Source organism: Erinaceus europaeus, chromosome 7 (genome assembly GCF_950295315.1).
Source record: "Erinaceus europaeus chromosome 7, mEriEur2.1, whole genome shotgun sequence".
NCBI classification, from domain to species: domain Eukaryota; kingdom Metazoa; phylum Chordata; class Mammalia; order Eulipotyphla; family Erinaceidae; genus Erinaceus; species Erinaceus europaeus.
In genome coordinates this window covers 110,609,367-110,751,234 of record NC_080168.1, presented here as the reverse complement: position 1 = coordinate 110,751,234, position 141,868 = coordinate 110,609,367, and the positions used below count along the sequence as shown (strand labels likewise).

General features: G+C 50.1%; 1 protein-coding gene, 2 long non-coding RNA genes and 1 other non-coding gene across 9 annotated transcripts; 3 read left to right on the top strand and 1 right to left on the bottom strand.

Moving 5' to 3' along the window:
* Window positions 1-25,734: 25,734 nt before the first annotated feature.
* Window positions 25,735-106,204, bottom strand: SMUG1 (single-strand-selective monofunctional uracil-DNA glycosylase 1). Of its 6 annotated transcripts, none has more exons than XM_060195203.1 (5): window positions 106,069-106,175; window positions 94,365-94,559; window positions 92,988-93,305; window positions 27,499-27,586; window positions 25,735-26,019 (listed from the first exon to the last, which is right to left on the bottom strand). In XM_060195203.1, exons 2-5 carry the CDS (start codon window positions 94,518-94,520, stop codon window positions 25,841-25,843), a joined length of 741 nt encoding a protein of 246 aa, XP_060051186.1. In that variant the 5' UTR covers window positions 94,521-94,559; window positions 106,069-106,175; the 3' UTR covers window positions 25,735-25,840. The 6 variants fall into 6 exon arrangements, 5 of the variants coding, with proteins under 5 accessions (XP_060051186.1, XP_007518214.2, XP_060051188.1 ...); XM_007518152.3 differs by lacking the exon at window positions 106,069-106,175 and adding an exon at window positions 98,432-98,500 and having other exon boundaries at window positions 94,230-94,559; XR_009550825.1 differs by lacking the exon at window positions 25,735-26,019 and adding an exon at window positions 31,248-31,483 and having other exon boundaries at window positions 94,230-94,559; window positions 106,069-106,204.
* LOC107522265 (uncharacterized) lies at window positions 27,794-33,587 on the top strand. The gene is made up of 2 exons (XR_009550826.1): window positions 27,794-28,348; window positions 31,892-33,587. It is a non-coding gene; the product is annotated as an uncharacterized LOC107522265 (long non-coding RNA).
* LOC132539580 (U6 spliceosomal RNA) lies at window positions 47,490-47,596 on the top strand. Its single transcript, XR_009550921.1, has one exon. It is a non-coding gene; the product is annotated as a U6 spliceosomal RNA (small nuclear RNA).
* Window positions 106,205-119,651: 13,447 nt separating the features above from the next.
* On the top strand, window positions 119,652-127,640 carry LOC132539318 (uncharacterized). The gene is made up of 3 exons (XR_009550568.1): window positions 119,652-119,781; window positions 125,533-125,755; window positions 127,454-127,640. It is a non-coding gene; the product is annotated as an uncharacterized LOC132539318 (long non-coding RNA).
* The last annotated feature ends 14,228 nt before the right edge of the window (window positions 127,641-141,868 follow it).

Genomic DNA, 141,868 nt, shown 5'->3' with positions numbered 1-141,868 from the left:
GTGTGTGTGTGTGTGCTGGGGGGTGGGGGAGGGTTGGGGTTGCAGACAGACACTTCTACTGAGCTGGCATGGTTGGGGGAGCAGGGAACAGGGGAGAGGAGTCTGGGCCAAGGCCAGAGGTGGCTCCCAGGGGAGTCCTCACTGCGGGCAGGCCGGACGCCTCCCTATCCTTCCAGCCTGACGGATGGGTCTGCTGCTCAGGCACAGGCTGTCAGGCCTGCAGCTGCCAAGGCAGAACAGAGGCGCTTCTGTGTGCTTCTCATCTGCGCTGGTGAAGGAGCTGGGAGGCCGGGCATGATGGAGAAAGCAGGCGCTGAAGCAGGGAAGCCACTGGGTCACAGGAAGTTTGTCTACTCAACCCTCCCCAAGGGGGTGGGGGGGCAACTTGTCACAGGTGCTAGTAAAGGAGAATTGGTGAAAAACCCAGCCAAGAGGTGAGGGGAGTGGTCCGGGAGGTGGCGCAGTGATAAAGTTTTGGACTCCTGAGCGTGAGGTCCCAAGTTCGATCCCCGGCAGCACATGTGCCAGAGTGATGTCTGGTTCTTTCTCTCTCCTCCTATCTTTCTCATTAATAAATAAAATCTTTAAAAAAAAAAAAAAAAAAGCAAGAGGTGAGGGGAGCAGGGACCAAAATCAACTCATGGGAGCTCCTTGAGGGGAAAATTGGGGTGAAGAGCTCAGGCATTTGGTAGGAAGTGCTCTCCTCTTCATTAATCTCCCTCTGCCCATTGTACTGGAGAAGGTTAAACCCCAAGGTCCACTTCAGCCCCTCTCTCCTCAGGGTCTTTTACTTTGATGCAATACAATTTTATTTTTAATTAAATTAAATTTTATTTAATTTTATCACTGCTTAGCTCTGGTTTATAGGGTGCCGGGGATTGAACCTGGGACCCCAGAGGCTCAGGCATGAAAGTCTTTTGCATGAACCATTATGCTGTCTCCCCAGCTTATCCTCTCCCATTTAATAACAATAGCCAGCTGCTAGCATGTGCTTCCGGGTCAAAGGCTCAGCAACCTCACAGCCCCTCCCGCCGCCCCCTACCTCGCCCAGCTCTGCAGACCCGCCCTCCCCGCCCCTCCCCCTCCCCTCCCCCTCCCCCTCCCGCCCCTGCCCTCCTCCCCGCCAGCTCCCACCTCCCGCGCCGCGCTTGGACTTGGGGACCTGGGAGGCCCAGCTCCCCGCCCCGGCTGGCTTCGACCCCGCCCCACCACCGCCTCCCCCTCAGCGTTAATTAAAACTGGAGAGATGGAGAGGCTGGCGCGGGCGGCTACGTTTTATTTGCAGCATCTTTCATGCTGCTGACGATCGTAAAGGGCTTTAATATTGAAATATGGGCCATTTTCCCAGCTCCAGCCCTCGCCGCACGCTCCCCACACCCTCACACCCAGCCACCCCGCGCTTGATGAAAGAGCCCCTGCAAATCCATTAAGAAGAGATAATTGAAAACTCGGGGGTAATATTTAAGGCCGTGCAGATGAGCCCGCAGTGCCCGGGCGGAGCCGCCTGTCCCCGCGCTCCAGAACCCAGGCCTGCGCGGGCCTCCTCCTCCCGGGAGTCCCCAAGCCACCCCAGCTCTCCAAGGCCTTGTGCTGCCTTGGCCATGCGAACTTGCCCCCAAAGAATCCTGGCCCAGCCTGAAATTTTCACCTGGTGCCTCTGGCCACCACCCCACGCCCACGCACAGTGATGCGTCCTTTGTCCACTCTGGGCTTGCTGCTCCCATCAAAGCCAGCCCAGCTTGGGCTGACCTAGCAGTGGGGCACTGAGTAGGATACGGCATGAGATCATCATCGCAGCTGGCCTTGAGGACACATGGCTTTCTGCCGGCTCTTCTGTCTCTCCATGCCTTCGATATACAGCCACAGACATTTTAACAAAGCAACTCAAGCATCTTCCTTGGGCACTGCCCTACCCCATAAAGATGGGCGGCTTGACCTTCACATTACTGTGTGTTGTCACTACTGTTTTAGCTTTGTCCCCTGCTAGACTATGGCACCTTCAGAACGTGGATGAGTTCTAGTTTCCCTCTTTGTCTCTTGCTCCAGACTCAAGGCTGGGGTGCTAGCTCATGGGGCAGGAGGAATAGAGCTGGGAGAGGGCTAGGGTCTTTGAGGCTGGGTTGAGAGCCTATTTATCTCCCACAGTAACGGGGTCCAGAATGTCCCCAGAATAGGGTGAAAGGGCAGAAGGACAGATAACCCCATTCCACAGTGTGGTGTAGAAATTATCAGCTCTCCACCTGGGTCCTTGGCTCCCTCCCCCAGCAGAACCAGGTGGTTCTCGTGTGAGTGTGAGAACGTGTACATATGCATGTCCACAACCCTGTGTCTTGGGTGAAGGGAGGAGAGAAGAGAGGGTATTTGAAGACTGATCTACCTGTGCAAAAGGCATGACTACTTCAGGTGTTTTCATCCACACACGGCTGAACCCCTAGCCCTAAGCAGGTCCTCTTACACCAGATTCCCCCAGCCATAGTTCCAGCACCCTGCCCCGGATTGTACCCATAGAAGTCACCATTAAGATAGAGGCTGTGTGGTCTGAGAAGTGGAGCAGTGTTGGATAAAGTGTTGAACTTTCAAACATGAGGTCCTGAGTTTGACTCCTTGCAACACATATGCCAGAGCGACGCTCTGTTTCTTATTTTCTTTCTGACATGAATACATCTTTAAAAAATATTGGGGCCTGGTGGTGGTGCACCTGGTTGAGCGCACATGTTACAACACACGAGGACCCAGATTTGAGCCCATGGTCTCCACCTGCAGGGGGAAAGCTTTGCGAGTGGCGAAGCAATGCTGCAGGTGTCTGTCTCTCTCCCTCTCTATCTTCCCCTTCCCTCTTGATTTCGGATCGTCTTAAAGACAATTTCTGACTGTGTTAAAAATCATTGAAACTTTAAAAAAAATATCCCTTTTGTTTTTCATTGTTGTAGTTATTACTGTTGTTGTTATTGATGTCATCATTGTTGGATAGGACAGAGAGAAATGGAGAGAGGAGGGGAAGACAGAGAGGGGGAGAGAAAGACAGACACCTGCAGACCTGCTTCACCACCTGTGAAGCGACTTTTCTGCAGGTGGGGAGCCCGGGGCTTGAACCGGGATCCTTAAGCCAGCCCTTGTACTTTGCTCCACGTACGCTTAACCTGTTGCGCTACCGCTGCACTCCCAAAATTTTTTTTAAAAGGGAAGTTGTTTGGTTCAGCTCCTACCTTCATGTTGGTTCTAGAGACCACAGATGCTGGGATACCTTCTGTAAGGCCAGCGGAGACATATGCCCTGCCAGCTCTCCAGTTCTAACTCAAGGACTCTTTGTTAGAACCAGCAAAACCCAGAGCTGAGAGGAGCTGAGTGAATATTGGCCTAGAACCTCCTAATGCCTACAGGGAAGCTGAGGCCCAGAAAGGGTAGGTCACTGGTGACAGAATTAATGCTGGTTTCCCAAAAGTTAGTGCCAGAGTTGGAATTAGGCTCCCAGTCTCATGAAACACACACAGCTAATGTATTTCACAGCATCATCTCATCTAATTCTGGCAAATTCTGTCACAGTTCCCACCTACAAATGAAGAAGATGAGACTCATGGAGATAGTAATTTATCTGAAGTCACATGTTGACCACCAGACCCAGGATCTGCACCCCAGCTTGACTGGCTCCAAGCTCAGTGTCCTTTCAACAGCCACCCTCCCACTCCTGACGCCACACACAGCAGAGCTGGCCAGTTTCCCAGATGCCTGCCCTTCTCCCCTAGAATCCAGCCTTTCCCCTCCTGGGAAGTGCTGTGCACCCCAAATGTGGGAGTGAGGGTGACCAGCACTGTGCACTGAGACCAAGTTGATTCCTGATCCTGTCTGTGACCACTGAGGCCTGGGCTGTAAGTCCCTGAGGTCTCAGCCCAGAACCATTAGCCCACCAGCTAGCCTTGGCAGCACACATCCATGAATCTCAGTGCAGATGAAAGGATTTCTAGAGTTCAGCAACAAGGGGTATCCTCCTCTCACTTGGTTTCAGAGGTGTCTCCAGCACCCAGAGATTGGGGCATCCATATCACCCACAGCTGCAGATGCAAGTGGGGGTGCCATCATAATGGGGTGATGGCATGTCCTCAGAGTGTGCACATTATAGGAAGTAAAGGGCATGTGAGGGAACGCCACAGGTAGTTCATTTACTAGGGCTGGACACACACACACACACACACACACACACACACACTCATGAATGCACACTTTCATGCCCAGTCTCTTACTCGAATACAAACACCTCAGCTCCTCCCCTGAACCCACCCTCAAAAGATCTTCACATAGTCCACTGCTGAGGTGTCATTGAGTCCAGTGCTTCTCAGACACCCCAATTCATGGAATATTAGGAATCTTGTTAGCATGAAAATTCTGTTTTGGTGGGTCTAGACAGGCCCCTGAGATAGTCTAACTAGCTCCTTTCCCAAGGATTTAATTCTGTGCTGAGAAGAAGATATAAATTCTTTGTTTTTTTTAAAAAATGTTTATTTTTTATTAGTGATTCAATATTTATTAACAAGATTGTAAGATGACAGGGGTACAATTCCACACAGTTCCCACCACCAGAGTTCCATGTCCCATCCCCTCCACTGGAAACTTCCTTATTCTTTATCCCTCTGGGAGTGTAGACCAAAATACTTTTTGGGGTGCAGAAGGTAGAAGTTCTGGCTTCTGTAATTGTTTCTCCACTGGACATGGGCGTTGACAGGTTGATCCATATCCTCAGCCCATTTCTATCTTTCTCTAGGGCTAGGGCTCTGGAGAGGTGAGACTTTGGGGCACATTGATGAGGTCTGTCCAGGAAAGTGAGGTTAGAATCCTAGTAGTGTCTGCAACTTGGTGGCTGAAAGACAGTAAAATATAAATCAGATCAAATTGTTTAATAAACAGGAACTCAAAGGTAGGAATAGAGTAGATGAAACTAGGGGGTCTTCATGTGGGAAAAAGCTAGGAAGTCTATTACAGGTATGTTCCAAGGGTCCCATGACTTTAGTAATTTTTGAGAGCTAACATGGAGGTGGACTAAAAATATTGTCTGGGAAGATGGTGCTCTAGTTGAGAATGGGCTAGAAATCTGGATTAGGACAGAGTATTTATTTATTTAAAATAGAGATAGAGAGTGAAAGAGGTCACAACACCAAAGCGTCCTTCTATGTGGTGGGGGCCAGGCTGGAACCTGGTTATGCGCATGGCAAAGCAGTACACTATTCAAGTGAGCTATTTTGCCAGCACTGTGGGGAGGATTTACACTATGTTCTTCCCATACTGTGCCAAAGAAGGCTTTCTTTTTTAAGTTATTTTTTTGTCATTTTATTGGAGGGTGTTAATGGCTCACAGTATGTCTGTTGACACATAGCTTCAATTTCTCGTCTCCCTGCGATAGGTTTCTGCAGAACACTCTCATCCTTTTCTGCCCTCATGCACCAGGACCCCCAAGCCCCTCTCCAACCCCTCCAGTCCCCTCCTTCCCCAAAGTCCTTTGCTTTGTTGCAGTTCTGAAGAGAGTACTTGAACCGTAGACTCCCATACTATACTGGGGGAGGATTGGCTTATTATTTATTTTTAATATTTAAAAATCACTTCATTTTAATGAGAAAGAGAGAGAGAGAGAGAGAGAGAGAGAGAGATGGAGAGAGAGAGAGAGAGAGAGAGAGAGAGAGAGAGAGACCAGAGCACTGATCAGCTCTAGCTGAACCTGGAAGAGCCTCAGGCAGGAAAGTCTTTGGCAGAACCATCTTGCTCTCTCCCCTGGACTGAAGGAAGGATTTAGACTATGGTCCTCCCATAATGTGCTGAAGGCCTGAGCTTTCCAGGTGTGGAAGAGCCAGGAGTGTGGAGTTGGGAGAGGCGTCCCGGCCCTCACCCCACCCCCATTTTGCTGTGCACACTCTGGTGATGGAACCCCTTCTTCTTCTCTCCAGGTGGCTCCCTTTTCGAATGTCTGCCCAAATGCCACTTTCTCTGAGGAACCTTCTCTGGCCACCCCATTGGCAGAGGTGTCCCCTCCGTATCTGACTGCTTTGGCCCTCTCTGCTTATTCCATGTGTTTATGGCACCTCCTAACATGTGGGTTCCCTGACTTCTGGCAGTGTGTTGCCCTGTTCACATACAAATTCACAGTACTCAGGGGCTAACATGTAGTGATACCCAGCGAATATTGATGAGTGAGTGAGTGAGTGAGTGAGTGAGTGAGTGAGTGAGTGAAAGCACTTCCATACTAAGCAGTGATGGCTGGAAGCATATCTGTGTCAGGGGCTAAGGCTGCAGGCAGTTAGAGAAAGCTTTCTGGAGGAAGGAAAACGGGAGGGACGAAATATTATGTGGAGAACTTCATGGAGGTGACCCAAGGAAAGGGGGAGGAGTAGCAGATTGGACCTATGGGTTCTAGTGGACAACACACGTGGGTGGGGAGGGGTCCTGGAGGGAGAGGTTTCGGGGGGAACAGAACAAGCCGCAGGTGCCACTGAGTCTCACAAACCATGGCAGAGAATAGAAGAACTTGGTCCTCCTCTGACCTTCATTCATTCATTTACTTCTCTCCTGCTTAGCAAGTTCTCAGTGAGGTGGGAGAGACCATACAATGCTCATGCAAAAAGACCTTTGTGTCTAAGGCTCTGAGGTCACAAGTTCAATCTCCAGCACCACCAAGCCAAGCAGTGCTCAGGTCTCGGGCTTTCTCTCCCTTCATTCAAATAAAAGAAATAATATTTTTAAATTCTCGGTGCCAGCCTTGTGCTGGGCACTGCCACAGGGATCTCTTCTTGTTCGTTGAGGAGTTTCCAGTCAATCAGGAAACACATTCATTCAGCTGTCACATGGGGGGTAAGTCTGCCCAGAAGGGGCTGAGGAGGGGTGTGATGGCTGGTGGGAAAGGTTATTTAGGGAATGCCAGCCACCCAAAGTCCTGAGGTGTAATGCCAGCCTCCTCCCACCTCCCCTTCCACCCTTTCATCCAGGGCACATTCCACATTCCTCTGCACTGCCCCTTTAAGAGGCAGCCTCCTTTCTGAGCTAAGGAGGTTCTGGGCACACAGCCGAGCCTGCCAAGGTTGTGGGGCTATAAATCAACATGGCACCCCCTTGGCAGTGGGCACTCCTCTGAGCTGCCCAGATGGCGGGCAGGCCTGGGGCTCCAGGGGCAGCCAGACACACAGGAGGGGGTAGACGTGCAAGGTGGGGACACAGCTGGGGCCCGGGCCCCAGTGGCAGCCGCCCCACCTCTGTCAAAGGGCCTCAGGCCAAAGAGAATGCCAGGGGCCCGAGATGCCAGCCACAGGGAGCAGCCGGCTCCTGACTCACAGGTTGGCATTGGTCCCTGGGGTCACTGCCTTCACCCTGCCAGCAGCTCTGGCTGCAAGACGTCCTGTGAGCCCCACGCCGTGGAGTCTCCTCTTTCACGTCTTGGGGCCACAGTCTGGTGCAGCCTCCAATCTGAAATTCTGCCAGCTGGTGGATTCCATCCCAGCTTGCTCAGCCAAGCTGAGCTCTTCCCTGCTCTGCAAAGGACCAGTTTCCCGTCTGGAAGGCTGTAGGGTTACGGGCATGAGCCCCACTGCTGTGACTCCAAGCTTCCCAGAAAGGCCTGGAAGGTTTCTCAAGGTCAGGTGCAGAGGGTGGAGCTCTGCTCTAATGGGGGGTTGCCATCCCTCAGCCACTCTCACAGGTGCAGTGACAGAGGGAACATATGTTGCTCCCACCCCAGAGGACAGTGACAACATCTCAGCAGCCACAGCCCCACAGAGCTGGGTTCAGCAGGCCCTGACAGAGCTGGAAAGGCAGCCGGTCTCTTAGGCCTGGCATGTGTGTAAAAGGAAAGATACAAAGCCTGGAGACCCCTCCCACGAAGAATCAGAAAGGTTTGCCCGGCCCACCCTACCCCAATAGCTAACAGAATTTCTAGAACAGTAGAGAATACCTGACTTAGAGAATAGGAGAGATTTCCTAACATATTCTCCCTCCCCGCCCCCCCCCCCCCACCAGGGTTATTCCTGGGGCTTCTTCCCTTCAGGATGACTCTATCACTCCTGGCAGCCTGCTTTTGCTTAATTATCTGTTTTGTTTTCTTTATTTTGCATATAGAGACAAAGAGAAATTAAGAGAGGAAGGAGGAAAGAAATGAAAGAAAAAGAGACAACTGCAGCTCTGCTTCACCTCTCATGAAGCTTCCTTTCTGTGGGTGGGAAGCAGGGGTTTGAATGTAGGTCCCTGTACATGGTAATGCATGCTACTCCACTGGGTATGCCACTTCCCAGCCCCTTCCTAGGATTCTTGTTCTCAAATTCTCCTGAAAAATAAAAAAGGAAGGAAGGAAGGAAGGAAGGAAGGAAGGAAGGAAGGGAAGAAGGGAAGAAGAAGAGTTCAGGCCTGGGAGATATCTCAGCTTGTCAGAGGACCAAGTTGCTTGCCTGAGGCCCCAGAGGCTACATATTCAATCCCTGACACCACCTTATGTCAGACTTCAGCAGTACTCTGGTTGGTCTCTCTCCCTCTCTCTCTCTCTCATAAAAAAATATCTGGGAGGTCATATAGTAGTGCACCCAGTTGAGCCCACAGACTACCTTGTGTAAGGACCTGGGTTCAAGGCCCTAGTCCTAATCTATGGGGGAAGGCTTCATAAGTGGTGAAGTAGTGTTGTTGATGTCTGTCTGTCTCTATCTATTTTTCCCTTCGATTTCTATCCTATCAAATAAAACAAAGGATAAATAAGGAAAAATGACCCATGGAAGCAGTAGACTTGTCATGAAGGTACCAAGTTCTGGCAATAATCCTGGTAGCAATAAAAAGAAAATCAACATTAATTTTATTTTATTTAAAAAATAAAAACATGGGAGTCAGGCAGTAGCGCAAAGGGTTAAGTGCACGTGGCACAAAGTGCAAGGACTGGTGTAAGGATCCTGGTTCAAGCCCCCGGCTCCCCACCTGCAGGGGAGTTGCTTCACAGGTGGTGAAGCAGGTCTGCAGGTGTCTGTCTTTCTCTCCCCCTCTCTGTCTTCCCCTCCTCTCTCCATTTCTCTCTGTCCTATCTAGCAACGACAACATCAACAACAACAATAACCACAACAACAATGAAAAACAAGGGCAACAAAAGGGAAAATAAATATTTAAAATTTTTTTTTTTTAATATCCATTTAAAAAAAAATCAAAACGCATCTGGAGCAGGGGCAAGGACTTCCCAGGGTTAGTGATCCTCTCTCAGACACTCATTGCACAGATGAGGAGGCTGAGGTCCAAAGAAGCAAGCCTGGTCTCCTAGCATGCTGGCCTCTTCCTTTCCACCGCTTGTGCTCCTGGCCAGACCCCCCTGAGCAGCTACCAAACAGGATGCATTCGTTCAAGTAGAGCAGTTGGGGGCGAGATACCAAGGAGCACTTGTCAAAATAACAGATGACAGAGGAGGATGAGAGGTAAAGCAGGGGAAGAGTGTGCTCCAAAACAATGGCGGTGGGGGAGACAGAGAGAGAGAGAGAGAAAGTCAGGAACTGGGCTGGTATTTTGCTAAAAGATGGAGGATAATGGAGTAGGTTGTTGGTATGGTGTGTGTGTGTGTGTGTGTGTGTGTGTGTGTGTGTGTGTGTGTGTGTGTGTGTGTGTGTGTGTTTGTGTGTAAGTGGGTTCTGGGGTTATTGGCTCGGGACCTCCAGCCTTCACCTGATCCAGGCTCCTGGCCATCTCCAGTCATTTAAATTCAGCCCTCACCTCAGCTCATTCTCCTGGCTTCCTCCTCATTCTCCTGGGACGGTTTATCTGGCTGCCAGAGTCATTTGCCGTCTCTAATTTGTGTTTAAATTAAAGTTCCCACAAACGGGGGCTTAATGTGCTGTTACCAAGAGCTCTGAGCCCCCCTGCAGCTCTGGGGAGCTGAGGGGGCTGGGGAAGAGGCCATTTTGCACGCATGGAGGCAGATCCCACTGAGGGTAGAATCCCGGCAGCGTGAGCCAACCCAGCTCCTCTGGCCCTTGCTGCTCTCCCCAGATGATGTGGAACCGGGCAGAGCCTGGAGGTCCTGTCCAGGGCCTCGCTGGACTTTTCCCCTCTCCCTGGTACCTTGGGTAAAAAGCAAGGGTGGTAGATAATAAGAAGAGGGCATAGAGTAAGTAAGGAGGCCTGAGGCCCTGTTTTTTTTTCCTTCCTGACATTTACATGAAGTATTCACAATATGTCTACACTGTTCTAAGGCCCTCATAGCTACAAACTCATGGAAGTGTCTTCACAGTCCTGTGAGGTGGATGCCATCATCATCACCAGCCCCACCTTTATAGATGAAGAAACTGAGACCCAAAGAGCTCATACAACTGCACGAGACCACACTGTGAGCAGGGGGTCACACAGTGAGGGGGCTCAGGGTGCAGACACAGGCAGCCTGGTTGTGAAGTCTCATGGCCAGGCTGCCACTTGAGCCCAGAGTTGTCACCCTCAAGATCTCTTGATCACACGGGGTGGGGGGGCGGGGTGTTGGAGGAGGGAGGCTGTAACAAGTAGGCATAGCGGGGTACTGGGTACTGGGCAGATGGGGGCAGGAGGGGATGTGCAGTAAGGACCTAGGGAGGCAGCTTGTTGGGTGACCAACAGGGCAAAAGGCCCTTCCTCAGGCCCCACTCAAAGCTTCCTGTGACAACTGCCTTTTTCTTTCTTTCCTTCTTCCTTTCTTTCTTCCTGTCTCTTTCTTTCTTTCTTTTTCTTCTTCTTCTTTTTTTTTTAAATATTTTAAATATTTTATTTTATTTATTTATTCCTTTTTGTTGCCCTTGTTGTTTTATTGTTGTAGTTATTATTGTTGTTGTTGTTGGATAGGACAGAGAGAAATGGAGAGAGGAGGGGAAGACAGAGAGGGGGAGAGACAGATAGACACCTGCAGACCTGCTTCACCGCCTGTGAAGCGACTCCCCTGCAGGTGGGGAGCCGGGGTTCGAACCAGGATCCTTATGCAGGTCCTTGTACTTTGCGCCACCTGCGCTTAACCCGCTGCGCTACAGCCCGACTCCCTCTTCTTCTTTTTTTTTTATCCAGAGTTCTTCTTATCTTTGGCTTATGGTAGTGCTGGAATTGAACCTGGGACTTCAGAGCTTCCGGCTTCCTTCCTTCCTTCCTTCCTTCCTTCCTTCCTTCCTTCCTTCCTTCCTTCCTTCTGTTCTATCTTGCTATGAGATTTTTTTTGTAGGGCTTGGTGCCTACATGACTCTACCATTCTTAGCGGTAATTTTATTTTTTCTTTCTTTTTCTTTTCTTCTTATTTATTTTAACAATTTTATTTATTTATTAGTGAGAAAGATAGGAGGAGAGAGAAAGAACCAGACATCACTCTGGTACATGTGCTGCCAGGGATCGAACTCAGGACCTCATGCTTGAGAGTCCAAAGCCTTATCACTGTGCCACCTCCTGGACCATTTTTATTTATTTTTTGATACAAGGTGAGAGGCCGAGCTGGAGCCAGTGAGGAGGAGCACAGTGTGGCCAGGACTCCAGGCTGGCCAGGCTCCTCTCTCCTCTTTCTGCCTGGACCCCGGAGCATAAGAGCCCAACCACGCATTTTTCATGAGGTCCTTCCATGTCCAGAGCAGAGCAGAGAGGGCAAGAGGACACAAGGGGCAAGCAGAGAGCCGCCCCACTGAATACCAGGCCCCCATCTCCAACCAGAAGCTCTGTCTGCTGCTCTGTTGCCACCTGGGGTGCTGACTGCAGACTCATTGTCAGCGACAGGGAAGGGGGCTTAAGAGTCCCCCACAGAAAGGTCCAACTCACGGGGACATGGATCCGAGCTAGAGGGAACAGGGGGTCAAAGGACGACACTAAATGGTAGCCCCACCCTGGAATTTGGAGCAAGTCACTGTCCTCGTGCTCCTGCTTCCTCCTTCCAGACTGTAAGGGCCTTGCCACCTGCTAGGCCAGGGAGAGGTGAGCCTGCACCCCCACCCCCACCCCCAGCTGCCACCGAGAGCTGAAGGCAGACATGCAGTACTCTCAGGAAAGCTCTATTTCAGCCACTCACAGCCCTCTCCCCACCAGGGCCATTTGGTCATGGGCCTCGAAGTCCCTGTGTATAATAGCACAGTGATTCTGCACAAGCCTTTCAAGCCTGAGGCTTCCAGGTCCTGAGTTCAATCCCCAGCACTTTCATAATAAGCCAAAGCAAAGCAATGCTCTGGTTACAAAAGAAAAGGAAAAAAAATTGTCCAGTGACTTCATTTATTCCCAATCTCCGTGAGGGAACAGGGAAAGAGCTGTGTTGCCTCATTCCTCACAGCGGTCTTCCTGTGCGTTCTTTCTCCAGAGACATCTTGATCCATAGTGAACTGGCCTGTGCTGCTCCTGGCTGGAGCTCTTGGCAGGAAACAGGAGGCAGGAGTGACAGTGCCAAGGAGGCGGCTGAAGCATCGGCACCCTGGGAGCCACAGCTCCGGCTTGCTTTTTCCAATGGGCCATAAAGACTGAGGGGAAAGACAGGGAGGGGATGAGGAAGGGGGGGCCACTAGGAAAATAGATGAGAGAGCTCCCAGGCATCGCTCCAGTGCCAAGCCCACCTTGTGCGCAGTTACACAGACTCTGACCTTCACAAGCCCTCGGTGGTGGGGAGAGTAGAGGAGTTAGCAGTTGGGCAGCAGCTGAATACACCACCTGTAGGAGGCCCCGTGTGAGTTGAGCAGGACATTTGGGTCCAACACCCCCCACCCCAATTCTCCTTTCCTGTCATAAGCACAGCTCTGACTGCCTCTTCTGTGCACTGTGAGAAGTGAGCAAGTGCATGTGAAAATTGTAGCCTGTTTGTCTTGGCACTTATAGGAGAGGCCTGCTGTAGCTCGAGGTGGGGGTGTGAAAGGCTGTCCGTGTCAACCTTGTTATCTGACTTGTTGAGATCCCCTTCCTGCTCACATTGGCCACTCCTTGGCTTGTCCAAGTCCTTGACTGACAACATCCAGACCTCTTGTGGGAAAAGAATTTGAATGCAAAGCCAGGGGGTAGTCAGGTGGTGGCAAACCTGGTAGAGTGCACACATTACCATGCACACGATTCAGGCTCAAGTCCCCAGTCCCCAACCACAGGGGATGAGAGTCACTCACAGTGGAATGGGGCTGTAGGAGTCTTTCTCTCCTTTTTTATCTTCCCCTCCCACCTCTAATTATCTCTACCCTATCAAATAAAAAGAAAGAGATAGAGGAAGGAAAGAAGGACGAGGAAGGAGGGAGGGGTGGAAAAAAGGAAGGAAATGACCACTGGGAGTGGTAGAGGGGAAAGAAAAAAAAAGAAAGAAAGACCCATAGGACGTTGCCCTCAACTTGGATCAACAATGGTAGAGAATGTTCCATCCTCCGAAGGGAGGCTGGACAACATACTCTATGCTACACCTGAGGAAGATGGGTCCTGATATTGGGGCAGTTTGGAATGTTCCTACTCATAACCACAGAATGTGAGCTCAGATCTACAGGGATGCAGAGGGCACATAGACTCCTAAGTTGAATATGGGCCCTAGATCAGATCAAATTGATGGGGTTTACAATCAACAATATTTATACACCTTTCCCATATTTGGGATCTACTTTCTTCCCTGATCCAGCTTTCTGGTCCTTCTGCCAGCCATGACATCACCTCCCCAGACAATAATTAGGATCCACCTGCATATCAGATTTCAGGCTCAGACAAAACAAAAAACAAAAAACTAGTATAGCCACAAGCCCTTTGGAATGTAACTAAAATATACCTGCTAGCTAGCTATAAAACAGAGCCACCCCCCACCCCAACTCTTCACCTGCACTATTCCAGCCTTTAGGTCCATGACTGGTCAACAATTTGTTTGGCTTTGCATGTTAACTCTCTTTTCAGCCACTAGGTTCCAGATGCTAGCAGGATGCCCACCAGACTTCCCTGGACAGAAAACCCCACCAATGTGTCCTGGAGCTCTGCTTCCCCAGAGCCCTTCCCCACTAGGGAAAGAGAAAGACAGGCTGGGAGTATGGATCAACCTGCCAACGCCCATGTTCAGCAGGGAAGCAATTACAGAAGCCAGACCTTCCACCTTCTGCATCCCACAAGGACCTTGGGTCCATACTCCCAGAGGGATAAAGAATAGGAAAGCTATCAGGGGAGGGGATGGGACACAGAGTTCTGGTGGTGGAAATTATGTGAAGTTGTACCCCTCTTATCCTATGGTTTAGTCAATGTTTCCTTTTAATAAATAAAAAATAAAAAATAAAGAAAGAGAGAGAGAGAGAGAAAGAAAGAAAGAAAGAAAGAAAGAAAGAAAGAAAGAAAGAAAGAAAAGCTAATGCCTCCTTCTCTCCTCTCCACCTCATCCTGCTTTGTCTTCTCAGGAGGGGAGGGACCACTGGGCAGGGCAGGCTAGATCCTTGTGTGCTGGGACATGAAGAAGAGGAGACTTTGTCACTGTCTTGGAGAGCTGGGGGCTGAAATGACACACACATCCCAGATGCCAGTGAAAATGTGCAGCCACTTCCGCTACCACATTATACATCCCCACTCAGCCTCCTGAGTCTTGCTTTTTCTCATTTTCAAAATGGAGATAATTATACCCAGTTCAAAGGGTAAAGATCAGTGACAGAGAAATCCCTTGGTATGTAGTTAGACTAATAAGGGATAGTGATAATTAGCTATGTTTTGCATTATTTGTACACTATCCCTTCCAAGGGGTGGAGATGCAAGTGTCAACTTCCAAGCCAGAAAAGGTAAGTCATGTTTACTCATCCATTCATTCACTCATTCACTCAACTAGAATTTACAAGACTTGTACAGCTTGCCATTATTTTGTTCAACTGTGCTTATCTTTCTCTCATCACTGGAACAGTAAAGTTCATAAGAGTAAGGGTGGTATTTATGAGGTACATGGATAGCTAGGAAGTAATTGATGCCCCACAGCTATGGCCATCCAATTTTCAACAAAAGGTGTCCAGACTATTAAAGGGGGAAGGAGAGTCTCTTCAACAAATGGTGTCAGGAAAATTGGGTCAAAATCTGCAGAAGAATAAAACTGAACCATTACATTTCATCAGACACTAAAGTTAATTCCTTTATTCCGTTAGTGATTTAACATTGATTTAAGACTAAAGTAAATTTGGGGCCAGGCAGTAGCACACCTGGTTAAGCACACACATTACAGTGCTCAAGGATCTGGGTTCAAGTCCCTGGTACCTACCTACGGAGGGAAAACTTCATGAGTGGTGAAGCAGTGCTGCAGGTATCTCTGTCTCTCTCTCTCCCTCTCTATTTCCCCCTTCATCTCAATTTCTCTCTATATATATATCTAAGAAGTAAACAAAAATATTTTTTAAAAAAACTAAAGTTGATTCCAAATGGATCAAGGACTTGGATAGTAGATCTGAAACTATCAAATACTTAGAGGAAAATATTGGCAGAACTCTCTTCCATCTAAATTTTATAGGCATCTTCAAATGTACAAATCTGACTGCAAGGAAAACTAAAAAATAAACCAATGGGACTGCATCAATTTAAAAGGCTTCTGTACAGTCATAGAAACCACTGCCCAACACAAAGAGACCCCTGACAGGGTGGGAGAAGATCCTTACATGCCATATATCAGACAAGAGGCTAATAACCAGAATATATAAAGAGCTCACCAAACTCAGCAACAAGAAAACAAATGACCCCATCCAAAAATGGGGAGAGGATATGAACAGAATATTCACCAAAGAACCAAAAGGCCAACAGACATATGAATAAAAATGCTCCAAGTCACTGATTGTCAGAGAAATGCAACTAAAGACAACAATGAAATACTACTTCACTCCTGTGAGAATGTCAGACATCAGAAAAGGCAGCAGCAACCAAATACTGGAGAGGGTGTGGGGACAAAGGAACCCTCCTGCACTGCTGGTGGGAATGTCAATTTATCCAATCCCTGTGGAGAGCAGTCTGAAGAACTCAAGTAAGTTTATAAATAGACCTTCCTTATGATCCTTTCTTGGGAATATATCCTAAGGAACCATACACATTCACACAAAAAGATCTGTGTGTACCTGTGTCCATGGCAACACAATTTGTAATAACCAAAACCTGGAAGCAACCCAGGTATTCAACAACAGATGAGTGGCTGAGTGAGTTGTGGTGTATATACACAATGGAATATTACTCAGCTATTAAAAATGGTGACTTCACCTTCTTCACCTCATCTTGGATGGAGCTTGAAGGAATCATGTTAAGTGAGATAAACCAGAAAGAGAAGGATGAATATGGATGATCCCACTCATAGACAGAAGTTGAGAAATAAACAGAAAGGAAAACACAAAGCAGAACTTGCACTGGTGTTGTTGTATCACACCAAAGTAAAGGACTGGGGTTGGGGAGAGTGTTCAGGTCTTGGAACGTGATGGTGAGGAGGACCTAGAGGGTGTTAGAGTGTTATGTGGAGAACTGAGAAATGTTACTCATGTACAAACTACTGTATTTTACTGTCAGCTGTAAATCATTAATCCCCCCAATAAAGAAAGAGAAAAAGAAATTAATAGTGACCTGGAAGGTGTCTCTCTCCTATTAATACATAAATAATAAAGACGTAATTTAAAAAAGAAGAAATACTTGTGGGGGTTGGGTGGTGGTGCACCCAGTTAAGCGTACATATTACCAAGCAGAGAGACCTGGGTTTAAGCCCCTACTTCCCTCCTGCAGGTGAAGCAGGCCTGCAGGTATCTTTTTCTTTTCCCCACCTCTCTCAATTTCTCTCTGCCCTATTCTATAAAAATAAGGGGAAAGGGGGAAAAAAAAAAAAAAAAGGAAAAATGGCTGCTGGGAGCTCTGGATTCATAGTGCCAGAACTGAGCCCAAGACATAACTCTAGTGGTAATTAAAAAGGGGGGAGAGGAGAAATAAAGAGGGAGGGAGAAGGAAGAAAGGAAGGAAGGAAGGAAGGGAGGGAGGAAGGAAGGAAGGAAAGAAGGAAAGAAGGAAGAGAGAAAAACAGACTTGCTAAGGGACAGTCAAGGTAGCTCACTGGGAGGGCACATGCCTTTGCGTGTTCCTAGCCCAAGTTCGAGCCATGCCATACTCTGTGGGAATACTGTGGTGCTGTAGGAAGCTTCTGTCTCTGTCTTTCTGAAGATTAAAAAAAAAAAAAAAATCAGCCCAGAACAGTGAAACTGCACATGCTCAAGGCACCAGGAATGCAAAAGAAAGAAGTGGGGGGGGGGGGGGAGAAGAGAGAAATACTTACTAGAAAACCAGGAAGCTAGCTCAGCCTGTTGAAGCATCAACTTGTTTGCCTAAGACCCCAGAGGCCACAGGTTCAATCCCTGGCAACATCTTATGGTGGAGTTGAGCCGTGCTCTGGTTCTTTCTCTCCCTATTAGTACCCCAGCTTGTCACAAGCCTGCTCTTTGCCCACAGGCCTCATTGGCAGCCAGAATCTATAGAAACTGGGTCATAAAGGGAGACTGTTAATACCCACAAAAAGGAAATGATCCAAATGTTCACCAGCTAACCAACAAACAAAACGTGGTGTGTCCAGGTTGTGGAATATTATATAGTCATAAAAGGAATGGAGTGGGTCAGCAAGACAGCTCACCTGGGAAGGTGCCCAGATTCAAGCTTAGCTCCTGCAGCACGGGGGTGGGGTGGGGGTGGGGTTTCTGTGCTGTGGTGTCTTTCCGATTCTCCCTCTGTCCCTCTCTCTTGCTGTCTGAACAAGTCAGCCCAGAGCAGTGAAAGCTGTTGATGACAAGTTAGGAGTGAACGTGTTTATAGACACCTATCATGGGAAGATGAGAGATTGTACCAAGGTGTCAACAACTATACAGTAAACCCTTACCTCCCCAATAAAATGAGAAAATGAGAAAAAGAAAAGGAATGAAATCCTGCTTGCTACAGCATGGATGAATGTTGAAAACATTAGACTGAATGAAAGAAGCCAGTCACGAAAAAAGGTACATTTATGTGATTCCACTCATAGGCAAGTCCAGAACGGGAGATCTATAGGGACAGAAAGTAGATTCATGCCTGCCTAGGGCTGGAAGGGTCTGAGGGGCGTTAAGGACTGGTAGCTAAGTTGTATGGAGATCATTTCTGTGGTAAAGACATTCTAAGATTGACTTCACATCTATGCATGCACCAAATTCAATTAATTATACATCGTAAGGGTCAAATTGTGTAAATCATATCCCAAGAAACTTTTTTTTAAAGAGAGAAAGAAGGAGAGGCAGTTGAGATGGAGTGGGGGGAGGGACAAGAGATGGGAAACAAATCCCAGGCTCTTTCTGTCCCGAGGGCCCCCCAAGCCCAAGCCTGCGTTTCACAGAGGCAGCATTAGTGTCACCCCCACACCAGGACTCAGGAAGATAAATCGGCCCCAGGAGGTACGGGGCTGGGTCCCTTCTCCCCTGACAGCTCCTCCTCTGTGTTTTTTCTGGCACAAGAAACATTCTGTCTCCTTGTGTAAATAGGGGAAATTTATGACAGTGCTCCCCCTTCTCCCTGGTGGGCTACTAGGAAGGGTCTGGGGGGGAGGAGGGAGATAGAAGTGTGGACTGAGGGAGTCCAGGCTCTCCCACCATCTGGGCACAGGCCTCAGCTCTCTCTTCCTCTGCAGGCTTGGGCACCCAGGCAGCAAAGCCCAGGAACGGCGGGGTCTGACGGCAGGGCATGGAGGGGTACATAGCCAGGCTATCCCAAAGCATCATGGGAGCAGGCAGTCTCCTGCCTAGTTAGTCTGTTCCTTGTGGTTTGTGGAGGCTGCCGGTGGCAGGAAGTGAACTTGGATCTAGAGAACTGACAGAAAAACTAAGCATGACCTAGAGTGAATCTCAAGCATGAGCGAGGAGGTCAGGAGGGAAAGTCACTTTCTCTGGGTCTCACATGTGATTGAACCTTAGAGGAGTTTTCAAACTGGTTTTAATGGTGGGAACTTTTCTTTAAAGAAAACTACTGGAGCAAGACAGCAGACAGCTCCCCCAGTAGAGCAAGTGCCAGGCCACGAGTGAGACCCCGGGTCCTGGTGGGAGCACCATGGAAGACACTGGGGGAGCTTCTAGGATGATGGCATGATGCTGTGATGTCTCTCTTCTCTCTGTGTCTCTCCCTCTCCAACAACAAAAATAAATAAGTAAAAGAACAGACAATTGAGGGGTGCCTGCAAAATAGCTCACTAGGATAGTGTGACGCTTTGCTGAGTGCATGACCGGGGTTCAAGACCAGCCCCCACTACATTAAAGGAAGCTCTGGGTGCTATGGTCTCATTCACTCTCTCTCTGCCCCCTCTGTCTCTGAAATAAACAAGCAAACAAACAAACAAATGTTGTTCTGGTGAGGCTGCTCAGTGTGTCATGCATGTTTGAGGCCCCGAATCTCATTCCTAGCACTTAAAACTGCAGCTGGGGAAATAGCTCACCTGGCAGAGCATCATCATAGTTCCCTGAAGTTCCCAGTTCTATCCCAGGCACTGCATGTAATTAGAGTGGTGCTCTGACTTGCCTCTCTCTTTCTCCTGTGAACCTCTCTCATGTGTAACAAATAAAAGTAACAAACAAAGAAAAACACCACTCTTGGAGCCAGGTGATTGCTGATGTAGTAAAGCACACAGGTTACCATGCTTGAGGACCTGGATTCAAGCCCTTTGTCCAACCTCTAGGGGGCAGCTTCACAAGTAGAGCAGGCTACACGTCTCTCTTTCTTGTCTTTTCTCCTCTTTCACTTTCTCTCATTCTCTATCGTAATTAAAGAAATAATTTTAAAAGGCCACCAGTTTGCTCAACAATTTGTTTGGCTTTGTATGTTAACTCTCTTTTCAGCCACCAGGTTCCAGATGCCATCAGGATGCCGGCCAAGCTTCCCTGGACTGAAGACCCCACCAAAGTGCCCTGGAGCTCCACTTCCCCAGAGCCCCACCCTACTAGGGAAAGAGAGAGGCAGACTGGGAGTATGGACCGACCAGTCAACGTCCATGTTCAGCAGGGAAGCAATTACAGAAGCCAGACCTTCCACCTTCTGCAACCCACAACGACCCTGGGTCCATGCTCCCAGAGGGATAGAGAATGGGAAAGCTATCAGGGGAGGGGATGGGATATGGAGATTGGGTGGTGGGAATTGTGTGGAGTTGTACCCCTCCTACCCTATGGTTTTGTTAATTTATCCTTTCTTAAATAAAAAATCAATTAAAAAAAAAAAGGCCACCAGGAGTGACGGATCATTGTACAAACCAAGCCCCAGAAATAACCCTACTGGCCAAAAATAAAACAAAATAAATAAACCTCTTGTAACCCAGCATTCTTACAAAAAGTGTTGAGCAAGCCCCTAGGACCGAAGTGAGGATGGGAGTGAAGAGAGGTGTCTGTGGTGACAATGGAGGGACTTAGCCAAATGCAGGATGACTTCCATGGTCCCTTCTGCTCTGACTGGAGTTGGAGGTTTGCCCTAAGACGAAGAGTGAGTTCTGCCCACTCCATGGATTCAAATCCCAGCTCTATCACTTCCCCTGGGCCCACCAGCACACCACAGATTTACCTTGCTTGGGCCTCAGTGAACCTCATCTGTAAATTGAAATCCCAGTGACACTTGTCTCCAAGGACTATCGCTTGAGTTGTGCTAGAGAATGTGCTTAGGACTTCAGCATAATCTCAGGAGGTGAATAGATGTTACTGCAACTCTTCCATGTTCTGATGTAATGCTACCAGTGGGTTTGAACAGACAGATCTGGGTGAGATGGTTTATTTAAAAGAATGACAGAAAAAATACTTTTAAAAAGACCATGATCGGGAGTCGGGCGGTAGCGCAGCGGGTTAAGCGCACGTGGCGCAAAATGCAAGGACCGGTATAAAGATCCCAGTTAGAGCCCCCAGCTCCCCACCTGCAGGGGAGTCGCTTCACAGGCGGTGAAGCAGGCCTGCAGGTGTCTATCTTTCTCTCTCCCCCTCTCTGTCTTCCCCTCCTCTCTCGGTTTCTCTCTGTCCTATCCAACAACAACATCAATAACTACAACAGTAAAAACAACAATGGCAACAAAAGGGTAAATAAAATTTTTTTTTTAAAGAAAAAGACCATGATCACAGTCACAGACTTTATTTTGTATGTCACAGTCTGGACAGCAGGCAGCTCTACACCGTCTGGTCAACTGGGGACTTGGGGTCCTTTCATGCCAGTCCTTTGCCATCTTTCAAGGATTTGTCCTCAGTCACATGGTCAAAACTGGGTCTCAGGCAGTGGCATGATGACACAATGAAGAAGTCAGCCACTGTTCCAGGCTCTGATAACATTGCTCAGCTCACACTCCCCTCCAGCCATGGCTGGCAGCAAGAGTGGTTGGGAAATGGACAATCTGGCTGGGAAACCTCTATCCTCATATGAGAAGACGACTTCAACAACAACTAGTGGATTCAATGCAAGGCTCAAGCAGACACTAGTAGCATCATCCTTTCCCCCTCCCCTTCCCAGAGCCAGCGGGGGATCTCTGAGACTGTGAGAGAAAACACTGTGATTCCTCAAGGAGGTCCCTTCCTATTCCCCAAGTGGTTCCTGGAAAGTGACAGAGAAGCTTTGCTCCCTTCCCTCCATCTTCTTCACAGGAAGTGAGGAAAGGTTCTGTGCCTTCTGATTCCCTGCCACTCCCCCTGCCTTGGTCTTTATCCCAGCCTGACCTTTCCCATTTACCAGGTATGACTACACATGTGGGGACTGCAGAGGGGAAGGAAAGACCAGGGCATGTAGAAGGTCACGTGCTTTGCAAGTGACCTTTAGTGGGTTTTATGTTTTGTTTGCTTGTTTGTTTTTTACCAGGGCACTGCTTAACTCTGGTTTATGGTGGTGCTAAGGATTGAACCTGGGACCTTGGTACCTCAGACATGAAAGCTGTTTGCATAACCATTATGCTGTCTCCCCAGCCCATTTTTAAAAAAGATTTATTTTAACTTTATCTATTTATTATTACTATCAGTTTGCCTCCAGGACTATCATCGGTGCCAGCACTACAAATCCACTATTCCTGGTGGCCATTTTTTCCCCCATTTTATTGGTTAAGACAGAAATTGATAGAGTAGGGGGAGATAGAGATGAAGAGAAAGTTGGTCCGGTGGTGGTGGACCAGGTGGTGCACAGTACTAAGCACAAGGGCCTGCACAAAGATGCCAGTTCAAGCCCCCAGCTCCCCCTACCTGCAGGGGATCACCTCAGAAGTGGTAAAGCAAGTTTGCAGGTGTCTATCTTTCTCTCTGACTATCTTGCCTATCTCAGTTTCTCTCTGTCCTGTCCAAAAAAAATTGAAAAAAATGGCCACAGGAGCAGTAGATTTGTAGTGCAGGCACTGAGCTCCAGTGAAAACCCTGGAGGCAAAATAATAATAATAATAACAAATTAAATAAAATAGATAAAATTTTAAAAGTGAAATAAAATGAAATAAGCACAAAATGGCTGCCAGGAGCTGTGGATTCATCGTGCAATAACTGAGTCCAAGAAATAACCCTGGAGGCAAACAAAAGAGGGCAGGGAGAGAAAGATATATACCTACAGACCTGCTTCACCACTTGTGAAGCTTACCCATGTGGGGTTGGGGGGCTCGAGCCCAGATCCTTTTGCTTAGTATTATGTGTGCTTAACCGAGTGTGCCACCACCTGCCCCCCTTCTTTTTTTTTTTATTGCCACAAGGGTTATCACTGGGGCTCAGTGCCTGCACAGTGAATCCACAGCTCCTGGCAGCCATTTTTTATTTTATTTTATTTTATTTTATTTTATTTTTTTATTAGGTAGGACAGAGAGAAGTTGAGAGAGGACACATAGACTATTCCTCCTTCAGGAGTCTTCCCTCATTACTACATTCCTACTTGGTTTCTTTCTAATCCACTCCTCACTCCTCATCTTCCAGCCGCCTGTCCTGTGCTTCTGGCCTCATCATGTGTCCCACCTCCCCCTTTGAAGGCGTGCAGCAGCAGAAGGGGATTCAGAACCATCGTCAAGGAGCTGTACAGTGCTGTACCTGGTTGAGCACACATAGTACCATGCTCAAAGACCTGGGTTCAAGCTCTCCACCTGCAGGGGAGGCTTTGTGAACCTTGAAGCAAGTCTACAGATGTCTTTCTCTTCCCTTCTCTCTCCCCTTTCTCCTCTTAATTTCTCTCTGTCCTATTCAATAAAAAGGAAAGAAAGAAAGAGAGAGGGGGGAGGAAGGAAGGAAGGAAGGAAGGAAGGAAGGAAGGAAGAAGGAGGAGGAGAAGGAGGAGGAGGAAAAATGACACGGGGAGCAGTGGGTTCATTGCGTAGGCACTGAGCCCTAGAGCTAACCCTGGTGGCAATTTAAAGAAAGGATTTGTCACCAAGTGAGTATTTAGATCCTAGTTTTCCCACTTTGTAGTTTTTTTAAATTATTATTATTATTTTTTAACCAGAGCACTGATCAACCCTGGCTTATGGTGGTGTGCGGGATTGAACCTAAAACTTCAAAGCCTCAGGCATAAGAATCTATTTGAACAACCATTGTGCTATCCCCACCCACTTTGTAATTTTGTGACATTGGCAAGTCTTGTCATATCCTTGGGTCTCTGTGTTCTTCCATCCTTTTGAGTGAGGTCAAAGATGTTCTACCCATACCACCACCACCCATTGGGAACATTCTCCATAAAGGAGATATCAGACTAAGAGCACAGTGCCTCAACCTGAGAGCCAGAGCAGAGCCCAGGGAAGAGTATGGGCATCCTAGCACTGAGGTCAGTTTATTCAGTTCTCACAGGCAATGCAGGTACAGGAGAGGTTAAGGAACTTGCCCAAAATAGCACAGCTAGTTTAAGGCTGGACTGAGGCTCAAAGTCAGGCAGTCTTACTTCAGAACCTACATCCTTAACCACTGTGATTAAAAAAAGAAAAAGAGCGCTCGCTTTGGCAGCACACATACTAAAAAAAGAAGAAGAAAGAAAAGAAAGAGGAAGAGCAGCAGCAGCTAACATTTACTGGAAGTTTCGTTTTGGTTTTTATTTTATTTCTGGTTTATAGTGGTCCTTGGGACTGAATTTGGACTTCAGAGCCTCAGGCAGGAAAGCTGTTTGCACAACCACTGTGCTATCTCTCAGCCCTTATTTATTATTATTATTATTATTATTACCAAAACACTGCTTGGTGGTGCTGGGAGTTGAATCTAGGACTTGAGAGCTTCAGGCATGAAAGTATTTTTGCATAACCATGATGCTATTCCCCTCTCCTTACTGGTAGTGTCTATGTGCCAAGTCCTGCAGAAAACATAGTATATGTATTTTATCTAATCCCAAACCACCCCCTGAGGTAGACACCATTATTAGTAACTCAGTTCTTTTTTATATTTTTTAATTGTTTCTTTTTAAAATTTTTATATTTATTTTCCCTTTTGTTGCCCTTGTTTTTTTATTGTTGCTGTAGTTATTATTGTTGTTATTGCTATCGTTGTTGTTGGATAGGACAGAGAGAAATGGAGAGAGAAGGGGAAGACAGAGACAGGGAGAGAAAGATAGACACCTGCAGACCTGCCTCACTGCCTGTAAAGCGACTCCCCTGTAGGTGGGAAGCCGGCAGCTTAAACCAGGATCCTTACACCAATCCTTGTGCTTCACACCACGTGTGCTTAACCCATAACTCAGTTCTTTACAGGTCAAGAAACTTAAGGTAGGATGGGGGTATAGCATAATGGTTATGCAAAAAGACTTTCATGCCTGAGGCTCTTAAGTCCCAGGTTCAATCCCCCATACCACCATAAGCCATAGCTGAGCAGTGCTCTGGTAAAAAAAAAAGAAGAAAAAAAAAAACTTAAGGTAAAGAGAAAAGATAAACAACTTGTCTAACTGCCACACAGCTAAATAGCCCCCAACCTCTGTCTGCTTTGCCTCAGCTCCATACACCCCCCACCCTCCCCACCCTCAGCTACTTCTCTAGGAGGTGTTTTTTGGTTTTTGGTGTGTGTGTGTGTGTGTGTGTGTGTGTGTAACTTTTATTAGTGATTACAAAATTACAAAACAACAGGGGTACAATGCCACACTGTTCCCACGACTAGAGTTCTGTGTCCCCATTCCCTCCACTGCAAATTGCAGTGATTCTCCCAAGGTCACAGATACGATTTAACTATTATTTCTTTAACTGTCTATCTCTCTACATATATATTTTTCTCACTTTTTCTATGGTCCTGCCTTCTTTTCCACTTTAAGTCACTGCTACACCTATTACAACTTCCTAATGTCTTCTTCCCTTTTTTTCCTCTTCTCTCTCTGGGTCCTGATGGAATTGGAGTTCAGAGCCCTCTCTCTAGTCATCTTCCCCTAATACTTCTTCCCCCTCTGGAAGTATGAACCAAAATTCTTTTTTAGGGGTGCAGAAGGTAGGAGATCTGGCTGTTTCTCTGCTGGACATGGACATTGGCAGGTCCATCCATGCCCACTAAGTGGGCTTTCTCTCTCTCTCTCCTACTAGCACCTTCCTTCACAAGCCTGTGTTACCCTTAGCACCTACACCCAGTGCTCCCCAACCTCTTCTGCCCCTTCCCTTCCCTGCTCCCTGCTCTCCCCTAAGGATTCCCGCTCTCTGCTCCCTTCTACTCACCCCACCCCCCACCTGCACTGGGGCTCCAGTTGAAACCAGTGAATCCCACCAAAAGAAGCCATCAGACTGTCCTCAGCAAGGCCTCTAGGAGCCTGGCTCCCCCCTCCCCAGGGGAGGTCCAGCAGCCCGGAGCCTCATTCTGCTCCCCGCCCCCACTCCCCATCATTCATCTGGGAATCTGGGGCGAAGAGGGGAGCTAAAGTGCAGAGTGTTCATTTAATATTAACAAATTGAAATGAATTATTTTAATGCCAATTAACTTGGAGCGGCCCCTTATTAATAGTAATTTAGATTCATACTTGGGAGAAGCGGGGACCGGGGCTGGGCCGAGTGTGCCTAGAATGTCAATGTGACTTGGGGGTGGGGGGGCGCAGAGGAGAGGCGCGGCAGCAGCCAGCTTGGCAGCCGCTCTTTGACTTCAGATCTCTGAGTTCCCTGGTCCTCCGAGAGTGACTGGGTCCTGGAGAGAGGACCTCTGAGACGCACATTCATTCCTCTGTCACTTGTTTTTGTACCTGCAAAAAAAATTTTTTTTAATTAAAACCACATCACACCATTCTGATATTTTGTTTGAAAAGGCTCATTTTCCCCAAGCGGGTATTCACGCTCAAACTTTCATTCCTCAGGCCTCAACGGCCAGAATTGACCCAGTCCCCAAGTCCGCTCTCTCAGGAGATCCAAGTCTCCCCACACAAGCTTGCCCCCCCCCAATTAAAAAATAAAGGAGGGCGCTAAATTTGTATCTTTTCTGCAAATCCTCTCCTAGGAGCTAAGAAACCAAAAACAACAGGCTAACAACTGACGTGGAAGAAAGAAAAAAATATATACACTTATACTTTTCTTAGAATGTAGGGAAAAGATGAGAATTTAAAAAGTCAGGGGGAAGGTAGATAACATAGTGGTTATGCAAAGAGATTCTCATGCCTGAGAGTCCAAAGCTTCAGGTTCAATCTCCCCCTGCACCACCATGAAAATTCTGGTCTCCTTGATATTGCTAATGGGGGATGTTAGAATCACCCAGAACTAGAATCTTGAATGTGGCTTCTGATCCAAGGAAGGTTCTCTCTCTCTCTCTCTCTTCCCAGGAGGCCCTCCTTGGTCTGGAGGGTTGAGGTTGGGAGCTGAGGGCAGGATGGAGAATGTGGGAGTGTAGGAAGGGTAGAGGAAGGGGGGCAGCAAACATGCAAAATGCTACCGTTTATAAAATCAGAACTTTTCAAATAGTTTCACACATAAATGATTTCACTCAAGTGAGCAGGTCTGATTCTTAAAGGGGTAAGGGGAAAAAAAAAGAAGCCCAAAGCTAAACTACACCAAAAGCGAGACACAATGAGCAAAAAATTAGAACAATGAATAAAAACACTTCAAGTACATTGTTCTTCCAAGGGAGGGACGCTGAAATTTATCAAAAGAGATTTTATTCACACCCTTAAAGAGTGGCCCAAACAATTCATTTACAAAAGAAAACAACAAAAAAATAGTTTAAAAACAAAAAACCTTGATCCACATGTAGAAAGGGGGAAAGAATAACAGAGATTCCGAAACTGCTGAGGAACTAGTGAAGGAGAAGCAAAACGAATAAAATTGAGAGCTGCTGGGTGAAAGCCCTTGCAAAGACTGAAACTGGAGGATGGGTCGGGCCAAGGCAGTAATGTGACATCATCAGAGAAGTGGAACTTGGCAGACACAGAGGGTGGGACTGGCCCGCCAAAGAAAAGGAAACTGCAAGTAAACTGCTTCTCTCCACGAGGATATAAAAATTTCCTCCAAATACCACTTATTACTCACGCCATTAATCTGAATTTAATCTTTCCCTAAATCTGAAATGAGTTATATTATTATTATTATTATTATTTTAATCTTATCATTCAACTAAGAGGGAAAAGCTCGGATTTCAAATGCTTAGTGGGACCAGAAAGGGACCTGTACACAGGTGCCAGAAAGGAAGGGGGTCATCTGGGGTTCGTTTTCCTGAGGTGTGGGGACCCGCTTACCTTGCTCTGGTGAGGCAGCCGGGGGACAGAGTGGCCGCAGGTCCCCGAGAGTGCGAGCATGTTGGCGCAAAAGAGGAGCAGGGCGGCCCTGGACAAATGGAAAGGGTGACGAGACTGGGGGGGGGGGGCGGTGTCACCGTCACCTCCCCATCTCAGCCTGCCTCCCTCGGCTCCCAGACCCAGTCCCGGAGAGCTACTGAAAGTTACAAATTGCTTCCATTATTAGCTCATCCCGGGAGGCCTGGTCATTGGCCAGCCCCGGACCACGTGCTGCCTCGTACCAATCGATCGGATTTCTAGTTGCAATTCTCTGTTTGTCCCTGGGCTCTGGGCTGGGCAAGGGGGGGAGTGGTAAGGGGGAGGGTCGGGGAGGGGCTAAAAGGGGGGTATCCCTTCACCCTCCCATGCTCCCTCTCAGCCTTAGTGGGGGCCAGTGTGCCGTCCCAGAAGAGGTGGCGAGAGTGTTGTCTGCTGGGGGACACCAGAGAGGGCACGAATTGGGGGGAAGCTGACGTCGCCAGAGACCCAGGGTCCTCTCCATCCAGCTCCCAGTCCGGCCGGCCCGCTGGCCACTCCCTCAGTAGCGCCCACTCTGGCCGGGGCAGCCTGTGGGCTGGCAGCCTGGCCTTGCACTGCCTCGCCCCCCCCCCCCCGCCCCACACACACACAGGGGAAAGTGCGCTGGAGTCCTGCTTCCTGAGCTCTCTTTGGACCAGCCGCCTTGGCGGCCCTGCCACCCTGCCCACCCCCGCCCCCCTCCCCGACGGAGTTTTAACGCTTCTTGGGACCATTTGAAAGAAGGATTAAACTTCTGAGTGGATAAGAGCCCTGAGGACCTCAGCGGGAGCAGGTGAGCAGGACTGGGAAGATTGCAGGAGGGGTGCGCTCCATGCACAAGTCTAAAAAAAAGTCTCTCTCCTTCTCTACCCTTCCTACTCTTCTGTTCTCCCTACCCTTCCTACTCTGCCCTGTTCCTCCCGGGAGTCCTGGGGAAATGTGGGTCGGAGCTGGGTGCTTGTCTGTTAGGTGCTGAGACCAGGAAAGGTTCCTCCCCGCCCCCCAGGTTTGGGGAACTGGCCCTGGATGGAGCAGGATTGCACTCGGGGAGGAGGAACTAGGGATGGCAGGGCCTGGAGTCGCAGAGAGTCTGAGGTGAATCACTTCGTTCCCCAAATGTAAGTTACAGAAACTTCAAAAAAGTTTCTTGAAAGGAGCTGGAGAAGGGGGCAGAGTTGGGGGCTGAGGGGTGAGGTGAGGGTGGGGTGCTGTTTTCAGGCAGGGGAGGGAGGCTAGTTGGCATGTTCACTCCCAGTGTTCAAGCCCCTCCTCTGAACCTGTGAACCCCATAATCCTTAGAGAGTCTTGGAGATTCCCCTCTACCCCCAGCAAAGCCAAGAGGGTATTGGCCCCAAAGTAGCAGTTAATGACCCTGCAGGGGAGGGTGTGGAGGGACATCTGGATGGAGCATACCTCTGCCACCCCAGGACCTCAAGTTAAGGGGGGACCAGAGGAGGAACAACTTCCAAATACTTTCTACTCCTTTTTACTCAGACCCAGTGCCGTAAGGCAGAGTCAAGGCAGCACCGATCCCCTGTCTACAGCCCCTCTATGGGATCAGACAGAGAGCCCCCTACCCCATCCTAGAGACCAGGACTGCCCCCCACCCCACCTCCACACAACTCACTAAAGGGTAGTCCTAGGAAGAAGACATGTAGGTGGCCCTTCTTTTGGGAGTCAAGGCCAAAGGGTGGGTCAGAGTATGCCAGCACTCCCCTCCCACCCACTAGAGTGGCTGACGGGTGGGTGTGAAGGAGAGCACCACTGCAGGTGCCCAGTCACACCTGGCATTCCTGGCCTTGAGGTGTCCCTGAAAGGGGAGGCCTTGAGGCTGGAGGACCAAGAGCTGCAGGTGCATTGGAAAGAGCCTGGGTGGGCCCCGATCCAGGAAAGAAAATCCCTCCTCCCCCGTTTGGGGCACGTGGTATGAGCCCCACTGCCCAGCCTGCACCCCACACACTTCTTGGCTCAGCTGAATTAGGAGCCTGGAAACCTCCCAGGGGCCTTTGTGTTCGCTGCATCAGAGTTCTTTCTGCCTATAAACCAGCGGCTGCCGCTGCCGCTCCTACAAAAACCCAGAGTTTGGCTCAACTAACTCAGCTCTTGCTGGACTGCAGAAACTTTGGCTTTGGGGAGAGAGGAACTTTAGGAGACAGATGTGAAGGCGACTGACATTCAAACATATCCAAGCCCTTTTCTGTCCTCCTAGTCTGTCGTCTAAGCACCTCTCCTGCCCAGAGACATTGTGTGGAAGGCTTCCTCCTGCCCCAACCCTGCCCCCAAATTAAGGTGGGAGCCCACTGTGGCTGCTTCTGGCTGCCAGAGATCCAAAGGAAGACACATTCTAGGCTTTGCAGCTGGCCTCACTTTTTCCAGCTCATTTTCTTTCTTTCTCTCTCCCCCTCTGCCTCCTCAACTTTCTCACTGTACTTGCTATTTGTGGGGCTGCTCCCCCCCCCCCCCCCCGCACACTTGCTAGAATGCCAGCATTTTGGCAAGGCTCCCCAAAACCTGTAGTGTGGTGTTGTGGACCCACCCTAGCTTCTCACCTGGGGCAGGGGCACCATTTTCAACCCCAAGTTGGGGCAAGTTGAGAAAGGGGAGAAAGCTCAGGGCAGGGGCAGTTTTAGGCCTGGTGCCTGCTGCAGACAGAATTCAAAAACAAAGGAGGTTGAAGAAAAGGCATTAAAGGGCTGGCAAAGTTGAGAATGACAAAGAGAACGAACTGGACAGGGAAGATAAGAGTTGAGAAAGCCAAAATGCTGTAGTGGACATGAAAGGAATAGGGATAAAGGAGGGAAGGAAGACTTGCGATTCATTAGTCTGGTGAGAGAAAGCAGGCAGAAAGGGAAGAAAAGAGGAAAATACGAGGGGGGTGCAGATGAAAAGGAGGAAGTCAAAAATAAGAGGGAAGGAGAAGAAAATGAAGCAAGGAAAAATACAAGGCATGGAAGGGAGGAAAAGAAAGGAAGAACTGAAGGGCTGGGCTGGAAGAAGGAAATAAAAGGAAGAATGAACACAAAGAAAGAAAAGAAGGCAGAGGAGAGAGGGAAGCTCTGGCTGAGAGGAAGGGTTCCTGAGCAGGAAGCAGGCATTACAGGGAGAGAAGAGTAGGGTTCACAGTGGGCTGTGGGGTAGGTACCCCACTACTCACGCTCCCATTTGCCCCCACCCCATCCTTAGAGTCCACCCAGGCCTCATGGGAGCAGGCAGCTGGCTGAGCTAGTGGCAGGTTATAGCCTCACCTGCCCGGGTGGGACAGGCTCTGAGACCCAGCAGAGAGAGCACAGCTACTTCACCAACCAGTGCACGAAGCAGAAGATGTGGCTAAGAAAGGGGACAGTTGGAACACAGGCTCTGTGACCCCTTCGCCAGTTCAGTCCCCTCTCCCGACATCCCTCCACACTGGGCCTGCTGGTGAAGCAGTCTGGAGACTGACTGGGATGCCTAGCTGTTCTGTGACTTTGGGCCCTTCTTTAGCTAAATGTCAAGTGTGTCCTTTGCACTGGAAGGTTCCTCTATGGTTGTGGCCAGCCTGTCCACACATAATGCAGGTGATGGGGTTGGAGACAAGGCCTGGTCTGCTTCAAGGAGGGCATCGTCATCTTTTCCCTTGATGAGAAAGGAAACTGTTCTCTGCTTTGCCATCTGATTCTCCACTTTGCCCACCCCAGCCCCCCAAAAAATACCACCTGCCAGGGTAAGGGTGTGGGTGCTCCCTGCCAGAAAGAGTTGGGTTCCTCTGTGAAGAGCTTGGCTACAGGTTTGCAAGTGCTGCAGGAAAGGTTCTCCTTCTTGAGTGAAAGTGAGGACATTCTAGCAGGGCCAGTGGGCTTCAGGTTTGCAATACATTGACTCCATGCTCGCCGAGTCCATGTGAGTGGCTGGCAAACGATGTATCTGGAGCCTGTGGGCCTGAGGATCTGCCCTGTTGGAGTCAGAGGGTTTCTTAAGCCAATGAGATGGTGTCTTTGTTTCCCTGAATTGGCATGAGCCAGGTCACCGAGGTCAGCAGTACTCCCCAGGACATTGTAAGCCTTGAAGATAGGCTTGAGCCCCCCTAACCCATACAGGAGAGCCCCATCCACAGTGAAGGCTGTGCCTGTTTTTTCCAAGAGGGAGGCCTCAGCTGGCGCTGCCCAGCCTCCAAGCAAGCTCACCCCAGCTCCTCTCCAGCTCCCTCTCTGTTCTCTTTATCTTTCTGGTCTCTTTCTCTCTCTCTCTTTCTCTCTTTCTCTCTCTCTCTTTCTCATACACACCTTTCCCCCCTTCTATTTCCTCTCTTTCCCTTTTAACTAGCAGAAACTGGGGCTCTTATATACTTTGTGTACCCCAGAAACTTTGCTCCGAAACTGTCAGGCAAGCTGACTTTGCTACACAGATGGAAGCCTCGGGGCTGGAAGACGAGGAGCATAATGAGAGATGAACCAACTTCTTTCCTGTATCAAACACGATTATATTTTTATACTCCCCAAACCCTTCCCCATCTGACCCACCTCCAGGCCAAGGTCAGCCTACCTCTGCCCACAGGTGTGAGCTGCTGGTGCCCCACCCCAGGCTGGAGTCTGCCCTCCTCCAGTGAACAAGGGCCTGCAGGAGCTCCCCTTGATGCACAGGGGGTGAAGAGGGTTAGGCCAGGGGTGCCAGATTAGAGCTTCAAGCTATTGAACAAACCATGTTGATTTCCTTAACCCTGGTGCACTCAGGGAGGCTGTTTCCAGATCTGCTCAGCAGAGCAGGGAGGCCACTCACTGAGGATCTTGGAGAGGACATAGACTGTGTCCCCAGAGTTCTGTCTTGCCCTACCTAGCCTGGCCCCTTGCAGGAGTGGGAGAAGGGAGGGGATACTCGGTTCCCTTTGCAGGAGGCGGGATGGCAGTGGGTAGAGCTAACAGCACCCTGAAGCCGTTGCTGGGTGCTGGGCGCTGGGTTCTGGGAGCTGGGAGCAGGCTTGCCTCCTGCCCAGGGCCTCTGCTCTGCTCAGCCTGCTATTATGTCTTTCTCTCTTTCTGGGGGAAGGTGGACACAGGGAAAGGAAAGCAATGTTTTCCCGCAGCCCCTGCCTCTTGTTCGCACTCCCGGCAAACCTCCAGGAACCTCCAGCCCTGCTTGTCCAGCGTCTGTGTGGCTGGAGGAAGGGCAGATGCTATGTGTTTGCTCATCGATCCATTCTGAGGGCATCTGGGGGTCAAAATCGAGATCGGATTGCTCCAACTGGTATAAAATTAGCATTTCTTATCACACCAAAGGCCCCGGCTCCTCACAGCAAGGAATCAGAGGCCTCCATTCGTCCTACACCTTTCTCAACCCTTCTCAACCCAGCAGAGACAGAAAGGCTTGTTGACACACGGGGCTGCAAGGGGGCTCCATCTACAAAACAACAGCTCCCACTGTTCCCTCCACCAAAGTTTACTTGGGACCTACTAAGTGCACAGCACAAAAGACTAGCAAAAATAATTCCTTTCTTAGGCATATATTTACATATATGTAAATAAACAAAATGATGGAAAATTTGGGTTTAGCTGATTTTGATGACAGCCTTCTGTGATGGGAATTTCCCCAGCTCCGGACACCCCGACACACTGGGTAGAAAGCAGAACTGCCTGGGATTCATTTGTTTCTCCCAGCAAAGAAATAGGTGTCTGAGGATGGGAGGCATGCTGGGAGCTGAGTGGACACGAGGGTCCCCGGATTAAGATTTTGGCAGACAAGAGAACCCCCCAAAGGTCCCTTCCCGTGGCTGAGCCTGGCTTCGATCTACGTGGGCAATGAGATGGTTCTCGGAATTTTTGAGCAGATCCTTGGGTGTGCCTTGAGGGTGTGCCTACAAGGGTGTGTGTGTGTTTGTGTGTGTGTGCACTTGTGCAAGAGAGTAGGAGGGTATATGTGGACACATGTCCTGGAGCAAGTGCATGTGTGTCTCTCTGTGTGTGTAGATGTGAACATGTCTCCACATACATGGCCTCTGTGTGCCCAAGCCCATGTGTGTGACCGCTGAATTATTATAAAATTACACTGACCCTTACAGAAAATCCATACCCTCCCGGGCCTTTCTCTGCCGACCTCTCAACCTCTGGGGGTGCCCGAGGAAAGAGCTGACCCGGTCACTGCCTCCCCTCGTCAATGAGTCTCTCTCCATTAGCATAAAACATGAATCTGCTGGCAGCTTGACAAATTATAACTAGCAGCCAGAGTTTTGCCAACTGGCTGGCTTGGGCGCTGTCTATTTATCATGGAAAATGGTAAATCATAAGAATCCAGATGACTTAATTATTCAAATCCACCCAGGACCCAAAGAAGCTGCAGTCCGTCAATCTCAGCCCTGGGCTAAGGAGAAGGGCAGGGGGAGAGGGCTGAGGGCTCTGGTGCCTGGGAAGTGGCTCAGTCACCGCCTTTCCCTGCTGCCCTAGAAGCAGCGGCTTTCTCTGTGGCCCCTGCCCTCCCCCCAGCCCCTTGCCCACTTTCCCAGGCAGGAGCCTGGCTGTTTATTCTGGTCACTGACCCTCTGGAGGTACTACTCACCTCCCACTGCCCCACTGCCCTGCCAAAGTCCCCTTAGCCCTCAGTGTTTATCAGTCTCTCTTTGTATAGCTGTCTGTCTGTCAGCTGGCTGGCTGTCTTGTCATATCCTTGGGTCTGTTGTCTTCCTCCGACCCTTTTTTATCACTTCTCTCTCACCTCTCTCCCTGCAGGTGGACACTGACCCACTCACATACACACTCACACCTCTGCTGCCCAGGCCTGCCTGCCTGGCCCTTTTGTTTACCTGTCCCAGGAGGGTGCCATTTGAGCTCCCCTAACACAACCTGTGCCACCTTGTTCACAGTACCCTGAGTCCTGGAAATTCTGACTTCCCTCCGATTTGAAGCCACACAAATGCACAGATACCAGGAGGTGTGGGGCTGGGTCTCCCCCTCTCCTGTACCCCGCCACTTCCCATCCCTCCCATGGACTTCTGAATCCCATTCTGTATCACTTGGCAGAGGGAGCCAACAGGCAGCCACAGCTATACCCCCAGCACTCTGTCTCAGAAGGACCCACCCCACCATGACGCTGCCCCCTTAGATCCTAGCAAAGCATTTCACCCTGCCTGATTTCTCCCAGAAGAAAAGACGTCCACAGAACAGATTCTGAGGTCTGGACACCAAACTCCCAGGGCCCTTGGATCCCTGGTCCTGTCACTTTCATATTCCTCACAATCTGACACGAATACAGATGACTCTTTCTCCCTCCCCTAATCCTGGCGCCCCAGCGGGACTAGTCCTACACATATAGCTGGTGGTGTACTCACACTGGAGGAGAAGGTGGGTGCCAGAGCTCCTTCTTTTAAAATGGCATCATGGCTTCTTTGGGGCTAGGAGGCTTATTCTACCTGTGAGGGTCTTGGGGTCTCTGTGCTCAGGTCTGAAGAGCCTACTTCTGTGTCTGCAAGTGCTTGTCAGCTTGGTCCTGGCAGTGTGTGTGTGTGTGTGTGTGTGTGTGCGCGCGCGCGTGTTAGAAAAAGAGAGGACACACACTTTCAGGAATCCCTGTTTTGGAACAAGTGACAATGTCCCCACCAACAGGACACCTGAGGAAAGTCCTTTCACTCCTAGCAAGCCCAAGATAAACCCTCTGAGCAGCACTGCCCTCAACACACTGGCGGCTGCCAAGTGGACACCCAGCCAGGGGTTCTGATCCTCTCCTCCCACAGTAAGGATGCCTTTCCCAGAGTTGGGCCTTCGCATCTTTTCTGTGTGGAGGATGGGCATGACCAGGAATCTCAGGGAGGGGCTTCCCCCTCTTCCAAGAGGACACACATGACTTAGAGGGAACCCTGCCATCTTCCACTCCCCCACTGCCAAGACCCCACACCCCTTCCCTCAACTCTGACAACCCGGGCCCTGTCTGTGAGGGGTGAAGCCAGTAAGAGGATCAGGCTTTTCCCTTCACCTGTTCTCAACAGCTGGGCGGCGGGAAGATCAATATGGGAGACAGATTGCAGATAGGTTTCCCTCACTTCTTGCTCTTTCTTCCTGCTGGCTCAGTGCCCCTGCCCCAACTCCTGAGAACAGGTGAAGGGAAAAGCCCAGTCCTGGCCTCTCCCTGCCCTTCTAAGTCAAACAGCTTCCTAATCCCTGGGCGGAGGGTAAACAGCCTCTGAGCACAGCCTGCGGGGATCAAGCACAGAAAGGCCACTGATGGATTTCAGGACAGTGCCAGGCCTTCACTCTCACCCGTGTTACTAATTAGCTCACCGGAGTGGGAGGAAGCTGGGCAGGGAGAGCCAGGAATGCCTTTGTGCAGGTCCTCGCTCTGGATAGTGTTTGGAAGCTGAAGGAGGGGGGGTGTCCCCAGCCCGCACCCACCCTTAGCTAACTTAGCTCACAAGCTTTCTCACCACCCCCTACCCACCCCCCAGCCCACCCTGAATCCCTCTGTCCCCTTTCACTGTTCACAGCTGGGAGATAGGCAGGTAGGGGACACTTGGGAGCCTGGAATCGGCTCCGGAAATCAAACGACCCAATAAAAAATTAATTGTCTAATTAAAGCCACGAGGAAGCCCCTTGCCAGAGTTTGGCTTTGAGTCGTCAGGGCCATAAAGGGTGGGAAAATGAGTCTCAGTTCCTAATAAATTCCTGATTTGCAGCTTGGTCTATCCGCAGAGGAGCAGCCGGCGTTCTGCCTGGCTGGGCCTCCTGGAGGTCACAGAGCTTCTCCTCTGGCCCCCCCCCCCAGCCCTGCCTTCACCAGCCCTAGATGGACATCTGATCAGCATGGAAGGAGAACCCTACCCCCAACCCCCTACCCCCCACCCTGTGGGCCACCAAGTGTTCCTGTGACTGTCCTTGGTCTCACTGATCCTCTGTTCCCCAATTTCTCCCTGGTCTTTCCTCAGATAGGGAAGTTCTGGAAAACTTCCATTCCCGTTTTTGTGGTAATTTTTTTTTTTCAGGAAAGGTGCTTTTTTTTTTTTTTTTTTTTTTAGCACTGAGCCTTCATAACTGTAGGCTGCCACTGTTCCTAGGAGATACTTCATTTTATTTTTCATTTCAAAGATAGAGAAGGAGCAGGGCCAGACAATGATGCACCTGGTTAAGCGCACACACTACAGTGTCCAAGGGCCAGGGTTCAAGCCCCTGGTCCCCACCTGCAGGGGGAAAGCTTCACAAATGATGAAGCAGGGCTGCAGGTGTCTCTATGTCTCTCTCCCTCTCTAGCTCCTCTTCCCCATTCAATTTTTCTGTCTCTATTCAATAGTAAATAAATAAATAAAGACAGAGGGAGAGACAGAGAGATCACAGTACTGCTTCACTGTTTGTGGGGTTCCTCTGATGTCATTCACAGTGCTCCTGTGTGGTAGATCGAACCTAGGTTCCCCCTGCATGTCAACGTGTGCTCTCTACTGGATATGCTATCTCCCAATTCTGAAAAGAGATTTTAAGATATTTACTTTAATAGGACACAGAGCGATTGAGAGAGGGGAAGGAGATAGAAAAAGAAAGAGAAAGATGCCTACAACACTGCTTCATCAATCATGAGGCTTCCCCCTCCCCACTAGCAGGTGAGGACCAGGGGGCTTGAACCTAGGTCCTTGCACATGGTAGTGTGTGTGTTCAGCAGGTGAGCCACTGCCTAGCATTATGATGTGGTTCACATTAAGTGTAAATTAAATTAAATTAAATGTGAAGACTTTTTTCCCCCTTTTGTTGCCCTTGTTGTTTATCATCATTGTTGTTGGATAAGACAGAGAGAAATTGAGAGAGGAGGAGAAAACAGAGAGGGGAGACACCTACAGACCTGATTCACCGTTGGTGAAGTGAACCCCCTGCAGGTAGGGAGCTGGGGGCTTGAACCAGGACCCGGATGCCAGTCCTCGCACTTTGTGCCATATGTGCTTAACCCATTGCACTACTGCCTGGCTCCCAAATGTGAAGATATTTTTTTAATATTTATTTATTTATCCCTTTTTGTTGCCCTTGCTGTTAAAGACACTTTTTAACATGACTCGCAAACCAGTAGGCTCCCCTCTTAGACGTCCGTGCTAATTTTGCAGGTGAATGACAAGGACCAAGCTAAGAAGTGCGTCCTAAAAAAAGAATGTGCACACTCTGCCCAGTACAGGAAAGTTATGGAAGACTGGAGTTAAGGTTAACCCGGAGAGGAGCTGCAGAGTCAGACAGTTTTCTAGTGCAGGTGAGGAGTTGAACCTTCTCGCTGGATAACAGTACCAAGTCTTCACTCAGGTGTGTCCCAAGTGCCTAGTCCCTCCTGTGGCAAAAGCGAGGAAACATTTTCTAAGGCGTTCATGTACAGAACCAGGAAGGGGGAGTGGCTCGTTCACAGCCCTGAGTACAAAACAGCCTAACTCCGCAGTGTGGGCTGTCACACAATTTGCGTAGGAGCACCAGCAAGGGTGTCCTTCCGCACAGTCATCTCATGAAAACCTGAATTTGCTCCATATGCGTCTGTCATGATTAAGCCACTTCTTCTAGGGTCGCTTTAAAAATTGACTCTATGGGAGTCAGGCAGTGACACAGAGGGTTAAGTGGCGCAAAGCAAGGACCGGCATAAGGGTCCTGGTTCGAGCCCCGCCCCCACCTGTAGAGGAGTCACATCACAGGCGGTGAAGCAGGTGTGCAGGTGTCTGTCTTTCTCTCCCCCTCTCTGTCTTCCCCTCCTCTCTCCATTTCTCTCTGTTATATCCAATAACAACGACATCAATAACAACAATAATAACTGCAACAATAAAAATAACAAGGGCAACAAAAGGGAATAAGTAAATACATACTCTAAAAAATTGACTTTATGTGGGGTAGACAACACAGTGGTTATGCAAACAGACTCTCATGCCTGAGGCTGCAAGGTCCCAAGTTCAGTCTCCTGCACTACCATAAGCTAGAGATGAGCAGATTCTGGTTAGAAAAAAAATTGACTTTATGAGGCTAGGCAGTGGCACACTGGAGAAGCACACATCACGGGTGCACGAGGACTCAGGTTCAAGCTTTCATTCCCCACATTGGGGGGTGGGGGAGTGAACTGGTGAAGGGGTGCTACAGGTGTTTCTCTTCCTCTCTCCCTTTCACTCTTCCTTCCCTTTCAATTTCTCTCTAGCAAATTAATACATATGATTAAATTAATACATATGATTTTAAATTGACTTTATGGCCAGGAGGTGGCTCAGTGGGCAGTGCAAATGCTTTTCAAGTGTGAGGTGCAGGCTTGATCCCTGGTGTCAAATAGAACCCATCTGTGCCCGCTCTCCCCAATAAAAAATAAATAAATCTTCAAAAGTAAAAGCAGACTTGATAGTCATTTTACAAAACAGATAGGGCGGAGTTGGTGGGTGGTGGTGTACCTGGCAGAGTGCACACTGTACAGTGAGCAAGAACCCAGGTTCAAATCCCCAGCCGTCACCTGCAGGGGTAAGTTTCAAAAGTGGTGAAGTGGGAGTTGGGCAGTAGCGCAGCAGGTTAAGCGCACTTGGCACAAAGCACAAACACCGCCATAAGGATCCTGGTTCGAGCCCCCAGCTCCCCACCTGCAAGGGAGTCGCTTCACAGGCGGTGAAGCAGGTATACAGGTGTCTATCTTTCTCTCCTCCTCTCTGTCTTCCCCTCCTCTCTCCATTTCTCTCTGTCCTATCCAACAATGACATCAAGAACAACAATAATAATAACAACAACAACAATAAAAAAACAAGGGCAGCAAAAAGGAAAATAAATAAACAAAATTTTTAAAAAGAAAAAAGTGGTGAAGCAGTGCTGTGGATATCTCTCCCTGTTTCCTACTGATTTATGTGTGTCTCTATCAAATAAATAAACAAGTAAATAAATAATAGACAAGAGGTGTCTTCTTTCTTTGCTTGTTTTTTCTGATTTCCTAGATGCAAAAGATAAAGATTCACCACCAGTTGCTTCAGTGATAGGTGTGTGTGGTCCCACGTTTGAGGTGAGAAAGGATACTGCTAACACATTTATAGTTTGGTAAACCAAGACTGCCTCAAAAAACAAAGAGAAGGGGTCCCAGGTCGTGGCATGCCTGGTGAGGGCGCTTATTACCGTGCACAAGGACAGAGTTCAAGCCCGAGTCACTGCCTATTGAATGAGGGGCACTGTGGGAGTCTCAAGAGTGGCGAAGCAGGTCTGCAGACGTTTTCTCCTCTCCTCTCTGCCGCTCCTTTCCCTCTTGGTTTCTCTCTGCCTCTATCTAACCAAGTAAAGATGAATGAATAAAGCTATATATATATATATATATATATATATATATATATATATATATACATGTCATGATTTTAAAAAATCATCAATGACAAAGACAAGCAAAAAACAAACAAGCAAAAAATAAAACCCTGAGTCGTGGACTCTGAAGACATTTGAGAGAAGGGCCCACAGGAACCTTGTCCCTGGGCCTGGGTGCAGCCAGGCCTCCCCTCAAGGTGACTGCTGGGAGGCAAAGGCCCCAGTGAGATGCCATTCTCCACGCCACATCTGGAGTGTATTATTTATCATTCCCGATGATCCTTCTCTCCCTCATCTGGTTGTTATTTTTCATCCTAAATAGTGAGCTAAACTTTCCCTATGACGGGGAAAAAGGAAAAAAAAAGGGGGGGTCAGAAAAAAATTCCTAACCCCCATCTGAGTCAGGATCCCATTTCAGATCTCAGCAAATTCCCAGGCACAAATGTCACTGGGATGGTTTCCAAGAGCCCCAAGCCCAGAAGCTGGAATGTATGTGCTGCTTCTGCTTCACTTTGTGTTACCTGTACACCTACTATGTGCTGGGCCCCGTTTCCTGCTCACCTGGAGGTTCTCTCCAGTAGGGAATTCAGGATGGTTTTCTTTCCCTAACAGATGGGATTTGTTATTTTACTACTTTTTAAAAAATTTCTTTATTGGGGGACTAATGTTTTACATTTGACAGTAAATACAATAGTTTGCACATGCATAACATTTCTCAGTTTTCCACATTAACAGTACAACCCCCACTAGGTCCTCTGCCATCCTTTTCCAGGACCTGTACTCTCACTCTCCTCCTACCCACCCCAGAATCTTTTACTTTGGTGCAATCCACCAACTCCAGTCCAAATTCTGCTTAGTGTTTTCTCTTCTGGTCTTGTTTATCAGCTTCTGCCGGAGAGTGAGATCATCCCATATTCATCCTTCTGTTTCTGGCTTATTTCACTTAACATGATTTTGTAAAAAATATTTTATTTTATTTTATTTTATTGGAGAGGGAAAGAGGAAGGGAGACACCTGCAGCACTACTTCACTGCTCATGAAGCTTCCCCCTGTAGGTGGGGATGTGGGAGTTTGAATTCGGGTCCTTGCACATGGTAATGTGTGCAATAACCACCTGACCCCAGGAATTTGTCGGTTCAGTTTTTTCTCTTTTTTAAGATTTTGTTTATTAATGAGAGGGATAGGAGGGAGGGAAGGAGAGAGAAGGAGAGGGGGAGTGTGGAGAACAGACATCACTCTGGTATATGTGCTGCCAGGAATCCAACTCAGGATCTCATGCTTGAGACTCCAACGCTTTGTCTACTGGACCACCTCCCAGATGATAGAATTTGTCATTTTTTTGTCCTATTACTTAGTCTGAGACTGCTATGTGATCCACCCTTCCTCAGAGGTAGTACTGGTTTCCTGATGCCCACTTCTCAGTAGGACTTAAGTGATCATTTTGTGCATCTCTATCTTTGAGAAAAGCCTCACTGGAATATTCTAGTTGTCAGCTTGGCTGTTTTGTTAGTTTGGGGCTTTTTGTTGTTGTTGTTCTGGCAAACAGAATCCTGATTCCCCACCCCATCCTCCCCAAAAAGGCATGGTGGTAGCCCCCTCTCACACAGTTTGGAGGGGGTGTATGGAGTGCTCTGCACCACACTGAACGCTGTGTGAATGGCACCACCTAGAGTTGTGCCGCAGGAGTGCAGTGGACTATGGCCTCACTAAGGCAGCCTCATGCAGAACCCCAGGGCTGACAAGCGGAGAGTTAACACCTCGGCCCTCAGGAAGGGGCGCCTCGTGGAAATCCTCTCCACCTCACTGACAAGCGGAGATCGGGCTCAGCACACAGCTCACCAATCTTCACTCCTTCAACTTCAAAGGCAGCTCTGGCCCTGGGGAGGACGTGGTCTGACCCGAGCTGGGTGTGGAGCGATGTGACCAGAGCATAGGTCAGGCCGGCCCTGGAAGTCAGGGTGAAGGCTGGGCTCCCATCTGGCCTGGAGTCTAGGAGGGGTAGGAGTTGGCCGTGGAGGGGTGGGGACAATCCTCAGAGTGTCCTGTGAACCTTTACGGTCCCTGGACCTGGCCAATACAAGAGGTCTGCCAGGCTGGCTGGGGCCTTACCAGCAGGCAATGCTGCTTTTCTTGGGGACCAGAAGGTAGCTCACCTAGTAGAGCTCCCACTTAGCTATGTGTGAGAATGTGGGTTTGAGACCCCGCATCCCACATGAGAGCACCATACAAAGGAGAAGCTTCACATGCAGTGGGACAGTATTGTGGTGTCTCTCTTTATCTCTCTGTACCTCTGTTTCTCACCCTTTATCTGGAAAAAGGGGGGGGGAATACACTGGGAGCAATGGAATCACACAAGTAAAAAAACAAACAAACAAAAAACCAAAAAAAACCAGTAAAGCCTTGGCAGCAAACAAACTACTTCCAGCCCAGAGGGCAATACAGAGGGTAAGGCATTGGACTGTCAGGTATGAGGTCCCAAGTTCAATCCCCATTATTGCGTGGGCCAGAGTGATATCTTGACATCCTCTCTCTCTCTCTCTCATAAACAAATCTTTTTTTCAAAGCTGTTTTTCCTTCCTTACCTTCTGCCAGGCCTAGCCCACCTGGGCTTCCTCCTCCAACTTTTGCCAAAGTCTTCCCTTCTCTCAACCTCTTCCACACTCCCCTGTCCCTGGGTCTTCTTGAATAAAACTCACTGGCCTCTGACATGTCCACAGCCTAACCTCCTGCAGTCTGTCAGCCTCAGAGCTGTTCAGGCCCCATATCCTTACCTCACAGGGACAAGAGCTCCTCTGTGTGTCCTTTTCTCCCCCACATACCAGGACATCCCTACTCACAGCTCCTGGACACTCAGTTCTCAGAGACCAGGCCAGACATCACAGTATCCACGGAGCCGATGGTGCCCAGGGAGGCTGTGGGTAAGCACGCTCCCACTTCATGTGAATACGCTGGCCACTTGGTGAACAGGGAGGCCAGCTGGAACCAGGGTGATGGTGGGTGAAATGGGGGTAGGGGAGAGGAGGGCAAAGGCATAGACCTCTAGTTATAAAATCGGGCACAGGAAGGGGTAGATCATGGCACATTTGATAGTGTGCACACATTACCTCAGGTAAGCAAGCACCTGGGCTCAGGCATCCAGTCCCCACTTTAGGGGGAAACTGCATGAGTGGTACAGTGCTGCAGGTGTCTCTCCTTCTCTCTGTGCGTGTATCTCTCTGTGTGTGTGTCTCTCTCTAAAAAAAAAGTGGACACTGAGAACCATAGAATCATGCAGGCACCCAGCCCCAGCTATAAACCTGGTGTAAAGAAAAAAAAAAGAGAGAGAGAGAGAGAGGTCAGGTGGTAGCGCACCTGGTTCAGCACACATGTTACATGTGCAAAAAACCAGGTTTGAGCCCTTGGTCCCCACCTGCAGGAGGAAAGCTTCATGAGTGGTGAAGCAGGGCTGCAGGTGTCTCTCTCTGTCTATCTCCTTCTGTCACCCCTGACCTCTCAATTTCTGACTGTCTCTGTCCAATAAATAAATAAATATTTTCTAAAAACTTTAGAAAAAAGAAAGAGAGAGAGAAAGAGAGTTGAGCCTCCAGCTCCCCACCTGCAGAGGGTTTGCTTCACAAGCACTGAAGCAGGTCTGCAGGTGTCTGTCTTTCTCTCCCCCTTTCTGTCTTCCCCTCCTCTCTCCATTTCTCTCTGTCCTATCCAACAACAGCAATAATAACAACAAAATGGAAAAAAATGGCTGACAGGAGCAGTAGATTCATAGTGCAGGCACTGGGCCCCAGCAATAACCCTGGAGGCCAGAAAGAGAGAGAGAGAGACAGAGAGAGAGAGAGAGAGAGACAGAGAGAAAGTACATACACCCAGAATCTTTGTATAAGCCAGGGGCTAGGGGAGGGTCTCTGCAGAAACCTATTTCATATTTATTTCACCAATTATGGTAATAAATTTTATTATGAAATTTTTTCAAAAAGAAGGAAACAAGAAGGAAAGAAAGGAAGAAAAAAAGGAGAATTTATAGGAATATGTGTACAGCATGTGAACAGTACGGCACTGATTATTTGAAAGTTGCTAAGAATGTAGATCTTTAAGGTCACACAAAGGAAAAAGGTGCAGCCAACTATGCATGGTGACAGATACTAACTAGGCTTACTTTGGTTGTTTTGCCATAGAGACAGGTGTCCAATCATTGTATGCACACCTGAAGCTAATGTTGTGAGCCCATGAACTCTCTCTCCCAGTCTCTCTCTCTCTCTCTCACCTTAAACCTGGTCCCAAAAAGCATTGAGTCTTATGGGGCGGGGGGAGACATCATCCCTCTAGATTGGAATGTGTGTCTGCATGTGATGCCTGGAATCTAACTCAGGGCCTCATACACGCAAAGCACATGCAATACCACTGAGCTGCACTGCTGGCTCCCATCCAGCTGCATTTGACCACAGGAGCAAACCTCACAGACAGTACCTTCCAGAGCTGGGAGAAGCTGCTGTGAGAAGTTGCCCGCAGAGGCCACCAGGAGGTAGGACAATCAGCAAGTGGCTGTCCTGTGTTTCCCCAGATCACTGGATACAGAGGACACATGAGCACCAGCAGGAAGCTGAGGCAGGGAGCACCACGGAGCACCTCCACTCCTCCAGCCACTGGGAGCCAGGGAGGGCTGTCAAGGCTCTGACAGATCAGGTCTGACACTAACCCTTTAAAAAGCAGAGTGGGGTGGTCCGGGAGGTGGCACAGTGGCTACAGCACTGGACTCTCAAGCATAAGGTCCTGAGTTCAATCCCCGGCAGCATGTGTGCCAGAGCGATGTCTGGTTCTTTCTCTCTCTCCTATCTTTCTCATTAATAAATAAATAAAATCTTTTTAAAAAAAAAAGCAGAGTGGGAGGCACAAACACGGAGTTGCACCCAGGCATCATGGGACACCCCTCACACACCCGAACTGAGCAGAGGACACAGAAAGCCCCCACTGCCTTCCGACCAAACTCCTCCCAACTAAAGGTCACCTTCTGTAAACCAGTAGCTTCTTCAAGCAAAGTCACAGTCGGGTGTCAATACCCCAGCACATACTCATCTGTCTCCCCATTCAGATTCAAACTGGGATTCCAGCCGGGTCTGGGCTGTGCTCTTAACCCATGGTCCACAGGTCACCCCACCCTCTAGTCTCCCAGTGGCCTGGTCCTCTCTGACTGCTGAACCAGGAAGGGGCCTGGGCAGTGAGGAGGGGAGAAGGTGCTTCTGGGATTCGCAGGCTCTGCAGCCTTGGAGGGAGATGCCCTGACTTCCCCTCATTCTCCACCCCACCCAGCTCCCATATCCTGCTGCTGCAGCTGCTCCCCACTCCCCACCTGGGAAGAATACGCGCGCACACACACATGTGTACATGCACACACACATGCGCACATGCACACGAACACACGTGCATACACGCACACACATGTGCACACATACATACGCACATGCACATGCACACACACATGCGCACAGGCACACACACATGCACACACACACGGGCAGAGTGGGAGGGAGGCAGCATATGGTCCCATTTTTTTCCTGGTCCTGGGTCAGCTATTTTGGAAATCAGAAACCCCCCTGCCTTTTCCTCCTCTCTGGGGAGCACCCCCTCCCCTCTGCACATTCCCCACAAATTCCCAGGCTGAGATCCTTCCTACGTGCAGCTATGTGGTGAGATCACTGCTCCTGCCCCAGGCGCCAGCCTGTGAGGAAGGAGTCCTGGCAGCCTTTGATGTAGGCACGTTTTCAAAGGCCCACCTGTCCTCTCTCCCCAACCCCCAGTCTGAAGAGTTGAAACTCAGGGCCACCCTCCACCCCCACCCCCCAATCTCAGCCAGGATCAGGTCATGCACCCTCTCCCTGCTGGGGGGTAATCTAACCCAACCTCAGCACTTGGGGACATCTGTCTGGGGTGAGTAAGGAGGGAGCCCTGAGGAGGAGGAGGAGGACGTGAGGGTCCTGTGACACTTTAAAGCCTCAGGCAGGAAGATCTGCAGTTTCTCTGGAGTGGAGCTTGTGGGGAGGGGTGCTCCAAAAGCCCCGTTTGATGTTGCCCTTTCATGGCTGTGGTTGGATCCAGATGTTCCCCACTTGCAGGCCTTCCTCTTTGGAAGGGAGGGGCCATGGCCATGAAGCCGGGTCTGTCATGTGCACGTGTGGACCGGTGCCCGCTGAGCGGAAGTGTGCTCCTAGTCAAGCTCGTACCTGGCCCACAGTCTGACACTATGGCCTTTTCTTCACAAAGAGCTGAGGATCCTCCCACCTCCACCCCTGCCTGTGCCTTTCAGGTTCGCTGTGTCTCTGTCCAGACCCCCCACCCCACCCCCATTTCTCTGACCCATAAGATGAAGTTGGAGTTGGTTCCTAAAGATGGTTCCCAGATCATTAGCAGGGTAGGAATGGGAGTACAGAGAACCAGATTTCTGGCCAAGGAACAAACAGTTATCTAAGAAATCAGGAATGAAATGGGACTGACAGTGAATGAGTCAATCTCTTTAAAAAAAAAATAAAACACGACTCTTCCCCACGTTTTGGGTGACTCCTGCAAGGGGATGGAGGGGTTAGCCTCCTAATCTCCCAGAAACAGCATAATAGTTCTGCAAAAAGACTTTCATGCCTGAGGCTCTGAGCACCCAGGTTCAATCCCTGCCACCACCATAAGCCAGAGCTGAGAGGTGCTCTGGTAAAATAACTGAATAAATAAATAAATAAATAAAATATTTTTGGAATAGTATAAAGTTAAGGTCATCCTTATCACTGAGCTTGGCAATCTCTCCTTCAACTGTTAGAGTCTCTTCCCGCTTTGCAGTCTCCACCAAGCTCTGTCTGGGAGGTGCCCCCAGGGCCTGCCTCAGCCACTCAGTGGGCCTCGAAGGCCTTTCTGCATCCTTCCAGACACTCATGGAATCAGAAAAAGGCTCATCGACTTGGTCAAGGTCCAGAGTGTTCCGGAAGCCATGCTGGTGACCTTGCAAACCCATGGGCCCACGCCTGCGCTCTGAGACCTCAGCCTTAATTGGACATGCAGGTGTTGGGTGATCAAGGAGGCACAGACAAAAGCAACTCGAATCCCAGCTGGAGTGAGGTGCAGTGGATCCAAGGACTTGCAGCAGCCACAGGTTTGAGCAAGTGGAGCTCTCCTATGGGGGAGGGGACTGCAATGGGAAAGAAGAAACCTGGAAGGCTTCCTACAGGAAGGGGCATTTCAGCAGAGACAGAATATCTTGGGAGCCCCCAAGTGAATGAAAGCAGGAGAAAGGTCAGTGGGAGAAGACTGAGGATTCTCTCACAGGACTAGAAAGAGTGGGTGGGTAGGTGGGGTGGAGGGTGGCTAGCTGGAGAGAGACCTGTGTAGGAAATCCTGGGGGACAGTTCTCAGCACCCCTACACCACGGACTTTAATCAAGCCAAATACAGATGGGTCTGGCATTGAGTCCCCCCAGTTTGGTTTATCCCCATGCTCCCCATGTCCTTTCTTTCTTGGGCCACAAATTCTCCTTTTACTTGTTGCATATACCCCACATGTCTCTTGCTCAAAGAACTAAAACACTCTGTCACTCTTTTTTTAAAATATTTATTTATTTATTCCCTTTTGTTGCCCTTGTTGTTTTATTGTTGTAGTTATTATTGTTGTTATTGATGACGTCGTTGTTGGATAGGACAGAGAGAAATGGAGAGAGAAGGGGAAGACAGAAAGGGGGAGAGAGTGCTCGCTTTGGCAGCACATATACTAAAATTGGAACGATACAGAGAAGATTAGCATGGCCCCTGCGCAAGGATGACACGCAAATTCATGAAGCGTTCCATATTTTTCTGACTTCGGGGGAAACCACGATGTGGAGTATTTGTATAAATAAACAGTGAAAGCCCAAAAAAAAAAAAAAAAAAGAAAAGAAAGGGGGAGAGAAAGACAGACACCTGTAGACCTGCTTCACTGCTTGTAAAGCGACTCCCCTGTAGGTGGGAAGCCGGGGGCTCGAACCGGGATCCTTAAGCCAGTCCTTGCACTTTGCTTAACCTGCGGCGCTACCGCCTGATTCCCAACACTCTGTCACTCTTAAGCCGAGCCCTGCCCCCTGCAGGACCTGCCCATCCACACCAAGATTCACACAACACGGCTGAGTGCCCCCCCCACCTCTTACCCTACTTGTCTTTCTGATTCTAACTAAAGCCTCCTGTCCCACAGGGGGCTGGGAGGGCCAGGGCAGGAACCCCACAACTGCACAGCAGCTGGAAGAGCCCCACCTGGATGAGGCCAATGATAAAGGGATGGGGGTGGTCCTCAGAAAGTATGACTACCTGTTCTGGCCTGGGGAGGTCAGATGCTCAACCAGGTTTGTTTCAGGTGTCAGGAGGGACAGGCCTGGTGGGTACAGCTGAAGCCTGGTCTTCTACCACTTGTCACTGTGGACTCACTACCACAAGTGCCACATCCTTCTCTCCCTGTGGCTCTGTTTCCACCTCCCCCACGTAGCAAGATCTGGAGGGGAACCCACACATTCTAGTCCAGAGACAGCTTGGTCTGCAACTCCCACTGGTCCCGTGAATGGGAAAAAACTACCCCAGACAGCCTTTCCCCAGAGCCATCCATGTGAGCTGCCAGGAAGCTGCCAGGGCCAGGATGGGCCAGCAATGGCCCCACTAGTGCCTGGAAAAGGAAGGGCTTCCCTCCCAAAGTGAGGGTTCTGCCTGGAGAGCCGTGGAGGAACCCCCCAACTCCCAGCATCTGCTGTTGCTCCTCCTTCTCCTCCAAAGTCTTTTCATTGGCAAGGCAGAAAAAAAAAAGATTTTTTCAAATACATGTTTTTAACTTTATTTTATCTGGCAGGACAGAGAGAAATTGAGAGGGAAAGGGGGTGGAGAGGGAGAGAGAGACACCTGCAGACCTGCTTCACCGCTCATGAAGCCTTCCCCCTTCAGGTGGGGACTGGAGGCTTGAACCTAGGTCCTTATATGAACCCAGGTAACATATGTATTAAACCAGGTGCATTACTACTACTGGCCTGCCCCAGGCAGAGATTTTTGTTTCCCATCCCCCACAAGGTCTGGATAAGAGGGGAGGGTGGGCAGAAATGGGAGACATGGCCTCAGAGATCCCTCAAACTGGCTGCAGGTGCCGTGTTCTGTCCTGGCCTTATAACACACTGATGACACCCATTGGGTGATTCCACTGAAAACCACACCCAGGATGGATACTGGGGCTCCTGGACTCAATGGCATTGCAAATAATGTACTGGCTATCAAACCAGTAAAGCAGGGGAACCCCACCACCACCACCACATACACACACACCACCACCACCATGTGAAAAGCACCGGGCAGATCTCTGGCTGGGGGACACAGGGCTCCGTGTACAAGTCTAGCCCATTCAGGTATAGATGACAAGTTCTAGAAACTTGTGTGCAGTACAGAGCCCCATAATCTTTCCCTCCCTGCCCCAATACATGTTCACATGTAGATCTGGGACTGGAAGGCAGACATGAGGAAGGACTTCCTTGAGAGCCATGAGAACACTGGGTGTGAAGATTCTTCTTCCCGGAAGGTGGAGAAGCGGCTGAGCCCCATTTCACTGAGTCCTGGTGAGGTAAGGCTTATATCCTCGAAGGGTGGTGTGTGTGTGTGTGTGTGTGTGTGTGTGTGTGTGGCTGAGATGCCCTCTCCAGACTTTGCACAGGGCCAAAGCTCTGCCAGAGAGCTGAAGAGGCAGGAGGAGGAGGAAGGAAAGAGCTCACAGAAGGACAGACCGACAGATAGAGGGGTCAGAGGGATAGAGGCCAACAGGGTTGGAGAGATGAATGATCTTGGCTGCACTGATGGACGGCACCAGGATAGATGGGTGGCGGCTAAGGTTTGTTTACCGGCAGCCCCCGGCCGGGGGAGAGGAATGGCAGTTGGCACATCAGAGGGCTCTTAGGAAAACTCGTGGAGATGATTTAGATGGGAATGAATCAGCTCCATATGGATTAAGTGTCCCCGCAAATCCCAGGAATTTACAGATGAGGGGACGGGGCAAGGGCACAGAGGGGTGGGGGAGGTAGGAGGGGAGGAGGGTGAGGGAGGAGCTGGTGAGGGAGACACAGGCCTGGAGCCCTATGAGGGAAACATGGTGGGGAGCCTGGCAGAGCAGCTGTGTCCCTGGGGCCTATTCCTCCAGCCATCTTTCCTGTTTGGCACCAGGCTTTAGGAAATGGCTACTTGTTGGGGCATCCTTTCTGGGTAACTTCTTCCTTCCTTCCTTCTTTCCTTCCTTCCTTCCTTCCTTCCTTCCATCTTTCCCTATGTCCCTTCTTCCTTTTCTGGGGGTTTATTTACTTATTAATGAGAAAGAGTCAGAGCATCACTCTGGCATATTTGATGCCAGGGATTGAACTCAGGGCCCCACGCATTTTAAGATTTATCTTAAATTTATATTATATTTTGTTTATATATCAAAGTATAATATAAAATTATATTTGTGGGGAGTCAGGCTGTAGTGCAGCGGGCTAAGCGCAGGTGGCGCAAAGCACAAGGACTGGCATAAGGATCCCGGTTCGAACCCCGGCTCCCCACCTGCAGGGGAGTCGCTTCACAGGCGGTGAAGCAGGTCTGCAGGTGTCTATCTTTCTCTCCTCCTCTCTGTCTTCCCCTCCCTCTCTCCATTTCTCTCTGTCCTATCCAACAACAACAACAACAATAACTACAACAATAAAACAACAAGGGCAACAAAAGGGAATAAATAAATAAAATAAATATATAAAAAATATTTTTTAAAAAGAGTGAAAAATGAAAATATAAAGAAAAAATTATATTTGTGTGTGTGTGTGTGTGTGAGAGAGAGAGAGAGAGAGAGAGAGAGAACCAGAGCATCACACTGGCATATTCAGTGCTGGGGACTGAACTCAGGACCTCTCACTTGCAAGTCCAGAGCTTCAGTCACCACACTACCTCCCAGGCCATGAGAACCTTGTTATTTAAATCCAATGCTCTAGCCACTGTGCCACCTCCCAGGCCACTCTGAGTAAGTTTCTGGTTGCCTCTCCTTGCTTCAGTCTGGCTCTTTTACTGAGTCTGTATAGGTCTTTCTATCTTTGCTTCTCAGTCCTCTCCTTCCTTGGCATTCCCACCATATAGTTCAGGCTTCTCTCTACCTGTCTCTGCTTCTTTATTCCTTGGCCGAGCTGGGGCCTCTTGTTCATTCAGATAGAGACACACAGGAGAGAGAGGGGGAAAGAGAGAAAAGGAGAGAGAGAACCGCACTAGAGCTTCCCCTGTATGATACCAGAGCTCAGACCCTGGCCTCATTCATGGCACTGTAAGACCCTACCCAGTGAGCTATCCCACCAGCCCCTCTCAGCTTCTGTTTGTCACCTGAAGTGTAAAGTGGCTCAGAGCTGACAGGGCTCCTATTCATTCTGCTCTCCCGCCAGGCCCTCAGGTGTGGGACTGAACAGGGACAAGAAGCTCATCTGAAAAGTGACTTTTTGACAACAGGAAGTTCTTTCTTTTCTTCTCTGCCCAACTGGACCCTAGACCCCCTCCTCCTGGGGCCCGGGGAGCTTGGCTGGGGGCAGTTACACTGAAAAGCAGGGCAGCTCAAGAAGACCAGGGTCCCCAAGCTGCCGGAGGCAGTGAGTCATGTGCTGGCAATGGGCCTGTCCCCGCACTGTCCCTTCCCAGTGCCCTGGACAGCTGCAGCCCAGAGTGGAGCGCATGGGTATGGTGACGACCTGGATCAGAGCTTGGATAGCTGCATATGACAATCCGTTGAAATATCACAGCCACTCTCCCCCCCCCCACCAGTGATCTATGGGCTGTGTGCCCTGTAAAAATTATTTATCGGGGCCTCGGAGTGTCCTGATTTAGTGCGGCTGCCTCTGGGGCCGAGGGGCCTGCCTGTCGGCGGCCGGAGCCTAAGCATTAAACGACGCTAAAAAGTTAAACGGCCAACGTTGGGGGCGCACTCAAGGAGGCGCCATAAAGCTGTCGGAGCTGCTTAAATCAGGATGGAGGATTCCCCGGGACATCTTCTTGCCATATGCCTCCAGCCAGGGAGACTCTCCACACCCCTAGCTCACCCAAGCCCCGTGGCTCTCAAGGACCCGGCCACAGAGCCTGGGGTCCTGGGGCAACAAGAATGGTCAAGACTGGCCGCCTCTGCCAGCCTCCCTCTTCCACTGAGCAGAGGTCCAAGAGCACAGGAGGCTCTGGGGGCCCAGTTCTCCCCACCCCCCAATCCCGAGCCCTGGCCAAAGCTAACCTCCATTAAGACTTCTCATGGTGGGAGTCAGACCATAGAGCAGTGGGTTAAGCGCACGTGGCACAAAGCTCAAGGACCAGCAAGAGGATCCCAGTTCAAGCCCCCGGCTCCCCACCTGCAGGGGAGTCGCTTCATAGGTAGTGAAGCAGGTCTGCAGGTGTCTACCTTTCTCTCTTCCCCCTCTGTCTTCCCCTCCTCTCTCCATTTCTCTCTGTACTATCCAACAATGACGACAACAATAACAACAATAAAAAAAAAACAAGGACAACAAAAAGGAAATAAATAAATACATATTTAAAAAAACTTCTCATGGCAAGGAACCCCAAGATCTCCTGTGTGGGACTGTGTTCTCCAACTGTGGCTTCAAATCATGTTCCCTTGGCTTGAACCCATGTTCCCTTGGCTCAGAGTCTCCCAGTCCTGCTTTAGAGAGTGCTGTGTACAGACCAACCCTAAAGCCTCAACCTTTCTGGCAGGCTCCTCACAGCCCCAGCCTGGAAACCCCCCTCTCCGCCCCACCCCCTGTCCAGTGCTGCAGGATGCCTGGCCTCACAGTCTTCAAGGAAGCCAGGCCCATGCCGCCACCACCTGGCTGCGGAGCAGGGGAGGCAGGTCACCTGTACTGTGTGTCATGACTTCTCTCAGCGCAGTAAAATTCACCTCTTAAAACCTCCACTTAGGCCCCTAATATTTGCCTGGCTATATATCTCCAGTGATATATGGACAGAAATTGCTCGTAAACGGCCATAAAACCTTTTAGCTGAGCAGAAGAGGAAGCACATGGAGCAACATCAGGACTGCGGGAGCGTGAGTGTGCTAAGCCATACCTCTGAGCGCCCCAAAACTCAACCCCTGGCTTCAGGGACAGGGAGCCATTGTGGGGCCCCCTAGGGTAGGGGTGGAAGAAGGGTCCCCAGGGGCAAACCTTCCGGCCCCAAGAGTGGCTGTGTCACCTGGTTGTTCCTGGGTACTCTATGTGGCAGCTCCAAGCCAGGGTTCCCATCACCTGCCCCAATCACAGGAAGAGATCTCCCCCCAGGATACTCCGGCTTCTTGGTGTGAGGTGTCTGGGGCTCATGCGTATGCCCCAGGGCTGCCTTTTCATTCAGACAGCCACAAGGAGGGAGACACCACAGTATCAGAGCTGCCCCTGGGTCCGTGGCACTCATCACACATGGCAAGACAGGCGCCCTGTCTGGTGAACTAGCCTTCCCACAGCTCTTAGTCACTTCTGCTGGGAATCCTGGAAGGACCTGAGAGCCAGGGTGCTCCCCACAGAGTGCTCCATCTGCCAGCCCCATCTCCCAGTTGAAGAGCTCCCCTTGTGGACAGGAAGCCTGAGGCTCTTTGAGAGACTAAGCCCCACCTCCATCTCCACCAATCCTGCCCCAAGAGACCAGGAACAGAAGAGGAACCCCTCAACTCCCAACAAGCCTCAGCCCCTGGTTAGACCTTTTGGTCATCCCCTCACTCAGCCCCTGGATGCCGCTTCCTCCATGACTCCCAGGCCTCCTCTGGCCCCCACTCTCAGCTGCTTCTGGTGCTCCACCCTCTCCCTGCCCATTACAGTGTCCCTCCAAGATCCCTCTACCCAGCCCTGCATCTGCTCCCTCATTCTCCTCTTCTCTCCCTAATCCCTTCACCTCCTGGCTGTCCTCTCTGGTTGCCTACCTCTTCTTTCCTTCCTGGGGTCCCTCACTTCCAGGTTCCCCTTCTTCCCTTGACTCCCAGCCCCAAGTCAGCCCCTAGTACAGCCACTGCCCACCAGGACCCCAGCCCAGGCCTTGCCCTTTGTCCTACTCTTGTGCAGGCCAGAACAGGCAGTAAGAGGCTACTCTTATTTCTCACACCTCCCCTTCCTGGTGGTTCCCACCCCCAACCCCACTTTTCTTTAAGTTTCCAAATCAACCTTCCTCCAATAATAATGATAAAGCAGGAAGCTGGGCCGGAGGACAGTGCAAATTTTTCTTCTTGACACGGAGTTTCCGATTAAAGGCAAAGGGACATAAATCCTCCTGCGTAATTGCTGTGCTCCAGCTCTGAGCCACTCAGAAAGGAGGCTCCCACCCCCTCAGCCTCTGCCCTGGGGAGCCCCGCCCCCATTCAGATCAGGACTTGGTCCCCAGAGCCTGGTCTGGCCTGGGAAGGGGAAAGGAATGGACTGTGGGGCTGTGGGAAGGGGGTGGGCTCGAAGCACTTCCCTTCTAGGGGTCCTAATGGAACCCAGATGGGCAGGGGCCCAGGGGGCCCACTGCAGGCAGCCCCTCAACCCTTCACCCCAGAGCAGGCTTTACAGTTGAGCAGATCTTCTCAGCACTCAATGTCTTATTGATTCTTTTTTTTTTTTTTCCCCAGAGCTCTGCTCTGGTGGTATTGGGGGCTGAACCCAGGACTTTTGGTGCCTCGGGCATGAAAGTCTTTTTGCATTAAGCTATTTTATTGCCACAGATAGGACTGCCCAGATCACTCAGGACAGTGAGACCAAGAAACACTTGGGAGAATGAGGAGTGGGTCCAGGTCTGGATCACTCCCAGAAAACTTTAGGTTCCTGTTCATTAAACAATTTCTCCTGCTTTACACTTTACTGTCTTTCAGCCACCAAGTTGCAGACACTACCATGATGCCATCCTGACTTCCCTGGGCAGACGACCTCACCAATGTTTCCTGGAACCCCACTTCTCCAGAGCCCTGCCCCACTAGGGAGAGACAGAAACAAGCTGGGGGTATGGATCGACCTGCCAACATCCATGTTCAGCAGGGAAGCAATTACAGAAGCCAGATTTTCCACCTTCAGCACCCCATAAAGAATTTTGGTCCATACTCCCGGAAGAATAAAGAGTAGGGAAACTTCCGATGGAGGGTATGGGACCCAAGACTCTGGTGGTGGGAATTGTATGGAATTGTACCCCTGTTATCTTCCAGTCTTGTTAATCACTATTAATTCACTAATAAACAATAAAAAGAAAAGAAAAGAAAAAGAAAACATGAGCCTGGACGAGGTTAGAAGCAGGCATTTTTTGACCTGTGGTCTGCAGAGAAGGGGGCTGGCTGCTGTGGGGCATGGCTGGCAGGGAGGAGCCACTTGGGGCAGCTGCAAGCAGCTTCACAGCAGCAGCACTTAGCTACCAGGATGGAAACCCAAACTTTGCAGGTTACTCTTTCTTCTGAAGGGGTTGTAGCAGCTTGGCTCTGACTTCTCTGTGCCTGCTGCCTCAATCTCCTCTCCTTGGATTCTTGGATTCAAGGATCTAGAGAATTACTTAATAAGTAATTCTCAGATGGAAGAAGAGAAGAGATCAGCTGGTGCAAGTCCCCTGATTTGACAACTAGGGAAACTGAAGCCTGTGTGAATGACTGGATCGGTCTGGAATGGATGTTCCAGCCCTATCAGAACTTGACTTTTTCTTTATTATTGTTAAATTCTGATCTGTATTTATTTATTATTTTATAGAAACAGAGATAAACTGAGAAAGGAAGAAGATATAGAAAGGGAGACAGGGACCAGGTTGAGCATACATATTACAATGTGCAAAGACCCAGGTTCAAGCCCTTGGTCCCCACCTGCAGGAGGAAAGCTTTGCGAGTGATGAAGTAGTGCTGCAGCTGTCTCTCTGTCTCTCTCCCTCTCTATCACCCTCTTGATTTCTGGCTGTCTCTATCCAATAAATAAGGATACTAAAAAAAAAAATTAAAAAAAAAAAGAAAAGAAAGGGAGACAGAGAGATACCTGCAGCCCTGCTTTACCATTCATTAAGCTTTTCCCCTGCAGATGGGGACCAGGGACTTGAACCTGGGTCCTTGAGCACTCTAGTATGTGTGTTTAACCAGGTGCATCACCACCTGTCCCCTAGAACTTGACTTCAGACATAGCAGGGAGGTGTGGGCACGATTTGAGTCTATGATCTTCTAGGCCCAGAAGCCTCCCAGATTGTTTCTCCCTCACCAGAGAAGTTTGTGTACAGATCAAGAATACTTAATATTCTTATCCTTTTTGCAGGTTCAAGAAAGAAGTGTGTATGTGGGGGGAGAGTGACCTGAACAATGGTGCAGTGGTTAGGTAGATTGCAGGACTCTCAAGCATGAGCTACCAAGTTCAAGTCCCAGCTCCACCTGTGCCAGAGTGATGCTCTAGTGTTCCCACACACTTCTCCTTTCTATTACAAACACTTTAGTCTTTAAAATGGAAGAAAGAGAGAAGAGAGAGTGAATGAATTACTCAAGATCAAGGGTTAATTTATAAAGCGCAGATGGGGGCAGGCAGTACTGCCTGTCTCTCCTTAGTGGGGTAGGACTCTGGAGAGGTGGGGTTCCAGGAAACATTGGTGAGGTTGTCTGCCCAAGGAAGTCAGGATGGCATCATGGTAGTGTCTGCAACTTGGTGGCTGAAAGGCAGTAAGGTATAAAGCAGGAGACATTGTTCAATGAACAGGAACCTAAATGCACATGGTGCGAAGTGCAAGGACCGGACCGGTATAAGGATCCGGGTTCCAGCCCCTGGCACTCCATCTGCAGGAAGGTTGATTCACAAGTGGTCTTCACAGGTCTGCAGGTGTCTATCTTTCTCTTCCTCATCTTGATTTCTCTCTGTCCTAACTGCAGCAACAACAGCAATAACAATAACAACAACAAGGGCAACAAAATGGAAAAAATGACCTCCAGGAGCAGTGGATTCATAGTGCAGGCACTGAGCCTCAGCAATAACCCTAGAAGCAAAAAAAAAAAATTTAATATAATAATAATAGAGACCAGAGGCCCCAAGACTCCTCCTGATTCTGCCTATATATTCATTATCCTCAGAACTTTATATACAGAAACTCCAACCCCTAGTGACCCTGCAGTTTGACCACCCCACATCCAAGGTAGACCTGGCTCCTGTAAGAGCCACAGTTCCCACACACACAGTCCATCCAGTTCTGCTTATTTCCTCTCTTTCACTCCTGCTGCCCAATCTCCTCCTCAAGGAAGCCCTCCTAGTTTGAAACCCTTGGTTCTAGTATCTTCTGTTTCTCCCTGCACTGAAACACCCCCTTCAGCCATTCCTATGCCAGCTCCTGGATGTCTCCTCTCTCATCGGTCTAGGAGGACAGGCTAGCCCTCCCCCTAAACTGTCCTTTTCATCCTCCCGTCCTCCTGGCCTTTTCATACCTGGCCCCAGTGCAAAGTGAAAAATGGCCTGTACAGTGTATGTGCACAATAAACGTAGCCCCTGACTGCTGATCTTGAGACCCCGTACTTCTGTCTCCCCTCCATCAGGAATCTCAGAAGAAGCCCATGTGAGGGGCCCAGTTGTCTGCCCTCTTGTCATAATGGCCAAAGTGGTCTGGAGGTGAGATCTGGGGGGGGGGGAGGGGGCTGCCTGAATTGGCAAGGCCTAGTCTTATTCTGAGATGAGGAAGCAGAAGGAGGGAAACATGGCTTCTCTCTCACTGGGTCCCAGAGGATAGCCACCCCCACTTATCTGAGATGCTGGGGATAAGGTCTGGAAGGACAACAGACTGGGTGGTACTCAGGAGTCCTGGGGAAATCCAGCAGCCATGATAGCTACCCCTCACATGGGCTTCTTCTGAGATTCCTGATGGAGGGGAGACAGAAGTACGGGGTCTCAAGATCAGCAGTCAGGGGCTACGTTTATTGAACCCAGGTCCTTATGTATGGTAGTGTGTGCTCTCTAAGGGCTGGTTCAAGCTCCTGGCCCCCATCTGCAGAGGGAAAGCTTCTTGAGTGATGAAGCAGTGCTGCAGATGTCTCTCCTCTCCATCTCTATCTCTGTCTCTTATCTTCTATCAAAAAAATTAGTTGTTAGGAGTAGTGGAGAGATACCAGCACCTCACCCCATCAGTAATCTTGGTGGCAAACAAAACAAAACAAAAGTCTGCAATTCTGCCTGGGCTGGAAGGAAGGTGAGAATGGGAGTCAGGAGGTGGTCTGGGGGGCAGGGAGCAGGGGTGATAGCAGAAATGCCCTTGGGTTCCCGGAAGAGGGGGATAATCTGAGGTCATGTTCTAGCCCATCTTCCTGCTCAGGTTCTAATTTTGGCCTACAGTCTCCTTTGTTTATAGCAAGAGGCCTGTGCTCCCAGAGTGACAGCAGGCTGGGCAGCCCAAGAGAAGGCCTGGGCAGCAGGCGGGGCCTTCTGGGGGTATGTCCCCAACAGCAATCCACCTTAGAACTCTGGCCTTATTCTCAGAGTCCTCCCTGCCCCCAGGTGCTGCTGTGGCAGAGAAGAATCTAGAGGCAAAGGTGTAGACCCTTCTGCCACAGGAGGTGCCAGGCCCTCATTTCCCATGGAGGCAAGTGAGTAGAGAACCGTTCTTGGCCTCTTGGGCTTCCTGAGAGTCAGGAGTGGAAGGGGAGGTGGGCAAGGGCCCCCTGAGGAAAGCTGTACAAGGAAGTAGTGGAGTTCAGCCCCAGAGACTTTGGGGGGCAGAGGGGAGAAAGCCACTCACTCTTACAGCCATCATGCACTCGGCAGTGGATGGTGGTGCAGACACCCCATATAATGGGGTGCAGAGTTCTCTAAGTCTATGCTTTGCATCCACCTCCAACGCTTTCCCAAGTCCAAAGACAACCCAGCTTCCAGGATTCCAGCTTCCTTCTTCCTGGAACCACCCCCGCCCTGGCCCCATTCTACCTTTTGCCATCAGGTGGGCCATGTCCTTCTCCTCCAGGCCAGCTTGGGGAGTCTGGGCCACAGGGACGGCAGCAAAGGGAGCCAAGCAGGAAGTCCAGAAAGATCTATGAGCGAGGCCAGGCCTGAGAGCCTCAGTGGCTCAGAGCCACATGTGAGGCTTGCTGGGAGAGGCATCATTCATCCGCCCAGGGGTGGAGACGGGGCAGGGGGAGGGGGGCAGAAAACACCCACAGCCCATTAACCTACTTTTGCAACTTCATTAAAACAGACTCTCCGACACGTCGCCATAAATTCTCTTGTGAAGAGGAAGCCAGATCCAGCATCCAGCATCCAGTTCTAGTAATGAAGCCTCTGAGAAGAAGCTGGGAGGACTAGGGAAGAAGGGACATGGGTGGGACAGGGCAGGGCACCCCGCTGAGGAGCTGCAGACTGGGCCTCATGCAGGCACCCCCAGGTGGGTGAGGCTCAGAGGGAAGGGTATCATGTCAATGCTGTCCTGAAGGACAGTAGTAGCTCCCAGGAATAATTCCCCTAAAGCTCCTCTCAGACTTTCCAAGTCAGCCTGCCTCTCTCTCTCTCTCTCTCCCCCCCCCCCCTCCTTTGAATGCCATAGCACAGAATGTTCCTTCAGTGCCATGGGAACTGGGTACAATCCTGGGTCATGTGCAGGGCAAAGCAGCTGCACTAAACAGGTGAACATTTTGCTGGCCTTCAACATCTGTCTCTTAAGAAATTCACTTTGGAAGGGCCAGGCTGGGGAGCACCTGATTGAGTGCATATGTTACAGTGTGCAAGGACCCAGGTTCAAGCCGCCAGCCCCCACCTGCAGGGGGAAACCTTCATAAGCAGTAGAACAGTGCTGCAGGTCTTAGTGTGTGTGTCTCTCTCTCCTCTCAATTTCTGCCTGTCTCCATCAAGCAAACAAGCAAACAAATAAAAGTTATTTTAAAAAGGAATTCATTCCCAAGGGCCAGTAAGATAGCTCACCTGGGCAGTGTGCCTGTTTTGCCATGTGCACAACATGGGCATGAGTCCAATTTCTACTGCACTGGAGGAAGCTTTACTGCTATGGTAGCTTTCCCTCTCTCCTTCTGCCTCTGCCTCTCTCTTTCTACTTCAATAAGTTGACCCAGAGTGATGAAGCTCCATCAAAGATGAGAGGGAGGGAGAGGGAGAGGGAGAGGGAGAGGGAGAGGGGGAGGGAGAGGGGGAGAGAGAGAGAGAGAGAGAGAGAGAGAGAGAGACCTCCCCAGAAGGTAGCAACTAAGTGATAAGCCAGTGAAGTGTACTGACCTATCTTGGGGACATAAGAAACTGTACCCTGTGACAATGACAGTCTTATAGATCAACATTTCTTCAGTTCACAAAAGCAAGAAGAAGCTGAGGTGGCACAACAAGTAAAATGTCCATGCTGTCATGTACAAGGCTCCAGGCTCAAGCACCTGGTCCTCACCTGCAGGTGAGGAGGAAGCTTCACAAGTGGTGAAGCAGTGTCATAGCTGCCTCTCTGTCTCCCTCTCTATCCCCACTTCCCCTCTCAATTGTCCTCTGTCTCTATCAAAACCAAAAACAATCAAAGAAGTGGCCTCTTGGAACAGTGGAATTATCTGTTGTGCAGGCACCAAACCCCAGCAATAACCCTAGTAGCAGTAGAATTAAAAAAGAGTAGAAGGTAGCTCCTTCCCAGCCCAAGTCCCCCTTCTCCAAGCTATGCACTGAGCATCACATTGTGCTCAGAGCCCCTGAATCCTTTTATTATCTTTATTTATTGGATAGAAACAGCCAGAAATGGAGAGGGGAGGGGAAGATAGAGAGAGAAAGAGACAGAGAGACACCTGCATCCCTGCTTCACTATTTGTGAAGCTTTCCCCCTGCAGATAGAGACCAGGGGCTTGAACCCGGATCCTTGTGCACTGTAGTGTGTATGCTCAGTCAGGTGCACAATATGTATTGTGTTGTTGATGTCGTTGTTGTTGGCTAGGACAGAGAGAAATGGAGAGAGGAGGGAAAGACAGAGAGGGGGAGAGAAAGACAGACACCTGCAGACCTGCTTCACCGCCTGTGAAGCGACTCCCCTGCAGGTGGGGAGCCGGGGGCTCGAACCAGGGTCCTTAAGCCGGTCCTTGCATTTTGCGCCATGTGCGCTTAACCCGCTGCGCTACCGCCCGACTCCAGAGCCCCTGAATCTTGTGAGCCCCCACCTCACCAAGCTGGGACCTCAGAGAAAGCCCAAGGTCAGTGCTCATCTGAGCTGTAACTGAGTACCCAGGCCCTGGCCAGGGACAGCTGGGGTTGAGGCTATGTCTCTACCATGTTAAAGACCTTGGCCAAGCTACTTAATCTTATTACACCTTAGTTTCCCTGTGGGAATAATGATACCTCGTGAAGTTATGGAGGTTTTTTTTTTTTTTAGAGATTGATGGATTTCTAGGGTAGAGAGAGGCAGAGAATCCATAGCATCACTGGCAAAGGTGATGCTAAGTGTCAAATTCAGCCTTCAGGCCAGCAAACACTGCACTGTACCTGCCAAGACACTTCCCCAAACAAAGATTCTAGAAACGTAAAAACTGGAAAATGCAGGAGTCGAGCGGTAGGGCAGTGGGTTAAGCACAGGTGGCGCAAAGTGCAAGGACCGGTGTAAGGATCCGGGTTTGAGCCTCTAGCTCCCCACCTGCAGGGAAATTGCTTCACAAGCGGTGAAGCACGCCTGCAGGTGTCTATCTTTCTCTCCCCCCTCTGTCTTCCCCTCCTCTCTCCATTTCTCTCTGTCCTATCCAACAACGACGACAACAATAATAACTACAACAATAAAACAACAAGGGCAACAAAAGGGAATAAATAAATAAATAAATATTTTTAAAAAAACTGGAAAATGCATAGTGCTCAGGACTTGACTAACCCTAGGATTCATGAAATACAGGCTAATGTTATCATTATTATCAACTTACTTCCCTAGGGTTTCACAAACCTGGAAAGGACCTTAAAGCTAACAGAATCTGACGATCTGGTTTTATCAGTAAGGAAACCAAGGTCCAGAGAGAAGTGGCTTGAGTCAGGCAGTGTCAGAGCTCAGTTATCCTTTCTCCCAATCTAAATATTCCCCTCTGGGGGGCTGCAGATTGTTTTTCCTAAAGATATGTTTATTGAGAGAGAGAGAGAGAGAGAGAGAGAGAGAGAGAGAGAGGAAGAAAAAGAAAAGGAGGAGGAGGGAACCAGAACATCACTCTGGCACATGCAATGCTGGGGATCAAACTCAGGAACTCAGGCTTGAGAGTCCAGCATTGTAGCCACAGTGCCACCTTCTGGGTCGCTGTGGTTACAGATTTGTACAGTGGTGGGGTTAGATCAGACCCGTAGTCTCTTCTTTGCTATTATCGCCAGCCTGGGTCTGCACAGCCCCACGGGCCTCCACCGCCTGCTCGCTCTCTGCTCCCCAGCCTGGAGCCTCCCGGGCTCCCTCCATAACTGCAGCCCAAGAAAACATGGCCATAAAACAGACATTTGCTTTAATTTTCACTTGAAGGGGCAATTTAGCACAGGCTGTTTGCAAGCTGTTAAGAGTTCTTTACGAAACTCTAGCTTGTTTTCCCGGAATGTTCCCCCCCCCAAGCGGATCCCCAGGTCAAAGTTCATATATATAACTATTCAGTGGAAGAGGAATTGGAGAGAGCATGGGAGATTGTGAACAGTGGAGAGTGTATATAATGTTTTCAATCAGGTCAAGAAACCAGGCCAGGAGGTGGCTGAAGTATTGGATTTGGGATTGTGAGTTTGGTTCTCAGTATCATATGTACCAGAAAGATGCTCTGGTTCCCTCTCCCTCTTTTCTCTTTCTTGTATTAGTAAGTCAGGTTAAGGGTAAAGAGCATAATAGTTATGCAAAGAGAATTTCATGCCTGAGGCTCCAAGGTCCCAGGTTCAATCCCCACACCACCATAAACCAATGTTGAGCTTTGCTCTGGCAAAATAAATAAATAAATAAATATAAAATCATGCCTCTATATAATAAAAGAGTAGGTGGGAAACTAAGAAAAAGAAGCCACCAGACTTTACCAGCCCCTGGTCAGAGACAAGTGCTGTGTGACTTTGTCCAGTTGGTTTCCCTCTCTGGGCCTGCCACAGACAAAAATCAGTCTCAGTGCTAAAACTCGGTGCCACAGACAAAAATCAGTCTCAGTGCTGCAACTCAGTCCCAGTCTGGAGGGCCTGCACACACTTAATTCCAATGACCCGGATGTCTGCATCCACAACTAAACCAGTCTCACAGAGTCCTGAGACTCACTGGCCTGTTCTCTCCACTTTTCTAGCTCTCTCTCCCAGCAACTGCAGCTCCCTCCCCACAAGCTTCTGACTTTCCCCTGACCTCACTTCTCCCCCCCCTCCTTCCCCCACTTCTTTTCTGGGGTCCTCCTCTAACCCTAGAAGAAAGTACTAGATCTTGCTAGATGTCCTTACCTCCCTGTGCTGGGCTGGGCTTCTCTCCCTGGACTTTCCCACAGCCCATCCCACTCCCCTCAACAGCCCTGGGCTGTCAGGCATCAGCAGGAATAAACCTCCCAGCCTACAGGCTGCAGCCTGGGAACAGCCTCCAGCTCCCCTACAGCCTCTGCAAAGGAAGCCCCAATCTCTCAGGTCCTGGACAGGCTCTAGGCCCTTCACCAACTCAATCCCAGGGGTGTCGTGGGAGCAAAGTATAGCTAGAAGCTGTCAAGTCTGCAGGACAGGGGTTCCTCCCCACTACCACCATTCAAGTCCCCGCCCCCTTCCCAACAGTGTAAAGGACTTTTCCAGGGCTCCGAGGACAACCCTGGGCCTCAGTGTTCCTGGGGAAAGGCTAGAGGCCTCAGGCAGGGAGGGACCCGCAACTGAGGGACAGGGTCAACTGGGGCCGGAGGAGTTGCGGGTGTGTGAACCTGGGATGGTGGAGCTGGCATGGCTCCTGGCTTGAGAGGATCCCTAGAAGCTGGGGCCAAATACCACCCCCAGCTGATGTGAGCTGGGTATTCCCAGGCACTAACCCAGGAGAGAGAAACCAGAGCAGAGTCACATAAAGAGAAAGCAGAAGGGGAGAGAACCCAAGCACAGCACCCCAAGTAGCTGAATTCGCCAGGAATTAAGCTTCTGTCCACTTCATCTTCTCTAATGCCCCAAAGAAGACTGTGGCATGAATCCTGTTTTCTTCGTATAAATAAACATGGTGCACAGGGCAGAGGAAATAGGCCTGTAATCACACGGATCTGCTTAGACACTCATCTTTTCTTCTTGGGTTCAGAACTTTCCAGACCCTTAAGTTTCACTGTTGATCTCGTCAGCTCCCCTAGCACCCAGCCTCCTTCCCTTAATGTAGAAAAGGACTGTGTGTGAAGTTAGCTGAGGAGGAAGTTTTCTCTTTATTTCTTTCTTTATTATTGGATAGGACAGAGAGAAATTGAGAGGGGAGGGGGGAGAGAGAGGGAGAGAGACAGAGGTGCAGCCCTGATCCACCACTCAAGAAGCTTTCCCCCTGAAGGTGGGATCCAGGGGTTTCAACCCAGGTCCCTGCATGCTGTAACATGTGCATTTAACCAGGTGTGCCACTGCCTGACCCCAGGAAGGGGTCGTTCAGCCTCAGATTTCACCACAGAAAAACAGGCTCTTAGGGTGAGGAGCTCTAACCTCCTTGTAGTGCAAATAAACAACCCATGGCTGGGGGTGGGGGGGTGGGGGGTAACCTGCTCACTCAGGGCGGCGGCTGGGTGAAATTCAGATGGAAGCTCTTCCCCAGAGGCATGTTGTTGACACAGACAGGTGCCAGGTGTGGCACTGATGCAGAGCAGATAAAGATGAGTAACACCAGATGTTGCCTTAAGAGGCTCAGAAGTGGGGAGACAAGGGCACTCTTCATACCCCAGCTCTTAGGGAGACTTATTTTCTGGGCCTCTAGAGCCCCCACAACCTCAGCTGAGGCATTCCTGAAGGAGTTGTGCCTGGATCAGGAGAGCTGTGAGTGGGCAGAGAACCACCTTCCTGGCATGCCATACTGAAGAGGACAGTAAGTGCCTGCAGTGTTCAGGGCAGGCAAGTGGAGATGGGCTGGGGCCGGACCAGAGGTACCCCTGAGAGCTGGGCTAGGCAGCCTGCACTTCCCTGCCGGCACTGAGAAATATGAGTAATTCAGAGTGTATGTGATGGGGGTGGGCATACAAAGAGATTCTGAAGGAAATCTATCCCAGGAGCAGGTCTAGGGGCAGGCTTCCGGGGAGAAAGCCTGAGGTGCCCTGTGTGTCAGTGTCACACACACACACACACACACACACACACACACAGGCTCAGGGCTAGGACTGAGCAGGCCTGAATTCACACACCCTCCTGGTACGCTCCAAGAAGCGATGATGAATGGCCAGCTCCCCACCCTTCCTGTCTCCTAACTGCCCTGAGCAGCAAAAGTGTGTTCCCCTCAGGCATTCTTCATGTCTGCACCCCAGCACACACATGAAGAAACCCTCTCCCCAAAGCAGGGATAAACACCCAGGAACAGTGAGCATCTCATGTGACAACCCCCCATCCCAACCTCACTCACAATGAAAGTGCTAGGATGGGGAGAGGGGAGGTCAGGTCAACCAAGCAAAGTCCACAGAAAGTCAGTGGGGGTAGGGGGGTGGGCATGCCCTAGGGAGACAGAAGTAGAAATGAGTAACAGCACAGGAGACGGTGCAGAGGGTGAGGTCCTGGATTCCATATTCAGCAACATTTGTGCTGGTTCTCACTCCCTTTATGTCTCTTTCAGGTAAATAAATCTGCAGAAATAAAATAGAAGAGTGGCCTGGGATGTGGTGCAGCAGCTAAGAGCATTGGGCCTAAAAGCAGGAGGTCCTCAGTTTGATCTATCGTATCGTATGTGCCAGAGTGAGGCTCTTGTGTTCCCCTTCTCCCCCCTTTTTTCTCATTCCATAAATCAAAGAAGAAAAAGATGAGGAGGAGAAACAGCAGCAGAGGAAGAAGAGAACAGGAAGAAGCAGCAGCAGCAGCAGTGGTGGGAAAACCACTGAGAAGAGGGATCGCTGGAGGACGTTACGAGGCACCTCCTGACCTCTACCACTGATTCAAGTCTGAGGAGACAACCTAACTAGGAGAGCTTTTCCATTTTGCCTTCCTCAAAACCAAGGGGTTCAGGTCTCCACTCCTGCCCTTCCCTCAGTAACACTCTGACAAGCCACATCACATCCGACACCCCAAGAGGAGAGAGAGGTGAGCAGGATTCCTGACACTATTCACTGGCTCTCCACACATGGCCTTCTGAAGCCTGATGAGAATCCCAAAACCTCCACAGCAGAAACCTTGTAGAGGTCACATTCCCCGCACATGTGCTTTCTAAAAGACTAGGTGCCATGTGGAGACTCCTACAGTGGCCTTGCCCACTTCAAATCCTGGCTTCTTCCCGACACCTCACACCTCCCTGATCCAGCAGACCACCATCTCCAAACACCCACTTAGTCACAGAACCCCACTTCTCCAAGACACTATGTCAACTTCAGCCTCCAGTCTTGCCAGCTTCTGCAGGCAGCTGCTTGCCTTGAGCCTCCCAGTGGCCAGAAAAGGGAGACTGGATCCACTTCCCCATCTGTCTTTTTGCTCACTCTGACTGCCTGGACGGTTTTTTGTTTGTTTTGTTTTCTTGTAATTTAACTTGAATCGTGCCCTCAGTGAAAAGGGCTTGGAGAAAGGTCATCCCCAGCTCCCCAGGTCACCCATGCTGTCGGTCTGGTGTGCTTCCTTTCCATCAGCCTTCCAGAAGGACGTCCCCCTCTTCGCCCCCCCCCCCCGCCACTGCCCCCCACCACCACCACCCCAGAGGGCTGGGGAAAGGCCTGTCTCCAGCTCAGATGTCTACGAGCAAGCGAGGGAGTAAGCGGTGAACCAGCATGCAGCCCAGCCCCCAGCCCCGGCTGGAGAGGCAGGTAATTAGGAGCCGAGCGGTCCCTGTCCCCCAACAGGTACAGCCCAGCCGCAGCATCCATCATCGCCCGCAGCTGCCAAAGCGGGTGGTCACGTGGCTGGGCAGAGCCAACGGGAAGGAGGGGGGAGGCTTTGGGCGCGGGGATTGGCTGGTCTGCAGCCGAGTCCAGGGCTGTGGAGCTAACCTGAGAATGACCTTGTGGGGACTTTCGCCCTCAGCCCCAGCTCCTCCCTAGACGCCCCTCCACCTCCCCCAGTTCCTAAGGTGCAACCCACCGGCCCCTCTGGCCTTGGCATTTCCTCTTCTGCTGCAATGCCACTCATCTAGGGTCCAGGGGTCCCTTTTTTCTTTCCTTCTGGAAAATGGCCTCTTGTAGAACTAAATAGGCCCGAGTCAGGGTGGGAGGTGGCAGGTGGATTCATAGGTTAGTTTTCTGGCCTGAGTAGGGATTGGTGACTCCAAGAGACACCCTGAGTAGGGAGAGGCGTGAGGGAGAGAGAGTGGGTGTAGGTGTGCTGCTGTTCTCTAGTCACCTGCCAGTCCTGTGGGTGTAGCCCACCAACGCCTTTGACTTCCTTGCTCTGACCTGGCCACAGGAGCTCATTCTGCAACGAATGTGCCCAGAGTTGGACGCTCTGACCTTGACCTGCCTTTGGTGTGTGCGAGGCTCCTGCATACCACAGGACCAGGCACGCATACACACAAACACAAGGGACTGGGTTTTTTTTTTTTGGGGGGGGGGAGGTATTTTTTTTTTTTTGGTTTTTCTTAATACTTTTCATCTTTTTTAAAATTGTTTTCAGACAGAGTGTCCTATGAGACAGAGGAAAAGGAGGAGAGTGAGGAGCCAGAGCACCTCTCAGGCACATTAGGTGCTAGAGATGGAACCAGGAGCCTCAGGCATGTAAGTCCAAAACTCTGCCAGCTGAAGAGTTCCCTAACCCCTAGGCAACTGGCTTTAACCTTGCCTGTTTCTGGTCCTTAGAGAGGAAGTCCCACAAAACTGTCTGTGTGTGGGACCCCCTCAGCACACCTCTGAGCTGACCCCTACACCCAGCCTGGAGCCACAGGTCAGGGCGGCAGCTGGCAGGAGAGCAGAGAGGGACAGGAGAGGAGGGGCACCTTCCAACACCTGTGAAGGCTTCTCGTTATCTATGCAAATGTCCTCATTAGAGATGCAGAGCGCTTCCCCAGCTAATCTGCTGCAGCTCTTTGGGGGGGGGGGTGATCAGAGCAGAAGGAGAGGGCTGGCAGACTTGGGGAAAGGGGGAGGCAGGGCTGAGCTGGGCTTCAGATCCCAGGACCTGTCTAGGACATTCCTGGGGAGGCTGAGGACAGTGAGGAGCCCATGGCTCAGGGCAAATATAGCGGAATCAGAGGGTCACAGTACTGGGCACTTGCTTTGGCCTGAGTGACCACCCAGCCTCACCCCGGGCCAGGACTTGCCTTCAGGGTCCACAGAACACTGGGGACAGTTGGGGGGGGGGCACTGTTTCATAGTATGCAGCCTCCTTCTCAGTCTTTACTTCCTCCTAACACCTCTGCCAGGGATGAGAGGATTGGGGCGGGGGTCCTGTCTCGTTGAGTCACCTTACCACAGAGAAAGGAGCCTGGTTCCAGTCACCCCAGTCTCACACACCAATTCTTCCTTCAGGCTTCCCTGTGCTTTTCCAACCTTGATGCCACCACCCTGGCACAGAAGCTGAACACAAACACACACACTGCTCCTCACAGAGGTGCACAATGGTCTCTCAGATCGACTGGCTCAGACACAGCCTGCACTAAACAACCCCACCCCACCTCGACCCCACCACCCCTGTCCTTGAACACTCATGTTGCCCCATTTTGGGGACATTATTCACAGAGACCTTCTTGCCCCCAGCCACCCCCCCACCTCTCCTTTCTCTTGCTTCTCCCTCCCCCTCCTGCCCTCCTCCCTGGGCACCCGTTTGCCAGGGTTATTTATAGAAGCAAGCGATAAATTCAGTGTGTTTCTCGGCGCGCAAAGCTATAAATAATGGCACAGATCATTAAACCCCGAGAGCAGGCCCAGCCGCCCCGCAAACAAGATGAAGTACAAACCACCACGTGAGAGGGAGAGAAGGAGGCGCTCGGCGGAGCCCCAGACCCAGAGCCAGTGGGCCCCAGTCTGCACCCTGAAATGTAATCTCAAGGGGCCCATCTGGGTGGGCACCAGAGGAGGGGAGAGAGCAGAACTGGAGTCTGGGCTTGCGAGCCGGTAACCAGCGACCCCCCCCCCCCCGCCCCTGCAGCCTGGCCTCTATGTCCTCCCTCTCCCCACATGGCACCCCTCTTCCCTGCCTCCTCACTCTGATTCTCTGTCTGCTTCCCTCTCTTCTTTCATGGCTTCCTGTTTCCTCTTCCCAGATCTCTCCTTTTTCCCTATCTCTCTCTCTCTCTCTCTCTCTCTACTCTCTTTCCCCCTTTACCATCTGCCCCTCCATACACCTGTTCTCTTCCCTCACTCCACTTTCCCCACCCCACCCCCAGGCCCCATGAGGGGGCCCTGATCCCACCCAAGAGCCCCGGCAGACAGAAAGTCCCCTGTCAGCAGAACGCAGGCACTGCTGCTGATTCAGTGTCTGTAATCTCCCAGGCGGAGGCGGCCATGGGGGGTGGGGGGGGTGGCTGGAAGGGGGGCTGTGTAAGATGGATGAGGAGCACAGAGCAAAATGGCACGGACACCAGGAACAGGCTCAAGGCTGAGCGGGGGTGGGGGGGGTTGGGGGAGTGGAAGCAGAGCCCCGAGCTTCAACCTGACCCCAAGAGGTCAGCTGGCCAGCTGAGCAAAGATGGGACAGCACAACGGCACCTGAGAAGAGAAAGAGAAGAGGAGGCCACGGTCGCTCACCCTGAGTGAGGGCGACAGGGATCTGAGGGGACACCCTTCCCACACAGTCACATGGTCCTACAGAGCCCAGGCTGATTGTGGAAGCTTTAGCCAGTGGTGGGGGAGGTGACCTGACCTCTTTCGCCTTCAGGAAGTGCTTCTTCCTGTTCACCCAGCCTAAGTCTGGTCTGCCTTTTGAGGCTCCCCATGAACACCCACACTCTGGGATCCTGTTACTCCCTGCTCCCTTTGAACCTCTCTTGGGAGGGCAGAAGCCAAGTGTAATATGTGAGGTGCAAGCGATGCTCCAGCCTTCAAAGCAGCTCTCCGGCCTAGCTCTATTCACATGAGGCGACAGGGACCAGCCTCCACAGGCCCAGGGCCTGCTGGTGTGAGGGCTGAGGAGTGAAAGGACAGGGCAGATAAAACCCAACATGCCAAAGGGGGCCCTAGCGGGCAGTGCAAGGTGCAGCCTGGCCTGGCAGCCAGAAGTGGACAAGAGAGCCTTGGAGGGAGTCGGGCTGTAGTGCAGTGGGTTAAGCGCAGGTGGCGCAAAGCACAAGGACTGGCATAAGGATCCCGGTTCGAACCCCGGCTCCCCACCTGCAGGGGAGTCGCTTCACAGGTGGTGAAGCAGGTCTGCAGGTGTCTATCTTTCTCTCCTCCTCTCTGTCTTCCCCTCCTCTCTCCATTTCTCTCTGTCCTATCCAACAACGACAACAACAATAATAACTACAACAATAAAACAACAAGGGCAACAAAAGGGAATAAATAAATAAAATAAAATATTTAAAAAAAAAAAAAGAGAGAGCCTTGGAGCCGTCTCTACTGCCCCTGTCTTCTGCCACACAGCTGGCCAAAGTGGCCATCTGCTCTCCCTCGCTCCCCTGTCACCACTGTGATGCAGAGCTTGGTTATTTGCCGGGGGATTTATAGTAGGAGCCAGGACAGCAGCTAAATCCCCCAGCCACTGAGGTAAATCAGCCGCTGTGATGGGCTGGAACGAGGAGCTGGCAGGCCTGGGCGGCAGCACAGCAAAACCAAAAAGGAAGACACTTGTCCCCGCTCCCTGGGGGTGGCAGCCAATAAATCCCCTCAGGCACCCATTAAGGCCTGACCACTCTTGGGGGCTGCCAGTTACGCCACAGCAAGCAGTGCCACAGAAACAGGCTCCTGCCAAGGGCGGTGGGGGTGGGTGGGAGACCACCAGCTCTCCCACAAGCAGCCTCGTGAGAAACAGTGGTCCAGAGACCAAAACCCGCTTTCCGAGGAGCGGCCAAAGCAGCATCACCATGAGGAGAAAGGCGTCTTCTCGACAGCCAAGTTCTTAAGTTCAAACTCTGACTCTGTGGTCACACAGTAGAGACCAGGCCTTTCAAGCAAGATCAGAGTTTGTCACCGCCCCCTCATGCCACACATATGCCAGAGTGATGCTCTGGTGTCTCTTTCTTTCTCCTCCCCTCCCCTTTCTCATAAATACAGTCTGTGGCCAAGGGAAAGGGCTCAACTAGGAGGACATCAGGTTTCAGGTTTGCATGCCTGGGGTTTCCAGTTCAATCCCCAGCACCTCAAGGGCTGGGGGAGGTGGGGGTGCTATGGCTTATAAATAAATAAATACATACATATTTATCAAAGAAGAAGTCCCTGGGACATGGGGGTGATGCAGTGAATAGAATATTTGATCCTCAAACATGAAGTCTTGAGTTCAGTCCCTGTCATCACATGTACTAGAACGATGCTCTGGTTCTCCCCAACTCCCCTTTCTCTTTAATAAATAAATAAATCTTTTTAAAATTAATAATAAGGAATCCTTAGCCTCAGACTCAGGCTAGCATGTTTTAGCTGTGTGGTCGTGGGCATCTTAGTTGCTCCATCATGCCTCTGTTTCCTTGGCTGTGAAGTAGTGAGAGCCACCGCTACTTCACACAGCTAAAGCCCACAGAGGTGTTTGCTGGAGCTGCTTGCTAGTGTCTCATCTTGAATGGGGAGCCAGTGCACAGGACTTATATTCCAGGGGCCCCAGGATTCAGTTCCCAGCATCACTGATAGCCAGAGCTGGGCAGTGCTCTGAGGGTAAAGCTATTCTCTCACCTTCTGTCATCTTCAGTCTCCCTCTCCCAGCCTTCCTGCCACCCTGCCCTTCACAATGGCTCCAGACACTGCCCTCAGAGGCCGGCAGGGTCCAGTGAGACTAACGGCAGCCTTATTCAGGGACTCGCTGACAGGCAGCAACCCCAAAAGAAACATATAGCTGAAGTGAAATATGACATGATAAGAGTAGTTGTCTGCCCCCACTCCCCACCCCACCCTCCAAAAAAAAGATCTGCTCTATAACAAACCCACGAAGAGGGTGGAGAGATAGCTCAGCCTGTTAGGTCACCAACATGCAGGCCAGAAGTCATAGAGCTGCGGCTTCAGTCTCCAGCGCCACCTTACAGCAGAGCTGCCTCTCTCTCTCTCTCTCTCTCTCTATCTATCTATCTACCTATCTATCTATCTATCTATCTCTCCTTCCCCCCTTCTCTCTCTCTCCCTCCCTCCCCCCATAAAAAATGAATTAAAGAAAGAGAAAGGGGGCTGGGTGGTGACACACCCAATTAAGTGCACATATGACCAAGTACAAGCATCCACACAAGGATCTAGGTTCAATCCCCCAGCTCCCCACCTGCAGGGGGACGCTTCACAAGCAGCAAAGCAGGTCTACAGGAGTCTTTCACTCCCCCTGTCTATCTCCCCCTCCTCTCTCAATTTCTCTCTGTCCAATAAAATGGGAAAATAGCCACCAGTGGATTTGTAGTTTTGGCACCAAGCCCCAGCAATAACTCTGGAGGTGAAAGAAAGAAAGAAAGAAAGAAAGAAAGAAAGAAAGAAAGGAAGGAAGGAAGGAAGGAAAAGAGACACCTATAAAGAGCAAGAACAGAGAAATAAGTGGAGATAAGAAAATATCTCTGGAAAGGAAAGCTAAGAATGTGCTCAAAAGTCAACATTCAGACTCTTTGTGTTATGTGCACTTAACCCAGTGTGCCACCACCCAGCCTCAAATTCCTAGCACTGAAAAGAGATGAGTTTTGAAGGTTGGAGAAATAGCTCCCTTGGACAGTGTGCTGCTTTGCCAAGTGTGCAACCCAGGTGTGAGCCTAGCCTCCACATCTTCCGTGCGGTAGTTTCTTTTACTCTCTCTCATTCCCTCTCTCTGACTGTATCTGAAAAAGAAAAGGAAAGGAGGGAGTCGGGCAGTAGCGCAGTGGGTTAAGCACACGTGGCATGAAGCACAAGGACCGGCATAAGGATTCCAGTTCAAGCCCCCGTCTTCCCATCTGCAGGGGAGTCGCTTCACAGGTGGTGAAGCAGGTCTGCAGGTGTCTGTCTTTCTCTCCTCCTCTCTGTCTTCCCCTCCTCTCTCCATTTCTCTCTGTCCTAAAAACAATGACATCAATAACAACAACAATAATAACTGCAACAACAATAAAAAACAACAAGGGCAACAAAAGGGAAAATAAATAAATAAAATATTTTTAAAAAGGGAAAGGAAGGGAGGAAAGAAGGAAGGGGAAAACAAAGCCAAATCAAAGAAACAGCACCAGGAATCTTGTTTTTATACCATCATCAAAAGGGAAGGGAATCTGGAAAACACCAGAGGAAGTCAGGTACTATTTCTCTTCTCTGAGAGAAGAGAGGGGGAAAAAGGAAGGACACTCATAAGTAGTCATGGGTGTAGGTGTGACTTAGGAAGTGAAGGCAGGACCGTAGAAAAAATGACACATACACAAAAAGAAATTAGATGATAGATATAGATATAGATGATATATATAGATATAGATGATATATATAGATATAGATATAGATATAGATGATATAGATATAGATATAGATGATATAGATATAGATATAGATGATATAGATATAGATGATATAGATATAGATATAGATGATATAGATATAGATATAGATGATATAGATATAGATATAGATGATATATATAGATATAGATGATATATATAGATATAGATATAGATGATATATATAGATATAGATATAGATGATATATATAGATATAGATGATATATATAGATATAGATATAGATGATATAGATATAGATGATATATATAGATATAGATGATATATATAGATATAGATATAGATGATATATATAGATATAGATGATATATATAGATATAGATATAGATGATATAGATATAGATGATATAGATGATATAGATATAGATATAGATGATATAGATATAGATATAGATGATATAGATATAGATATAGATGATATATATAGATATAGATATAGATGATATAGATATAGATATAGATGATATAGATATAGATGATATATATAGATATAGATATAGATGATATAGATATAGATGATATAGATATAGATGATATAGATATAGATGATATAGATATAGATATAGATGATATAGATACAGATGATGTAGATATAGATACAGATAGATACAGAACAGATACAGATATAGATATAAAGTCAACCTTTTATCTGTGGCCTTCGGACAACTACTGCAATTTCCAGTGGAGACACAAAACTCTGGTGGTGGGAATGATGTGGAATTATACCCTTGTTATCTTATAATTTTAAAAATCAATATTAAATCACTAATAAAAAATTTAATGAAATAAATGAGACTTGGCATGTAGCTTAGTGGTAGAGCACAGACTTTGCATGAATGAGACATTACGTTCTACCCTTAGTGGTTGGGGGGAGAAGAAAGAAGAAGAGAAAGAAAGGGAGGAAGGAAGAAAGAAAGAAAGAAAAGGAAGGAAGGAAGGAAGGAAGGAAGGAAGGAAGGAAGGAAGGAAGGAAGGAAGGTAAAAAGAATACAGAAAGCCATGTGGGCGTTAAACAGCCCCTCTCCTCCTCCGAAGTTCCTTGATGTGTTCACAACCATGTACTGAGCACCTGCTATGGGCTGTGGTCACTATCAAGGACTCAGGCTTTCCTTCTTACTCTGAGCCACACTAGCCCTTCTGTCGTGGAGGAAGTGGAAAGTGTGTGAGAGCAGAAAGGACTGTCAGGATGGAAGGCCAGGGGCCCTGGGGGTGAGCCCACACAGAGCTGCCTCAGATCTCAGCTGTTCCTGTAGCCCAGGAACTCAGGCTGAAGTGAATCAGAAATAGCCAGAAACTGGTATCCTGTACCCAGTCCCTTCTTGAGTGGCCTCTCTGGGATGAAGTCTCTGTCTGTCAGCCTCCTCCCTTTTGGCCCAGCTGAGGGCTGCTCCTGGCTGCTCCTGGCTGCTCCTACTCCTTAGTGCGCCAGCATGGGAATCCTTGGGAACCTAAAGCGTCAGCTGCTCTGTTCAACAACTTGTTTGGCTTTGTATGTTAACTTTCTTTTCAGCCACCAGGTTCCAGATGCCAGCATGATGTCGACCAGATTTCCTTGGACAGACGACCCCACCAATGTGTCCTGGAGCTCCGCTTCCCCAGAGACCTGCCCTACTAGGGAAAGAGAGAGGCAGACTGGGAGTATGGACCAACCAGTCAACAGCCATGTTCAGCGGGGAAGCAATTACAGAAGCCGGACGTTCCACCTTCTGCAACCCACAAGGACCTTGGGTCCATACTCCCAGAGGGATAAAGAATAGGAAAGCTATCAGGGGAGGGGATGGGATATGGGGATCTGGTGGTGGGAATTGTGTGTTGTACTCCTCCTATCCTATGGTTTTGTTAATATCTCCTTTTTTAAATAGATAGATAGATACTATAAACTACTTCAATTTATTTTCTACTTAGACCTAGATACCCTTCTCTCCTACCCACTACTACACTTCTCTTGATCACTCTAAGTCTAACATTATCAGATAAAGGTCTACAAAAGCTGGATAAAGGCAAGGGAATGACACACTTTTGGTCACTACCAGGTCACCCTATCATCTGGGGCTTTAGTCAGAGAATCCTTAGATTCTCACATAGATATGATGGACCTAGACCTCTAATGGATCCTTCTCATTTCCATCAGGAACATCATCATAGGCCCTCTTGTGGGCCTCTACAGGACCTTTCCTTCAATGTAGAACATCAGTGGTGGGGACTAACCCACTCTCCAAAGGAGAGTTAGGTCAGCCTACTCTGCAACTTGAGGAAGACTGGTCCTGAAATGACTGCAGCCTAGAATGTTCCTATATCTGACCATGGAATGCGAACTCAGACTGACAGGGATGCAGAGGTTACACAGGCTCCTGTGCTAAATATGAATAGACATGGGCCCTGGGTCAGATCAATGGGATTTATTGTTAATGGTTTTTATACTTTCGTCATATTTGGGAGCTACTCTCTGCCCTAATCCGGCTTTCTAGTTCTATTCTTAACTCTGGCATGATCTTCCCAAACAATAATTTAAACCCACCTGCATGTTAGCTATTGGGCTCAGGCAAAATGACTAAAGCTATGGACCCCTTCGAATATATCTAAAATAGACTTTCCAGCTTCTTCCCACATGAAGACCCTTAGTTTCATCTGCTCTATTGTTACCTTTGAGTTCCTGTTTATTAAACAATTTGTTCTGCTTTATATCTTGCCACTTGTTAGCCAACAAGTTGCAGATGCTACCATGATGCCAACCTGACTTCCCTGAGCAGATGATCTCACCAATGTGTCCTGGAACCCCACCTCCCAGGAGCCCTATCCCATGAGGGGCAGACAGCCAGCCTGGGGGTATGAATCGACTTGCCAATGTTCATGTTCAGCAGAGAAGCAATTGCAGAAGACAGACCTTCTACCTTCTGCACCCTATTTAGAGTTTTGGTCCAGACTCCCAGAAAGATAATGAGTAGGAAACCTTCCAAGGGAGGGGATATGGAACTTTAGTGGTGGAAATTGTATCTGTTGTCCGTTACAATCCTGTTAATCACTATTAAATCACTAACAAAATAATAATTAAAAATAAAGAGTCAGCTGCTTGCCCAAAGAGATACAGCCTCCCCATTGGCACAATGTCAGTTATTTGTGCTGGGGCGGCGGGGGAGGGGGGGGAGACGAGGGACAAAGCACAGGGACAAATGGGGAGGAAAGAGATGAATTCTCCTTAGGGAAAACCCCAGACTTGGGGGGGGGGGCTCTCTCACACTCACAGAGATGAGGCTCCATCCCCCAAGAGCCAGCAAAAACCTCCCTGTCTACAGATACCTCCGTATACAGGCCATACAAAAGTGGGTTTGGGGAGTTGGGGGGGGTTTCCTCAGGAAGGTAGGCAGTGCTGGAGGTGTGTAGATAAGTACACCTCCAAGCATTTGACACAGGTGACAGGCCCAGGGGGACCCACTCTACTATCTGGAGATCTTTTTGGGGTGATTTTAAGGGCTTGGTAGGATTAAGAACCCAAGCAGAGCCCTGAGCAAGCAGGTGCATCTAAGTGTGCACCAGCAAAGACCAGCAGGCTGCCATCAGCATGAGCACTGACCTCAGCGTCTCCTGAAGCACTGCTGAAGCACCTCTTCACTGAGGGCTTGTGGGTAAAAGACCATATGAAACCCAGAAGTGAAGACAGAAGTTCCTAAAACTTTAGTTTTATTTATTTTATTTTATTTTATTTTATTTTATTGCCTCCAGGATTATTGCTGGGGTTTGGTGCTGGCACTATGAATCCACTGCTCCTGGCTGCCATTTTTTCCTTTTTATAGGATATGACAAAAATTGAGAGGGGTGGGGGAGATAAAGAAGGGAAGAGAAAGAGAGACACCTGCATACCTGCTGTACTGCTTGTGAAGCGATCCCCCTGCAGATGGAAAGTCGGGGGCTTGAACTGGGATCCTTGTGCAGGTCCTTGTGCTTTGTGCTATGTGCACTACCACCCGGCTCCCCCAAAACTTTACATATAAGAGATCCTCCCACCCAGGCACCATCCTTCACCTTTTTTTTTTTTCCTCTTTAACTTATGTATTATTTATTGGATAAAGAGAGAACTAGAGAGTGAAGGGGAAGATAGAGAAAGAGAGAGGGGCTGGGTGGTAGTTAAGCACATATGCTACAATGTAGGTTCAAGCACCCAGTCCCCACCTGTAGGGGGAAGGCTTTGCAGGTGGTGAAGCAGTACTACAGGTGTCTCTCTGTCTCTCTCCCTTTTTATCTCCCCTTCCTCTCAATTTCCGGTTGTCTCTATCCAATAAATAAAAACTGGGAGTCGGGCGGTAGGAAAGTTCAAGGACCGGTGTAAGGATCTCAGTTCGAGCCCCCAGTTCCCCACCTGCAGGGGAGTTGCTTCACAGGCAGTGAAGCAGGTCTGCAAATGTCTTTCTCTCCCTCTCTCTGTCTTCCCCTCCTCTTTCCATTTCTCTCTGTCCTATCTAACAACGATGACATCAATAACAACAACAATAATAACTACAAGAATGATAAAAAGGGCAACAAAAGAGAAAATAAATATAAAAATTTAAAAAGTAAAAATAAATAAAGATTAAAAAATTAAGAGAAAGAAAAATACCTGCAGCACTGCTCCACCACTCATGAAGCTTTCTCCCTGCTGGGGAAAAGTGGGGGCTGGAGGCTGGAACCTGGGTCCATGTGCATGGAAGCATCTGCATTAAGCCAGATGCAAACCCTTCCCCATTCTCTCACCTTTAAAGCCAGACAGACTGACAAGACAATGCACACAGAGGGGTCTGCCCTGGCAGGCCAGTAAAGCCATAGCTGGCAAGGTCTTTCCAGGAAGCACCTCTTTCAAATACATTTACTTGCTTGCTTTCTCTCTTCCTTTCTTCCTTTCCTTCTTTCTTTCTTTCTTTCTTTCTTTCTTTCTTTCTTTCTTTCTTTCATTCTTTCTTTCTTTCTTCCTCCCTCTCTCTCTCTCTTTCTCTCTTTCTTTCTTTCTTTCTTTTTTTCGTTTTTCTGGTACTCAGTGCCTGCACTACAAATGCACTGTTCCTGTGGCCATTTTTACCCCAATTTTTTGGATAGGACAGAGAGAAATTGAAAGGGGAGGGGAAGATAAAGAGGGAGAGAGAAAAATAGACACCTGCAGATCTGCTTCACCACTTGTGAAGTGACCCCCCCCCCGCAGGTGGGAAGCCAGAGGCACAAACCGGGATCCCTGTGTGGGTCCTTGTGCTTAGTACTATGTGCATTTAACCTGGTGTGGCACCGCCAGACCCCCTCAAATACATTTCCTCATGGAACCTTCCATACCTGGTTCCTCCCCACCCACAGAAATAATCTCTGCTCTGCCCAAGGTACTGAGTCTTCAGGTTGGCTTTGGGAACCCTCCTCACAGCAGACCTACACTGAGCTCCTCCCCCTTCTCCTCCCTCCACCACTGCCCTGGTACCCTTCTGGGCCAAACAGCATGCCCTGAGCCACCCTGCTTCCCACCCCTGTAGCCTGGGATGCCCTCCCTGCTGAGCCTCAGGGTTCCCATTTGCTTACACAACCTCCAAGGCCAAAATCAAATCCAGCCCATTTCACTCAAGCTCTTTCATGTTCACTTAGACTCTTTCACTGCACATTGTGTCCTTCGCCTTTCTCTGGGTCTCCTGACCTGAGAAGTGCTCTCTCTGGGTGGTGTTCAGGGAGCTGAGCGAAAGCTCCTTTGAAAGCCTGGCCTTGGGTAAGCTTCTCAGAAGAAAATGGGGGGAGGTCACTCAGGGACACAGAGGTGGCAGAGATCTCTGGAACTCCACTCCTCTGAGTCACAGGACAGAGCTTGGGAAGACAGACAGCAGGTGCTCCTCCTTCAGACTCACAGGGCCTGTCTGCTCCAAGTGTGACCTGACAGCCAGCAGCAGCCCACAGATTCACATGTTCAGCCCAGCCTAGTCCTAGTCTCTAGGCTAAAAAGACTTGGGTGACTGTGTGCACACTAGAGTTTGAAAGAACCAGAAAGGCCGAGCCAGGGGCCAGCAGGTGAGTGCAGTGCCAGAGACATTCTTTCATATAAGTAGCCTCCCAAGAACTATATCTACCATGTACAAATGCTAAGCATTGTGGGTAAAATGGTGAATGATTCAGACCCAGGTACCCAGGCTGGAGAGGATGGCAACCATCGGGGTACCTCAGCCCACCTCCTCAGAGTGAGAAGGGATCCTGGGTCAAGAACCAGGGGGCATTGGAGAATCTACTGGTGATCCAGTGGTAATCTCTCCTGAAGGCCTAACTGCTCATGACCCTAAGACTACTGAGGGGCCCCTCCCATCCCCACCCTAAAGACAGAGCATCAGTACACAGCTCCAGGCAGGTGGCCTCCCACAACAGGGGGCCTAGGAGCACCCAGGAAGGGAGGACAGCCCGAGCTCTTCTCCATCCCCCCACCCCCACCTTAGGGTCTGAACTAGAAGAGAGCTTACACCTGGAGAAAGGCATTCGAGGTCAGGGGCTGGTGGGAAAAACACAGGGGTGGTAAGAGGTACATCAACTCAGGGACAGTGTGGGGGCTCAAAACAGAAGTGAGCAGTGTAAGGAAGAAGGGGTGGGGGGCTAGGTGCTCAACAGCATCTCAGAGAGAAACACAACGTGGCTGGGGATGTACACTGGAGATGGTGAGATATGGTCAAATCTGGGATCAATTTGGATGATACAACCAATAGAACTTGCAAATAGATGAGGTAGATGAAGGAAAGAGGGTTGAAAATGCCTGACTCAGACTGGCAAAATAGCTCACTTGAATAGTGGGCTACTTTGCCATGTGTGTGACCCAGGTTTGAGCCTGGCCCCCATCACATTGAAGGAAACCTCAGTGCTGTGGTGTCTTTTCATTCTCTCAGTCTCTCTCTCTCTCTCTCTCTCTCTCTCTCTGCCTCTGCCTACTAAAAAAAAATCCTGACCCTGTGGCCTGCAAGATGTCACAGTGGCTAGAGCACTGGATTCTCAAGCCTAGGGTTCTGAGTTCAGTGCCTGACATGATCTGCGTCAGAGTAATGCTCTGGTTCCTTCTTTCTCTCCCTTCTCCTCCTCCTCCCCCCAAATTACTACTCAGTTCTGGTTTATCATGGTGCTGAGGATTGAACCTAGAACCTCAGGCTTGAGAGTCTGTTTTCATAATCGTTATGCTGTCTCCCCCACCCACAAATAAGCTTGTTTTTTTATATTTATTTTATTTATTTATTCCCTTTTGTTGCCCTTGTTGTTTTATTGTTGTAGTTATTATTGTTGTTGTCGTTGTTGGATAGGACAGAGAGAAATGGAGAGAGGAGGGGAAGACAGAGAGGAGGAGAGAAAGATAGACACCTGCAGACCCGCTTCACCGCCTGTGAAGCGACTCCCCTGCAGGTGGGGAGCCGGGGTTCGAACCGGGATCCTTATGCCAGTCCTTGTGCTTTGCGCCACCTGCGCTTAACCATAACCTTGTTTTAATGCTTGACCTGGGGATGGGAGATAGCACTACCTGTAGAGCACCAGTGGTTTTATTCCTGAGTCACCAGCGGTCCCAGGTTCAATCTCCAGCACCACAATAAGCCAAAACTGAGCAGTGCTGATCCCTCTCAAAAAAAGAAAGAAAGAAAGAAAGAAAGAAAGAAAGAAAGAAAGAAAGAAAGAAAAGAAAAGAAAAGAAAAGAAAAGAAAAGAAAAGAAAAGAAAAGAAATTATTTTGTGGCTTAGAGGTGGCACAGCAGCTACAGTGCCGGACTTGGAAGCCTGAGGTCCTAAATTTGATCCCTGGTTCTCTCTCTCAGATCTGAGCTACCTGGTAGGTTATGGTAACCCAAGGTGATCTGGGGAAGGTTTGGGATAAAAGAGTTGGAGCAAAGTATGGAGGGAAGGAAAAAGCTTGGGCATAGAGTCAGAAAGATGAGAGTCTGGGTGGAAAAATGTGAGGTATGAAAGTAAAGAGATGGGAAAAGAATGGAAAAGCAGTTGTTTGAGGAGAGCCAAGTGGTGGCACATCTGGCTAAGCACACACACACATTGCAGTGTGCAAGGAGCTGGGTTCAAACCCCTGCTCCCCACCTACAGAGGGGAAGCTTCACAAATGGTTGGTGAAGCAGGGCTGCAGGTATCTCTGTCTCAGTTTCTCTCTGTCTTTATCCAATAATAAATAAATAAATAAATTTTAAAAGAAATTTGCTTAACAGACACAGAGAGGCAAAGGCAGAGAGAAACACAGAGAGAGGGACCACAGCATTAAAGCTTCCTTCAACACAACAGGGGCCAGGCTTAGACTTGGATCATGCACAAGGCAAAGGAAAACACTATCCAAATGAGCTATTTCTAGTTAGAGCTTCTTGAGAGCAAGAACAGCATCATTGAGACCCCTCCATCCCTCATTGCTACTCTGCATCTGTCAGGTATAATCAGGCACTCAGTAAGCACCTGCTGTTTATTGAGATGGAACCCAAAAGGCAACATGAGGTGAAATACAGAGCACTCAACCATGTCTTAAGAGCACAGCTCAACTGCTGGCAGAGGGACAAAGCATGACCTCAGTTTCCCTGGCAAAGCAGTAAAGTTGATCCAAGGTCTTCAGGTCCTCTCTTGCCCCAGCTTTCTTTCCCCCAGCCCCTAAGACTAGGGAGCCTGGGCAGATCCTTGAGCAGGTGTGCATGAGAGGGCCACCCGGCCCATGATGGAGTTTTAAGAGAAATAACAAGTGACTCTGTGAGTGGGTTGAAACCCTAGACAGGAGACAGCAAGGGTTTGTCCACCAGGGAGTCTGGGAAAGAGTCTGAATGAGGCCCCTCATTTGGAGGCCCCTGTGCTAATGATCAAAAGCCTGGCTGGAACCTGAGTGGGGAGGCACAAGGAGGGGCAATTGGTCCTCTGCACTTCCAGACCGCAGCCCCAGGCAATAGGGCCCTGTAGGGGTGCAGCTGGTAAAACACACATGTCACCATGCACAAGGACCTGGGTTTAAGCGCCTTGGCCCCCATCTGCAGGGGAGGGCTTCATGAGTGGCGAAGCAAGTCTACAGGTGTCTCTCTTTCTCTCAGCCTATCTTCCCCATTCCCCATTTCTCTCTGCCTCTATCTAATAAATAAATAATTGTTTTTCAAGAACAATTGAATAAGACTTCCTGCTGCAGTCTTCCTTGTGTTAGAGTCTCAGCATTTGAGTGGTGAGGAGGCTTGCAACTCCACAACTTCTGAGTGCTGGAATGAATGCCCTGACCTCTTCTCCATCTGCAGTCACTCCTTTGGAGGTTTCTCTCAGTATCACTGATGAATCACAAATTCTTATCTCTGGTCTGGACTCCAATAGCAAACTCTGGACCTGTATACCCAACTTCCCACTACACACCAAACAGTCACCTGCCACCACTATTCTTAGCAAGCGTCTCACACCTAACAGGTCCAAACAGACTCTACTGCCCATCCCCGACACAGCAACTCCTGCAGAACTTCCTGATTCAGTTCATAACAGCTCTGTGGTCCTGGCCAAACCAGTTGAAAGCCCTCTGGTAGCATTCCCATCTACTTTCTTTCATGTGCACCAGACAGCCCATCAACAAGTCCCCTGGCTCCCTCCGCACTGTCTATCCAGAATCTGGTGGCGACCACCTTCCTGCACCATGCCACCATACTTTCTTACCAGTTCCCTGCTTCTACCCAGTGTTCTCAGCCTAGTCTCAATGCAGCAGTGAAAAGTCCCTGTAAAAAGCACAGGGCATTGTGCCACTACCTTCCACAGAGGGGAAGCTGGAGTCGCACTGTGACTTCTTAGCCCCCACAAGACCTGGTTATGCCTCCACCCACTTCATCATTTACCCACCCCTTATCCCTGGCTCCAGCTGGGCTGGCCCCAACAAGGTTCCACTAACACACCAGACTTACTCATCAGTGCCCCAGCCCTTGCCATTCTCTTTGTCTGGAAGGCTCTGTCCCCACAAAATCAGCAAAGGCTCAGAGCATCTGGTGAATGGTGAGCTCCTTATGCTGAGGGCCTTGAGCAGGGAAAAGCAAGAGGAGACAGTGGTGTCTGATATCACACAAGAAACAAAACAGTTGCTCTTGTTTTGCTGTCTTCCTAAGCACGCCCCCCACTCTCCCACCCTCCCTCAGAAGAGCCTCAGACTCTGAAGATACCCCTCGCTGTCTGCTCTGGTGGAGTCCTGACACAGACCCTGTGGTCCTCTCAGCCGGCCCCCAGGGAAGGCTACGTTTCTCCCCGCATTCACTCATGGCACTTGCTTCTTCCTTCTTCCAGGTGGACCTGAGCCCTTTCATGGTGCACCTACACTGCTGTTTTGTTTTTTTGTTTTTTTTTTCCTCCAGGGTTATTACTGGGGCTCGGTGCCTGCATTATAAATCCACTGTTCCTGGAGGCCATTTTTTCCATTCTGTTGCCTTTGTTGTTATTGCTGTTGTTGTTGGATAGGACAGAGAGAAATTGAGAAAGGAGGGGAAGGCAGAGGAGGGGAAGACAGAGGGGGGGAGAGGAAGATAGACACCTGCAGACCTGCTTCACCTCCTGTGAAGTGACCACCCTACAGGTGGAGAGCCCAGGGCTTGAACCAGGATCCTTGGGTTTCCCACTATGTACACTTAACCCAGTGTGCTACAGCCCAAACCCCTGCTGTCTGTTCTTAATCTGCTTCCTTTGCTTCTTCTGCCCTTATGTGCTGAGGACTAGAAGTTTGGCATGGGGGAGCCCAGCCCAGCCCCAGACAGGAGCAGAGGTGAGAGAGGAGGGGAAGGGCCTGAGACAGGTGGCAGCAGACAGCCAGAGAGAAAAAACAGAAGGGTCACAGTCAGGGACAGAAATGGGGTGAGAAGTAAAAGCTGACAGATGGCAGGAGGGGGAGACTGGGGTTGAGAGTGGGAGAGGGAGAGGGAGAGGGAGAGGGAGAGGGAGAGGGAGAGGGAGAGGGAGAGGGAGAGGGAGAGGGAGAGAAGGGCCCAGAGTGAGACAGAAAAACAGACAGACAACCTGGCAGGGAGGAACAAAGTCAGTCAGAGACAGAAAGGCAGGCAGAGGAGCAAACGACCAGAAAGAGAGACAGATACGCTCCAAAGAGGTGGGGAGGCAGAGACATCGAGAAGGAGAAGACAGAGACTCAGAGGGGAGACACTGGCGCGGACAGGCCTGGCGGGCTGCAGGAAGCGGGAGGAGGGCGCGGGGCGGGCGGGCGCAGCGGAGCGGGCGGGCGGGCGGGCGCCGGGAGCCGGCTCGTAAAAGCCGCGCCGAGCGGGGAAATTGCCGCCAGAATCGCTGAGCTCCACAAAACGCCGCCCGCGCGGCCCGCCGCCGCGCGCGCTGCAATCTCCAGCCTCATCGCCGCGCGGGCTGGTTATGCATTTAAATGTTATTTAATTGGATTGCGGAGGAGCTGGGGGCCAGAGCGGGCCCCCGCCCCCGCCCCGCACGCTCCGCACGCCCGGGCTGCTCGCCTCCTCCGCAAATCTGTTTTCCAAGTCACAGATTGCACTGCGCCCCCCTCCCAGTACGTTCCCCCCACCTCGACGGCTCCCCTTCGTGTCTGGACGCTTTCCTCGTCTCCCTCCTCCCAGACGGAGCCAGAGGACACTCGGAAACGCAGAGGCTGCACAAATAAGACAGGTCAGCAGCACAGATGGGTCACACGACATCACACCAGCGTCCCTCCCTCTGGAAGACTTTTGGGTTTGGTTTGGTTTGGTTTTAAGTTGCAGGGGAAAAAAGATCACCACGGGTGTCACAAGTACACAAATGCATGTGACACACAGGAGGCTTGGAATGGCACTTAGGGTGACAGTTCCACATGTAAGAGCCTGGTAGTGCCGGTTCTGCAAATACACCTGAGACACACTCAGAGCAAGGCCATCGCACCTTGATGGCTTTGCCTGGTTGGAAGGCAGATCCTTCTTTCAAAGACCTCTCACTCTCCTCCCAGTGGTCAGCTCTTTCCAGTGGAAGAGGTGAACCACCAGGTAGGTTTGAGGAGTCTTGCTATAAAGGCAGAGATGCCTCTGAAAAGTAGGGCTGGCATCTGTGTGAAATGGGGCTTCTTCCTGGCAGCCTCAACTTGGGAGGCCCATTTCCACAGCCTGGACTGCGAGTTCACATCAAGGTAGAGGGAAGGACAGAGCGACCTGCCAAGGCACGTCCTCCACACACCCCCAACCAGTGGACAGGAAATTGCTGAACCTGAAGTGATGAGGTCAAGCTGCTTCAATTAATGAAAATGGAAATGGCAACCCTGCTTGGCACAGTCCACCGTGGAGGACTGTTCTGGGCTCCCGGCCACCTGCCTGCAAGCCAGGCCCAGAGACTGACATCAGACTGACTTCCTTGAGTGGGGCCTGGGGGCAGAAGCGTGGGCAAGGAGAGGTGCAGAAGAACGCTAGGTGTGCATTTATTTTGGTTTTGCTGTTGTATGTGTGACAGAATGGGGGTCAAAACAGGGAGGGAGAGAAAAAGGGAGTTTCCCCAACTACATTACAGCTCAACCTTGACTGGTGAGCTTGGGTTGGGGCCAGGCTGGCGTAAAACCTCCGAAGAAGGCAATTCAGCTTCCCCCAAAGTCATTTCTTTCTGCCTCACCTGATGCTCATAATTGGGAAGTATATCCATGTGTCTAACCTCAATGTCTCATGCTCTAGTTGAAATTAATTCTTCCTTTGGGGCAACAGGAAAAAAAAAGCTGACATCCCCTTAAACAAGAATATTTGAAGTGAGTGACAGTCTGAGGGCTGGGGTGATGGCTCTGAGGTAGAGCACACGCCTTACATGCCTGAGGTCCTGGGATTGATCCAAGGCACCACCTAGGAGCACCATGGACAGCTCCAAGGAGACTCCATGCATTTATTTTGATTTACTTTCTCTCCCATAAAACCACAAAGTAAAATAAGATAAAATAAAATAAATTCTGGCCAAAGAAGTGGCTTAGCAGCAGAGTACTTGCCTTGCATGTAAGAGACTTTGGGTACAATCCCCAACACCACTTAAAATAAAATTGGGTCCGGAGTCGGGTGGTAGCACAGTGGGTTAAGCCCACGTCGCGCAAAGCACAAGGACCGGAGTAAGGATCCTGGTTCGAGCCCCCGGTTCCCCACCTGCGGGGCAGTTGCTTCACAGGCGGTGAAGCAGGTCTGCAGGTGTCTAACTTTCTCCCCCCATCTCTGTCTTCCCCTCCTCTCTCCATTTCTCTCTGTCCTAACAATGACGACATCAATAACCACCACAATAATAACTACAACAATAAAAAACAACAAGGGCAACAAAGGGGAAAATAAATAAATATTTAAAAAATTAAATTAAATTGGGACATAATCTCTACTGAGCCTCTCTCTATCACCCAGCCACATCCAGGCTAGGTTCTTATTCCTTTTCACTACAGGTCTGTTTTATTCTTCTTTCCATCTTTCCTTCTCTGTTTTATTGTTGATTTATAAGATTATAATACGATAGGGCTATAATTCCACAGCACTCCCACCACCAAAGTTCTGTGCCCCACCCCCAACAGTAACCACCATACTTCTCCTAAGCTCACAGTTATGGGTTGAATATATATATATTTCTTTTTTCAAGTTTAAATGTTTCAGTTCTCTATATTCCACTTATAAGTTTCTTTTTTACCAGAGCACTGCTCAGCTCTGGTTTATGGTGGTGTGGGGGATTGAACTTGGGACATTGGAGCCTCAGGCAGGAGAGTCTGTTTGCATAACCATTATGTTATCTACCCCCAAAATTTCTTAAATATTTTATTTATTTATTTGGATAGAGGCAGAGAGAAATTGAGAGGGGAAGTGAGGAGACAGAGAAGGAGAGAGTCCAGGAGACACCTGTAGCACTACTTCACCACTTGTGAAGCTTCCCCCCTGCAGGTGAGGGCCAGATACTTGAACCCAGGTCCTTGTGCATTGTAGCATGTAAGCCACCACCTGGCCCCCACTTACAAGTTAAATTACCCCAAATAACCAAATAAGCCACCACCTGGCCCCCACTTATAAGTTAAATCACCCCATAGTTGTTCTTCCATATTCCTCTTCCCTCCCTGAGGCTGTTTTCCATTTCAGAGATTCAGAAGTAAAAATAAATAAAATATAAAAAAAAAACAAAAGTAGAATTCCCACTTCCTCCATTCATCTCACTAGTCTTAAACCAGGTCCAAAGTACAGCCATTGGTTTCTGCCCAGTTCCTGGTCCCCAAGCACCTCCCCTCACCCTGTTTTCTATCCCCTTGCAGTTGAGGAGAAATTTTTAGAGCTGTCACAGTGGTCTCCTGCTCTGAGGAGGTAGCAGGATTGAGCAAGTGATGAGTGAATTCCTTCTTGCTGCCATCTCACTGGGGCATATGCCCCCACTCACACTGAGGCCGATGCCCTCCTCAGTGAGGGTGCCTAGAGCACTGTGTTGATACCTTGTTCACATGGTTTCTGTTTGACTTATACTATAATTATATGCCTATATCTCCCAGCACCAGCAACGTGAGGGTAAAGAACCATCTCATTCACCTGTGTCACTCCCTGCAGTGTCTGGCATAGAGACTGGCATAGGGACTGGCACATAGCAGACATCAACAACTGTTTGTTAAAGTGAGAAAGTGCAGAGCCACAGGGCAGTCAGGTTCAAGGCCCGACCTGCCTGTGAGTCATGCTGTTCAAAAAAAAAAAAAAAAAAGAGTAGGAAGTCTCTTTCCTGTCTACCACACCTCATCCCTCAGTCTCAGAAGCACTCTGACCCCAGGCACAGCCTTGGTATTTTATCAACCTGTGTGTGTGTGTGTGTGTGTGTGTGTGTGTGTGTGTGTGTGTGTGTGTGTGTGTGTGTAAAACCTCTAGGCTAAATCTCCAAAACTCTCCTCAAGTGTTATTTATACATTCATCCTGAACACCTCTCTTTCCTGTTCCATACTGGGGTCACTGAAGAGACCCTCTCCTTCTTGCCTTTCAGAGCCTTCAGTGCCACACTGCCTTAACGTTGACTGCATGTCTGAAGCTGGAGCTTGTGGGCTGAGGAGACAGCATAATGGTGATACAGGAAGACTTTCATTCTGAGGAATCAAAAAGTTCCAGGTTCAATCAATCCCCAGAACTACAAGCCAGAACTGAGCTATGCTCTCAAAAAAAGCTTGGGGTGGGGAAGATAGCATAATAGTTATGCAAAAAGTCTCTAGTGCCTGAGGCTTCAAAATCCTAGGTTCAATCCCTCACACCACCACAACCAGAGCTGAGCTGAGCAATTTTTTATCAAAAATTGATTAATTAATTAAAGTGGAGCTGGGACCATTACATTTGTTAAAATCGCATGGGCAGGCAAGGCTGTAAGTCATTGGTCTTGAGTTCAGTGCTGTCCAACAGAACCCCACAGTGATGGAAGCTTCACTGCTGCATCATCTAGTCATTTGAATTAATTTAAATAGCTACACATGGGCGCAGAGATAGGTCACCATAGAGTGCACTTTGCCATGCACAAGGTGGTTTGAGTCCCCAACCCCAAAAAAGAGCTCCATGCTTGGTATCAGAGAATCTCCAAGAATACTGGAATGGTTCTGTGAGGTCTCTCCTTCGCTGTCTCCCTTTCTGTCTGAAGTTTAAAAGGGGAAAAAAACGCCCACTAGGAGTGGTGGAATCACACAGGCACAGGCTGTAAATAAATAAATGAGTGTGCATCTCTAGTGACTACCGCATTCCACTTGCAAAACTCCGGACCATCCCCAATCACCTCCATGTGGCTCTAGAGCTCTTCTCACAATACCACAGCTGAAATCTCCGTTCCCCCTTGACTCAGCAGAGAACAGTGAGTTTCCTCTAACAGTCTCACCTACCCAGAAGAAACATTCTAGGCGTCAGAGGTACGGCTGGTGTGGTGGGGTCAGGTTCTACAGCTGGCTCACTCATCGCAGCACCCCCCCCCAGCCTGGAGAAAATGCGCCCGAGTACCCGAGTACCCGAGTACCTGTGCCCTCAGAGAAGCAGCAGCAACACAGACGTGACTTTGGGTGCCTGTTGGGAACTGAGTTGTGTTCACACCCACCCACCCCCTTCATATGCTGAAACCCTAAGCCCTGGTGTGACTCTTTGGAAAGAGGACCTTTAAAGAGGTCACTAAGGTTAAACGGGGTCCTCAGTGTGGGGTGTTAATTCAACATGCTGGCTGTCCTTCCAAGCAGAGACACCAGGGAATCCTGCAGGGAAGGATGCAGCCTTCCCACCGCCCCCTCAACCCCGACCCCACACACTGAGGAGAGCCAGCTGCTCCTGGACGGCTGGCCTCAGGATCTGAGCACATAAACCCTGTGGCAGAAGTCAGTCTGCAGTGGTTCTGTTATGGCAGCTGCAACACACTAATGCTGAATACTTCGTCTTCATGAAAAGCCAGCCCAGGAACCTTATCATGCTTTCCAGTGAGACACACCCCAAGATTTGAGGGCAGTAACTCGACCAGTAACCAGATCCATCTGTGACTCTATGGCATCCAAACAGTTACCTTCAAGGTGTCAAGCTGCTCACTGCTGACCAAGTGCCCTTGGCTACTGCCCAGCCCTACCCCTCTCACCCCAACTCTAGGTTTCCACCCAGGCCATGCTATTACTTCTCCCCCCAACTAGGACTTCTCCCCTGTAACCCCCAAGCTTCACCTCCTCACCCTATGTACCCACAGGGTACTGTGTACTTTGTGGGGAGTTTATGTGTATTCTGTGCGCCTCACTCCCACCACTGGACTTAAAGAAGTCCAATTTTCACACCCCTTCACAAGCCAGCCCCATCTTACCTGTCCAGTTCTTCCACCTGGACTATGGCAGTGCTGATTTACTTGTCACTCGAATGTAAAGACACACTTTTTTTTTTTTGCCTCCAGGGTTACTGCTGGGGCTCAGTGCTTTGCACTATAAATCTACTGCTCCTGGAGGGTATTTTTTTCCCTTTTTGTTGCCCTTGTTGTTTATCGTTGTTGTAGTTATTATTGTTATTTCTGTATTTGTTGTTGGACAGCGAGAAGTGGAGAGGGGAGAGGAAGACAGAGGGGGAGAGAAAGACAGACACCTGCAGACCTGCCTCACCACTTGTGAGGCACAGGACCCTTACGCGGGTCCTTGCACTTTGCGCCATGTGTGCTTAACCCACTTTGCTACCACCCAGCCCCCAAGACACACACTTCTAAACACTCCAAAACTTTCCTAGTCACTAAGGCCACTAGGAATATTACCTTCATCAGTTTTCCTCGAGTCCCTCAGCTGAGTATGTAAGGGGACAATGGTTTGTCTCTCTGTAATCATTCCACTGTCTAATGTTCTGTCTGCTCCAGAGCAGACAGAAGAGAAGGCATCTCTGGCGTGTGGGCTACCAAGATGTGATGCAATTCTTCTTCTCTGCCTGCTGTTAGTACATAGCACATAGGGTTAGGGTCACAGTGCCAATTAGACCACGCTCACTTCAGATGCCAGCTCCAAGTTCAGGGATTCCCAGGTCACTTGCTTTTCTCTAGTGACTCCAGATATGGGGGGGGGGGGTTTTCCCATGACCCATCCCTCAGCTTCATAATTTTTGCCAGAATGACTCATGGTACTCAGATAAACACTCTACTTTCAACTCTAGTTTATTAGAAACGGTACAAATCAATGCCAGTCACATGAAGATACACACAGGGCAAGGTCTGGAGGGTCCCAGGCACAGTCTCCATGCCCACACCCTGTGGAATGAGGGCAAAGCGCTTCCTGACACATCCGGGTGCTCACCAGTGTCTTTATTTCCAGAGGCACAGATGACTAGAATCACATGGTGGTCGAACTCAATCTCCGATCCGTCCTTCCCTGCAGGTCAAGCGGTTATCACCTGGCCTGAGCACATGGTCTCTCCAGCACAGTCACTCCTCATCCTGAGTCAAATCTTAGCATCCAGTCAGGTGTAGTCTGAGGGGCCCGCCATGACAACAAATCTACTCCTGTCACTTGGGAAACATCAAGAATTCAGAGGCTCCCTCCCAGAAACCAAGGACAGAGCTTAGCCAAATTATGATGCAATGTGTGCGTGTGTGTTGGGGAGCAGGGAAGGGGGGAGTAATGTCAAAAATTTTATTTTGGAAGCTGGAGCTGACCTGTCCCAGAAGTCAGAATCCAACCTTGTGTTCTTCATTAAAGTGGTCTCAAGCCCTGCTCTGCTCCCCGTCTCATTCACTATCCTGACCCTATCGAAGGCCAAACCAGTGAGTAATTCAACAGACATAAAGACAGAGTCACCGTCACTGGCTCCCACAGTGCCCGAGCAGCAGACCAGCTACCAGCTGGGCCCTGACAGGCCGTGCAGCACCAGGGAGGCAGTCAGGAATCTGTTTACACCATCCCCCAGCTCCCCAGAACAGTGAAGAGGTGTGGAAAAATATCTAAACTGCTATCCTTTCAGCCCTGAGGTGCAGGAGGGGAAAATGGACAAAGGATTTAGGAGTTTTTAATGCTTAGACTGAGAAACCACAGGCTGTGCTTCTTAGCTACTGGCCCCTCTCAGCCAGGGTAAGAATTGGCCCCTGGCACAGGCCACACCTAAGGCCCAGGCCCTCCCCAGGCCCAGCCGGTCTGCAGAGTGGAGGGGCTCCTTTGTAGTGTAGTTACTCCTCAACCCCGAGGCAAGAACACAAGATGTGAATTAGCACCCCGTGCAAGGCACTTTTCCCGTGTGATCTTCGTGAATCCTCATACCAACCCTCGGAAGTGGGACTCCCCATTTCAGAGAAGAATCCTGAGGCTTGGAGAGCTTCATCAACCTGTCCCCAACCCTGACATTCTCAAGCCTCCAAAGGGAGATGAAAATTCAGATCTTGGGCCCTTCTTGCTTGGGATCCACACTGGATGCCCTCCCTGTGCTCCAGCCTCCAGCTCCCATCAGAAGCTCGTGCTCCCAGCATCCATGCCCCATGCTCTGTCCTGGTCCCTGTGAGGAGAGAGGTCAGCTGAAGGACGTTCATCAGTGAGGAATTCGGTAGGGACCTTTTTTCTACGAGGGCAAAGGTGACCCCAGAAGTGGCTGCAGTGTAGACCGTGCTCACCTCCTCACGCAGGTCAAGGCAGAGGGACGGGGGGGGGGGGGGGACCTCTGGACGTCTGTGTCAGCCAAGGGCTGAGAGTGCGCATGTGACCATGAGCTGGGCCTGGGTTCAAGCCCCCAGTCTCCACTTGGGGGAACTTCAGGAGCGGTGGAGCAGAGCTGGGGGTGTGTGCACCTCTCTCCCTCTCAATCACTCTCTGTCTTATCTAGTAAGTCTGGCTCGCTCTCCACAGCAGAGAGGCTTCTAAGTTTACAGTGAGGTAGAGATGGTTGCAGCTGCTGATTCTCTGTGGAGTCAGGGACCCCAGGACCAGAGAAAGATGAAGAAAGCAGGACTCAGAGAGCAAGCGGTAGTGTCAACGCTGCCAAGGCCAGTCCAGGGAGCCAGGGAGGACGCTGGGGCGCCAGCCCAGGTGGTGGGCACATCAGCAAGCCCGAAAATGGGCTGGGGGTCGCAGTGGGTCCTGTGCCGGGCACCAGGGGCGGTCATTCGGTCAGCAACGGCAGCAGCCCCAACTCAGTCAGTCTTTCCTTGGCCACTGCCTCCCAGCCCTTGTTGGCTTGTGGGTTACGAGGTGAGGGGTGCAGGAGCCCCTCCACCTGGACCTCGGGCATCAGGTCCGCCAGAGCCCTCCGGGCCCGCTGCTCTGCCACTCGCCCCACTCCCACCACCAGCCGCACCCCCAGCAGCCGCACCTGCCGGCAGAGCGCAGAGTCGCAGATGTTCAGGAGCTGCTCTCGCTGCTTGGCAGGCAGGTCGGCCGGGGTGAGGTTGCGCCCACCAGGGGCCAGGAAGAGCAGAGGACACAGGTTGTGGACAAAACAGTGACGGAAAAAGACCTCAGGCTGTCCACAGAGCTTCTGGAAAAAGCCCCAGAACCGGGCGCCGCTCACCTCTGACTGGGGGCACTCCAGTCCCAGCACTGGTCGTTTCGGGTGTTCCTGGGGAGGGGGCCTCACGGACCCCGCAATGCCCAGCCAGTCCCGGACAGCATTCACTTCCCCAAACGGCACCTGTGGGGAAGAAGCAAGAGGTGAGAGTCAAAAACTGGAGAGCTGATGCCAGGGCCCTTCCCACCCTCCAGGAGGCTCTGGCCGGGACCTCTGCCAGCTCCACGCAGAGGCCGCACACCAGGCTTCCTGGCCCCGTGCTTTCACCTCATGCAACCTTCCCCCATACTTCACTGGGGGCCAGGGGAATCCAGGTTTGCCTCGCCCCACACTAGCCTCTGGGCAGGTCCAACACGGGGTAAGGAGGGTAACCCCGAGGACAGCAGGCTGCCTGGGTTAAGGGAGGCACAAGGGCAGAGCTGACCACTGCTCTCCGGGTGCCCTCTAAGCCCAAGCCTCGGGCTGTCATTCCCATCGATCATCATTGATCATCTTTCATCTCCCAGTTGGAGTCAATAAAAGCAATTGAGCCTCTGCCCTGAAGCCTCTGCTCTCCTCCATCTGCCAACCCCCTCCACACACAAACACACTGGGGGGCAGGCAGGCCCTGCTCTGAATGTCTACTCAGCCAGGAGGCAGAGTCTGCCTGGATGCCTTGTCCATCCCCACCCGCCACCAGGCTCCCCAGGGGCCCAGCAGTTCTGGGCGCTCTTCTGACCCTGAGTGTGCTCAAGGGACAGGGAAGATCCGGCCAGGTAGGGATGGGGCCAGCGGAAGGAAGGGCTCTCACAGGCAATTAGTGGAATTAGTGGACAACTCACAGGGGAAGCGGAACTGCTATTAATGGACTTGGTTAACGAGGGGCAGCGAGGCCCGGAGCGTCTGAGACCACGGGAGCCGGTGTGTGTGGCGGTGTGTGTGGCGGGAGGGGAGCGGAAGGGAGGGTCCCCATGTCCCCAGACACAAGCTCCTCATCCGAGGCACACTAAGCCCAGCATCCACCCTGGGCCTCCCATGCCACCCACCAGGAAAAGCCAGGTTCTTTACCCCAGTCTGGCCCATGCCAAAGGGTCCTGGGTTCATGCCCAGGAAGAGTACTTTCTTGGGGCCCTGGCAGAAGCGGGTCACGTAACTTCGATGTGGCTCCCATGCATAGTCCACAGGATTGTAGACGATGCTCACTGGCTCGGAAAACTGCAATTGGTCCAGCTCAGTGTTGAGTCGACGCTCCTCGTCCAGGAAGTCCTCGGCCAAGCTTCGAGGGCAGGAGCGGGGTTCCAGCAGGGCACCAGCAGGCTCAGGAAAGGGCCCCAGTGGGGAAGTTTGGGACAAGGTCATGTCGCTGTCACCTGAGAGATGGCCAGGGGCCCCTCAGTCCTAGAATGAGAGGGATGTGTGTTGGCCAGTGCACCTGCTACTATCTCCTGGGCTCAAAGGCTGTTATTCATCCCACCCATTGGCTGGGCAGGACTGAGCTCAACTCAGTCCATGGTAGTGAAGGCCCTGCGTCTCTCCGCCTCACACGGCACCCGGGGAGAATACCCCGTCAGCCCCGTCAATCCCACACACAAGAGCTCTTCAGCACTAGCTCCCAGGTCACGCCAAGCACACACATATTTACGGGGAAGAAACTTTCAGCACCTTGAAAGTCATCCTCAGGGGATGGCAAACCTGGTTGATAGTACCCATTACCATGTACAAGGACCCGGGTTCAAGCCCCCAGTCCCCACCTGTAGGGGAAGCACCACAAGCAGTGAGGCAGTGCTGCAGGTGTCTTCTTTTCTCTCTCCTTCCCCTCTCACTTTCTCTCCGTCCCATGACATAAAATAATAATACACGAGATTTAAAAAAGAAAAAGAAGGGAGTCAGGCAGTAGCGCAGCGGGTTAAGCACAAGTGGCACAAAACACAACGACCGGCGTAAGGATCCCGGTTCGAGCCCCCGGCTCCCCACCTGCAGGGGAGTCACCTCACAGGCGGTGAAGCAGGTCTGCAGGGGTCTCTCTTTCTCTCTGTCCTATCCAACAACAACATCAATAACAATAATAACTACAACAATAAAACAAGGGCAACAAAAGGGAATAAATTGTGTTTTTTTAAAATATTAAAAAAAAAGAGAAAAAAAAATGTGGCCCAGGCAGTGGTGTGCCTGGTTGAGCGCACACATTACTCCCTCACTCTCAATTTCTATATCCAATAGTCAATAAAAATAAATAATAAAAAGGAAGCTTGGCTCAAGCCCTCCTTCCCACCTGCAGGGGGAAGCTTCATGAGCAGCGGCCCTCTATCTCCCTCCCTCTCTATGTCCCTATCCTCTCAATTTCTCGCTGTCCAATCAAATAAAATGAAGGAAGGAAGGGAGGAAACAAAGGGAGGAAGGAAGACAGACAGAAAGAAAATACTTGCTCCTGTTTCTCAGACTGGTGAGAACTCTGGTGGTTATCTTTGGGAAGTGAGGGGATGGGGACTCAGAACTGTCATGGTGGGTGTGGTGTGGCACTAGCCACTGTCATCTTACAATCCTGTACCCCAAAAAAGGCGTTTTATTTCCACAAAGAGAAAATACTTGCTAAAAATAAATTTTTAAAAACTCAAGTTATCCTCAGTCACACCGGCCCGGCCAGGATGTGCAGAGTGCTGAGATGCACGGCCCAGATGTGACCAGCACCCACACGTGGTGAGCGGCACTGCACGCCAGGTCCCTCACAAAACCCACCAACGCCACGAGGCGAGGGTTAATGCTGCCGTCAGGCGTGAGTGGACTGAGGCCTGGCAAGATCAAGCAGCCTGCCCAGGACCGCATGGCTGGCAGTCATGAAACTGGACTTGGAACCCAAGCGATCTGACTCGGGTACGTTCCTACACACCCACACCAAGATGCCTTCAGTGCTTCAACTGGTCACCCTACTAATTCTACCACCACCACCCCTACCCACAAGCCGCACCCCAGCTCAGCCCCTTTCCCATTTTCAAGAATTCTCAGGGGGCATTCAGGAGATGACACAGTGGCTAGAGCATTAAAATTAAAAGCATGAGGTCCTGATTTCAATCCCCAGTGTCATGCGTGTTGGGGTGATGTTCTGGTTCTCTCTCTCTCTCTCTCTCTCTCTCTTCCCCCTCCCTCCCTCCCTCCCTCCCTCCCCTCTCCTATTAACAAAGAAATCTTTAGGGCTCTGGAGACCACATAATGGTTATGTAAAACTTTCCTGCCTGAGGCACCAGGGGTCCCTTTTGTTGCCCTTGTTGTTTTATTGTCGTAATTATTATATTGTTGTTGTTGGATAGGACAGAAATGGAGAGAGGAGGGCAAGACAGAGAGGGGAGAGAGAGAGACACCCACAGATCCGCTTCACCACCTGTGAAGCGACACCCCTGCAGGTGGGGAGCCAGGGGCTCGAACCAGGATCCTTACACAGGTCCTTGCCTTCGCACCACCTGCACTTAACCCAATGCGCTACCGCCCGACTCCCAAACTTACATATTTTTTTAAAGATATTTATTTATTTATTTATGAGAAACATAGGAGAAAGAGCCAGACATCACTCTGGTACATGTGCTGCTGGGGACTGAACTCAGGACCTCAGGCTTGAGAGGTCAATGCTTTATTCACTGTGCCACCTACCAGACCACTTACATATTTTTAAATCATTTTATTGAGGGCTTAATGGTTTACAGTCCAGTCATTGACAGATGGGTAGCATCTCTCATCTCCCCGTGACAGGTGTCTGGAAGGACACTTGAGCCCTTTTCCACCATCATGCACCAGGACCCCAACACATGCTCCACACTCCTCCCTTCTCCTCCTCTCCAGAGCCCCCGGTACAATACACCAACCCCCACCCCCTGTCCACATTTCACTTTCTCTTTTCCCACTCTGGCCTTGTTTCTTTTATTTATTTTTTTGTTTTTCCTTTTGTTGCCCTTGTTGTTTATCATTGTTGTTATTGTTGTCATCGTTGTTGGCTAGGACAGAGAAAAATGGAGAGAGGAGGGAAGACAGAGGGGGAGAGAGAGACAGACACCTGCAGACCTGCTTCACCGCCTGTGAAGCGACTCCCCTGCAGGTGGGGAGCCGGGGGCTTGAACTGGGATCCTTACAGCGGTCCTTGTGCCTTGAGCCACGTGCGCTTAACCCGCTGTGCTACCCGACCGACTTCCTCTGACCTTGTTTCTTAAGTTCCACTTCTAAGTGAGATGACAGCAAATCTGTACTTTAAATAAGCATCCCCAGGTGACCCTGATGTTAAAGGATGCAAACCATCGTGTCACCGATGTCATTTGCTTCTTCATAAATTTACACTTTGCCTCCGCAACTAGACGTTCAGAGGCTGGGCCCTGTTCAATCCCCACCTCTTTTGGGTCCTAGGCCCCATTTTTTCTGTCCTGATGAAAACTACACAAGTGGTGGTCTGGGAGATGGCACAATGGATAAAGCATTAGACTCTCAAGCATGAGGTCCTGAGTTCAATCCCCAGCAGCACATGGACCAAAATGGTGTCTGTTTTTTTGTTTTGTTTTTTTTCTCTCTCCTCCTATCTTTCTCATTAATAAATAAATCTTAAAAAAAAAAAAAAAAAAAAAACACTACCCAGTAGCCTCTTCCCTCAGACAGGAACTCTGAATTGACATCATGACTTGATCCATCAACCTGTTTAACCCTAGCCTAGGGGAAGTAAAAGACAAAAATAATCAGAAGTCAAATACTGAAACTCCCCCAGAATGGTCTCAGAAGGTTTTTTGTACCCCAGGGCTGCGGAAACAGCATGGTGGTTCTGCAAATGACCTGCATGTCTGAAGCACTAAGGCCCCGGTTCAATCCCGAGCACCACCAGAAGAAAAGTACTCGATACACTGCAGGGTCACTTTATAAAGGAAGTGCCAAGTAAGGGGACAGCTATGCAATGGCAATTCTGGCCCTGAACCCACTAAGAGAAGGAATCAAGAACACTTCGGGGCACTTGATGAATACACAGGGACCACAAATCCTTAATGCAGTAACAGCAGAAACTGAAAAAACAGCACTTCACCCCTCGTCCAGGTCCCAAGGAGACCAACGACTCTAGGTTCCCTAAAGACCCGCCCGACGACGTTCTGGGAGACTGTGGGCTCGGTTCTCTACGCCTGTGAACCTAAGGCGGAGTGAAGGACCCCAAACACAGACATTCCGCCTCCTACTCTGCCTCGGCCATGGAGCCCTCCAAGCCCCCTGGGGACCCCTAGCCTGGGGTAGCCAGCCTCCTATCTCCTCACCTGGTCCAGCTCGCATCGGCTTCCGGTTCCCTTCCCCGCCCCATGGCGCGAAGAACAGTGGGAGTTGTAGTCTGTATTGTTTAGGGAACGGGGATTGGAATAGGACACGGATTGTGACAACTTCCGCCGGAAACACTCCGATCCCGGAACATGAACTAATTCGCACTCAGTGCCGCTGGGAATTGTAGTTTATACTTTTAGAAAAGGCCTGAATCAATTATCCATGTTTGAAGGTCAGAAGCAGGCTCTTTAAAGTCCTGGTTCTACCCTTAGCGGACAGCACCTTTTCAAAAATTCTTCCACAGCACTTAACCCAGAGGGATTGCAAATTAGAAATCTTAGCCCATATCCCATCTTTCACCTGCTTGAAAGTATGAACAGTGACTAAAGAATATTTCTAGCGCTCCTGCTGCCCTCAGGTATATATTTCCTGGGTGGGTGGGGGAGGTGAGGGGATGGCTAAATAGGTAAAGCTTATACCTTTCATACCCAAGGCTCTGGCTTCAATCCCTGCCACCAATGAGGACACCAAGGAGAGATTCCTGCCTCTGGTGGAGCATTGCCATGACTCTCACAAAAATATGCAGTAGGATTTGGGGCTGGTAGCTTTGGAGGTGGCACAGAAAATAAAGCACTGGATTCTGAAACATAAGGTCTGGAGTTCATTCCCTGGCATCACATAAGAAAGTAATATTCTGATTCTATTCTTCCTCCTCCTCCTCCCTCCTTCCACTCTCCCTCCTCCTCCTCCTCCTCCTCCTCCTCCTCCTCTCTCTCCCATCCAAGTACTAACCAGGTCATACCCTGCTTAGCTTCAGAGATCAAATGAGATCAGGGTGGTATGGCCATCAGCTCACTTCTAATAAATAATATTTTTAAAAGAAAGAAAGATCGCCAATGTGCCTTGGAACCCCACCCCTCCAGAACCCTGCCTGGGAGTATGGACCAACCTGCCAACACCTATGTCCAGAAGAGAAGCAATTACAGAAGCCAGACCTTCCACCTCTGCATCCCATAATAATCCTGGGTCCATGCTACCAGAAGGATTAAAAAAAAAAAAAAAAAAAAAACAGGAAAGCTTCCAATGGAGGGGATGGGATACAGAACTCTGGTGGTGGTAATTGTGTGGAATAGTACCCCCTCTTATCCTATGGTCTTATCATTATTAAATCAGTAGAAAGAAAGAGAGAAAGAAAGAAAGAAATAGTGGATCCCAGAATAGAATCGAGTAAAGTGTTTATGCTATGCTTTTCCAGAGCTCTTCCTTGTTAGTGGATAGAAACTTAATGAGTACAGGAGGAACTCCAGGAAACTTAACAGTAACCTTCAAACACCCCCAACACCAGAAGCAAGAAACAATACCACCCATGCAAGGCCTGGGAAAGAGATTAATTGTCCACCTCACAAAATCCATTACTTCCCAAGTGTTCATTTGTGCCAGATTTACACTTCTCTGAGTCTTTGCCTCTCTCTGCCTTTCTGAATATACAGTCATTCCTGGGTTCCCCTGTAGCCAAAGTTCTATACATAGTGTCTGTGGTCTCTGTCTCTATCTCTCTGTCTCTCCCTGTGTCTGCTTGATCTCTAGAATGAATAAGATAAGAATATCCTGAGATTTTAGAATGAATTCATCCCCACACAACCTCACTCTCCTCTGCCTCTGTGGAGCTAGACTTTTTGGTTCCCTCAACAAAAACTAAGGAGGGAAAGAACTACACTATCTCTTTGCTTAAGAACCCTAGCAGCTTCACCGTCCATTGGGCAACCCTCCTAGTCATCTCCCCCTCTGCCACTTGTCTGCCAGTCACTTGCAGTTCCTCATCATGACAGAACCTCCACACTCCAAATCTGCTTTAAATATACGTGTGTGTGTATTCATATATAGAGAGAAAGATTATAGCATTACTCTAATACAGTGCTGAGAACAAATCAGGTGTTCATGCATGAATTCTGCTCTCTGAATCACCTCCAGAATGTTAAGGCTGTGGTGATGATGATGATTTTAGAAAGCAGTTTGCTGCTCCATTGTTTATTGCATTCTCTTTGTTTTTGCTTAATTTATTGTCTTTATGCGATGCCAAGGGTTGAATTGGTCTTCATGCATGTAAGCCATGCACTCTGTGACTGAGCCACCTACCCAGCTCCTCCCAAATCAGCTTCTGGAAGGGAATTAACAAGTGAAATGAATGGCAGTGGTGTGTAGCTCCTACAGGAACTCACTCCCATTTCAACTTCCTGGGACAGTTGGACAGTTGTTTCTGTCCTTGTAAGCCTACTCGCCCCAGGGAGTATAATGTTATAGAGGCCCAACAAAGAAACAGCCTCGATTACATAAAGTGAGGAGGACAGGGTTAAAAAGCACTCCTGAAATGGGAGAGACCCTATGTTTTGAATCTAGAGAGCCTGAGAGGTGAAAGTTGGGGATAGAGTGGCCCTTCTCCATCTGCCTTATTTCTGCCCAGTCTCCTGGAGGCAAGAGCAGAGGCTGACACGGACAATGACCTCAGCTAGAGTCTAGTTGGGTCATTCCCTAGGGGACAGCCAGGACTGAGTCAAAGCTCACTGTGCCCCACTGAACCTGTTCCTAGGGTCTGAGCCCAGAAGCGAAGGGGTTAAGTGGTTGGCTTACTTTCCGCGAGCTGCCAGAGCTGTGTTGGGCCATGAGCGCCATCTATCGGCCTCTGGCAGTCCTAGCTCAATTGGGTTTCTACGCAGATTTTACAACCCTTCCTCCACGCCCTCTGAGTAAGGGAGGGGAGGTGTCTTGCTGTAGGCTAAGCACAGAAAATAGATAACAGGGGTTGGAAAAGGTGAAAGCCATGCTTTGCTTCCTGAGATACCAGATGTTACCCATATCAGCTCCACCACTTCTGACTAAGGAACTCTAAAGGGGCTTCCGGTGTTTAGCTTCCTGTGTAACCATCTCCTCCAGCTCCACTCCATTGGGAAATCTCCCTTTCTCTGTTCTAAAAAAAAAAAAAAAAAAAAGCACTAAAAAAAGAACCGCATACAAGAGGTAACATAGGGTGTGGGGAATAGCATAAAGGTGATGCAAAATAACTTTGGTATCTGAGGCTCCAAAGTTACAGGTTAATCCCTCTCAAATCATTATACAGGCCAGAGCCAAGCAGTATTTGGGGTGGAAGTGGGGGTGGGGAAATGCAACATAGCAGAGGCCTTCAGTGCCTAGACTCTGGACTCAGACTGCCTGGATTTGAATCTCAGCTCTGCCATTTACCAATCGTAAACTTATACAAGTGACTTTGTTTCTCTGGTGCCTCGGTTAACTCAGTTGTAAAAGGTCATAATTTACATCTCTTGTGATAATCAAATGGATGAATTACAGAAGGTGCCTAGCGCATAACTGATGTGCCAGAAGGGTTAGGTGCTGCTATGGCCATAGGCCAGAGCCTCAGGCACACTGGAGGATTACAGGTCCAGGCCACAGATTCATACTGAACACCAAACACAGCAGACAAGACTAGACAGCTCTTCTCCGGTGATTCCATAAAGACAGTGGCCCTTAAGGGCCAGGTTTGGGGGCTCAAGGTTCACAGTTACTAAGAAAGCATTTCACAATTCTCTAATATTAGCAGGAGATGGAAAGAGGGGATCAGAGGAAGAAAAATCTTGAGGTCACTATTAGAGAGTGGCTCACTGATAAAGTATAGGGCCCATATGCAGGAGACTCTGGGTTCGATTCCCTGCAGCTTGTCTCTCTTCCTCTCTCCCCTCTCCCCTGATAAAATAAGTAAAGAATGAAATAGTTTCAGAAAGCGCTTGAGGTTAAGATGTAGGAACGAAAGGCATTCAAGAAGAAGCACTAACAGGTGCTTATTCAGGGAAATGGGGGGCTCCTGATTTGTGTATCGAGCAAGGACCACACCCCAAAGACACGTCCTCCTTGGTTGGTATAGGAACAAAAATCTCAAGGTCTGTGGCAGGGAAAATAGCTCAATTGGGAGCTAAAGAGACAGCATAATGGTTATACAAAAGACTCTCATACCTGAGCCTCCAAAGTCCTGGGTTCAATCTCCAGCACCACCATAAACCAGAGCTGAGCAGTGTTCTGCTTTCTCTCTCTCTTTCGCTCTATCACTATCATTAAAATAAAATAAATAAAATATTTTTAACTTTATTTATTTTCCCTTTTGTTGCCCTTGTTGTTTTATTGTTGTAGTTATTATTGTTATTGATGTTGTTGTTGGATAGGACAGAGAGAAATGGAGAGAGGCAGGGAAGACAGAGAGGGAGAGAGAAAGGTAGACACCTGTAGACCTGCTTCACCGCCTGTGAAGTGACTCCCCTTCAGGTGAGGAGCCGGGGGCTCGAACCAGGATCCTTACACCGGTCCTTGCGCTTTGTGCCATGTGCACTTAACCCACTGTGCTACCACCTGACTCCCAATAAAATATTTTTTAAAAAAAGAAGAAATAGCTCAATTGGTAGAGTGAGGGACCTGCATGCCTATGTCTCCTTGTTCAATTCCCGGTACAGCACCTGCCAGAATCATGCTCTTTCTTCCCCATATGAAACTCTACTGCATATGAAGTAAAATAGTAATTATTATTATTTTATTTCACAGCTTGATCAGGCTTCCCAAGGCACCAAATATACATCAAAGATACATTCCAAATTCTGTAGGGACTTATCCTTCAATGTCTTGCCCACACCCCAGTCTGCTGGAGAGGGGCACAATGAGAAAGCCCCTGCGGAGTCCCGCAGCCCCCAATCCCTCCTAGAGCCGGAAAGCCAGGCAAACCAGGCTGTAATGTCAGCCATTTGCTTAGGAGCTCCAGCTATCTCCTTGCCTCCGCATCTTCTGGATCTCAACCTTCACCTGCCTTACTGGGGAGTAGGTACAGGGGGCTCTTCTCCAAAGAGTGAGGGTGAGTTGTAAGAGGAGACCTTTTCACTCAAGACAAAGACAGAGCCCTGGCTCAGCCTCACCATCGCCACCTCTGCCCCAGGGCAACACAGTCCATCTTTTTGGATTGACGGTCACTTGGCCAGGTGCAGGGGGTAGAGTCCAAGTCCCCAATCTCAGGTGACCTCCACCTCTTGGGGCCTGGGCCCCTGGGTCCCCAGGAGAAGAGGCCTGGCTGGATGGGCTGATTTGCATCACTTCCTTGGGAAGCAATTATCGGAGGAGCTGTCAGCTCAGTGTAGCTCTCTCCTTGCTAATCGGATTTCACCGGAGCCCGGGGCTGGGGGGCTGAGTAATTTGGCTTGATGCAGTGGTGGGAGATGCCGGGGCCGGGAGGGAGGACAATCTGTCTGAGTGCTGTTCGAGTTGTCTAGGACAATTATCCTGAGGGGACCACACAGACATCAGATAGACAGACAGACAGCCAAGGCGAATAGACTGAGGCCCACATCCCACCCCAGGAAGATGGAGGCTATATTTTGGGCAGGGAGAGGGGGCAGCTCCCACAGGCTGAATCAAGTCAAGCAACTTAGAGGAAGAGTCACGATGAGTCTGGGAGAAGAAGCAAATCACCTAGAGGGAAGAAGACTCAAGAAAGAGGCCTCTGGCCCACTGTCACTCAGGCCTTGGCCCACTGTCACTCAGGCCTTGGCCCACTGTCATTCAGGCCTTGGCCCACCCACAACTGACTGAGTCTCCCCATCCCTTCTCTGCCCCCTGTGTCCTCAGGCTACTTCTTCCCTGCTCCCCCCCCAGCCCCCCCCCCCACACACAGACTCTTGTCATCTCCTGTCCCTATCACTCTGTTGAACATGTCCCCTCCTTCCTATCCGCACTGCTCTAGTCCACCTCTCTCCAATTTTGTAGCAGCTCGATGACCCCCTCTTCCTGCCTCTGTCCCCCTTCCCTCCCCTTGCAAAGTCAGGGCAAGAGTAGCTATAACTCGCCTGCCCCTGTACACCAGGCATCACCCTGTGCCCTGGACTCCCATATAGTCCTTACACTAAGGGGACCTCCTCTGCCACCTGAGGATTCTGGGGACTGAGCTTCCTAAGGAAGGGACCACATCTGATCTTCGTATTCTCAGCTAACAGAATGGGGCTCAACACAGGTGGGATGACAGCAAATGCTGATGACATCAATGATTTAACATCACTGCAGTGAATAAATGAATGAATGAATTCTCTACCCCTGGCTGGCCTGCAGGTACCCTCCACATTGCATTGCTGGCTTGGCCTCCCAGATATCCACATGTCTTGATCCCATATTTCCTAGCTCACTTTGACCTGTCACATCTCTCCAGGCTCCAATGTGCTGGCAAGTCCTATTTCCCTATCTCCTGGCTTTGCATAATGGCCCACTCACCTCACCCCTGCCCCCATAACCACCGGGAACACTTGCCCCTCCCTACCTCTGCCCCCTGAATATATCCTACTCAAGTCCTATGTCAAAAGCCACCTCCATGGGGGTCAGGGCAGTAGCACAGCGGGTTAAGCCCACGTGGCACAAAGCACAAGGACTGGCATAAGGATCCTGGTTGGAGCCCCTGGCTCCCCACCTGCAGAGGAGTCCTTCAGAAGCAGTGAAGCAGGTCTGCAGGTGTCTTTCTTTCTCTCCCCCTCTCTGTCTTCCCCTCCTCTCTTGATTTCTCTCGGTCCTATCCAACAACAAAGGACATCAACAACAACAATAATGACCACAACAAAGTTACAACAAGGTTAACAAAAGGGGAAAAAAATGGCCTCCAGGAGCAGTAGATTCATGGTGCAGGCACTGAGCCCCAGCAATGACCCTGGAGGCACAAAAAAAAAAAAAAAAAAAAGCCACCTCCACTTGGAAGCATTCCCTGATTGTCCCTTTGCATGGAACTCTCTGGCCACCCTTGTCATTAACTGTTAAGTGCATCACTTATGGCCAAAATGCCTGATATATTATGTGTTTTCAAGGGCCAGCACCTAGCCTCCTCACTCCTGAATATGCTCTCTGATTTGCTGATCTCTGCCAGAGCTGCTCTTTGGATCATTTGAAAGGAAACCTAAACTTTCAAAGGAACTTGTAGTGGGGGATCTGACATCATCACTGTGACCTTATCCCTTTATTTTTCACCAGGAAAAGGGAGTGCCACTGTCTACCTCAAAAAACTTGTGATGCCTCCTTATCCCGCTGTCTCCAAAGCAGAGATCTCTCTGTCTCTGTCTTTCTGCTTCTCGGACCCCTCATCAATTCAAGTCCATTGACCAGGAGTGCTTCCACTCAGTTCTCTTCTTGTCAGTCAAACATGTTAATGTTTATGAAGGCTGCTATGGCAGGGGTGGGGCTGTGGGTGGAGAAGGGGGGCTCACCCTTTCCCAGGAAGCCCAGAAGACTAGCCCTGCCTGCCTTGGCGCCTTAACCCCCTTAACAAGCGAGACCTTGAGTTCTCCTCCTGAAAATATGAATAATAAAGAAACATGGCACCAGGCATGGAACTGGATGCAAATTGGCCCCAATTCTCAGTCTGCAAGAGAGAGAATGCCTAAGCTGTGGACCCAGAGAAATCCTGGGCTCGTTTGCATGTCATTTGCATTATATTTACATGTGATCAATTTCATGTTCAAATGCACAATCCTCCCTCCCCAGCTTTCCCCCCTCCAGGGTCCCTTCAGCCACTGCCCCCAGCATCCCCTCCCCCCAGCCCCCTTCCCTTCTTACCCAAGCCCCTGCCACAAACCTCCTCATCTTTTTCCTTCTTCCAGCCGGGGTCCCTAGCACCCCCTCCCATGCCAGCAGGGAGCCACTTGCCCAACACCCAGACCTCCCTGGGGCTTTACCCCTAGTTCAGGAGGGGCTTCCCTGCCTGCCCCCTCCCGCCCTGAGCCGGGCAGCCGCAGCAGACAGCAAGCGCGCCTCTCAGCAAATCCCAGCCCCATTCAGCCCGGTGATTAATGGCGCTGCCCTCCCCATGAACCTGCCTTTAATACTGAGGAAGTTATGAAACCGCTATACATCAGCAGCTCCGGCCCCGCTGCCCCCGCCCGCAGCCTCCTCTTCGCCTCGCCCCCACCCTCCAGCTCCCTCTTCAAAATCTCATTTGGGCTCCTGCAGCCTGGCCCACCCCTCCACCGGCCTGGCTGGGGGAGGGGGAGCTTGCCCCCGCTGCCATCCCCCTGTGCGGTGCCGACCCGCAGCTCATTTTCCCTTCCTCTCTCCCCCTGCTCCGCCCCCTCTCTCTCCCCACCCCACCCCTCACGGCTGCATCTCCGGCCCCATTTAGAATTGCTGACATTTTATCTGCATTACATACATCACTCCGTCCCCAGCAGCCATCTCTCATGGGGGGGGGGGGGGTGGTCCTGAGCTTGGGAAGATGGCGGGGAAATTGGGTAGAGGTGCGGAGACAGATAACACTTTCTCCACGCCCCTTACCCCGGGGGTTGTCCTACCCCCCTCCCCGCAAAGCTCGGCAGGTGGGACTCCTTGGGAGGTGGAAAGCCTGTTCCTGCTGCCTCACAGCAAGAAAGACCTTCTCAAGGACTCGGCAGACTAAGGAAGGTCACAGTGTCCATCTCTCTTCCCCTTTCCACGGGGCTCCTCCAGCTGAGGGAATGAAGGTAGCCTAAGCTTTCCGGGCTGCCTGTCCTAGCAGCACCCACACCGCCCCCAGGAAGTCCTCCTGGATGTCTAGCCACTATGCCTCATGCTGTAGGCACCTCCTTCTGGCTTTGTCCTCGCTTGCCTCAGACATGAATCAGACCCTTTGTTCCAATGCCCGGCAGTCATAAATACAGCCACCACCTACACTCCCGAGTCTTATAAACATGACAGGAGGCAGAGGGTGGGGCTGCCCTAGAGAGGAGGAAATCGAGGCCCAAGTTCAGGAGGAGGAGGAGACAAGGATGCAGCCCCCACCACACTCCCACCCCCACGCCCACAATCCCAGACCTCAGCAAGCAGGTACTGTCCGGGGTACCAAGGCAGAGGGCAGTGACAGACACTGAGGTCTGGACCAACAGACAGACAGCAGAAGGGGCAAAGGGGGAGAGCTGGGAGAGAGACAGGCAAACAAAGGGACAAACAAACAAAGAGCCAAGACAGACAAAGGGACGGCAGCCAGGGACAGGCAGACAGGCCTGAGGAAGCCACCAGAGGCCCTGTCCCAGCTGGAACATGAGAAGGGCTCTCTCCGTCTGTCTCAGTCAGTCAGAGTCTCTGCTGGAATGTGTCTCTCAGCATCTCTGGGGACCTGTGCTGCGTGGGTTGGTATCTATCATGTTCCTGGGAATCTCTGCTCTCCTCAGGGCCTCCTCACCCTGTTCCTCCACCTTGGCAGCCTGGTCAGTGACCCATCCCAGGGGTCCCTCCCTCACTGCCAGCTCTCTACCCTGTCCTGATTTCCTAAGGGGATCCTCCCTCTGGCCTTGGGGACCCACTCACAGGGATGCTGGCAGGGACCAGGACTCTGACTCAGGCTCCAGAGTGAGGCAGGACTGTGTACCCAGTCTCCAGGTGGCCAGGCTTCACCAGAGTGTATGGAAGCCCAGCAGAGGTGGTGTAGGGTCCTCTCCCTCCCATCCCCATGACTTGAAACCACAGATAAAACCAGCTCTGGGCAGTGGGTGGGGCTGTGGGTACTGATTTCCATCTTATTCAAGTGTCTCAGCTCTCAAGGCATCCGTCCCACAGACTCCATCTCTCCCATTTCAGATGTCCCTGTACAGTGGCCCAAGCACTGGAGGTTGGACAGGAGGGAGGCTGGGGATCTCTGCTTGTGCTCTGAATCTTCCTGGAGTCCCCCCCTCCTCCTTCTCCTTGTTTTAAGACATTCTGTTTTGTTTTTGCTTTTCTTTTTTAAGAATTTATTTATTTATTCATGAGAAAGATAGGAGAGAAAGAACCAGACATCACTCTGGTACATGTGCCGCCAGGGATTGAACTCAGGACCTCCTGCTTAAGAGTCCAATGCTTTATTCACTGTGCCACCTTCTTGACCACAAGCACCTCCTTCCAGCACAAGTCATGTCCCTTCCTGGTCAGTCAGTTGCACATCCTCTTCCATCTTGGGGCAGCCATTCAGACCCAGTACTAGCTCCTCATACAGTCCACACACCACTTGCTTCTGACCTCTGTCCCCAGGTTTCTGTCAAAGTTCAACTCTGCTATCCTTTAAGATCACGCATCAAGCCCCCTTCTCGCATGAGTCCCTCCTCTTCCCCCCCACCAAAACCCCCATTGCAGGGTTCCACTACTCCCAGAAGATGTTTTTAAATAGAATAAGAAACAGAGATGGAGAGAGAGATAGAGAGAGATAAAGGGAGAGACACTGCAGCACAGCACCAGTCCGCAGCTCATGAAGCTCCCCTGTGAAGGTGCCCCCATGTGGTGACAGGGACCTCACATGTGGCAGTGTGCACTCTACCAGGAGAGCCACCTTCAAGCTCACTAGCCCTCCTCTTGCGTGAAGACATTCCTGATTGCACCGTCCAGGGCGTGATCATCAGACCCTGTGCTGGAGATGCCTCAGGAAGCCGTGGTGCCTTCAGAAAGCAAGCACATTGTTGTTCCCATTTTACAGATCAGGCAACTGAGGCCCAGGGTCAGTAGAATAGCCAGCAAGTTGGGAGGAAACAGGGACCCCAGGCAATATCCTCAATGCTGCCCCCTGCCCCCACACTCCAATATCCAGTCATTTGTCAAGAAGCAACTATCAGTTCTGAAAGTTCCCTGGCCCCTGGCTACACAGAATGCTTGGCCTTTTCTTAGCTAACAGTCTGGCGGCCCCTTGGACAGAAATGCCTTTCTACTCACCACCTCATGAGTTGAGAAAACTCCAGCTCACCTCTCAAAACCCATTTTCACTATCACTTCTCTTGGAAGGTCTCCCCCGATGTCCCTCCAGCACACCCCTTACCATGGCACAGCCACCTGCCCTGGCCACAAACACTTCAAGGACTGGGACCGCCTTGCCCTGTTCAGTTGTTTCTGCTTTAAGAAAGTGACAGAGAGGCAAAGAGAGAGAGAGAGAGAGAGTGAGTGAGTGTAAGAGACCACAGCACCAAAGCTCCCTTCAATGAGGTGGGGGCCAGGCTTTTACCTGATGGCAGCACATGGCAAAGCAGCGCCTGTTCTGCTTCTCCCCCAGCAGACACAGTGTTTAATGGAATGAGATTCATTGCCACCTTCTGCCCAAGGTCCCATGAAACAGAAGCATCAACCTTCTAAGGAGATCAGGAAGGAAGAGGAGCAGGCAGCTGGTTCACCTGGCACCCCCATTACCATGTGTGTGGACCCAGATTTGAGCCCTGGGCCACCACATGGGAGCCCATGCGGGGGAGGGGGGGCTTCATGAGTGGTGGAGCAGTGCTGCAGTGTCTCTCCTTCTCTCTGTCTCTCTCTCCCTCTCTGTGTGTCTCACACTCTATCTAGAAGAAAGGAAAAAATGGCTGTCAGGATTAGTGGAGTTATGCAGACACCTAGCCCCAGCAGTAACCCTGGTGACAGATGAAGGAGCAGTGGAGGAGAAGGACTGAGAAGTTGGGGGCTATATTCAGGAGGGAAAGCCTCCAGAGGTCATCTGGGGGTGCACTGGGTGCACTTCTAGGTTTTCCAAATAATCTCTTCCCTCCTATCTTAATGCTGAGTGGATGCATTCCTGGAGAGGAGGTGGGGAAACAGAGGAATAGAGCTGAAGGAGAAAAAGAAGGAGGTAAAAAGGGAGAAATAAAAGAGGTGAGATGAGAAGCAGAAGAGATAAGAGCCCCAGGAGTGAGATTGGAGAGAGGCTTTTGTTCCTCCTGCACGTTCAGTGGGACCCTGTCTTCTTGTCAGTCCTGCCCTCACTTTCTTTTCTTTTTTTTTTTTTCCTCCAGGATTATTGCTGGGCTTGGTGCCTGCACCATGAATCCACTGCTCCTGGAGGCCATTTTCCCCCTTTTTGTTGCCCTAGTTGTTGCAGCCTCATTGCGGTTATTATTGCCATTGTTGACGTTGCTTTGTTGTTGGATAGGACAGAGAGAAATGGAGAGAGGAGGGGAAGACAGAAAGAGAGGAGAGAGAAAGATAGACACCTGCAGACCTGCTTCACCGCCCGTGAAGCGACTCCCCTGCAGGTGGGGAGCCGGAGGCTCGAACCGGGATCCTTACGCCGGTCCCTGCGCTTTGCGCCACGTGCGCTTAACCCACTACGCCACCGCCCGACTCCCCTGCCCTCACTTTCCTACGTAGGGAATGGGTGTTTCTCCCCTTCTCCAAGAGCAGGTGAGAGGAGAGGGCTGGAGATGAGGGAAACATCTGCTGTGTATCAAGCCCCGCCCATAACCTGTCCCCTCCCCACCCAAGAGGTCACTCACTGCTGCCATGCTACAGATGGAGGGATCCCACCAGGGACCTATGGCTCCCAAGACCTGCTCTCCCCACAACCCCAAAATCAGCTCAGTGGGGAAAGGCAGATGGAGGGCTGAGTGATGGCACACCCAGTTTAGCGCACACAGTGCAGTACACAAGGACCCAGGTTCAAGACTTGGTCCTCATCTGCAGGAGGGGAGCTTCATGAGCAGTGAAGCAGTGCTGCAGGTGTGTGCCCCTCTCTCTATCTATCTCCTCTTTCCCTCTCAGTTCCTGTCTGTCGCTATCCAAAATAAGTAAATATTTTTATAAGGAATGGAAGAAAGTCGGATGGCATGGTGTGTCCCGCTAGGGAGGCTGAAGTGCCAGGACAGAGGTCAGAGCGCTGTGTGCACCTGCAGGACCACCTCCCGCTCCAGGAAAAGCCCGGCACCAGCTTAGACCGAGCCGACAGGCTGATGATGCTCGACCAGAAACCCCAGCACCTAAGGATCCCCGCGGTGAACCCAGAGAGCCGCTCTGCAGTGAGCACCAGGCAGAGGGAGGCGCTGGTTCTCTGCCAGAGATCCCACCCAGATCTCTCTCCCAGTCCCCAAAGCCCCAGGCTCCAGCATCACCCACGGCTCCCTGAGACCTGGGGGCTCAGAGTGGCAGGAAGGAGACCCGGTCCTCCTCTCTAACCCCCAGGATAGGCTCGGGCCCATCCTTGCCTGGTGCTTCCTCCCAGTGTGTGTGTGGGGGGGTGTCTTCCCTGCTGCTGCCCCCACAGTCCTGGGCTGTCCTGGGGAGCAGGGCCCCAGATCTCAAGGGTCTCAAGTGGGGGGAGAATGCAGGCCCATGGAGATGGGGGGGGGGCTCCTTAGTCCCAGCTCTCCGGCCTCCAAGCAGAACAGGAGGGCAGATAGCTGCACTGACTTCCCGACCGAGAAGACAGGCGTTTGTGGGTTGGGCCACGCCTGCTCCCGCAGTGCCCGGCCGCCTGGCTCAGACCCGCGCTGGCAGCTGCGGGAGGAGGCGCGGGGCTGCGGGGGCTTCGGGGGCGGCAGGGAATCCTCCAGCTGCAGAGCCAACGGGAAAAACCTGGGCGTGGAGCCCCCTTGTGGCCACGCCGAAGCAGGATCGGCAGGCAGCTCCGCCTCCGCTCTGACTAGGATTTTGGGGACCTGGGGTGTGAAACAGGGGTGCTCTGTTTGGAAGCCCCAAAGATAGCGCATCCACCAACTGGCCCCAGGAACAGGCTGGAGACAGACCAGAAGGTGCCTCTGCGAGAGAGTCAAAATTGCCCCTGATCGTATTGCACCAAAGTAAAAGACTCTGGGGTGGGTGGGTGGGGAGAATACAGGTCCATGAAGGATGATAAATGACATAGTGGGGGTTGTATTGTTAAATGGGAAACTGGGGAATGTTATGCATGTACAAACTATTGTATTTACTGTTGAATGTAAAACATTAATTCCCCAATAAAGAAATACTTTTTTAAAAAGTGAATAAATAAATATTTTTTAAAAAATTGTCCCTGACACCCAGACTCAGCTGGGCACTAACCCCCAGGCAGAGATGACAACACCCACAAATCTCCCCCCACAGAGCCAGCGGGCACCCCACAGCCCTTCCTTTAGCATCAGTGGTCCAGTGCTCTCAGGAGGTCTGAAAACAGACCCCTCCTCCTGCATCTGAGGAGAGGGCAGAGGCCTTGCAGATTCACCCTAACTGGGGTTTGGGGTTGGGAGTTGGGGGGACCAGGGAGAGGAATGGAGCTCACCCTGGGCAAGCCCCAGCTCCCTCACACACGCCCTCAGCCCTGTCCAGGCTGCTTCCTTGAGCTATTTGGCATCTCCCAGGCATCTTGCTTCAGTCCTTCCTGCTGGGGACTAAGACACCCCAGTTGCCCTGGCTGTTCACCTCTGCAGCACTGGTCCACTACTCTTGAAGCTTCTCCCCTTGCAGGTTGGGACTGGAACTTGAACCCGGATCTTTATGCATAGTAACATGTTAGATGCACTAGGAATGCCACTTTCCAGTCATTAAAGGTAGTTTTAAGTTATTGGAAGCTAGAGATGACAGGAGACAGAGAGGAAAGGAAGAGGAAGGAGAGATAGAGTGTCTTAGCTGTGTTCTGGGACGTGGCACAGTGGATAAAGCATTGGATTCTCAACCATGAGGTCCCAAGTTCTATCCCTGGCAGCACATGTACCAGAGTTATGTCTGGTTCTTTCTCTCCTCCTATCTCTCACATGAATAAATAAATAAATAAATTCTTTTTTAAAAAAAGAAAGAAAAGAAATCTTACAGTAAGATTGTTTTAAAAAAAAAAGAAAGGAAGGAAGGAAGGAAGGAAGGAAGGAAGAAAGTGTCTTATCCAAGAGAAAAGAACAGCCAACACAAAGCACATGAAGAAAAAACCACAGACCAGAAGTGGTGGGGACTGAATAGAGAGCAGCTGAGAGGTCCCACTTCCCCATTCTGGGTTTTGGTTTCCTTCCCAAGATGGGGGGAATGGTGCCTGTGAACGCATCTGTGTTTGGTTTTGCCAGAAATGAAGCAAGGGAAGTCGGGCGGTAGTGCAGCAGGTTAAGTGCACGTGGCACAAAGCCCAAGGACCAGCATAAGGATCCCGGTTCGAGTCCCGGCTCCCCACCTACAGGGGAGTCACTTCACAAGCAGTGAAGCAGGTCTGCAGGTGTCTGTCTTACTCTCTCTCTCTCTGTCTTCCCCTCCTCTTTCCATTTCTCTCTGTCCTAACAACAATAATAACATCAATAACAACAATAATATAACAAAAACAACAAGGGCAACAAAAGGGAAAATAAATAAATATTTTTAAAAAAAATTTAAAAGGTGAAGCACAACCCATATGTCCATATTTTCACAGCTGCATTATTCACAGTAATCCAAAAGTGGAAGCAGCCTAAATGCCCACCCACAGATGACTCAGTAAAGAAGCTATGGGATATACATTCTATGGAATATTACTCTATGATCAAAAAAAGATGAGGTTGTGTCCTCTGAGATGACAGGGATAGAACTGGAGATGCTTAGTAAAATAAGTCAAGAGATGAAAGACAATTACCAGATGGTTTCACTCATATGTGGAATCTAGAGAACTTAACCAAAAAACAATCTAAACAAAACAGAAGCAAATGAACCACTTATAAGATTTGTGAGAACTCTGGTGCTTATCTTTGGGAGGTGGGAGGGCAGGCGTACAGAACTTCGGTGGTGGATGTGGCATGGAGCTGTACGTTGTGATCTTTTTTTTTCATTATAATCTTACAATCTTGTAACAAATGATTAATAACACATTAAAAATTTTTAAAGATTTTATTTATTTATTAGTGAGAAAGATAGGAGGAGAGAGAAAAGACCAGACATCACTCTGGCACATGTGCTGCTAGGGATCGAACTCAGGACCTCACGCTTGAGAATCCAAAGCTTTATCACTACGCCACCTCGCAGACCACAACATTAAAATATTTTTATAAAAACGGTGATATTGTGTCCTTTGAAACAAAATGGATTGAACTGGAGATGGTTTTGCTTAGCAAAACAAGTAAAAAGGTAAAAAACATCTCCTGGACTGTTTAATTCATATGTGGAACCTAGAAAACTGAAACACATGAATTTGTGAAGAGAAAAAAAAAAAAAAAGACAAGCAAACCAATGTCTCTAAAACTTTGTAAGAGGGGCCAGATGTTGGTGCATCCAGCAGAAAGCATGCATACATCACAGTGCACAAGGACCTGAGTTCAAACTTCCCGTTCCCACCTGAAGATGGAAAGTTCCACACAGTGAAACAGTGCTGTACTTGTCTCTATTCTTTCTCTCTTCCTTTTGATCTCAGTTTCTGTCTCTGCCCCAAATCAATAAATATAAATAATGTTTACTTATCTTTATTTATTTACTGGATATAGACAGCCAGAAATCGAGAGGGAAGAGGGAGGTAGAAAGGGCAAGAGACAGAGATACCTGCAGCCCTGTTTCACCACTTGCAAAACTTTCCCCCTGCAAGTGGAGACTGGGAGCTTGAACACGTGTCCTTGTACTTTGTAACATGTGAACTCAACCAAGTGTGCCACTACCCTGCCCAAATAAAATATTTTTAAAAAACCACTTTGTGATATGACTGGAGAAAAAGCCCAGCAGGCAGAGCACTGGTCTCACATGCCTGAGACTCCCAGTTCAGTCCCCAGCACTGCATGTATCAGAGTGTGCTTCATCCTTTCCTCTCTCTGTCTCGTGTGACACTCTTGAATAGGTAGTTAAAAAGAAAAAACAGGTTTGTAAGAACTGTGATGGTTCTCTTTGGGAAGTGGGAAGGTAGAGACACAGAACTTTGGTGGTGGGTGTGGTGTGAACTATACTCTGTAAACTTACAATCTTTGTAAACCACTGTTAATCAATATATATCTGGGGGGGGAGCACAGTGGCTTCCCCAAAAACAGCCAGTAGGCAAGAACCAGGATTCCCTCACCTAACCACCCACTCTCTACCTGCTGCCCATCAGAACCAGGTGGGCTGGAGCTGCGTTGATCCCAAAAGGTTTCTGAACAGAGGGGCCCAGGAGTCCGAATGCCCATCAGCCCCAGGTGATCCCAAGTCAGGCTGAGAACTGTGAATGTGGATTCATACCTTCTCTGGGGAGTGGAGGGCTACCGGGGAGATGGGGTGGAGGCAGAGCAGCCTGCCTTGGTGACCACCTCCACTTCTCTAATGCCTCCTCTGCTGTGGACTCCAGGACAGAGCTGCCCGACTTTGCTCCCAGTTCCCATGTGGCTGGGGCCTCCCTCCCACTTTGGTCCCTTGCACCTGAGTTGACCCCAGCCTGACACCTTCTGGGCATCTGGGGAAGGAATGAATGACTCCATCATTCAATCCCCTCCTTCCCCACCCCACCCCACCCTACCTCCTACCCCATCCCCACTCACCCCCACCAGGAACTTTCCCCAAGGCCCTTTGGGAAAAGCCAGCAGGAAAGCTGCTTGCCCTGGGTCCCTCCAGTCCCAGTCCTGCAGGGAGCTGGGGCCCAGAGCCTGGCACCTAGGATCACGTGGACCCACCACAGCTGGGGACAGGCATGCACAGGCTCCAGCTCTGCTGTGGGCCTTCCTGGGTGAGCAGCTGGCCCACTCTGACTCTGGGCAAAGGCCTGAGGGCCACAGACCCCCGGGCAGGCCAGGTGGTGTGGGCAGCATGGGAAAACCGAGGGCCCAAGGCCTCGTGCACTGGCAGCCCAGCCCAGGGCCAGGTGACCGCTCTGGATACAGAGAAAATGTCTGCGGCCTGTCCAACTTGGCTCCTGCAGGAGGGCCACCCTCCCCAGCCTGCTGTAGGCTACATGGGTCCCATCTTCCTATAGTGTTCTTCCCCCACCCCAGGCTGGCAAGGGCCCCTCTGCCAGCCTCAGGGCAGGGTGTTTGTCCAGAAATTCTCAGTTGATGTCAGCTTGAGCCAAGGAAGGGAAACACTGCAGAATGGACAATGGCCATTCAAAGTCACAAGAGGCCAAATGGTGGCACACCTGGCTGAGCGCACATGTTACAATGCACAAGGAGCTGGGTTTGAGCCCCCAGTCCAAACCTACAGGGAGACAGCTTTGTGAGTGGTGAAGCAGTGCTGCAGGGGTCTCTCTGTCTCTCTCCCTCTCTATCACCCCCTTCCTGCTCAAATTTTGACTATCCCTGTCAAATAAATAAAGGTAATAAAAAATTTTCTAAAAAAAAGGGGGGGGCTGGCAGTTCCTCACGGGGTTAAGCAAAGTGCATGTACACACACAAGGATCCCGGTTCCAGCCCCCGGCTCCCCACCTGCCAGGGGGTCGGTCGCTTCACAAGCAGTGAAAGAGGTCTTCAGGTGTCTGTCTCTCCCCCTCTCTCTTTCCCTCCTTTCTTGGTTTCTCTTTGTCCTATCCAACAACAACAGCAGTAACAACAATGACAAAATGGAAAAAATGGCTGCTAGGAGCAGTGGATTCATAGTGCAGGCACCAAGCCCCAGCAATAACCCAGGAGGCAAAAAAAAAAAAAAAGAGTCATGCAGAGACTTTGCACTGATAGACTGGAGACGGTCTATCAGAGCCAGCTACAGATGGACAGAGATTAGAGAGTGGGAAAGGAGAAGGAAGGGGAGAAGGAGAGGACAGACAGGATAGTGCCACTGAATGGGGGCAATCTGCTTCCCATGCCTCAGTTTCCCTTTACTGCTCTTGCCCACAGTGAGGCAGTCTCTCCCAGGCTCCTGGAGCCCCACCCTCCCTACCCCCAGCCACTTTCAGGGGAAGCAAAGCTGGGCACTGGGAGGCAGGAGTCTGCTTTGTGGCTTGAGAAAAGACTCACCCCATGAGGTCCTTAGATTCCCCAACTCTTACAAGCCAGGGGCACTCCAAGGGGTCTTTAAGGTCACCCTCACCTCTTCCATCAGACAGCAGTGACTCCAAGGCTTAGAGATGGTGTGGCATGGGGGTGGAAGGTGGATAGAGCTTGAACTGAGTATCAGGAGCCAGATCCTCTTCATGTTTAAGACTGAATTATTTCTTTTCTTTTTTTTTTTCAAATATTTATTTATTCCCTTTTGTTGCCCTTGTTGTTTTATTGTTATAGTTATTATTGTTGTTGTTGTTGATGTCATTGTTGTTGGATAGGACAGAGAGAAATGGAGAGAGGAGGAGAAGACAGAGAGAGAGGGGGAGAGAAAGATAGACACCTGCAGACCTGCCTCACCGCCTGTGAAGCGACTCCCCTGCAAGTGGGGAGCCAGGGGAATGAACCAAAATCCTTACGCTGGTCCTTGCGCTTTGCGCCACCTGTGCTTAACCCGCTGCGCTACCGCCTGACTCCCTGAATTATTTATTTTCATGAGCAAGAGTCAAACAGAAAGAGAAAGAAGGGGTGGGGGGAGGAGACCAGAGCACTGCTCAGCTCTGGCTTACAGTGACACAGTGGCACCTCATCAGGGATTGAACTTTGGACCTCTGAGGCCTCAGGCATAGAAGTCGTGTGCACTGCCAGTGATCTTTTTTCTTTCTTTTCAATATTTATTTGTTTGTTTATAAGATACAAGGAGAGAGGACCAGAGCATCACTCTGGCACCTGTGATGCTGGGGATCAAACTCAGGACCTCATGTCTGCAAGTCCACTGCTTTACCCTCTCCTGGGCTGCCTGATTCTCTCTCTCTCTCTCTCCTTCTCTCTTTCCTTTCTAAAAAATGTATTTGTGGAGGCCAGGTGCTGGTGCACTGGATTAAGTGCACATACTACAAAACACAAGGACCTGTGCAAGGATCCCGGTTCAAGCCCCCAGCTCCCCACCTGCAGGAGGGTCACCTCACAAGCAGTGAAGAGAGTTGCAGGTGTCTGTCTTTCTCTCTCACTCTCTGTCTTCCACTCTTCTCTCAATTTCTCTCTATCCTAGCTAATAAAAATGGAAAAAATGGCCACCAGGAGCAGTGGATTTGTAGTGCTGGCACAGAGCCCCAGTCATAACCCTGGAGACAAAAATAAACTGTTTATTCATAAGAGAAAGACTAAAAGCATCACTCTAGCACACACAATGCCAGGGATTGAACACAAGACCTCTCTCTCTCTCTCTCTGCCTGAGAGTCCAACATTCTAGCCATTGCACCACCTTCCAGGCTGCTGATCTTCTTTCTCTAACAGAGAAAGCCCATCGTGCCAGGATGGGGAGAAGCCACAGACCCTTAGTGCCCAAAGCAGGACCCGCATACCAGCAGCATCAACACTACTGGAAAGAGCTCATACAAATGCAACATCTGGGGGTCAGTGGTGGTGCAAATGGTTGAATGCACATGTTACAGTGTGCACGGACCCGGTTCAAGCCCCAGCCTCCAACTGCAGGGGGAAAGCTTCACAAGTGATGAATCAGGACTATAGGTATCTCTCTCTCTCTCTTTCCCCCTTCCTCTCAATTTCTGTCTGTCTCTATACTTTTTTTTTATAAAAAGTAAAGATAATAAAAAACGTTTTTAAATGCAACATCTGCAGCTCAAGACATGGCACAGTGGGCAGTGCTGGACTCTCAAGCATGAGGTCCTGAGTTCAATCCCAAGCATCCTATGTGCCAGAGTGATGCTCCAGTTCTCTCTCTCTTCTCCCTCCTCATAAATAAGTAAATCTTAGAAAGAAAAAAAAAGGGGGGGAGAATACAGGTCCAAGAAGGATGACAGAGGACCTAGTGGGGGTTGTATTGTTATGTGGGAAACTGGGGAATGTTATGCATGTACAAACTATTGTATTTACTGTTGAATGTAAAACATTAATTCCCCAATAAAGAAATAAAAAAGCGCATCTAGGTTTTAATCCTCTACCAATAAAACAATGAGTCATAACAAAGCAAAAAAAGGGGGGGGGGAAGGAAGCATAGATGGAAGGTAGAAAAGGAGGCAGGCAGGCAGGAAAGTGTCTCAGGCCCTGCCCAGACCTGCTGGATAGAAATCCGCATTTCAGTGGAGCACACCCTGCCAGCAGATGGCCACCATAAAGTTTTGGAGCGGTGCAGGGATCAGAGGCCTGGCTTCCCTGTTGAGGGTCTCTTCCCTTGTCTGCAGCAGTTGGAAGTGTGCCTGGCAGGAGCAGGCAGGTGCATGGTGAGCGCTCAGCAGGCTGCAGGGCGGACCTGGACCAGGGCTCTGCCTTGTGCTTTGTGCCTGGGGAGCCCTCGGTTTGTTTGTTTAACCAGAGCCTTACTCAGCTCTGGCTTATGGTGATGCCAGCATTGAGACTGTGACCAGGAGCCTCAGGCATGAGTCTTTCGTAGAAACACTATGCTGTGTCCCATGCCCTGGGTACCTGCCAGCTCTACCAGTGTGGTGAGTGAGGCCTTCCCTTTTCTGGGCCTCTATTTCCTCCCCTGGAAGGCTGCTGAAGGATCATGTAGCTAAACGACTGGAATGTGTGGCAACAGCCACTCTGCAAGTTTTTGTTTGGTTTGGGTGGAACTGGGGCCATGTACATACACAAATCCACCACCCTGGGACATTTTATCATTCAGAGAGAGGAAGAGATACCACAGCACCGGAGCTTCCTCTGGCATCACAGCAGCTCCCGTATGGTGCCAGGACTCAAACTTGTGCCCTCTCCCTGGCGCTTCTGTAAGTACCTTTACTGGCATCACGACTATTATATTATGACTCTCTGTTGTGAAGGCAAATAGGAGCCAGGCGGTGGCACACCTGGTTAAGCACTCACATTACAGTGTGCAAGGACCCAGGTTCAGGCAGGGGGAAAGTTTCATGAGTGTTGAAGCTGCGCTGCAGGTATCTCTCTGTTTCTCTTCCTCTCTGTTCCTCCCCCACCTCAATTTATCTCTGCCTCTATCCAATAATAAATAAATAAGAATATGTTAAAAAGAGGAGGCTAGGCGGTGGCACAGCAGGTTAAGCGCACATGGCACGAAGTGCAAAGACCAATGTAAGGATGCTGGTTCAAGCCCCTGGCTTCCCACCTGCAAGGGGGTTGCTTCATAGGCAGTGAAGCCGGTCTGCAGATGTCTATCTTTCTTTCCTCCTCTCTGTCTTCCCCTCCTCTCTCTCACTTTCTCTCTGTCCTATCCAATAACAATGACAGCAAGTAACAACAACAACAATGATAAACAACAAGGGCAACAAAAGGGGAGAAAATACCCTCCAGGAGCAGTGGATTCATAGTGCAGGCACCGAGTCCTAGCGATAACCCTGGAGGCAAAAAAGAAGGCAAATATTCTTCACCCAGTTGGGCCATGAAGAGGCAGGACAGAGCTGGGGAGACAGGGAAAGGGAGAAAGGACAGGTCCAAGAATAGCCACAATAGCTGGGGACCAAGCAGGTGCTTGTTCTGAACCCCAAGCTTCACAGTGAACCACCACATGCACCCCCGATCATGCAGATGCACAGACCAACACTAGTCAGAAGGACGGAGCAGGGGGCTGTGAGCTTAGTTACATGCTTGCTGTGCAAGCAGCTTGCCCCCTCTGGGCCTCAGCCTCCTCATCAGAAAAGGTGGATGAGATCACTGGACACTCTGAATTTCTTCTGGCTCTAGCTGGCAGAGCCTGTACTTCTGGTGTTTTCTTTTTTTTTAATATTTATTTTATTTATTTATTCCCTTTTGTTGCCCTTGTTGTCTTATTGTTGTAGTTATTATTGTTGTTGTCGTCGTTGTTGGATAGGACAGAGAGAAATGGAGAGAGGAGGGGAAGCCAGAGAGGAGGAGAGAAAGATAGACACCTGCAGACCTGCTTCACCGCCTGTGAAGTGACTCCCCTGCAGGTGGGGAGCCGGGGTTCGAACCGGGATCCTTATGCCGGTCCTTGTGCTTTGCGCCACCTGCGCTTAACCCGCTGCGCTACAGCCCAACTCCCTGTTCTGGTGTTTTCTAGAATACATGCTTCAGGCCAGCAAAATAGCTCAGTTGGATGGGGAGCTGCTTTGCAATGTGTATGATCCAGGTTCAAGTCCAAGTCCTACTGCACTGAAGGAGGCTTAATGCTGTGACTTCTTTTACTCTCTCCTTGCCACTCTTTTTTTTTTCCCTCCAGGGTTATTGCTGGGGCTCAGTGCCTACACTACGAATCCACTGCTCCTGGAGGCCTTTTTCCCATTTTTTTGTTGCCCTTGTTTTTACTCTTGTGATTGTTGTTATTGTTGTTGTCACTATTGTTGTTGTTGTTGGATAAGACAGAGACAAATCGAGAGAGGAGGGGAAGACAGAGAGGGGGGAGAGAAAGACAGACACCTGCAGATCTGTTTCACCTCTTATGAAGCGACTCCCCTGCAGGTGAGGAGCCAGGGGCTTGAACTGGGATCCTTGCACGGGTCCTTGCGCTTCACGCCATGTACACTTAACCTGCTACACTACTGCCTGACCCCCCCCCCCACCCTGTCTCTATCTAACAAATATATATAATGTGTGTCTGCCCCAGTCTGCAATCACAATACAGAGAACCAAAGGCCAAGCCAGCCAGCCACACACACATGCACACACTGGGGCAGACCTTAGCCTTGCCTGGACACAAAATCTGAGCTCCCCTCTGGGCCTGAGGCAGGTGAACTGTGCACGCCCCTTGGTGCCGCTCAGTTCGGGCATCTGCTGCCCCCTGCTGGTGAGAGAAGGAACGGCTGTCTGGGTTGTAGAGCCTGGCCATAGCGCTGGACAGTGACGTCCTGTCCTTAGAACCACTCTCTCCCTCCGTGTCTTCTCTTGCAGTACCCACGTGAAAGCAATGAGGTGAAATGAAGAAAAAGCCCACTGTTGACCCAGGACCTCTGCAGGGAGCAGATGACGTGTTAACAGGCCATAGCATGCACCAGACACTGTCCTGAGTGGCTAACTGAACCTTTGAGAGGTGCCAGCATGACACCCCCCCCCCATCCTACAGATGAGGGGAGCCAGTCAAGAAAGTCTCAAAGTTACTCAGTCAGCAGTGGGTGGTGGAGACGATGTTGCAACACCCCTCAGAGAGGATGGGGGGGGGGGGGAAGCAGAGGCAGAAACCCTGGGCCAGCAGTGTGGGAGAGGAGGGGGCAGGGAAGAGAAAGCAGCAGGCCAGCAGAGGGAGAGGGAGGGGAGGGAGGCGGGCTCCCCTTTGACCCCAGGGTCCCAAAGATGCTATCAGGCCAGACCCACCGGAAAATCCTTCCTGGATCCCTCCACATTCCAGCCTCTGCCGGCTGGTTTTACAGCCTAGGCTGGGACAGTGTTTATGGCAGTCCCATTCTCCAGCCCTTGTCTCCAGGCCCCAAAGGCATCTGGCCAGGCTGAGGGAGGCTTGTGGGGGTAGGGGTCCCCCCTCCAGCTTCCCAAACCCTCCTTTGAACCCTGCTGGGCACCGGAAGGAGGGGGCTGGGTGGGCACCACTGCAGGAATCCCTTCTGTGTCTGGGGAGAGGGTTGAGTTAGACCAGCCCACCCACAGGACCCCTCACGAAGACCAGTGAATCTCAGGAGTCTTAGCTCCTCCAAGTCTTCACTGCATGACCTTGGGCACAACATGGTTTGATTTGACTTAAACTGCCACATCATTTTGCCCTTCTGCAATAATAAGACCACATGAAACATATTGGGGGAGAGAGAGAGAGACCCAAATTGTAGCTGATATTATTAGTCATCAAAGAGTTTGCACATTAGACAAAGAACTAGAGTTTCAGGGCCTGAGGGTGGTACAGCTGGTAAGGCACACGTGGTATCATGCATGAGGACATAGGTTCAAGTCCCTGGTTCCTACCTGTAGGGGGAAGCTTCATGAGTGGTGAAGCAGTGCTGCAGGTGTCTTCTCTCTGTCTCTCTTCTCTACCTCTTCCCCTCTATAAAAAAAAAAAAAAAAAAAGCTAGTTTTCCACTTTATTTAGTGATCCTGGAAATGTTCTCCTAATTCTGCCTCCAAGCCAATCCTCGAGCTACTTGTTTCCACACCCCCACCTCCAGGGCACACCCTTCAGCCTCCCGCTTTCTGCCTGGGCTTGGGTGCGTCTCCCTCTGTTGGCCATCTGCAGAAGTGCACCCTACTCTACCCTCGGCCACTTGGGACACAGTGGAAAGAGAGGAAGCCTAGGAATGGTTCTCTCAGGAGCCTCTGGAAGACCCCTACAAGGCCCTCAAAGGACCAAGGGCAACTCAGTCAGAAGGATTTGGGGAGTTGGAATAGGGACTAGGACACCAGTGTGCTGAAGGAAACCTGGGACAGGTGAAACTGGAAGGAAAAGGAGCGGTAGAGAGGCCTTGGGAAAGGCCTTCCGGTGAGGCCCCAAAAGTTAGCTCAAGGAGAAGGCATGAGACAGAAGGTGACATCTCAGGGGCAGGTGGTGGCACACCTGGTAGAGTGTACATTCTACAATGTGCCAAGACTCTGGTTCAAGCCCCTGGTCCCCACCTGCAGGAGGAAATCTTCACAAGCTGTGAAGCAGTGCCACAGTTGTCTCTCTGTCTCTCACCCTCTCTGTCTCAACCTTTCCTCTCAGTTTCTCTCTGTCCCTATCCAAAACATGAAAGGAAAAAAAAGTAACAGTTCCTGTCCAGTGATGGCAGGGGAGGACACAAGGGACTTCTAGATGGCCTCAGTGACACATAAAAGAAGGGAGGGCCAAGAGGGACGGGTGGAGGATGTTCCCTGAGCACAGAGTGTGGAGAGGCTGGCTGAATCTGTGTGCCCACAGGAGAAACAAAGCCAGCAGGCACTGGCTCCCGTAAGAGTCTTCGGGTGACATCAGACACTGGCTGGAGCATCCGAGCATGGAGCAAGGAGACCAGCACCTCTGAGCTCACCTCTCGCTGCCCTGGTCCCTCATGGAGGGTGGGGTGGACACTGAACCCCCACTCCTTTCCTGACTCCACAGACTTCCATGCCCCCACACCTGCCCGTGCCAAAGCAGCCCTGAGTGGTATCAGAAGAGGCAGGTGAAGCTCAGGGCACTCACTTGCTTGACTTTTCCTCAAGTAATGTCAAGGGCTACGGGCCTGTAGTTCCCTCTTCCTGCACCCCTAGACCCGCTAAAGGGTCTGTTCGCCATCCTTCAGTCCCAGTCCCATTAAGTACCCCCCCAACATACACACACACACACAGACACACACACACACACACACACACACACACAGCACCAGCTCCAACTGGAGCCAAGAATTCCAAACAAGATTTTGGGTTCCAGATGCCATATTTGTGTTTATGCTGCAGCAGGCTCTGTCTGGCCAGGACCTGACCCCACGCCTGACCCCGCCTGACCCCAGCTCTGCTGAGGGGATACACTGAGCAGAATTCTTGCAGGACAGGCCCCTAGAGCAGGGCTGAGGGCACCAGGGCATGTTCCCACAGCAGTCTGAGCCCCACAGGTGGAGCTAGGCATTGAGACCCCCTGCACCCTCTGTGAGTGGGGTCTTGGGAAAGGGGTTGTGGAAAGGGTGGAATAAACACTCAGCATGTAAGAGAGGGGACTGGAGTTTAGAAAAGAAACTGCTCCAGGCAGGTCATAAACAGATGGAGCCCCACTGTAAATACAGAGCCAAACTCACCATAAACAGATGGAGTAGGGGGTCCCAGCCAGGGGAAGGGGGTTAAAAACAGGATCGCCAACTCCTCCCCAAGTGATTAGTGAAGAGGAGGGACCCTGGGGGACCTGTCCAGGGAGAAGTGGGCCTGGAGCAAGAGCTCAGCCTCAGGGAGGAAGGATCTGAGCAGGTGGGGTCACGGGACAGCAGGATGGATGAAAGTAAGACTTACAGAACGCCTTCCTTGAGTGGAGGGCAAGTGTACTCGGTGGCCACTTCACCCACCTCACTCCCACTCTTTCTTCCTCTTCCTGTCTTCTTTATGGCTGGGCTTAGAAGACTACACACACACACACACACACACACACACACACACACACACGCCTTTCTTAATTTCAGACACACAGAGAGAGACATGGAGAGAGAGGAGAGGGGAGTGGACGGTGAAGCACCAGTTTAAGCACACATAGTACCAAGCCCAAGGATCCTGATTTGAGCCCCTGGGTCCCCACGTGCAGGGGAGACACTTCACAAGCGGTGAAGCAGGTCTACAAGTGTCTCTCTTTCTCTCTCCCTCTCTCCTTCCCCCTCCTCTCTCCATTTCTCTCTGTCCTACCCAATAAAATGGGGGAAATGGCTGCTGGGAGAAGAAGATTCATTGTGCCGGCACTCCAGTGATAACCCTGGAGGGGGAAGGAAAAAAAGGGAGAGAGATACCACAGCACTGCTCCACCATCTACAAAGCTTCTTCCTCTGACGCTGTGCACTATGCTCCCATGCAGTGCTGGAGGCTACAACCCAGGTCCCCCCACAGAGTAAAATGCACTTCATCAGGGACTCTCCCTGCACCACCATCTCTTCTTATGCTCACATCTCCTCGCCTTCCAGTCCTACAGAGCAGTAAACAGTGTCCCAGGGATAGTCAAGGAGAAAGACTTGGAAGCCAGGAGGAGAAGGAGGAGATTCAGAAGCCAGGTCTGCACCATGCCTCAGGAGAAAAGCATCTGAGAGGGAGGTTGTGCAGAACTGAAAGGTCAGGACTCATCAGCTGCCCCCCGCCCCCCAAGACAGAGAAACAGACTCTCACAGCTTGTGAGCTTCCAATCCTAAGGTAAAAAGCCACGTCCCTCCTCCCCTCCCTCCACCCGCTGGCTGTGTCTCCCTTGCTCTCCCTCCCCCCTCTCTTTCCCTTGGTCTCCCATGTCATGGGCACCACCAGAGGGTAGCAGGTTCCAAGGCGGATCCCGAGTCAGTCCCATCCTCACTCTTGCTCAGCAAGTGACTGGTCATCAGACTTGGCTTGGACATACCTGCCACTTTAGAACTGGCCTCCATCTCCCCCTCTGAGGTGCTAACCTGGGCATACACAAACCTGCCCACCCCTGCATCCACCCTGGGCATACACAAACCTGCCCACCCCTGCCTCCACCCTGGGCATACACAAACACTCACAAGTGCCAAGTTCTCCTCAGTCGTCTTTCTCTTCCTGGTCTCCAGAGTTAGGGAGAGTTAGTGGGGGGGAGGGTGGGGGCGGCTGGAAGGCATAAGCAGCTAAAGCTTCTGGAATCGTCCTAGGTTGTGAAGAAGGTGCAGATGACTTTAGCACCATAACCTGCTCTCCACCTGCCCCTGCCCCCAACACACATACCCAATTACTATTCATAGCGCACAGCTGGGTGACTAATGGCCTGATTAATAATTACTCAGGCTAATAAAATAATTAATTAATTTGGCAATCCATTATTTATCTGTTCATCCTCAGCCTGAAACTCCACTAAGTATGAGTTTAGGGATCTCCCCTCAGGGCTCTTTTCAGAAATGTGCTTATTACCATGGGGGGGGGGGGGCTGTCTCTCCAGAGACCCTCCTGAAGTCAGCCAGGGCCCCCAGGACCTCAGAGGATGCAGTTGAGCAAACAAACTGGGTCACAGCAAGCAACACCAGCCAGGAGCTGGGAGGTCCAGGGAGTGGTGGCAGACACATTTTTGTTGGAGGGTAGGGGAGGGAGCAGCCTCAGAGGGAGCGGCAGTGCTTCTGGGTTTGGGGGATCCTTAGATGTGCCCTCTCCAGCAAATGATTGATGACACTATTTTCAACCAGTGATCTTTATCTCCCCCTCTTGTCTCCCAAATTTATGATTTTGCCCCCAAGCTCCAGGCTAGACAATCAAGGACCCAGTTAAGTTCTGGGGTAGGGGTGGGCTGACTTAAGATGGGCTCCAAGAGCCAGTGACGGGTCCCCAAGCCTCTGCAGGGACGTGGGATGGGGGTGGAGAAAAGGCTCCCTTTCACCCTCTGTGCCTGTGTTCTTCAGACTTCAGGACATAGAGTCAGGTTTCCAAAACCCAGAGGGTCTAATCACTCCCTTCCCTTCTTCTTCTAGTGTTTGGCCTTCTTCCGTAGCCAGTCAACAGCATCAGGTTGAGCCTGATGTAAAGTTTCGAGACCTCCTTTGAATCTGGAGAGGTGGCAGTCGTTGACTATGTGGGTCATAGTCTGTCTGTAGCCGCAGGGGCAGTTCGGGTCATCTCTGGCTCCCCAGCGATGGAACATAGCGGCGCACCGGCCATGGCCTGTTCGATAGCGATTGAGGAGGGCCCAATCGTAACGTGCTAGGTCAAAGCCGGGATGACGCTTGCAGGGGTCTGTGATGAGGTGTTTGTTCTTTACCTCAGCTGACTGCCAACTCCGTTTCCAATGGGCAGAGATGAACAGACAGCTGGTCTCTGCGGGGTGGGGAGGGAGTGGCCTGCCCCAGGGGTGAGGAAGGGAGATAACCACTAAGTCCTGTCCCTGTCTGTCTTTCACAGGGAGGGGCACCTCTGCCAAGTTCCAGACCCAGCGGCAGACTCAGACACCGCTGCCACGCCTGTGGCCGAGACACCATGGGGCCACCCTGAACCACCAGCCTGTGTGAAGACCAGTAAGAGCCAGACCTCACCTAGAGCTCACAGAGTGGGCTGGAGGGAGGGCAGAGACCGGCTTGTGAATAGCTGATACCCCAGGATAAGAGCCATAAAAAGGAAGCACTAGCCTGAGTGTGTGTGTATGTGTGTGGTGTCCCTCCCCTGGGGACAGAGGAAACATCCTGCCTGGGGGTGCCAGATAAAAGAATCCTGATAAGGGACAATTGGGATGGTCTTGGAGAATGAGGATGAAAACTAGCCTCAACAAAGACAGAAAGTATGTGTGAAAATCAGGAAGAGCAGGACATGTTTGGAAAATCGTAAACTGGGGTTGGAGGAAGAGCATAATGGTTCTGCAAGAGGCTTCCATGCCTGAGGTCCCAAGGTCTCAGGTTCAGTCCCTGACACCAACAGGGGCCAGAGCTGAGAACATTCTGGGGAGAAAAAAAAATTTAATAAATAAATAAAATAAAATAAAATAAAATTATGGGGACAAGGAGACAGCATAATGGTTATGCAAAGAGACTCTCATGCCTGATGCTTTGAAGTCTCAGGTTCAATCCCTGGCACCAGCATAAACCAGAGCTAAGCAGTGCTCTAGTAACATAAATACATTGTATTGAACTGTGAACAATGATGTAAGGAGGCAGCCTAATGAGATGGCAAACCAGATCATAAAGGCCACAAGTGGCCTGAGCGAGTCTGGCCCTTTGGTGGTAAGCGATGGGAGCTGCTATAGGTTTGAGGAGGAGAGTGAACGATGCCAGGCATTTTTTGTGCCTGTAGAGCACACATGTTACCATGTGCAAAGACTAGGGTTCAAGTCCCCAGTCCCTAGCTGCATAGAGAAGCTTTATGAGCTGTGAAGCAGTGCTGCAGGTGTCTCTATCTCCCCCTTCCCTCTCTATTTCTCTCTGTCTCTATAAAAAGAGAAAGAAAGAGGGAAAGAGAGAGAGAAAATAGAAGCTTGGAGTGATGGATTTGTCATGCAGGCACCAAACCCCAGCAATAACCATGGTGGCAATAATAATAATGAGGAGGAGGAGGAGGAGGACAATAAAGGAGAGTACTTGCACTGATTTGTATTTTAGAAAGTAGGGAAGGAGAGACAAAGAGACAGCGTAAAGGTTATGCAAACAACTTTCGGGCCTGAGGCTCTGAGGTTCCAGGTTCAATCCCCAGCAACACCATAGAGCAGAGCTAAGCGGCGCTTTGGTGGGAGACAGGAAGGGAAGGGAGGAGGGGAGGAGGGAGGAGGGAAGGCGAGGAAAAGCACTTTGGAAGGTGGAGCAGAGAAGGAGGCAGGTGTTCCAGCTAAAATGTTTATGTATGTCCAGACTCTGAGATCCGGGAAGGCTTAAAGGTTGAGACCAGGAGGTAGCGCAGGAGCTGGAAGCAGACCCGCTGGACTCCAAAGCCGCCTGCATACAAGAAACCTGGCTCTTTAACCCAGCCACACTGTAGAGGTGTAGGGGAGACACCACTCTATAGAGCTGGGCATAGATGTGAGGGGTGAAAGGTGTTGAGCTGGGCCAGGCCGAGCACCCGAAGTCTGGGGCGTGGCCAGGAGAACAAAAATAAGCAGAAGCCGGCCTGGTTTGGTGGCACTAGGGAGGGGACTTGCGGCAGTACCTCTTGACACCAGCAGAGGGCGCGCGGGAGGAGGGCTGGACTGGAGCGGTAACCGCGCGGGCCTGGGCGCTCTCTGCTGGGCACGAGCGGGGAAGCGCAGACGCGCAGCTCCCACAGTGGAGTCTCCTCTATCCTGAGCTTCTGGGACAGCGTTTGTTGGACTACCCTCTCCAAATCCTGCAGGAAACTGGGATCCCCTTGGGAACTGAATTCTAGGTCCAGAACAGCAGGCTCTAGGGGTCATCAGTCACATTGCTCGGGTTTCCTCTCTAGCATCTGATAGTTAGTTGATGCTCCAGCTTTTGCCTGATCAATCCGGGCTCAGGACCTAACTGGTTCAAGAACTTCAATCTGCAAAGGGGAATGTGGGGCTACCCAGTGCTGTGCGTGCAGGCGTCTGTGGAGCTTCAGCTTCCAGAGTTCCCGTGTGCATGCAAATCAATAGAATAAATCACACACTCATGACTTGCAGCACTTCTCTCCTTTCACTCCCATTTCAGAGATGAGAAAATGAAGTTACAAGTCATGGTCTCAAAGTTAGTGAGTGCAAGATTTACAATTCTAGGCCTTTATCCTACTAGGAGCTAATCCTGGTGTGGCCCCAGCTCACAGATAAAGAGTCATCCAGGAAGACAAACCAGGAGTGAGGATTTACCCCCCAGCTGGTGCAAATGGGCCTTCCCCCCCACACCCAGCCCTCATATATATATTTGGGGAGGTACAGAGAGAAATTGAGAAGAAAGGGGGAGACAGAGTGTGTGAGACACCTGCAGCATTGTTTCACTGCTCATAAAGCTTCCCCCCTGCAGGTGAGGACCAGGGGCTTGAACCTGGGTCCTTGTTCACTGTAATGTGTGCACACAACCAGATGCACCACCACCCAGCCCCTACTGTTGTATTTCCAAGATATATTCATTTACAGGAGGTAGAGGAGGGTATAGTATGACTGTGGCACCTGAAATTCTGGGGCTTGACCTCAGGACCTCATGCTAGAAGCCCCAACACTTTATTCAATGCACCACCTCCTGGGCTGCTTGAGCCCTAGGGGTAGAGGGAGGATATTCCATGGGGGGGGGGGGGTGTTGAGGAGCAACAGGAACCCAGGTGGTCTGTGTGGGGCTCAAGACCTGCTCATCCAAAAACAGTTCCCCTGCTCCTTCTGGGGACTCCTCCTCCCTCAAGTCATGAAGTGGGACAGCTCTCGTGTTGCCCAGGTGGGCAATGGGTGTGAGGCCAGCTGGTGGGACTCTGCTTGCACTCAGGCCACTCCCTTGCTTCACAAAAGCTCCCAGCAGCTGTCTAACCCATTACATGACCTCCCCAAACCCCCACCACCAACACCGTCACCAACAGGGGCCTGGGTTAAAGGGGTTTTAAAATAACTCACCTCCATTTTCCAGGAACCACGTCACCTCTCCTGGCACCACTTCCCAGGTCTGACTCTAATGGGGAAGTCCTTCCCGGTGTCTGCCCACCATCCCTCCTGCTGCAGCCTCAGAGAAACCTAACAAGTCCTATCCTCAGGGGACAAAGTGCCTTAATTGTCCTTTCTTAGCTTCTCTCAGTCCACTCATCCCACGCCAACAACACATCTCCCCATCTTGACAAGGTCTCCTTTTGCACACGTGGCCTCAGTTTCCCTGGAAGGCGAGTCGTGCCGCTTCCCTGTTTGGGGGCTGGGTGGGGGAGGGAGGAGTGCTCCACCGCAGTTAGGTCTTCTTGTCCCTCCCCAAGCTTCTGAGCACTTGCTTTCATTCGTCGCATCTCAGGTCCTGGAACTGAAGGTCTTGGCCAGGATGGCCAGGCGCTGCTGGACCGCAGAGGACACTGCGCCCGGCGCCCTGGATCCCCACGCTCCAGCTCGTGGCCTTTCCCATCCTCAGCTCAAGGCAGACCCCTGGTGGCTGTTGCAGGAAGAGCCGACGAGGAGCAGGGACAGGGAAGGGGGACACCATGTCCCCCTCCCCCCCCACCCCCCCCCCCCCCCCCGCGCAAGCCCTGATACCTTTTCCTTTCCAGATCTGGCCTGAGTTTGGGACATGGGACGGGGGTGAGGGCTGGCTAGCTGGCTAATGGCCCTCCCATTCTCAGACCCTCAAAACTCAACGCTGGAAATAACCTTCAGATCAAACCGCAATGGAAACACAATACAAATAGCAGCAGGCGGGACTGTGGCTAGACTTCAGGCAGGACTTCTGCGGATACACCGAGGGGAAGCAGAAGAAGCGGTGGCAACGAAAGGAGGGGAAAGAGGCCGGCTTTGCGACCCTCTCCTTCCCTAGAGGAGGGGAAGGACTCTGCGTGGGTTCGCAGAACCTGCTCAGAAGACGGGGGAGCTCCCACCAGTAGGGGGCGCCCTGCTAGACTAGGCGCCTGAGGGGCGGTTCTGCGAGTTGGAGGGTTGCGCAAGGTCATCGGAGACAGCGAGGGAAACCCAGGATCGTCCCGATAAATTGCCACATCCCAGAGACGGAATGGTCCAGGCAGGGACGCCCCTTGCACCCCCAGATCTTTAGTCCATCACCAGGGAACTGGAGAGCGCTGACAATGCCGCGCCCCCTCCCACCCTTTGCCGCCGCAGGCAGGGAGTCCGAGTCCCAGTAGCCTCATTTGCATACATTTGCATAGCCAGCTGCGCACAGCTGCATCCGGCTCTGGGTCATAAATTCGTGGCGGGCGGCTGCGGGCAAGCGGGCCCCAAGCTGTGCGGACGCGCTCTCCCGGTGCCCATTCCCGCCCCCGGCGCTGGCGGCTCCTCCCGCCTCCCTGAGCCGCCCGCCAGCGCCCGCTTCTGGCCGGCTGTGGGCCTCGCAGCGCCGCAGGTCATGTCGGCTAGCCCGGGTCCCCTTCCTTCCCAATCTTTGCACCCCACTGGACCAGTGGACATTTCCCGCAAGACCACTCCTTTCGTTGAGGCCCCTGGTCAGGGGCTTCTGGCCAGTATTTCCTACAAGGGCTAGTGCGTAGCCTCCCAAGAGGTTAACTGTGGGGCTAAGCATGATCAGTTTTATTTGTTGGTTGGTGGGTTGGTTGGTTGGTTGGTGTTTTTGGATAACGATAAAGACCACAACACCGGGGAGTCGGGCAGTAGTGCAGCGGGTTAAGTGCACGTGGCACAAAGCTCAAGGACCAGCATAAGGATCCCGGTTCGAGCCCCCAGCTCCCCACCTGCTGGGAAGTAGCTTTACAAGCGGTGAAGCAGGTCTGCAGGTGTCTATCTATCTCTCCCCCTCTCTGTCTTCCCCTCCTCTCTCGATTTCTGTCTTATCCAATAACAATGCCACTAATAACAACAACAATAATAACTACAAAAAAACTAACAAAGGCAACAAAAGGTAATGAATAAATAAATTAAATTTAAAAAGAAGGCATCATAAATTTAAAAAAAAAAAAAAGACCACAACACCAAAGCTTTCCTCAATGCAGTGGGGGCTGGGCTCAAATCTGGGTTGCACACCAGGCAAAGCAGCGCATTAGCCAATTGAGCTCTTTCTATTTCACCAGCCCAGTCAACAGTCTCTTAAAAGGCGGACTAGCGGAATGCTTACATTGTCAGTCTTGCCAAAGAGAGCTCACTTTTGACCTTTTCACATCACTGCTTGACCAGGCACAAAAGACTTGAGCTTAACTTAACAATAACTGCAGGAGAGGGCTGGGGAGATAGCATAATGGTTCTGCAAAAGACTTTCATGTATGAAGCTCTGTAGTTTCAGGTTCAAGGCCCCAGCACCACCATAAGCCATACCTAAGCAGTGCTCTGGTATTAAAACAAAAAGCAAAACACCTGCAGGAGAGTTGTTACACTCCACACAGCCTCTGTTCCCCCTACCTGGCTTTTCCTTGTGCCCAGCTTTAATATAGACTGTCCCTCCCTCTGGTCTACTTGACAAACATCCCTCCTTAATTGGTGGTGGGCAGGGGGGATAAGTCCTCCTCTTCAGAGATCTTCCTTGTTTCTGTTAGTTCTGGTAATTTGTAACAACATCTATTGACACTTAATTGTGTAACCATCCGGTTAGTTGTACCCGCTAGCCTGTGGAGCTACAGTTAAGAAAGGCACTAAAGGGCCAACAAGACAGGTCACATGGAGTCATGCACCTGCTTTGCCATACAGCACACCCCAGGTTCTAGCCCACCAAACTTAATATATGTCAGAGTGTTGGATTCCCTGATTCATCTTGACCCTTGGACAACACGTTACCTCCACGGGCAGTCTGAGCCAAAAAACTTGAGAGTTTGCCATTTTCAAGGCCTCAAATTTCACCAGTAGACATTCTACGAGGTGTGAGTCGGGTAGAGGTCAAACCAACTCCTTGGCTGACAGTCCTCATTGCTGTTCCCTCAATGGCTGCCAGGGGGCAGTGCAACCCCCCAGATATCCTCAAGTTCCCTAACAGGCAAGAGGCAACTCCTGTTCCCATCTTCTCTTAAGAAAAAAAAATTTTTTTTCATTAATAAGGAGGAGGAGGAGGAGGAAAAAAACCAAAGCATCATGCCAGCACATGCAATGCTGAGGATCAGACTTGGGATCTCATGCTTAAGAATCCAACGCTTTGGGGCCAGGTGGTGACACAGCCAGTATATAGCGCATGCTATAATGTACAAGGACCCAGGTTCAAATCCGTAGTCCCCATCTGCAGGGGGAAAGTTTCATAACCAATAAAGCAGTGCTGTAGGTGTCTCTTTTCCTTTTCTCCACCCTTCCTTCTGAGTTTTTCTCTGTCTCTATTTTAAAAAATCACACACACATTATATTTATCCACTGCTCCACCACTAGAGTCGCCTCTCCTGAAGAATCTTTTCACAATAACAGCAATAGTGGGGGGAGGTAGGCAGTAGCACACAGAGTTAAGTGCACATAGTACGAAGTGCAAGGACCGGCTCAAGGAAACCGGTTCAAGCTCCGGCTCCCCACCTGCAGGGGGGAGGGGGGGTCCACTTCAGAAGTAGTAAAGCAGGTCTATAGGTGTCTGTCTTTCTCTCCCCTTCTCTGTCTTCCCCTCCTCTCTCAACTTCTCTCTGTCCTGTCCAACAACAATAGCTGCAACAACAATACCAGCAACAAAAACAACAATGGAAAAAAGATGGCCTCCAGGAGCAGTGGATTCATAGTGCTGGCACCGAGACCCAGCAATAACCCTGGAGGCAAAAAAAAAAAAAAGAAAAAAGAAAGAAAGAAAGAAAAGCCATCAGAAGGGGGCCGGGTGGTAGCGCAGCAGGTTAAGCACACATGGCACAGTGAAGTGTAAGGACCAGCTTAAGTATCCCGGTTTGAGCCCCTGGCTCCCCACCTCAAGAAGCTCACTTCATGTGGTCCGGGAGGTGATGCAGTGGATAAAGCATTGGATTCTCAAGCGTGAGGTCCTGAGTTCAATCCCCGGCTGCACATGTACCAGAGAGATGTCTGGAGCTTTCTCTCTCTCCTATCTTTCTCATGAATGAATAAATAAATAAAAAAATTTTAAAAAATAAAGGTCACTTCAAGTGGTGAAGCAGGTCTGCAGGTGTCTGTCTTTCTCTCCCTCTCTCTGTGCTCCCCTCCTCTCTCCATTTCTCTCTGTCCTACCCAACAACAGCAGCAGCAACAACAACAACAAAGGCAACAAGATGGGGGGGTAGCCTCCGGGAGCAATGGATTTATAGTGCAGGCAAAAAAAAAATCCGTCAGGAGCTGAGTGGTGGCACACTGGGTACAGTGCACACATTACTATGTGCAAAGACACAGGCTCAAGCCCACAATTCACACCTGCAGAGGAGATGCCTGTAAGAACTGGTGGATCAGTGCAGCACATATCTCTTTCCCTCTATGGACAGAAAAAAAGAAAAAGAAAGAAGTGGAGGAGGAGAGAAAAAAAAAAGAAAAAAATGGCCACCAGGAATGGTGGCTTCACACTGGCACTAAGTCCCACTAATAACAGCTTGCAAAAAAAAAAAGGGGGGGAGGCGGTGGTAGCAAACCTGGTTAAGTGCACATATTACCAAGCACAAGTACACAGGTTCGAGGCCCCACTCTCCACCTGCCAGGGGGACAGATGATTAAGCAAGTCTGCAGGTGTCCATTTTTCTCTCTTTCTCTCTATCTCCCCATCCTCTCTCAATTTCTCTCTGTCCTATCTAATAAAAACTAGAAGGAAATAAATGGCCACTGAGAGCAGTGGACTTGTAGTGCTGCCACTGAGCCCCAGCAATAACCCTGGTGGCAAAAAGGAAAAAAAGAAAGGATGAGCAAAATTAAGAAAGTAAGCATCTCAGGAAACAGTGGGATGAGAACGAGGGCTGAGAGGGACACTGAGCTGCTATCTCAAGGTGCAAGGCAAGGTGGACTGCCAGAACCAGGATCCTTATAGAACCCGCACATGATACACCCATTCTCATTTTAAACATATATGTTAACAATACATTGTGCTATAAGGCTATTTTATGATAGTAAATGAAAAGATTTAATGTGTAGTACATTAAAAATGGGAATTTGCCTGATACAGACAAAAGTTGGGCAAGTACATAAACATAAATGTTATGTTATATGTAACCGACAACAAAAAGGCATAATCTGGGGCCGGGTGGTGGCACGCCTGTTAAGTGTATATGTTACCATGCACAAGGACCCAGGTTTAAGTTCCCAGTCCCCACCTGCAGGGAGAAATCTTCACAAGTGGTGAAGCAATGCTACAGGGGTCTCTGTTTCTCTCCCTCTCTATCTCCTTCCCCTTAATTTCTCTTTGATTATCAAATAAGATAAAGTTTAAAAAATAAATTAAAAAAAAAGGCATAATCTGTGTATCGCACCAAAGTAAAAGACTCTGAGGTGGGGGGAGGGCTCAGGTCCTGGAACATGATGGAGGTCCTAGTGGGGGTTGAATTGTTATGTGGAAAACTGGGAAATGTTACACATGTACAAACTATTGCATTTTATTATTTTTTAAATGATTTTCTTTTTAAAGATTATATGTTTATTTATTAGAAAGATAGGAGGAGGGGGCCGGGCAGTAGCGCAGTGAGTTAAGTGAACATGGCACAAAGCGCAAGGACTGGCTAAGGATCCCAGATGAAGCCCCTGGCTCCCCACCTGCAGGGGAGTCACTCTACAAGCAGTGAAGCAGGTCTGCAGGTGTCTGTCTTTCTCTCTCTTTCTCTATCTTCCCCTCCTCTCTCCATTTCTCTCTGTCCTATCCAACAACAATGACAACAATAATAATAACAACAATGATAACAAGGGCAACAAAAGGGAAAAAATAGCCTCCAGGGGCAGTGGATACGTAGTGCAGGCATCAAGCCCCAGCAATAACCCTGGAGACAAAATAAAGAAAAACAAAAGAGAGCCAGGCGGTAGTGCAGCAGATTAAGCGCACGTGGCGCGAAGCGCAAGGACCAGCATAAGGATCCCAGTTCAAGTCCCCAGCTCCCCACCTGCAGGGGAGTCCCTTCACAGGCGGTGAGGCAGGTCTGCAGGTGTCTATCTTTCTCTCCTCTCTGTCTTCCCCTTCTCTCTCCACTTCTCTCTGTCCTATCCAACAATGACGACATCAATAGCAACAACAAGAATAACTACAACAATAAAACAATAAGGGAAACAAAAGGGAATAAATAAATATTTTTTAAAAAAAAAAAGAAAGAAAGAAAGAAAAGGAAGAAAGGAGAAAGAGAAAGAACCAGATATCAATCTGGTACATGTGCTGCCAGGGATGAAATTCAGAACCTCATGCTTGAGAGTCTAGTCCTTAGCCACTGCGCCACCTCCCAGACCACCAAACTGTTATATTTTACTGTCAAATATAAACCATTAATCCCCCAATAAGGAAATTTTTTTAAAAGGCATAATCTTATCATTTGATAGGATACATATGTCTGTGAGCAAATGAAAGGTAAAATATTTTGTGCAGGGGCTGGGTGGTGGTGCACCTGGTTGACCGCATGTATTATAATGTGCAAGGGCCCGGGTTCAAGCCCCCGGTCCCCACCTGCAGGGGGAAAGCTTTATGAGTGGTGAAGCAGGGCTGCAGGTGTCTCTCTGTCTCTCTCCCTCTCTATAACCCCCCTCCCTCTTGAACTCTGGCTGCCTCTATTCAATAAATAAAAAAAATAATAATTTTTAAATAAACTTTTAAAAACATTTTGTGCAAAGTGAAATACTGGGCAGGGGTAGATAGCATAATGGTTATGCAAAGAAACATTCATGCCTGAGGCTCTAAAGTGCCAGGTTCAATCCCCATACCACCATAAGCCAGAGCTGAGCAGTGCTCTGGTAAATAAATAAAAAAAATAAGTAATAAACATATTTAAATAAAAATTGAATTACTTATTTCAGGGCTGAGGAAATAGCAAAATGGCTATACATAAAGACTTTCATGCCTGAGGCTCTGAGGTCCTAAATTTAATCTCCAACATCACCATAAACCAGAGTTGAGAGTGCTCTGGTAGAATAAAGAAATAATTAACTTTAGGGTGAGGGAGATAGCACAATGGTGATGTAAAGAGATGCTCAGGCCTAAGGCCCCCAAATCCCAGATTCATCTCCCCCCACCACACACACACCATCATAAGCAGAGTTGAGAAGTGATATAGTAATAGAAAATAATGATTTTATGGGAGTCCGGTGGGTTAAGTGCACATGGTGCAAAGCACAAGGACCAGTACAAGGATCCTGATTTGCGCCCCCGGCTCCCCACCTGCAGGGGAGTCATTTCACAATCGGTGAAGCAGGTCTGCAGGTGTCAATCTTTCTCTCCCCCTCTCTTCCCCTCCTCTCTCCATTTCTCTCTGTCCTATCCAATAACAACAATAATAACTACAACAATAAAACAGGGGCAACAAAAGGGAATAAATAAATAAATATTTTTTAAAAAAAGAAAAAGAGGGAGTCAGGCAGTAGCACAGAGAGTTAAGCGCATGTGGCACAAAGTGCAAGGACCACCTGCGTAAGGATCCCGGTTCGAGTCCCCAGCTTCCCACCTGCAGGGGAGTCTTCACAGGCGGTGAAGCAGGTCTGCAGGTGTCTATCTTTCTCTCCCTCTCTGTCTTGCCCTCCTCTCTCCATTTCTCTTTGTCCGATCTAACAACAACAACAATAATAACTATAACAATAAAAACAAGGGCAACAAAAGGGAAAGTAAGTAAATAAAATTTTAAAAATTAAAAAAAAAAGAAAAAAATTTTTTACATTTGAGTTGAGTCCCTCAGGAAACTCATATGCAGGCTAGGGGTTCATTTACCCAGTAGCACAGAGTCTGTGAATGACCAAGCTGAGCGGAATTCTCATCTAGTACCCTCCTCCCAGAGTCAGGGTTGCTCGGGTGGAGCTTAGGCTCATTCTGGAGTGAGGTTGGTTAAGAGTTTACACTGATAGGGGCCGGGCAGTAGCACAGCAGGTTAAGCTCACATGGTGCAAAGCACAAGGATCAGCATAAGGATCCTAGTTCAAGCCCCTGGCTCCCCACCTGCAAGGGGGTCATGAGCAGTGAAGCAGGTCTGCAGGTGTCTCTCTTTCTCTCCCTCTCTGTCTTCCCCCTCCTCTCTCAAGTTCTCTCTGTCCTATTCAGCAATAACAACAAGGGCAACAAAAATGGGAAAAATGGCCTCCAGGAGCAGTGGATTTGTAGTGCAGGCACCAAGCCCCAGTGATAACCCTGAAGACAAAAAAGGTTTACACTGTGCTTCTGAACCTCTCTCAAGCCACGCTTTGCCCTGCCGCTTTGTACCCCTGGCCTTCCTACACATGCACTGGCTTCCCAAAAACATCCTGCCCCTGACGCCCTCTCGGACCTGTCCTTCTGCCTGCACAGACACAGTGGCTGCAGATTTCTGCTTCTCCTCTAGACACCCTGCTGCCAAGCTAAGAGCAGCTTTCTTTCACCTCCACTAACAGCTTCTTCCTCCTGAACCCAAGAAACCCACAGATACATCTCACAGCCTGTCCCCTTTTACAATCTGAAGTGCCCAGGGCTGGGTGGTGGCACACCTGGCTGAGCACACGTCACAACCTGAAGTGCCTTTCAATCATGTTCATAAACAATCTGCAGATTATCTTCTGCCTGAATTGCCCAGGTCATTGCTTCCCCTCCATTAGAGTGACTCAACTTGAACAGGATGGAATTTAATATATTCAAGTGATCATAAACATATTCAATTATACACATTCCCTTGAACTCATACACATGCAAACCTGTTACTTCCCTGGTGGGAAAATGTCTGCCCCATTTTCTTTGGAGGAAGCAACAGCTAATCGATTCTGAGAACTCCCAGGTGCACTTTAGGGTATAACCACCTGCAGCCAAAGACACACTGCACAGCCAACCCCTTCCCCCATCTCCTTCCCATAAATGCTCCCCTTTCTCACCCCCTGCCCCCACCCCCCACTGTAAGCAGGATTGAGGATACAGGGCAGAAAACATCAGGATTCCAGGCCTTCCACACCCCCACACCAGTGAGGAGATTGAAGTCGTTCAGGATATAGACCTTTAGGTCTCCTAAAGTAATCACAAATAATTTTCAGATTTCCAGGCCAGTCTTTCAGTCCAGAACGAAGATTATTCTAACTCAGAACACATGAGGGTAGATGCTAAGTTGATTCATTGCCCTGAGCTCTTCAGAAGTGAAGTTCCCACCGTGTGTGCGGGGGTGAAGAAGACATTCTGCCTGGAGGCAGAGGCTATGGTCCTGTGGGGTTTCGAAGGCCCCGTGGGGCCCCACCTCCCTCACATCTGCGCTCTGGCAAACACAAGGCCCCAGCACATCATCTGTTTCTCCGGGCCTCTCATCGTCCATCTTTTTGTCCACGTTTCATTTCAAAACCCCAGTTTTTCACACAGACAACCTCAGACCTCTTTCTCTTCTCCACCTCCCTGAGCCAGTCTTGCAACTTCATCCCCAACCACTACAACCCAGCTTCTTAATCCAAACCAGAAACCTCTCTTCTTTGCTTTGCCTAAAGCAGACTGGGGAGAAGTTAAGGGCAGAGACAAAAGACCCATCACTCTTCCTCATGTGCCTCAACAAACTAGGCTAAGCCTGTTTTGTTTGTTTTTGTTTTGTTTCTGTTTCTGTTTGTGATGCCAGGGACTGAGCTTAAGACTTCCAAGCCTCAAGCATGAAGGTCTTCCGCATAACCATTATGCTAACTCCCCAGCCCTATCTTTTTTTGTTGTTGATATTGTTTTGTTTATTTATTAACATGAGAGCGAAAGAACAAGAGAGTGAGAAACAGAACATCACTCTGGCACATGTGAGGCCAGGGATCAAACTCTGGACCTCATGGTTGAGAGTCTAATGTTTTATCCACTGTACCACCTCCTGGGCTACTCCTCCAGGTCTTTTTATGAACTGTTTACTCCTAAACACATTGAAGTAAAAGAAAAAGAAAAAAAAACAACCAGAAAGAAATAAAAAAGAAGAACTGAGAAGATGATGAAAAGGGAAAAACACTGACAAAGGATGGACAGGAAAAAAAATCTGAAAGAAACAAGTGAAAAGGTAGATAGATGGCAACCTGGGAGGTGGTGCAGAAGATAAGGAATCAGACTCTCAAGCATGAGATCCTGTGTTCAATCCCCAGCACTTCCAGGATGATGTTTTGGTTCCCCTCTCCTCTCTAATATGTCAATATTAAAATTAAAAAAGAATTTTTTAAAGACTTTTTAAATTTTTTTAAAAATTTTATTTATTTCCCTTTTGTTGCCCTTATTGTCTTTCAATTGTTGTTGTAGTTATTATTGTTGTTGTTATTGATGTTGTCATTGGATAAGACAGAGAGAAATGGAGAGAGGAGGGGAAGACAGGGAGGGGGAGAGAAAGACAGACACCTGCAGACCTGCTTCACCGTCTGTGAAGCGACTCCCCTGCAGGTGGGGAGCCGGAAGCTCGAACCCGGATCCTTCCGCTGGTCCTTGCGCTTTGCACCACCTGCGCTACCACCCGACTCCCTAAAAAAGAATTAAAAAAAAAGAAGAAGAAGGTGGGTGTGTGTGGAGGGAAGGAGGGGTGTGTATGGGAAGAAGGAGCATCTTCTGAGTCTAATGTCTCATCCACTTTGCTACCTCTCAGACCACAGAGGAGCGTCTTCTGCATCCTGGCCTAGAAATGTCCGTGTCCTGAAGGACTGGTGGCTCAGCCCTGCTCCCTCTTAGGAGCACCACGGTGACTCCATCCTTTCTGCTCCCCAGGTCTATGCTGTGTGCTAGGTAACTAAAGAGGAGGAGACAGGACAAGGAGCCCAGGCAGCCCCAGGCCCCTAAGAGCTGGGTTCTCCTGCTTCCTGCCCAGAGTAGCTGAAAATCAAAGGGGGCAATAGGATGTCTGTAGAAAAAAAGCACAGTCCTGAAAACAGCCTGGGGGGGGGGGGCAGAAAAATGGCTCACTTGGATACCATACCGCTATGTCATATATGCAGCCCAGCATCAAGCCTGGCCCTCACTGCATTGAAGAGCACATGGTCTCTTTCACTATAAGAGAGAAGGAAAGAAAGAAGAAAGAGAGAGAGAAAGAGAAAAAAAAAGAAAGAGAAAGGGAGAAAGAAAGAAGAAAAGAGAGAGAGAGAAAGAAAGAGAAAGAAAGAAAGAAAGAAGGAAAGAAAGAAAAAGAAAGAGAGAGAAAGAAAGAGATGAAGGAGAGGGAAAGAAAGGAAAGAAAAGGAAAGAAAAGAAAAAAGAAAAGACCATCCAAAAAGATCTGTGTACACATATGTTCTTGGCAGCA

What these genes read in the sequence shown, in the direction of transcription:
- SMUG1 (XM_007518152.3), bottom strand. Translation starts at nt 94,520, where the DNA reads ATGACCTTGTCCCAAACTTCCCCACTGGGGCCCTTTCCTGAGCCTGCT. An exon ending in TTGGCATGGGCCAGACTGGG is followed by an intron (nt 93,306 to 94,229) that starts GTAAAGAACCTG and finishes TCTTCCCCACAG; the next exon opens with GTGCCGTTTGGGGAAGTGAA. An exon ending in ACTCTGCGCTCTGCCGGCAG is followed by an intron (nt 27,587 to 92,987) that starts GTGCGGCTGCTG and finishes CCATTTGTCCAG; the next exon opens with GGCCGCCCTGCTCCTCTTTT.